The 128,281-nt window shown below is 42.0% G+C and overlaps 2 protein-coding genes across 3 annotated transcripts in view, besides 1 other annotated feature; both read left to right on the top strand.

The window, feature by feature from the left end:
* TCP11X2 (t-complex 11 family, X-linked 2) overlaps positions 1 to 2,228 on the top strand; it is an 11,498-nt gene extending 9,270 nt beyond the window's left edge. For both annotated transcript variants that reach the window (NM_001405027.1, NM_001277423.2), the window contains exons 9-10: positions 460 to 623; positions 1,798 to 2,228. In NM_001405027.1, coding sequence (NP_001391956.1) covers positions 460 to 623; positions 1,798 to 2,030 — 397 coding nt within the window. In that variant the 3' untranslated portion in view covers positions 2,031 to 2,228. The remainder of the gene's footprint in view (positions 1 to 459; positions 624 to 1,797) is intronic.
* A 20,306-nt stretch (positions 2,229 to 22,534) lies between these two features.
* NXF2B (nuclear RNA export factor 2B) lies at positions 22,535 to 102,148 on the top strand. The gene is made up of 23 exons (NM_001099686.3): positions 22,535 to 22,673; positions 23,869 to 23,990; positions 82,454 to 82,549; positions 92,391 to 92,580; positions 92,807 to 92,957; positions 93,261 to 93,344; positions 93,456 to 93,560; positions 93,676 to 93,756; positions 93,943 to 94,012; positions 94,169 to 94,257; positions 94,378 to 94,485; positions 94,665 to 94,774; positions 96,453 to 96,489; positions 96,870 to 96,938; positions 97,025 to 97,080; positions 97,212 to 97,319; positions 97,440 to 97,498; positions 97,637 to 97,752; positions 97,848 to 97,890; positions 98,491 to 98,563; positions 99,098 to 99,280; positions 101,691 to 101,751; positions 101,898 to 102,148. Exons 3-23 carry the CDS (start codon positions 82,507 to 82,509, stop codon positions 101,940 to 101,942), a joined length of 1,881 nt encoding a protein of 626 aa, NP_001093156.1. The 5' UTR covers positions 22,535 to 22,673; positions 23,869 to 23,990; positions 82,454 to 82,506; the 3' UTR covers positions 101,943 to 102,148.
* Positions 123,044 to 123,143: a silencer, noted in NCBI's record as "silent region_20918". NCBI's record gives its function as "represses an Ori minimal core promoter by ATAC-STARR-seq in GM12878 lymphoblastoid cells {active_cell/tissue: GM12878}" and the evidence as "EXISTENCE:reporter gene assay evidence [ECO:0000049][PMID:35858748]".

Raw genomic sequence — 128,281 nt, 5'->3', positions numbered from 1 at the left:
GTTGATCGGTTGGTCAGTGATATTGACCATTCACTGCATGTGGGGGCAGGGATATTATACCAAAGTACAAGGAGGAGTAGGAAGTCCAAGCCTCTTAATATATTAGCAATTTAATTGGTGGGGTAGGAGAAAAACCATGAAAAATATCCAATAGAGTCTTAAAACAACATTTAAATACAGTTGATGGGACTGGAGAATGCCGAGTAGATCCAAGGATGGAACTGAACCCTTGCCCAATTTACTTTGTTTTCATCGAAGTGGCATATGGTGCTGTGTGTTTGGATCAGGTGGTACCTTGCGGGTAACAATGAGTGTATTTCATCTGCCCAGTGGCTAATGCTGTCTTCTGGTGGCAGAGAGCCAGAATTCTTCCTGGAATAGGCCTGGCTTGTGGTATGAGGCTCTCTGGGCTTTGCCCCTCTGCCAGGCCCACTCTGCATTCTATCCCTTATTATCTAGGCCTGAAGAGACTATGCTGAGTGTGAGTGAACAGGTGTCTCAGGAAGTCCATCAAGGCCTTAAGGACATGGGCCTCACTACTCTGAGCAGTGAAAACACAGCATCTCTTCTAGGCCAACTCCAGAACATCACCAAGAAAGAGAACTGCATTCGTAGCATTGTTGGTAAGAATCTCCATGGTCGTCGTGCAGAAAAGTGGCAAGAATGTGGGGCATGGGTGGGTAGACCTTACCCTGAATGTGAGTTACCTAAGCATTTAAAAATGAAAAGGCATGATCATTTGGGAAGTTTTTTAGCTTTAGTTTCCTCGTCTATAATGTGCACTGTTCAAATAGATCTTTCTCAATTTGGAGAATGCATGTATGGTTTGAAGACAGCTCTGTACCCAAGATATGTCATTCACAGGTGTTGGATATTATCACGCTAACCCTATGAAGTCATTCCTGGTATTTTCTCTTTTCTTTTCTTTTCTTTTTTTTGAGACAAAGTCTCACTCTGTTGCCCAAGTTGGAGTGCAGTGACACGATCTAGGCTCACTGCAACCTCCACCTTCTGAGTTCAAGCGATTCTACTGCCTCAGCCTCCCGAGTAGCTGGGACTACAGGCACGCGCCACCATGCCTGGCTATTTTTTTTTGTATTTTTAGTAGAGATGGGGTTTCACCATGTTGGCCAGGCTGGTCTCGAACTCCTGACCTCGTGATCCGCCTGCCTCGGACTCCCAAAGTGCTGGGATTACATACGTGAGCCACCACGCCCAGCCCATTCCTGGTCATATTCTAAATGTCGGCCAAGATATATGGAGGAACCCTTTCTCTATCCTATGCTTTAAGCTACCATTTGGGCCCCTACGCCTCTCCATGGAAGTGATGCTGAGTTGGGCTGTAGGACATGTTCCATGCTGGAATGGAAGCAGTGAACTTGGCCAGCTTGCTTTGAACTTTACCATCTGATCATAGCCTGGATTGGGTGTATGGGCCTGAACTTGGTGCACTGGCTGCAACATGTGTTGTTACTTTCAGGTACCGGGTCTACGGTCCTCTTGTTAAGTTAAACGTGCCCTAGGATCTCACATACAGCTACATAAAGTAATCTTATGAACCCCCAGAAATTTACTACCTCAGCATCTTTTGATCATGCATTGTCCTTTGGGAGATTGATGGCATTCCATTCCCCCAAACAAACAAAAATCTCATGTATACGGTTTACCCAAATGAGCAGAGAGGTCAGTGAATAACTCGGTTAATGCAAAACTTTGGTGAGCAGATAGAGCAAAGGCATTGTGAATTTCTTCTGTACCGTCTTCGTTCCTCTTGTCATTGTTTTTCCCTGCTCACAGATCAGTGGATCCGTTTTTTTCTCAAATGCTGTTTGCTTCATGGCATGCAGGAGTCTCTGCTACACTTTCCTGGAGGCCTCATTCTCATTGAAAAGGAGTTGGCAGAACTGGGCTGGAAGTTTCTCAATCTGATGCATCATAATCAGCAGGTATTTGGCCCATACTATGCTGAGATCCTAAAACACATCATCCATCCAGCTCAAGCACAAGAAACAGATGTGGAGCCTAACTGATAGTGCTGGACCCCAGCTATGGCAACAGGGACTCAGGAGAGAGAGGTCAGCATGTTTCTGGGAGGACATCACCTGTGGTTAGTCGAACAGTCAGCCCTCTTCCTCGCTATAGCCAGGACACAGGGATGCAGGGGTCAAGCATGTAAGCACCAACTGGCCCAATCCCCTTCACTAATAAACCTCTGAGCTGCAAGAAAATTTCAGTTCCTCCTGTGTTCTAGCTGAAGTCAGGTTCTGCAGCCTCATCCCCTAACTAGCTGAGTGAGAATCCAGTGGGCCCTCTGTTTTCCCTTCATTGGCTGATCATTCTTCAGTATGCTTGCCTGAGCCGAATCTGGGCATCAGGTACTGATAAGGGAAAATCCTGGGACTGTATAGAATAATGCCCCCTGAAAACTGGGAAGGAGCTAAGAGACCAAAGAATGACCCGGACAAGTCCGGCTTGATAAGCAGATGAATTTCTTGGGACTTACGTATAGGGCATTCCTGGGTGGCAGCAGGACAGCTCTGGGGATCTGCCCTGACACTCCTCTGCAAGCTGCTTTTAAGCTAATTTTCTGGCTCTTTGCCTTCTGTATGCAATGAGACTCTTTCTCTTGGTATGTTTCCCAGTACACTCTGGGATGTTTTGGTTCTCACAGACACCTCGGCTCCTAAGCTGGGCACCATGCATGGCCTTAGACCACCACCTGGCCTTCAGGGTTCAGGCAGCAGACATACAGCCTTAAGTAATCTGGTGGGGGAGGGGGGAACTCATTAACCTACAGTCACTAGCATTATTTTCTCCATTGAAAAATCATTTCCTTGAGGGCTTTGAAAACTCTTTGTGAGATTATCCAGAGAATGACTATAAGGGCTTCTGGAAGTCAGAAATTCACTGAATTGCAGATGAAGAGAAGACATAGAACTCCATTTCTAGCACCACATTTCCCTGTAGTTTTCAAGGATACAGCAATAGCAAGAGTTGCGAACTCCCGTTCTAGTGTCTGGTTTGAAGCAGTATGAAAACTGGGGATTGGTTGAAAGTTGATATGGTGAATATCAACTTTGTGCCAACAGGCATTCAGCTAAGGACAGGTCTCAGCTTCCAAGGGATTTCTTTCTTTTAAGTGATTCTAGGGGTCAGGCTTGGAATCTCTGATAATGACAGTAAACCGAAGCAATTAGGTCAGTGAGTATCATATCAAGTTCACCCCGATCCTATTTCTACAGCTGAATTAATCTTATCTGGCCACATCTCTAGGCTTAGAACATCTCCTTCTTCTTGACAGAATCGATGTGCGTATTCAAGCGTGGGGCAGCTGCCATGCTTTTTCCCACTCCTAGTCTGGGACTCCAACTGCCAAGTTATGAATATCAGCTGACTTGGCAACACAAATGATAGATGTTCTTGGTCCACAAGGACTTGGGCTTGTTGTTAGAGACTGCAGAGGTTCGTCCCATCGTTCCCAGGCCAACTGCAGCAGACAAGCAGCAATCTAGAAAATTAGGAACAAATTTAGGTTTGGATTTGGACTAGGTTTGGATTCAGAATGGACAGGGGACAATAGAAACTTACTTATGGGATAGACCCAAACTGGTTGAAAAAAATCATGTCCTCATTATTTCGGCGGATGGAAGGAGCTGAGTACAATTTACTCAGCCCAAGAAAAACAACAGATGAGATTGGAGTTCCATTACTCCCCAGGGAACCACGTGATTGATTTCCCTAGAGGGTGGATACCAGATGGGTGACATAGCTGGGTAAACAGAGTGCTACTTTTACTTTGGCTGGAGATGAGGCACACAGAAAAGCTGTGGAATGGATCATTCACGTGTTCTAATCTTGTGACTAGATAGTCTCAGGACAGAGACCATGGCAGATGAATGTTTTATAATTAATAAATAGGCAGTGAGCCTGGCCTAGTTAAATTTTCTAATGTGATTAGACAATACGAATACAATTTTTTAAAAAAGTATTAATTTTGGGAGCCAGATTATCTTACAGACAAGTGTGTTCTGAAGTGATCCCTGTGAAGATGACGGAGTAGTTGACGGATACTGACTTTGGGCTGCAATGAAACTTTGCTTTATACTTTATAATTAAAATCTGACTTGTGTTGATTTCTTGGAGATTTTGAGTTTATTGATTCTCTTGTGCTTCTACGTGGAGGAAATGGGAATCCTGATCCTAAACAAGGAAAGATAGCTCACTCAATTCTGTTCACCATTTAGGGATGGATGGATGCACAGTTAGATAGATAGGTGGAACATGCACATGGTTAAAAATGACATGCAGTACAGAGAAAATTCGGTTTTTTCGCCACCCCTGTATCTCATTTATCCTACTTAGAGGAAACTATATCCAGGTTTTTGTGCATACTTCTAAAGATATTCTGTGCATATGCAAGTACATATTATAATTATAACAAATATTTGTGAGTGTGTATGCACCAGGCACTCTTTTAAGCACTCTACATATATTATTTCAATTATTCCTTAACAATTTATCTCCAGTCTACTTTTCCAATTCTAGAACAATGTTGTACAGAAAGCTCTAACTGAGGGTAAGAACCGGTGTTTGTTTGTTTGTTTATATATTTATTTATCTGGTCTTCTTTGAGTGAGTAAGGGAAAATCATTTCACTTTCTTGGGCTTTGTCTTCATCTATAAAATTCTATACTTGACTAAATTACTGATTTTCTTGTTCAATTTTATAGAGTCATTTTTCACAAAACGAAATCTTTCCAGAAGATCACGAATAAGAGAGATCAAAGCTAGGCAGCTTGAGTTGAAGTAGAGCTGGAAGAAGGAGTTTTGAGGACTGTTTCAAAACCACTGGACTAGATGATCTCTAAAGGTTCCTGTATTATTTTCTTCTTTTCTTATGGCTGTTGTAACAAATTACCCCCTGAACTTTGTGGCTTAAAATAACATGCATGTATTCTCTTATCATCCTGATTGTCAGAAGACCAAAATCAGTTTCAGTGGGTGAAAATCAGGGAGTCAGTAGGGCCAGGCTCCCTCTGGAAGCTCTAAGGGAGAATCCATTGCCTTGCCATTTTTAGCTTCTGAAGCTGTATTCTTTATTCCTTGGCAAGGCAATGGATTCTTCCCTGGAGCTTCCAGAGCTCCCATTCCTTTATCATCGAAGCCAGCATCATAGCTTCTTGTGTCAGTCATCACATTGCCTCCTTCTATGTGAAATGTCCCTCTCCTTCCCTCTTAATAAGGAAACGCTCTTACATTTAGGGCCAGGCAGGATAATCTCCCCACCTCAAGATCCTTAGTCACATTTGTAAAGTCCCTTTTGCCATATAAGGTGGCAGTCAGGGGTTCCAGAGACTACAACATGGATATCTTTGGAGGCCATTATTTAGCTTACCACAGCCTACCCTCTAACTCCCCAAAATTCATGTTCATTCTACATGCAAAATATATTTGCCTCACCTCAATATCCCCAAAAGTCTTAACACCAACGCGAGTTGAAAATCTCATCTGTAAATCATCTAAACCAGGTATGAGACAGACTCTGGGTATGATCCTTCTTGAGGCTAAATTTCTTTTCATCAGTGGCCCTGCGAACTAGAAAATAAAGTTACCTCTTTTTTATTACAGTGGTGACATGGACATAGGATAATGGTTATAGACAGTCCCCCTCCCAACGGGAAAAAATGAAAGCAAGCAAAAAGTTACCAGCTCCAAGCCAACTTGAAATCCAATCAGGTAAACTCATTTAGGTTTCAAGGCCTGGGAATATTCCTCCGTGGCTAGAGGCTCTGCCCTCTATGCCCGAGGCTCCACCCTTTAAGTGAACAGAGCCAGGCTCTGTCCTCAGAGTTATCTTGTTTTTGTTTTTGTTTTGAAGAGTAATACATGTTTGCAGCAGAATACTTTATTATTATTACTATTATTATACTTTAAGTTTTAGGGTACATGTGGACAATGTGCAGGTTAGTTACACATGCATACATGTGCCATGCTGGTGTGCTGCACCCATTAACTCGTCACTTAGCATTAGGTATATCTCCTACAGCTACCCCTCCCCCCTTTCCCCACCCCACAACAGTCCCCAGAGTGTGATGTTCCCCTTCCTGTGTCCATGTGTTCTCATTGTTCAATTCCCACCTATGAGCGAGAATATGCGGTGTTTGGTTTTTTGTTCTTGCGATAGTTTACTGAGAATGATGATTTCCGATTTCATCCATGTCCCTACAAAGGACATGAACTCATCCTTTTTTATGACTGCATAGTATTCTATGGTGTATATGTGCCACATTTTCTTAATCCAGTCTATCATTGTTGGACGTTTGGGTTGGTTCCAAGTCTTTGCTATTGTGAATAGTGCCGCAATAAACATACGTGTGCATGTGTCTTTATAGCAGCATGATTTATAATCTTTTGGGTATATACCCAGTAATGGGATGGCTGAGTCAAATAGTATTTCTAGTTCTAGATCCCTGAGGAATCGCCACACTGACTTCCACAATGGTTGAACTAGTTTACAGTCCCACCAACAGTGTAAAAGTGTTCCTATTTCTCCACATCCTCTCCAGCACCTGTTGTTTCCTGACTTTTTAATGATCGCCATTCTAACTGGTGTGAGATGGTATCTCATTGTGGTTTTGATTTGCATTTCTCTGATGGCCAGTGATGATGAGCATTTTTTCACGTGTTTTTTGGCTGCATAAATGTCTTCCTTTGAGAAGTGCCTGTTCATGTCCTTCGCCCACTTTTTGATGGGATCGTTTGTTTTTTTCTTGTAAATTTGTTTGAGTTCATTGTAGATTCTGGATATTAGCCCTTTGTCAGATGAGTAGGTTGCGAAAATTTTCTCCCATTTTGTAGGTTGCCTGTTCACTCTGATGGTGGTTTCTTTTGCTGTGCAGAAGCTCTTTAGTTTGATTAGATCCCATTTGTCAATTTTGGCTTTTGTTGCCATTGCTTTTGGTGTTTTAGACATGAAGTCCTTGCCCATGCCTATGTCCTGAATGGTAATGCCTAGGTTTTCTTCTAGGGTTTTTATGGTTTTAGGTCTAACATTTAAGTCTTTAATCCATCTTGAATTAATTTTTGTATAAGGTGTAAGGAAGGGATCCAGTTTCAGCTTTCTGCATAGGGCTAGCCAGTTTTCCCAGCACCATTTATTAAATAGGGAATCCTTTCCCCATTTCTTGTTTTTGTCAGGTTTGTCAAACATCAGATGGTTGTAGATATGTGGCATTATTTCTGAGGGCTCTGTTCGGTTCCATTCGTCTATATCCCTTTTTTTGGTACCGGTACCATGCTGTTTTGGTTACTGTAGCCTTGTAGTATAGTTTGAAGTCAGGTAGAGTGATGCCTCCAGCTTTGTTCTTTTGGCTTAGGACTGACGTGGCAATGCGGGCTCTTTTTTGGTTCCATATGAACTTTAAAGTAGTTTTTTCCAATTCTGTGAAGAAAGTCATTGGTAGCTTGATGGGGATGGCATTGAATCTATAAATTACCTTGGGCAGTATGGCCATTTTCACGATATTGATTCTTCCTACCCATGAGCATGGAATGTTCTTCCATTTGTTTGTATCCTCTTTTATTTCATTGAGCAGCAGTTTGTAGTTCTCCTTGAAGAGGTCCTTCACGTCCCTTGTAAGTTGGATTCCCAGGTATTTTATTCTCTTTGAAGCAATTGTGAATGGGAGTTCACTCATGATTTGGCTCTCTGTTTGTCTGTTATTGGTGTATAAGAATGCTTGTGATATTTGCACATTGATTTTGTATCCTGAGACTTTGCTGAAGTTGCTTCTCAGTTTAAGGAGATTTTGGGCTGAGACGATGGGGTTTTCTAGATATACAATCATGTCATCTGCAAACAGGGACAATTTGACTTCCTCTTTTCCTAATTGAATACCCTTTATTCCCTTCTCCTGCCTGATTGCCCTGGCCAGAACTTCCAACACTATGTTGAATAGGAGTGGTGAGAGAGGGCATCCCTGTCTTGTGCCAGTTTTCAAAGGGAATGCTTCCAGTTTTTGTCCATTCAGTATGATATTGGCTGTGGGTTTGTCATAGATAGCTCTTATTATTTTGAGATACGTCCCATCAATACCTAATTTATTGAGAGTTTTTAGCTTGAAGGGTTGTTGAATTTTGTCAAAGGCCTTTTCTGCATCTATTGAGATAATCATGGGGTTTTTGTCTTTGGCTCTGTTTATATGCTGGATTACGTTTATTGATTTGTGTATGTTGAACCAGCCTTGCATCCCAGGGATGAAGCCCACTTGATCATGGTGGATAAGCTTTTTGATGTGTTGCTGGATTCGGTTTGCCAGTATTTTATTGAGGATTTTTGCATCAATGTTCATCAAGGATATTGGTCTAAAACTCTCTTTTTTGGCTGTGTCTCTGCCCGGCTTTGGTATCAGGATGATGCTGTCCTCATAAAATGAACTAGGGAGGATTCCCTCTTTTTCTATTGATTGGGATAGTTTCAGAAGGAATGGTACCAGCTCCTCCTTCTACCTCTGGTAGAATTCGGCTGTGAATCCATCTGGTCCTGGACTTTTTTTGGTTGGTAAGCTATTGATTACTGCCTCAATTTCAGAGCCTGTTATTGGTCTATTCAGAGATTCAACTTCTTCCCGGTTTAGTCTCGGGAGGGTGTATGTGTCGAGGAATTTATCCATTTCTTCTAGATTTACTAGTTTATTTGTGTAGAGGTGTTTATAGTATTCTCTGATGGTAGTTTGTATTTCTGTGGGATCGGTGGTGATATCCCCTTTGTCATTTTTTATTGCTTCTATTTGATTCTTCTCTCTTTTCTTCTTTATTAGTCTTGCTAGCGGTCTATCAATTTTGTTGATCCTTTCAAAAAAACAGCTCCTGGATTCATTGATTTTTTGAAGGGTTTTTTTGTGTCTCTATTTCCTTCAGTTCTGCTCTGATCTTAGTTATTTCTTGCCTTCTGCTAGCTTTTGAATGTGTTTGCTCTTGCTTTTCTAGTTCTTTTAATTGTGATGTTAGGGTGTCAATTTTAGATCTTTCCTGCTTTCTCTTGTGGGCATTTAGTGCTATAAATTCGCCTCTACACACTGCTTTGAATGTGTCCCAGAGATTCTGGTATGTTGTGTCTTTGTTCTCATTGGTTTCAAAGAACATCTCTATTTCTGCCTTCATTTCGTTATGTACCCAGTAGTCATTCAGGAGCAGGTTGTTCAGTTTCCACGTAGTTGAACGGTTTTGAGTGAGTTTCTTAATCCTGAGTTCTAGTTTGATTGCACTGTGGTCTGAGAGACAGTTTGTTAGAATTTCTGTTCCTTTGCATTTGCTGAGGAGTGCTTTACTTCCAACTGTGTGGTCAATTTTGGAATAGGTGTGGTGTGGTGCTGAGAAGAATGTATATTCTGTTGATTTGGGGTGGAGAGTTCTGTAGATGTCTGTTAGGTCCACTTGGTGCAGAGCTGAATTCAGTTCCTGGATATCCTTGTGAACTTTCTGTCTTGTTGATCTGTCTAATGTTGACAGTGGGGTGTTAAAGTCTCCCATTATTATTGTGTGGGAGTCTAATTCTCTTTGTAGGTCACTCAGGACTTGCTTTATGAATCTGGGTGCTCCTGTATTGGGTGCATATATATTTAGGATAGTTAGTTCTTCTTGTTGAATTGATCCCTTTACCATTATGTAATGGCCTTGTCTCTTTTGATCTTTGTTGGTTTAAAGTCTGTTTTATCAGAGACTAGGATTGCAACCCCTGCCTTTTTTTGTTTTCCATTTGCTTGGTAGATCTTCCTCCATCCTTTTATTTTGAGCCTATGTGTGTCTCTGCACGTGAGATGGGTTTCCTGAATACAGCACACTGATGGGTCTTGACTCTTTATCCAGTTTGCCAGTCTGTGCCTTTTAGTTGGAGCATTTAGCCCATTTACGTTTAAGGTTAGTATTGTTATGTGTGAATGTGATCCTGTCATTATGATGTTAGCTGGTTATTTTGCTCGTCAGTTGATGCAGTTTCTTCCTAGCCTGGATGGTCTTTACAATTTGGCATGTTTTTGCAGTGGCTGGTACCGGTTGTTCCTTTCCATGTTTAGTGCTTCCTTCAGGAGCTCTTTTAGGGCAGGCCTGGTGCTCACAAAATCTCTCAGCATTTGGTTGTCTGTAAAGTATTTTATTTCTCCTTCACTTATGAAGCTTAGTTTGGCTGGATATGACATTCTGGGTTGAAAATTCTTTTCTTTAAGAATGTTGAATATTGGCTCCCACTCTCTTCTGGCTTGTAGAGTTTCTGCCGGGAGATCCGCTGTTAGTCTGATGGGCTTCCCTTTGTGGGTAACCCGACCTTTCTCTCTGGCTGCCCTTAACATTTTTTCCTTCATTTCAACGTTGGTGAATCTGACAATTATGTGTCTTGGAGTTGCTCTTCTCTAGGAATATCTTTGTGGCATTCTCTGTATTTCCTGAATTTGAATGTTGGTCTGCCTTGCTAGATTGGGGAAGTTCTCCTGGATAAGTCCTGCAGAGTGTTTTCCAACTTGTTTCCATTCTCCCCGTCACTTTCAGGTGCACCAATCAGATGTAGATTTGGTCTTTTCACATAGTCCCATGTTTCTTGGAGGCTTTGTTCGTTTCTTTTTTTTCTTTTTTCTCTAAACTTCTCTTCACGCTTCATATGATTCATTTCATCTTCCATTGCTGATACCCTTTCTTCCAGTTGATTGCATCGGTTACTGAGCCTTGTGCATTCGTTACGTAGTTCTCGTGCCATGGTTTTCAGCTCCATCAGGTCCTTTAAGGACTTCTCTGCATTGATTATTCTAGTTATCCATTCGTCTAATTTTTTTTCAAAGTTTCTAACTTCTTTGCCAGTGGTTTGAACTTCCTCCTGCAGCTCGGAGTAGTTTGATCATCTGAAGCCTTCCTCTCTCAACTCATCAAAGTCATTCTCCGTCCAGCTTTGTTCTGTTGCTGGTGAGGAGCTGCGTTCCTTTGGAGGAGGAGAGGCACTCTGATTTTTCGAGTTTCCAGTTTTTCTGCTCTGTTTTTTCCCCATCTTTGTGGTTTTATCTACCTTTGGTCTTTGATGATGGTGACGTACAGATGGGTTTTTGGTGTGGATGTCCTTTCTGTTTGTTAGTTTTCCTTCTAACAGCCAGGACCCTCAGCTGCAGGTGTGTTGGAGTCTACTGGAGGTCCACTCCAAACCCTGTTTGCCTGGGTATCAGCAGCAGTGGCTGCAGAACAGCAGATATTGGTGAACTGCAGATGCTGCTGCCTGATCGTACCTCTGGAAGTTTTGTGTCAGAGGAGTACCTGGCCATGTGAGGTGTCAGTCCGCCCCGACTGGGGGGTGCCTCCCAGTTAGGCTACTCGGGGGTCAGGGACCCACTTGAGGAGGCAGTCTGCCTGTTCTCAGGTCTCCAGCTGCGTGCCGGGAGAACCACTACTCTCTTCAAAGCTGTCAGACGGGGACATTTAAGACTGCAGAAGTTATTGCTGTCTTTTGTTTGTCTGTGCCCTGCCCCCAGAGGTGGAGCCTACAGAGGCAGGCAGGCCTCCTGGAGCTCTGGTGGGCTCCCCCCAAGTCGAGCTTCCTGGCCGCTTTGTTTACCTACTCAAGCCTGAGCAATGGCGGGCACCCCTCCCCCAGCCTCGCTGCCGCCTTGCAGTTTGATCTCAGACTGCTGTGCTAGCAATGAGTGAGGCTCCGTGGGCATAGGACCCTCTGAGCCAGGTGCGGGATATAATCTCCTGGTGTGCTGTTTGTGAAGCCTGTTGGAAAAGTGCAGTATTAGGGTGGGAGTGACCCTATTTTCCAGGTGCCCTCTGTCACCCCTTTCTTTGACTAGGAAAGGGAATTCCCTGACCCCTTGCACTTCCCGGGTGAGGCGATGCCTCTCCCTGCTTTGGCTCATGCACGGTGCACTGCACCCACTGTCCTGCACCCACTGTCCGACACTCCCCTGTGAGATGAACCCGGTACCTCAGTTGGAAATGCAGAAATCACCCGCCTTCTGCGTCGCTCACGCTGGGAGGTGTAGACTGGAGCTGTTCCTATTCGGCCATCTTGGCTCCACCCAGTTTTTAATATTTAACTTCACCACTGAGTCAGAACTGAAACAGTTGGTACGGAGGCCTGTGTTAGTGAGACTTTGGCTTGCCACAAAACCACCCTAATTGAAGAAATGAAAATCTGATGTCCAAGTAAGTAATGAAGCCAATTTGAATAAAGTTATTTATGTGATTGCAAATTTTAAAAAGAACCTACGAACGAATACTTAAAAAAAAATTTAAGGTAGTGCTGTGCTTTGAATATGTCCTTCAAAGTTCATGTGTTGGATACTCAATTGCTGTTGTAACAATGTTGAGAGTTAGGACCTTTCAGAACAGATTAGGTCATGAGGGCTCTGCCCTCATGAATGGATTAATGCTGTTATTGTGAGACTGTGTTAGTTATCATGGCAGTGGGCTCCTGATAAAAGGCTAAGTCCAAACCCCATTTTCTCTTTGTCTCACACACTCTATCACCATGTGACACCTTCAATGTACCCTGCCAGATACTGGTGCCATGCTCTTGAGACTTCCCAGCCGCCAGAACAGTGAGCCAAATAAAATTGTCTTCTTTATAAATTGCCTAGCCTGTGCATTCTGTTATAGCAGTAGAAAACAGACTATGGCAGGTAGGTAGACATATTACCCAAAGAGAAACACATCTGAAAAATATACACCAATCTTTTTACATTGAATATGTATGCATCACAGTGATGGGATCATATAGATGGAAGATGTAGAATGATTTCATCTTCTAAATATACATTTATAATGTTTAGTATTTTTTAATTAGGAAAATTTCTTGAGAGAAACACTTGAAAATATGTAACAGCAAATTAACAAGAAAACACATAAATATTTTTATTTTAAGAAGCGTTCATGCTATGCTGTTTTTTTTTAAAAGAAAGATTATAATAACTCTTGACTTGAGAGTTACCCCTATCTGTGTAGGTGTGTGATTTGTATATTACAGTTCCATCATTTAGAATGTTCAAACTCTCAATGTGCAGACTTATCTTCTGCTCTCTCAGGGGTTGGATGTCCTCTCTCAGGGCATAGAGACACAATAAGGGATTGCTGTTAAGGGATGGACAATTATAGAAATTTCTGGTTGATGCACTGCATATCAGTCCCTTTTATCACTCCCTTCCCCTTGCAAGCTGATCTGTCCTGAGACTTTTGGGGTTATAAGTCTGACTCTGACAAACAAATAGCATCTTTGTACATTCAATACTTTAAAAGGAAAAGGTGTGATTCTTTTTTTCTACTCCCATTCCAGTGGCCACTAAATTATCTTTCCTATTTCCTTTATACTTTCCATGTCTGTCTCTAATATGCCCTCTCTGAGATGGACTGCACTTTTTTTTTCTGTCATTCAGTTATTTTCAGATATTTTTGATAACTTTGTCCTTCCTTAAGAATATGTGATGCGCAAGAGTTTATTAAAACTATGTGTGGTGAAATCATGCCCATCCAGTAGAGCTCAGTTCTAATGCTGGCAATTTCATGTAGCATCTGAATGAACCCTGACAAGCTTCTACAACTCATTAAGTCTCAGCAACCTAAGACAGGCCAAGAAGCTGGTAATTCTGCCTACCAGAATCCCGTTATGAGGAACACATGGAGGAAGAAAATGTAATGTAATGCAGCAAGCACAGAGCATGGCATGCAGCAGGCCCTCAGAGTTCCCCCATGTCCGTAGCTACGAGTACCTGGGTTCCGGGTCTCCCGACTATAGTTAGCTTGCTCTGCAGGGGTGACTCAATTGGAAACAGCTCCCTGGGTGTTGGTGGCAAACTCAGGGGGCACTAAGAACAGGAAGTAGAGTCTCTTCTGGCTCCCAGGGCTCTCCTCACTATGCCCTTCGGGAAAGGACTTATTTTGAAAACTCCACCTTGCTCACGTGAGCCTGACAAAATGGTCTGAGGCCTACTCTTGCCTCGTTTGACAGATCCCCTCAATTTTCTCTGAACCCCAGCTCCAGATCTCACAGATTCTCCTCACAAACACCATGTGAAGACAGTGGTGACAGGTCACTACCCACATGCCACACCATGGGTGAATTGGTCAGTGCCAATCCTTGGCCTCAGGATCTCACAGGGCATGAAGGGTTCTGGGCCCCCTCTCCCACTCCAACCCCCAGGACACCCAGCAGACTCACTTTCAGTTAGAGCTGGTAGGTGGCAAGGGCCCAGGCTGAGTGTTTTCCATTGTCCTGAGGATGAGGGCAAAGTGAACCCTGAGATACCTGTCTTAGTCCATTTTGTGCTGTTATAAGAGAACACTCAACACTGGGTGTGTTAGTCTGTTCTCACACTGCTGTAAAAATACTGCCTGAGACTCGGTAATTTATAAACAGAAAAGGTTCAATTGACTCACAGTTCCACATGGCTGGGGAGGGCTCAGGAAACTTACAATCATGGGAGAAGGCGAAGGGGAAGCAAGGCTTGTCTTTCATGATGGCAGGCGAGAGAGAGAGCGAGGAAGCGCCACACTTTAAAACCATCAGCTCTCGCGGGAACTCCATCACTATCGTGAGAACAGCACGGGGAAAACCGCCCCCATGATCCAGTCACCTCCCACCAGGTCCCTCCCTCCACACGTGAGGATTACAATTCAACATGAGACTTGGGTGGGGACACAGAGCCAAACTGTATCACTGGGTGGTTTATAAAGAACAGCAATTTGTATCTTACAGTTCTGGAGGCTGGGAAGTGCAAGGTGGGGGGGCTTGCATCTGATGAGAGCCTTCTTGCTGTGTCATCCAATGGCAGAAGGTGGGAGGGCTAGAGTGCACAAGAGAGAGAAAGCAAGAGATCAAACTCATAGACTCAAGCCCTTTTATAATTGGTATTAATCCATTCCTCAAGGTGCAACCCTCATATGACCTAAACACCTCCCATTAGGAGGGAGGGTTGCACTGGGGATTAAGTTTCCAACACATGCTTTTTTGGGGACACATTCAAACCAACCATTGCATCCTGCCCCTGGCCCCCCAAATTTATGTCCTTCTCACATGCAAAATACATTAATTCCATCCCAGTAGCCCCAAAGTCTTAACTCACTCCAGCACCCAAAGTCCAGAGTCTCATCTAAATTAGAGATGGGTGAGACTCAAGGCAGGATCCAGACTGAGGAAAATTTCCTCTAGCTCTGAGTCTGTGAAATCAAAACAAGTTGTCTATTCCCAAAATACAGTGGCGGGACAGGCGTAGGATAGACATTCTCATTCCAAGAGGGAGAGACAGGCAACAGAAAAGGCATAACTGATCCTAAGAAAGTCCAAAACCCATCAGAGCAAACAACATTAAATTTTGAGGCTTGAGAATAATGTTCAAGTTCTGCCTTCTGAGGCAGGGATTGGGCCCCCAGATTCTCAGGCAGCCATGCCTCTATGGCTTTGCTAGGCTCAGTCCACCCAGCAGCTCTCACAGGTTGGAGTCTTGTTCCTCCAGCTCTCCCAGGGTATCATTAAATGCCAGTAGCTCTGAAATTCTGGAATCTTAGTAGCAGTCCAGCTCCCACACCTCTACTAGACATTACCCGAATTGGGACTCTCTGCAACTGACTTGTTCCCACAGCCCCATCAGGTACTGGCCTGATGGGGACTCTCTCTGGCAGCTCTGCCCCTGTGGCAGGTCTCTACATGGGTCCTCAGGCTGTCTGCAACATTCTGCGAAATCTAGGTGGAGGCCGTCACAGACCCATAGCTCGTGAATGCTGTGCACCTGCAGAATCAGCACCATTTGGATGCCGCCAAGGTCCACCGCTTGAGCCTTCCAGACCGGCAGCCTGTTCAGCACCCGGCCCCCCTTGAACTATGGCTGGGACAGCCGAGGAGTGCTGCACGAAGGTGCCGGCAGCAGACACTTAAAAGCATCACGGGGCAGCAGATGTTGAGGTCCCGTGGGCGTCTCTCTGGAAACTTTGCCTTCGCATTGTGCACTGGGCATGTGACTGGAGGAGCAGCCTGGAAAACTCTGAAATGCCGTCAGGGCCTTTCTCCAGTGGTCTTTGTCTTACTGAATAGCACCTGTTTCCCTTCTAGCCATGGTAATCTCATTAGCAAAGTGGTCACTTGGCCATGTCTGTAGTTTGCACTCCTAAACACGCTTTTTCATTCTTTACATGGCTAGGGTGAAATTTTTCAACATATTTACCTTCTTCCTATCTTTTAATTGACAAATTCCATCTTTAAAGCATTTCTCTCTTCTCTCATTTTTGTCTAAGTGGCCGAACAAAGTCACGCAGTACCTTGAATGTTTTGCTGTTTAGTTATTTTTACTGCCAGATATCCTAGTTCATTACCCTGAAGTTCTTTTAATTTTTTTCATTTTTCCATTTTTGTGGGTACATAGTAGGTGTATATATTTATGGGGTATATGAGATATGTTGGAACAGGCATGCGGTGTGTACTAATCACATCACATCCCCTCAAGCATTTGTCATGTGTGTTACAAACAATCTGTATCCTCTTAGGTACTTTAAAATGTACAATTCAACTATTACTGACTTTAGGCAACATGCTGTGATATCCCACCTTATTCATTCTTTCTGTATTTTTTTGCATCCATTAACCATCCCCACCTACCCCCTGCCTCCACACTACCCTTCCCAGCCTCTGGTAACCATCCTTCTACTCTCTATGTCCACGAGATCAATCGTTTTGATTCTCAGGTCCTACAAATCAGTGAGAACATGCGATGTTTGTCTATCTGTGCCTGGCTTATTTCACTCAACATAAAGATCTCCAATTCTATCCACGTTGTTGCAGATGACTGGATCTCATTCTTTTTACGACTGAATAGTACTCCATTGGGTATATGTAGCACATTTTCTTTATCCACTCATCTGTTGATGGACACTTAGGTTGCTTCCACATGTTGCTATTGTAAACAGTGCTGCAACAAACAGGAGTGCAGATATCTCTTCCATATGCTGATTTCCTTTCTTTTGGGTATATACTTGGCAGTTGGATTGGTGGATCATGTGGTAGCTCAAATTTTAGTTTTCTGAGGAACCTGCAGAGTGTTCTCCATAATCGTTGTACTAATTTCATTCCCACCAACAGTGTACGAGGGTTCCCTTTTCTCCACACCCTCATCAGCATTTGTTATTGCCTGTCTTTTGGATATAAGCCATTTTAACTGGGGTGAGAAGATATCTCATTGTGGCTCTAAAGATCAGTGATATTGAGCACCTCTTCATCTGCCTGTTTGCCATTTGTACGTCTTCTTTTGAGAAATGTGTATTCAAATCTTTTGCCCATTCTCTAACCGGATTATTAGATTTTCTCCAATAGAGTTGTTTGAGCTCCTTGTATATTTTACTGGTTATTAATCCCTTCTCAGATGGGTAGCTTGCAAATATTTTTTCCCATTTTGTGGGTTGTGTCTTCACTTTAGTGGTTGTTTCCTTTGCTGTGCAGAAGCTTTTTAACTAGTCATGCATGATCCCATTTGTCCATTTTTGCTTTGGATGCCAGTGCTTCTCGGGTATTACTCGAGAAATTTTTGCCCAGAACAGTATCCTGGAGCGTTTCCCCGGTGTTTTCTTGTAGAAGTTTCATAGGCTGACATCTCAGATTTACGTCTTTAATCCATTCTGATTTGATTTTTATATAAGATGAGAGATAAGGGTCAAGTTTCATTCTTCTCCATAGGGATACCCAGTTTTCCCAGCACCAGCGCCATTTATTGAAGAGACTGTCCTTTTTCCAGTGTATGTTCTTGGCACCTTTGTCAAAAATGAGTTCACTGTAGGTGTGTGGATTTGTTCCTGGGTTGCCTATTCTGTCCCATTGGTCTATGGGTCTGTTTTAATGTCAGTACCTTGCTGATTTGGTTACTATAGCTCTGTAGTATAATTTGAAGTCAGGTAATGTGATTCCTCCAGTGTTGTTCGTTTTTGCTCAGGATAGCTTTGGCTATTCTGGGCCTTTTGTGGTACTATATGCATTTTAGGATTGCTTTTCCTATTTCTGTAAAGAATGTCACTGGTGTTTTTGTAGGGATTGCATCAAATCTGTGGATTGCTTTGGGTATGATGGACATTTAAACAATATTGATTCTTCCAACGCATGAACATGGAATAACTTTCCATTATTGTGTCCTCTTCGATTTATTTCATGAATGTCTTCCAGTTTTCATTGTGGAGATCTTTCACTTCTTTGGTTAATTCCGAGGTATTTAATTTTATTTGTGTCTACTGTAAGTGAGATTAATTTTGATTTCTTTTTCAGGGTGTTCACTATTGGCATATATAAATGCTAGTGATTTTTGTAGGTTGATTTTGTATCCTGCAACTTTACTAAATTGGTTGATCAGTTCTAATAGTTTTCTGGTGGAGTCTTAAGGTTTTTCTAAATATAAGATCGTATCATCAGCAAACAAAGGTAATTCGGCTTCTTCCTTTCCAGTGTGGATGCTCTTTACTTCTTTCTCTTACCTGATTGCTTGAGCAAAGACTTCCCGTACTATGTTGAATAACAGTGGTGAATGTGGGCATCCTTGTCATGTTCCAGATCTTAGAGGAAAGGCTTTCACTTTTTCCCCATTCAGTATGATACTAGCTGTCAGTCTGTTGTATATGACTTTTATTATGTTGAGGTATGTTCCTTCCATACCCAGTTTGTTGAGGAATTTTATCAGGAAGGAATGTTGGATTTTTATCAAATGCTTTTTCAGCATCAGTTGAAATAATCATATGGTTTTTATCTTTCATTCTGTTGATGTGATGTGTCACATTGATTGAGTTGCATATGTTGAACCATCCTCGCATCCCAGGGATAAATCCCACTTGGTCATGATGAACGATCTTTCTGATGTATTGTTGAGTTGGGTTTGCTAGTATTTAGTGGAGGATTTTTGCATCGATATTCATCAGAGATATTGGCCTGTATTAAGAAGTCACTGTAAGAAGATGCCTGAGAGTGGATACTTGGTCAGTGTAATGATTTTAATATGCGCCTTTTCTATTCTTCAGAAAATAGTCTCCTTTCTTATTTACTTTAGAATGTCATGACCCCCAACCTATGGAATTAATTAAACAAGAAACATTTCCAATACACTATTTCACATTCAGAAGGTTTCACAGTCTTTCAGTGTCAAACCTTGTGAGCAAAGCCAGGGCAACAGGCTCTAAGCTGACAAAAAAGTTTACCAGTATCTTCCATAGAGATGGCCTTTTCATTCATATAGATTCCATCGGCAAGTCAGGCCAGACCTTTCAGACTCTGACTTGTAAAAAAGTCTTGTGTAAGGAAAACTTACCAGTTTGCAACTAGTGTTTGGTCACTGCTGAGAGAAACAAATATTAAAAAATAAATAAATATGTCTCAGAGAGTTAAATAGGCATACTTGGAAACACGAAAGCTTGGAAAATGAATTTAATATGGCAGATTTTATTGAGAATGCATCATGAGTCATAGGAGTTCAGAAATCAGGAAGTTCAGGAAGAAGAAAAAGATCACAAAGGCAAGTTTATGATTACACCTACTAATCGAGGAACTGCTTGCTCTGCAACCAGTAGATGATCACGAGATGGTCAGATCTTGGTAGGCCCACAAGAGATGTCAAAATAAAATTCTCAAAAATAAACATCCTAGAGACCTCCAGTTCTGGCCAAGCTGGAGTTTGCCCTTTCCTCCCAGATGGTCCCTCTACATCAGAACACCCTGAATATAACAGCAAACCAGCAAAGAAAGCTCTGAAACGTGGAAAGGGGAAAGCAGACCGACTCGTGCTCTCAGGACTCGAGCAAGAACACAGGCAGCGCATTCCCTTGGTTTTTCTATTTCCACCCAATATCCCAGACAGGGCACCGCAGAAGCCCCCAGTCCAGAACCACCAACAATGGCAGACACAAAGCTCCAAGAAAAGCCTATTTCCTCTGCCAAAAGACCATAAAAAACGTGATCTAAAAACTGAAAAACCTTTGTGACAAATTCCCCTCCCCTACACTAGACAAACAACAATGGAAAAACCTTATCTCCCCCACCCCCCAAGGTTTCAGGGAACAAGAAGGAAACTTGTCTTCTATCCTGCCTCTCTGAGGCAGATGGTGATGATCCAATTCACCTGTCAGGGTAGTGTCAGTGGTGTCCAGCAGCAAGATGAGCCTTCACCTTCACCTGACATCAATAACACTGAACAAGGCAGTCCAAGTTGGGACTAGTAAGCATTCCATTTATCCCCATCTCTGGTGTCAGTGATGCCCAGTGGAAAGTTGAACCTTTACACTCATCCAAACTCAATGAAGTGGTGTGAGGCGGGGCTAATCGACACTCTGCTTTCCCGCTCAGGCATTCTGTGCAAGCTAGGCCCTATGGAGAGCTGTGCCTCCTCATCCACCCATCATCAAGATGGAATCAGGTGGTGGGAGGCAGGGTTTGTTGGCAGTCTCCTTTCCCCCTCCTTCCCCTGATGTTCTCAGAGACCAGTGGGGACCTAGGCTTCTGCCCCACCACACTGCAGCAACAAAACTTTGAGTCAGCCATCCAGTTCCCCTTTCCCTAAAGCCTAGCAAAGAACTGTGCCTATACTCCCCGACCCCACCTCTGAGGTAACAAAGTGTGGTGAATTGGTGCCCCCTTTTTTATTGGAAATGTTCTCAGGGGGGCTAGGGTAGAAGTTCAGCTCCCACCCCCAGCCATCTGTGAAGAGGCAAGGTGAACCAGCAATCTAGTTTGCTAGGATGGTATCAGAACAGGAATCTGCACTTATCACCTTATGATATGATGGGACCACCATCATATATGTGGTCTATCATTGAACAAAAAGTCATTATGTGGTGCATGACTGAATATGGACTATCTTAATGAAATGTCATCACAGCCTTATGAGGTTAAATTTTTTACTATTCCCAGTTTAAAGATGGATAATAAAAGCTTGGAAGAGTTTACCTGGCCAAGGTTATTTAGCTACAAAGTGGTAATGCCACGGATTCAATCCTAAGATACCTGATGCCCATTACCCCATCTACTGAAAGATGACACTGTACTGCAAAAATTAAAACAGACATAGCTGATCTGCTTCTTTACCTGTAATTAGAGTAAAAGAAAACAACAAAAGAAAACAAAAACAACACAGTGACATGCTAACTGTCATGAAGAAAAGTACCACATGTCTGATAAGGTGATCAGAGATGTACACTAAGTAAGGAAGGTAGCTATAGGGATATCTAAAGCCAGGCTGTTACAGAAAAACACTCAACGGTATGGGAGTATGCTTGCTGAGCTAGTGTTAGAGCAACAAAAAGGAGGCTAGTGTGGCTGGAGAAAAATCCATTTATTCATTCAAAGTATCCACTGAAGCAGGCATTGTTATAGGCACTTAGGGTACATTAATGAGCAATAGACAAAGATATTTGCCCTTCTGGAATTTTTATTTTTCCACCATGGGAGACAGACAATAAAAAACAAAAACAGCATATGATTAAAATATATTGCATTCCAGAAGATGACTGCGGGGGGGAAAAATCAAATAGGGAAGAAGTGGAATCAGGAGTGTGGGCTGAGGGTTGGACATTCAAACAAATATTGGCTGCTTTGCAATTGATAGTATTATTAGATGGGTGGAAGTCTTCTCCTTTGTGCCGCCTTTGCCAGGCATCAGTGTAAATGCTCTGTTGGCTTCACTGCAGAGGACAACACATTTTTCCTATCTTTGGTCAGGACTCAGTTCCTTCTTTAATATATCAGAGAACCAGAGACACTAATATCTGACAGCCTTTTGCCATCAAGTGGCCATGCGTTTTTTAAGTAAGCATCCCCTGCTACACGTCCACTAAATTTGAGCTTTTAACTGTCTGTGTTGAGACGTGGCCTGGTAGAAACCCTCGCTGGGGCCAGGCGCGGTGGCTCACGCCTGTAATCCCAGCACTTTGTGAGGCCGAGTCGGGCGGATTACGAGGTCAAGAGAGGGAGACCATCCTGGCTAACATGGTAAAACCCCGTCTCCACTGAAAATAGAAAAACCAGCCGGGCGTGGTGGCAGGTGCCTGTAATGCCAGCTACTCGGGAGGCTGAGGTAGGAGAATTGCTTGAACCCGGGAGGCAGAGGTTGCATGAGATGGGATCCCGCCAGTGCACTCCAGCCTGGGCAACAGAGCGAGACGCCGTCTCAAAAAAAAAAAAAAAAAAAAAAAAAAAAAGAAAAGAAAAGAAAAGAAAAAAAAAGAAAGAAAGAAAGCAAAGAAACCCTGGCTGGCCAGTGCCCAGGCCATACACAATGGCATTGTGCCTCACTTTTCACCTAAGACGAAATCAGCGGGTGGGGCAGGCTTATAATCAGAACACCCCTCCCTTTCCACCTCACACACTCCCACCCGCCTGTCCCACAATCCTTCCTGCCCCTCCCGCTCTCCCACCCTTGGTTTCTCGAAACCCCTTCTCCTTCCCTGCCCCCCGTCCCCCGAGCCCCAGGAGGGGGAGGGGCAGGAATCTGGCTCCGCCTCCCAGTATGGAGATGATTGGTCAAAGGAGGTCACCTGACCAAGCTGAGCCAATTGAAGTCCTCTCCCCACTGCTTTGAGAAGGAACCGTTAAGACGCTGGGCCCCACCCACAAGATTGCGTCTTGTTTGTGGCAAGATTCTGAGGGGAAGTGTAGCTCCCAGGTTGGTTCCAAGTCTTCTTCCAATTAGGTAAATTACAACAATATCTTTTCCATAAATTTCCTTTCTTTTCTTTTTTGCCTTTTTTTTTTTTTTTTTTTTTTTGAGACGGAGTTTGGCTCTTGTTGCCCAGGCTGGGGCGTAATGTCGCGATCTCGGCTCACCACAACCCCCACCTCCCGGGTTCAAGCGATTCTCCTGCCTCACTCCCAAGTACCTGGGATTACAGGCATGCGCCATCATGCCAGGCTAATTTTTGTATTTTTAGTAGAGAGGGGGTTTCTCCATATTGGTTAGGCTGGTCTCCAACTCCCGACCTCAGGGGATCCACCGCCTCGGCCTTCCAAAGTGCTGGGATTACAGGCGTGAGCGTCCGTGCCCGGCCCTTCTATAAATTTTATATAAACTAGGCCTTTTTTGGCCTACATTACCTAGGGTCAAGGTTTAGGGATTCATAGGAAAGGCAAATCCGGCTGGATTGCTCAGTGGTCCACTCTCCAGTCCACTCTCTATGTATCCCTTATCTTCACGTGTGATTAGGTTCAATTGTATGGCTAATCACTTCATGTTCTCTCTTTGCAATTTCTCAGGCAGGTTTTCTCTTCTTCTTCAGAAAGTTATATTTCTCTTTTGCATCTTAGTTTTGTTTATGGTTAATTTTGATATGGCGGGCTTTAAATTGTAAATATTGGATTGTATAGATATTTTTCTTTCTATTGTATTTCATTCCTTTTATGCTTAAAAATGCTTTCCTCATCTGAAGAGTAAATACATATTCACCTGTGTGTTGAAGATGACTGGGCTTTCATCTCTTATAATCTTTTTAATGAATCATGTGGTATGAGCATGTATCCCTCTTTGTATGCATCCTTCTAACTATGTTTCAATTGGTTATTGTTAAGCAGTGTGGTTTATAGGTTGCCAGCCCTTTAGCCACTGATTTTGTCTTTTAAAATTCTTTACTCTGAAATAATTTTAGACTTACAGAAAAGTTACAAAAATGATTATACAGAGAGCCCTCGCCTGGATTTCCTTAATGTTAACATCTTATATAACCATAGAAAAATTACCAAAACTAACTACTACATTACATTGATGCACTAATTGACATTACTACATCGATGTTAATTACCAACAGTTAGCATTGATGTAGTACTATTAACTAATCTACAGATTTTATGTGAATTTCACCAGATATCTCACTGATGTCCTTTTTCTATTCTAGGATCTTATCCAGGACGCTTCATTGCATTTGGTCTTCATTTCTCCTTAGTCTCCTCCAGGCTGACATTTCCTCAATCTTTATTGGTCTTCCACAGCCCTGACACTTTTGGAGATACCAGTCAGGTAATTTTGTGGAATGTCTCTCAATTTGTGTTTGTCTCATGTTTTCTTATGATTAGATTGAAGTTGTGCATTTGTAGCAAGCACACCTGTTTTATTCTCCTCCCTTTCCCAGTGGCGAGGGAGGGATTCCCACCCTAGTGTTATGGGGGCGGCTGAACACATGGTACCCTATACTGGACAGACGGAATCCACAGCAATTTATCAGTAACATTTACTCACAACTGGAGAGAGGAGGGCACCTCACGCCAGGTAGAGCCACACAGTGTCACACTCTGGAAGAGAGTGAACAAGCAGGGGCTTTCAGGGGGAAGTCTTTGTAGTAACCAGAGGATGAAGTGACCGTTGGTTCAGGGTAGGACGATTGGCTTGTTTGAATAATTCTGCAGGCTGGTGGGGACCTGAAACATGCTACCCAGAGATAAGCAGGCACTGTGTCTGTTCAACATGATAATAAGGAGGGTACTTTGGCCAGGGGGCCTTTCTCCCTGGGAACCCAATAGGGAAGATAACTTGTGGTGAGGCCATTCAGGGTCCTCCTGTTCTACCCCAGATGTCAAGGCATCCATATAATTGGACCTCTAATTTTAGGTCTTATGCGACATTACCGCAAACGTGATTTCGTTCCCTTCTATGTGGATCATGTCAGGGGTACATGACATCCATAAGTTGTATTACTGGTGGTGCTCACCTTGATCACTTGGTTAAAGTGGTGGGAGTTATGCTGCCCCAGTGTAATGCTACTATTTTCCTCTTTGTTAGTAATAAATATAGTGTGAAAAGTTCTTTAAGAAGAAACACAATAGATCCTCTTATATTCCTGTTTCTTCGCAGACTTTGACCCACTACTGTTAAAATCTGTCTAGGGATCTTGCCTACAGCAAATATTACCTAATGGTGATTTTCTGTTTTCCTAATTTCTGCTACATTTATTAATTGGAATTCCTCTGTAAGGAAGAGCTATCTTTACTCCCTCATTCATTTATTTCTTCAATTTATTTATCTCAGTATGGGCTCTTGAATAATTATGTTATACATGCCAGGCTTAATACCTAGGTGATGGGTTGATGGGTGCAGCAAACCACCAGGGCGCAGGTTTACCTATGTAATGAACCTGCACATCCTGCGCATGTATCCTGGAACTTGCAATAAAATAAAATAAAAATTTAATCTAATTATATCATTATTTTGTTCTTTGAACTGTTCTAGCCTTGGCCATTGGGAAGTCATTTTGGTTGGTTCTGTGGTCTTTTGATATGACCCTATCCTTTTTTGGTACCTTTTTCTGGCACAATAAGATGTTCAGATTCAGCATGTGTGTGCCCCCCTCCCCTCACACACACACACCCCTTATAGCCCTGGATTAAAACAACTTCTACGAGGAGCCCCGGTTCCCTTTCTTGGGGAATGATATTTACCAACCAGTATCTCGGTGTGTGTTCATTATTAATGGCGTTTCATTGCTGCTAAGGCTCTCTCTATGGAGAGGGTTAGGAAATAATGTATGTATACACCCATGCCTATAGACACATCCACATTTATTTTGGTATCTATCTGTATGCATAGCTATTAAAAGCCAGGAGCTTGTATTGATACTTTCAATTCCAATCATTCTAGACTTATTTGTAGATTCGTTCTCCGACCTGGCTTTCATTATCAAATAGTTTACATACCTGTTTATTTCTGGTCAGTAGATACATAAAGTAGCGCCTGAATTGCTAACAAATGCCCCTGTTGCAAACATGTTAATAACTTATATTTTTGTACAGTTGTTTTTGTCTTTGGCCTTAGAGGATATAGTCAAAATACTGCTCTCCAAAGTTATGTATCTTAGATCTTTTCTTCCTCTCTCCTTCAGCGTGGTTAAGACACTCATTTGTAATATTGTTAGTTGAACCTGTTTCTGTTTGATTTGGGGTACCCTCACCCCAATATCCCGGTTGATTTTAATTTTTTATTTATATTTTGGGTATGTGCATCATTACTATGATCCAAAGAGTCAGGGTTATACAAAAACCTATACTCGGAGAAATGTCACTCCTTCGTCATCCCTTCTACCCTGTTCCCATTCCCCATTTCTTTCCACTTCTTTCCCTGGCCCTCCCTGTAGGGTAATCAGCCCCTTTGGTTTCTGGTTTAACCTTTCCTGTATTTATTTTGCCCAAATGAGCAGATACATACATGTTTTCTCATATTCCTTTCTTACACGAAGGATAGCATACTATACATGTTCCTTTGCACTTTGCCTTTCCTACTTAACAGCATTCTTGGAAATCACTCCATATTGTTTCACAGAGATCTTCATCGTTCGTTTTTACAGCTGCATTGTACTCCATTGTGTGGCTGCGCCACACATAGTTTATTCAACCACTCGCCTATGTTTGGGCATTTTGTTTTTAATACAGAAACCAGGTCTCGCTCTATAACCCAGGCTGACTGAAGTGCAGTGGCACAATCATAGCTCATGGTAACCTCAAACTCCTGGGCTCAAGCAATTCACAACTGCCTCAGCCTCCCAAGTGGCTAGGACTACAGGTGTGTGCCACCATGCCTGGCTAATTAAAGACTTTTTATTTTTTATTTTATTTTTTGTCGATATGGGGCCTCGCTATGTTGCCCAGACTGGTCTGGATCTCCTGGCCTCCAGTGATCCTCCCGCCTTGGTCTCCAAAGTGCTGAGATTACAGGCATGAGCCATGGTGCCTGGCCTGTATGGGCTTTTAAATTCCTTCCAAGATTTTGCAGTTACAGACATTACTCCCGCGAATAACCCTGGACATGATTTTTTTTTTTTTTTTGTATTGGTAGAAATGTACCTTCAAGGTATATTCCCACTAGTAGGATTATTGGGCCAAAAGTTAAGTGCACATGTAGTTTTCTTAGGTGTTTCCAAGTTTCTCTCCAGAAGGATTGTACTGGTTTTCATTTCCATTAGCAATATATGAGAATGACAATTTCCCCACAGCCTCACTAACAGAACATGTTGCCTTACTTTTGAAACTTTTTTCTACGGGTTAGGCGAGAAATGGTGTCTCGCTGTTTCTGTAATATACCTTTGTCTAACTATGAGCAAGTTTTGACACTTAACCATATATTTGAGGACTGTTTTTATACTTTTTGTTGGAATTATCTGTTCATATCTTTCCCCCATATTTCTATTGCTGTTGTGGTCCTTCATCCCTCAATATTTAAGAGCTCTCTATATATTTGGAATATTATCCAGTTGTCTGCGATATGTGCTGCAAGTACTTTACATCAATTTGTCAGTTGCCTTTTGATTTATTTATGATGCATTTGCATCACTTTCGTTTATCCTTATGTGGTCAAATGGATTGATTATTTTTTTCTTTCATTGCCTCCGGAATTTGAATCCTAGTTAGAAAGCTTTTCCCTACAGTGGGGTTCTGCCATGTTTTGTTTTGTTTTTTCTTTCTTTTCTTTGGTTGACATGGAGTCTCGCTTTGTCGTCCAGGCTGGAGTGCAGTGGCGCGATCTCGGCTCACTGCAACCTCTGCCTCCCAGGTTCAAGCAATTCTCCTGTCTCAGCCTCTCGAGTAGCTGGGATTACAGCCGCCCGCCACCTCGCCTGGCTCATTTTCGTATTTTTAGTAGAGACGGGGTTTCACCATTTTGGCCAGGCTGGTCTCAAACTCCGGACCTCAGGCGATCCACCCGCTTCAGCCTCCCAAAGTGCTGGGATTATAGGCGTGAGCCACCCCCCTCCCCCGGCCACTGCCATGTTTTCTTCAAGAACTTACATGGTTTCATTTGTTATGTTTAGATCCCTAACCCATTTGCAGTTTATTCTTGTGCATGCTGTGTTATATGGATCTACCTTTATTTTTCCAGACGTCTCAGTTGTTCCAGGACCATTTATTAAATGTCCATCTTTGCCCTAAAGAGTTTATGTGCCATCTTTATCATGTACTAACTGTCATATGATTTGGTTGTATTTCTGAGTTTTCTATTCTAGTCCACTGGGCTATTAGTCTATTCTTGCACCAGTGCCACAATGTCGTAATTACAGAGGCTTTATAGTGTGCTTTTCTGGCTGATATCATAAGTCCCCTCTCATAGATTTTCTTTTTCACGTGTTTCCTGGCTATGCTTGCATGTTTTCACAAATATATTAACTTTATTATCAATTTGCCTAAATGCATAAAAATGTGTGCTGGCGTTTTTGCGACTGAATTAAATTTATACACCAATTTAGGAAGAACCGACATCTTTTTAATGCTGGATTATTCCATCTAGGACAGTGACGTAGTCTGTTTGGGCTGCTATTACAAAATACCATAGACTAGGTAGTTTATAAACAACAGAAATTTATTTCTCGCAGCTCTGGAGACTGACAAGTCCAAGATAAAGATTCTGGCTGATTTGGTGTCTGGTGAGGACCCTCTTCCTCATCGATGGTACTTTCTAATTGTATCCTCAACATGGTGGAAGGGACAAGGCAGCTCTCTGAAGCCTCTTTTATGAGAGAACTAATCCCATTCATAAGGGCTCCACCCTTATGACCTAGTCGCCTCTCAAAAGGCCCCACCTCCTAATGGCATCACCTTGCGGGTAAAATTTCCTAACCTGCACATTGTGCACATGTACCCTAAAACTTGAAGTGTAATAATAATAAAATAAAATAAAATAAAAATAAAAATAAAAAATTTCAAGATAGTAATTTTGGGGGTACACAAACATTCAGACCATCTCAGATAGCGTATGTGTTTCCATTTGTTCAAGTCTTCTGTGGTGTCATTCAGGCATATTTAAAAATTTTTCTTGTATAAATGTTGTTATCAAGTTTATTCCTAAACTTTAATCCTTGTTGCTAGTGTATATGGGGCTTTGTCTGTGAATGTATCCTCCAGCTGCTTATTTTTTGTGTGTGTATTAAAAGACTGCTGATTTTTTGTATGTTAATTTTATATTTTGCTACCTTAATGACTTCTTTTACTGGTTCAGTTGATTTATCATCGTTTCTATAGGGTTTTTCAGGTATACTATAATATCATCTGCATGTAGAGATGGCTTTACTTCTCTTTGTAAAAAGTAAGTTTTATTGTGTATATCTAAGGTATACAACACGGTGTTATGGGACACGTATGGATAGTAAAATAGTTACTATAGTGGAACAAATTAACATAACCCATTATGTCACATAGTGACCCATTTTTGGTTTTGGTAGCAGTAGGCGCTAAAATCTATTCATTTAGCAGAAATCCCGCATCATACTTAATAGTACAATTGTACAAACTGTATTCCAGCATGTTGTGCACTAGATCTCTAGTCTCTTTCATCCTACATATCTGCTACTTTGCATCCTCTGACCTACATCTCCCGCTTTCCTCCTCCCATCCCCTCCTCCCCACCCCGACCCTGATAACCACTGCTTTATTCTGTATCTCTGTATATTTGAGTTTTGTTTTACTTTTATTTTTTTAAGATTCCACATATAAGTGAGATCATGCAATATTTCTCTTTCTGTATCTGGATTATTTCACTATTATTTCATTGTTATAGCATAATGTCCTCCAGATTCATCCATGTTTTGGCAAATGGCAAGATCTCCTTTTTAAAGTGTATACATACAACACATTTTCTGTATCCATCTGTCCCTTGATGGACACCTAGGTTGTTTCCATATCTTGGCTATTGTGATTAATGCTGCAGTGAACATGGGAGTTCAGATACTTTTCAAAGATCAGCTACTTTCAAAAGGTGGTTATTTTATTTCCTTTAAGTAGATACCCAGAAAAGCAGTTGCTGGGTCATATGATAGTTCTCTTTTTCACTACCATATTTTTTTCTAAAATAGAAAAATGTAGAACTACCATTTTATTTACTAAAACAGAAAAAAAAATCTATTTCTTTAGGTACCTCCATACTGTTTTCCATAATGATTGTCCCTATCTACATTCCCATCAACAGTGTACAAGGGTTCCCTTTTCTCCACACACTCGGCAATGTTTGCCATCTCTTGGCTTTTTGATAATAGCTATCCTAATGGTTGTATGGTGTTGCCTCATAGTAGCTTTTATCTGCATTTTCCTGATGATTAATGATGTTGAGCACTTTTTCATACACCTGTTAGTCAGTGTGTATGTCTTCTTTGGAGAAATGTCTATTCAGGTCCTTTGCCCGTTGTTTAAATTTGATTGTTTTTCTGCTATGGAGTTGTATGATTTCCTTACAAAATTTGGATGCTAACCCCTTATTCATATATATGTTTTGCAAGTATTTGCTCTCAATGTGTAAGTTGCCATTTCATTTTGTTGATTGTTCCCTTTGCTGTGCTTTTTAGTTCTTCTTATTCATTCCTAGGAAAATGATCTATTTCTCTGCTCAGTTGACTAATACTTGTAATGCAAGATTGAATAGGTGTGAGGTAGTAGGCATGCTTTCCTTGTTCCTGATCCCAAGGGAAAGCTTCGAGTGCCCCCCCACCCCATTAAATAAGTTACTAGCATTAGGACTTAGGTATATATGTTTTATCATGTTAAGAAAGCATCCTGTGGTGCCTATTTTCTTAAGGCTTTTCTATTTTTTAACATAAAGAGGTGTTGAATTTTTCCAAAGGCTTTTTCAACATCTGTGGTGATAACCATATGATATTTGTCTTTAAGTATATTAATATGGTGGATGATATCAAGGTACTTTCTAATATTGAGCCAATCTGTATTGATGGGATAAATCCCACTTTGCCAAAGTATATTATGATTTTTTAAATATGTTGTTTGCTAATATTTTATCTAGCATTTTTGCATCTACACTTATCTATCCATGTCACACTTGCTTCATAAAGGAAGTTATGAAAATTTCCTTTATAATGCTGTTGAATAATTTATAGAGCATTGGCACTCTGGTACTATCTGATCTTTGAAGGTTTAGTAGAATTGACCTGTAATAGCATCTGAGCCAGGTGCTTCTTGGGAGTTATTCCTTAATAACTTTTTCCATTTTTTTCTGTAAAAATTGGCCAAGTTAAGCCTTCCAGCATTAGAGTAAAAATCTTGATAATCTGTATTTTCCTAGGAAATTATTTATTTCATGTGTATTTTTAATTTCTTTATACACAGGTTTGAAAAGCAACCTAATTTTTTCTGTTTAAATGATTATCATTTGTCGTTTATTATTTTGTATATTTGTGCTCTCTCCCTTTCTTCCTTCATTAATCTGCCTAGTGAGTTTGTCCATTAAAAAAAAAACCAGGATTTTGATTTAATAAATATACACACATTGTTTTTCTACTATGTATCTTATTAACATCTGCTTATGTATTCATTCATTCATTCATTCATTCATTCATTTTAATGACCGAATCTCCCTGGATCACTCAGTCTGGAGTGCAGCGTTGTGATCACAGCTCACTGCAGCCTTGAGCTCCTGGGCTCAAGCAATCTTCCCACCTCCGCCTCCTCAGTAAGTAGGACTACAGGCATGTTCCATCACGCCCTGCTAAAGAATCATTATTATTATTATTATTACTGTAGAGGCAGGGTCTCCTTATGTTGCCCAGGCTGGTCTCAAACGCCTGGCCTCAAGTGATCCTCCCGCCTCAGCCTCTCAAAGTGGTTGGATTACAGGTGTGAGCCACCAAGCCCGGCAATTTCTGCTTTTATGTTATTTCTTTATTTGTGTTTCTTTTGGTTTCCCGGGTTGTTCTTTTATTAGATTTTTGAGGCAGTGCTTTAATTTGTCTAATTTTATTCGTTCATTTTCATTGATGAGAGTATTTAGCGCTCTGAATCTGCTTCCAATCACTGCTTTAACTATCTTCTACAGAGTCTCATATGTAAGCTCTTATAATCACTCTTCTTAAATATTTCTGTAACTTCAGTTGGTATCTCGTCTTTATCTCGACATTTGCTTAATAGAAGACTGAACATTTTTTCCAGGTAGAAGAGCCTTTGTGCTTTCAGTTTGTGTTAGTAAGTTCTACTTTTGTTGCATCGTGATTGCAGAGGGTTGGTTGTAATATTTCTACTTTATGGAAATTAGCGAGGCCTTCACTGTGAGGTAATTATGATCACGTTTTGTTAACGTGCCATCAGCTTTTGACAAGGTGGTATATTCTTTATCTCCAAGGTGTAGATTTATGTGTGTGTATGTATGCCTATGTGTGTATACACACACACAATGTATCTTATTGTGTTGTTTACATTTTCGGTATAGGTCTCTTTATTGTACCACTGGATTTGCCTTGTACTGAGACTTGCCATGTATTAAATCTCCTATTATTACTGTGCTTCAATGTCTCCATACCTTTTGGCATTACAAAGGTGGTTCCTATGTTATTTGGTGCATAAGTATTCCTAAGTATTATATATTCACTGTGAATTTTCAATTTTAATGTTAGCATGTAAACTTTGTCATTAAAAAAATTACTTTTAGCACCTGCTTTCTTATTGAACATTTTACTATCTGGTCCACTAGTTTGTTTTTAACCCCCAGTCTCCTTTTAACACTCATCTACTGCCTTATGAAAAAAAAAAAGTTTATTCTCTTTTTCTTTCTATCTCTCTCACTTCTCTTATTTTACTTGCACTATTTCTTTTTTTCCACAATATAAAATAAATGCACGTTAGTCATTTTCCTTGCTTCACCTTCATTTTAGTATTAGATACCAAATGCTTGCCATCAGATGTTGTAGGGAAGATTTTCCTGTCGTTACCTGTGGAATCACAATCCCAGTTTACCCTTTAGAATATAAGTTAGCAAACGTTTTCTGTAAAGAGCCATATGGTAAATATTCCAACCAGTGGGCCATAGTTTGCAGACCCTTGCTCTAGTGGAGTCCTCAGGAAGGGCTGATGGGTACATAATTTCCTAAGTTCCTGTCTGTTTTTCTATAAGCTGTGATATTAGTGAAGGATCGGCTGAGCTGGATATCAAATCAGTACTTCAGACGTTTTTCTCAGCCCATTTCTGAGTTTAGAGTTTTAAGTAATATTCTAATTCAAGGCAGGTTTTATATCCTCAAATGCTTGTTTGAATGGAATTAATTCTGTTTGCAGGGTTGACGTACAGTTTCCTTCTGTTTCATGGTTGTTTAATATGTGTGAAATTTTGTCTTCTGCTCTTTTTCTCTTTCTGGAATGTTTTTGTAAGGAATTATCCTTCCTTTTGTTCATTTTTATGATATTGGATTGTTTTACCAGATTCCTATTTTACAGGTGCTATTTTCTGTCAGTGTAGAAAAATTCAGGCCTGAAATTTACTGATTTCGTTTGCTTGTTTTGGTAGCGGACAAAGAAGTTATGAGTGCTCTGATTCTGTGGTTCTCTTATGTCTTGCAAGATTCTTCATTTTCCCCTTTTGTTTCTTTTCCCCATCATTACCAAAGTGGCAAAGCATGCTTCTCCCTTTCTGTTTGCCCTTACTCTTACCCAGAAGCTGTGGATTTCAAAGGCTACTTTTATTTTATTTTATTTTAATTTGAGATAGAGTCTCGCTCTGTCTCCCAGGCTGGAGTGCAGGGGTGTGATCTCGGCTCACTGCAACTTCTGCCTCCTGGGCTCCAGCGATCCTCCCACCTCAGCCTCCCGAGTAGCTGGGACCACAGGCGCACACCACCACACTTGGCCACTGTTTTAAGTTTTCGTAGAGACGAGGTCTCACTATATTGCCTAGGCTGGTCTGAAACTCCTGGGCTCAGTGGTCCTCCTGCCTCGGGCCTCCCAAAGTGATGGGATTACAGGCATGAGCCACTGCACCCAACCCAAAGACTACATTCTAAGATCATCTCTACCCCTTTAAATTACACGTATTTTAGAGGTCCTTCCCTGTAGTCCCTGCTCTTATTATCTGGGACACCTTTTTGGTATTTTTTTAGACTTAGTCTGGGCTCAGTCATTTTAACTGTAGTTTCGGACCAACTTTAAGTCCCTTGCCTCTTCCTTTCTCTGTGTCTCTTGCAGCTTTTCTTGGTCTGTCTTTGCTTGCCACAAAGACTAGTGATGAGAGCATGACAGATCTTGTGCTGGGATTTCATGCCTTTTCTCCTTTTACTCACTACTAAAGATTTGGCATTATCTGTTTCTAAGTAACGATGAGGATGTGGCTTCTGTATAGATTTACATCTTCCTTTCTGATTGGTTTATATCCTTTTGACATGAAACATTGGGAGGCAGGTGCCTGGGTGGTCGACATTGCCTTATGCTGACTTACAGCTGATTTCAAATGGCATTTTATCTTATCTAAATACATATGTGTGTGTATACACACACAGACAGACAGACACCACACACACACACACACACACACACACACACACACACACACCAACACAGACATTTATACACACATACAAGTCTATTTGTATTCCATGTCTATAGTAGAGGTCTCTTGAAGTGGTCGTTTGATTTACCATATATTTGTTCAATACATATTTCATTTATTGCTATCTTTGGTGGCAGGCAAGAGACTGTGAAAATCTTCTCAGGATTTGTTAATGTTCCTCACCCTAAAGCAGGTTCATGTCAATGGACCAAAAGGTGCCAGCCACACTGCTAGAGCTCGCTGCATGGAGTCTGCTGAGTGATGAGCCTGCAGCTATCCATGCTCTTGAGGAGCTCCCATGAGACCTCTTTGTTCCATTGTTCATCACTGCCTTCTTGGGTGGGCAGAAGATGAAACTAAAGGCCATGGTGAGGATTTGGCCCTCCCGTTGTCTCCATGTTGGACCGTTGAGTGTAAGGGAGTCACACTATGAAATCTTGGGAGCCACGATTGATGGTCCTGCAGATCCTCCCTGCCCAGAGCTCTTCCCCTCGGTAACCCTATGTACACTAGAGACATAGTGAGTCATCAGGAGGGTATGCTGCAGCCTGAGGCAGGGGGTGGCCTAACAGTCTCCCAAAGGTGGTTGACGGTGAATGCTGAGGATCTCTGTGAGGTTGTTGGTCCAACACTTGGGGTCACCTTAAGGACTCTAATGTCTTACAGAGGTGATTATGGAATAGAGGTGATTGAGAGTACTATTGATGGATTCACCTACTGGGTATGATTACATAGAAGAACAACATGGACACCAGACTGGGGAGGATCGGAGGAGAAGGAAGGATGGGAAAAACAATAAAAGATGTTGAGTTTGTACAAAAAAATATTTGTTGGTAGATTGTTTACAGAGTGAAGAGCAAAGATAAAGGGTTTGCCCCTCCTTCCCCTCATTGATGTTGCTGGGTTATATTAAAATCAGCCACCTTTCATATTCTGTCTCTTCCTCTTCCTGCAGACGGCCAAAACGGAGGGTCCTGGATTTAAAGCAGGACCCAGACAGCAGAACCACATGCTCTGAGATCAGGAGCACATTCCCATTTTGTTTTCAGTCTTGCGTTTACTCTCAGCACTCTATCCTGAAAATAGAAGAAGCCAAGCGAAGTGTTAGGTGCCTGGAAATTGTACATTTAGAGTCTGAGTCTCGGCCCATCCAGGGAACGCATGGGATTGTTAGTGGACATTTCCCTTGATGGTACCTTGAGAACAAGGCAACTCTTTTCTTTCCTTTCGAGTAAAGTTGAGCAGAGCCTTGGGTCTTTGCATCTCTGCTGCAGAGATTTGCAAATTCATCAAGTGTCTGCCCACAAAAGCGTCCTGTAGTTTCTGGATCTGGGATGCACTGATCACCTGGAAGTAGGTCAGGCTTGTTTGAGTGAAGTCAGCACCCTTTTGGCACAGAAGATCCACCAGGACAGACTTAGTCTATCTAAAATCCTTTTAAAATCCTGTAAGGGGAGAAACTTCTCAACTTTTTTCACTCATCATGAGCAGATGAACAACCTCCAGGAACTCAGCTTGTCTTGCTTCTGCCTCACAGATCAGCTGGACAAAATTTCCGGGTGAGAGGTTGGGGAGGGACCTGGGTTCCCTGAATGCCCCATTACGAACAAAAGAGTGCGACTATTCTTAGATATTCTTAAACACTTTGTAACCTATTTCTCCTTCCACATCAGCACGGGCACTGCTGGGTGTTTTAAACTGGCCAAGCTAGAGAGTGTGGTCCCTCATGCTGAGGAGAAAGACAGGATTAGAAAAGTCAGCTGTGCCCAGTCAGTCAGTCAGTCAGTCAGTCAATCAACCATGTGCAGACGTGCAGACACTAAGATAAGTCTGTCGACATATTGGCGAAAAAGACAACAGTCCTGCTTTTATTGGAGTGTGTAGCCTTCTAGAGAGGAAGGGGAGGCATTCAGTCGGAGAAATAACTGACGCTGTAGCACTGATGCACATCCCCATGGGCTGGTCACAATAGGTAATACCGCCAGATCGTTTTGTTCCTGTAGTTTTCCCGAGGCTTAGGACCTGAATGGAGAACCTGTCATTTGGAAATTCGTCAAAGGGAATTCTCAGTCGGCTGCTTTCCCAGACCCATCCCCATCAAATAACTGAACTAGATACACTGCTAATTATACTGTAGGCACTAAGTTAAATTCTTTTTCCCTTAATCTGTCCCACAACCCTCTATAATAATTGCTATTGTGCACATTTGAAAGATTAAAAAACTGTATCTCAGCGTGGAAAAGTAACTTTCTTAGGGTCACAAATCTATTAAGTCTGACTGTAAAGTCCACAGTGTTAACTGCTGTTGCAATGGATATACAGATTACTTTATTCTAGAGTCATAAGTATCTATAATTCAGGGCTGCTTGCTCTAATCCAACCCTCATTCTTCAGAAATGCCTTCCTTTTTTCTCTCTACAGAGCCCTGCCATCTCATTTGTACACACTGTATGTGTCTTTCTGTGGACTTTCTACCAGAGAGACATCACTGTCCTATCCCAGAGCTCTGAGGTTACCCACCTAAGACTGTTGAGTCTGAGTAACAATCAGATATCCTGGGAAGTTTCTGAGCCATTCCAGGCTCTGCTGGAGACGGTCTCAGGGACCCTGCAGCATCTGGAGATAGACAACTGCCTGATAACTGATTCTACTTTCTCTGTTGTCATCCCAGCCCTGAGCCACTGTTCCCACCTCTGTGTCCCTAGCTTTGTCTTCAACCCCATTACAATGCCTGTGCTCACGAGTCTTCTGCAGCACTTAACAGCGTTGATGGAGCTGAAGCATGTGATTTATCCTGTCCCTGTCCATTGCTATGAACAATGGCAATCACATGGCAGTTTGGACATACAAGCTTGCTAAAGTGCAGGCCTCATTGAAGGTGATGCTGCAGGCAGTACCACAGAACGACATGAACTAGACCACCCATTCTCAGTGATCTTCACAGGACAAGGAGTTGTTTCATCACTGATGTGTGGCCACTAAAATACTGAGTGTTCTTGCCTGAAGCCCAATTTGTAAAGACACATAATGTGCCATTCTGCTATTCCAGGAAACTGGTGTTAGGAAGATTGGATATGTAACTGACCTCCATAAAAGAAAAACTCTAAGAAGGAAACAGCAGACTTTACGAAGTCTTGTGGGTCTCTTGCCCATTGTCCTCTACGTCCTCCTTCTTGTTACTGACCACAGTGTTGGGTACGTGACATGGGCTGACCCAGTCGTGGCACACCATTTCCCTGTCCACACTGATCGGTTCACTTATGGGTACTTGACGCAAGTCAGGACAGTTGAAACCTTTCCTGGATGTTTTTCTGGAGTAGGTGCTGGTTACTGAAGCCAATAATATTACTCACTGAGGTCCTTTAATCTTCCTGTATTCATGATTGCCTTAGGTTGCTTATGACAAACCATTGGCAATTAAAATGAAAAACAAGAACAACAAGAAACAAACTATCCCCACTACCTACTGGTGTCTTTATCAGTATATTGCTATCTCCTTTCCTAGGTCTCAGAAGCCTGGGGTTCAGTTTGCCCTTATTTCACACAGATTCACCAAAGATCTGTTATTAGCTAGGTACTGTTCCCGGTGCTAAGAATGAATAGGCAAACAAGACCCTACACCAAGTCACTCACAGTACAGATCTTCCTATGTTTTGTCTGTTTCCCCGCTCTTTTCTTAGGGGATTTGGGAAAGTTATTTTGCCCATCTATGGCCCAGAATTTTTTTTTTTTTTTTTTTTTTTTTTTTTTTTTGCTTTGCCCCTTGCATACTCTGCTCAATCCACATTGGCCTCTTTATGCTGTTGGATAGCTCATCAAGACTCAGGCCGTAGCTTAGATGTTACGTCCTCCGAGAGGTTTTTCTCTTACTTCCCTCTCCTTACTTACCCCACTTCTCTCCCATTACTTCCCTTACTTCACCATGCTGTTTTTAAATGTACCATGTACATTTCCTTCATGGTACACATCATTCCATATGTATTTGCTCCCTCTGCTCCTCCCCTAGAGTTGCACTATTCAGTATAGTAAACACTAGCCACATGTGGCTACTGAGCACTAGAAATTTGGCTACTCCAAAATGTGATGTACGATAACTGTAAAACGCACACGGTATATTCAAGACTTAGTGAGAAACAAAAAATGTAGAATAACTAACTAATAACTTATTTGTATTGTTTACGTGTTGAAATGATAAGTTACTGCAGGTCAAAGACAGTAAAAAAAGAAGACAGAGTACTAATGTGTTTATATTGTTCAACATGTTGAAATGATAGCACTGCGGCAAAGACAATCACTCTCAGCATTCCTATTGAATACCTCCTTGGAAGACCCAACCGGTACAATAAAGCAAAGGAAAGCACTAAAAGGCACACAGATTGGAAATGAAGTCATGAAAAAGTGTCCCTATTTACTGACATGGTGGCTATGTATAAAATTTCTGGGAATTTATGAAAAACCTCCTAGAACTAATGAGTGAGTGTGCCTAGGTTGCCGTATACCAGGTCAATATTAAAAGTAGGTCAACTCTATTTTTATATACAGTCCTCCCTTTGCACAGTTCTGATATGCACTAAGGTCATTCACCGTGATTTAGTTAAATAACACTAGTCCCTTCACAGTATGGGTCAAATTTCAGTTACCATGGTAAACTAACTGTCAGTAACTACATAAAGACCAAACATTGCTGCTGGTTCTTCAGTCCACAAATCGCTACTGAAATAACAGATGAGAATCATGATCAGTGGCCAGTCATGTCACTTCTTTCAAATTCTGTTTGTGTCGCTCCACAAATCACTATTTAAATAATAGATGAGCATCAGGATCAGTGACCAGTCATGTCACTTTTCTTTTAAAATCTAATCATGTTTGGTCACTGAGTATCTATTATTTATTTCATGCATCAACAGCAAAGAATGAAGCTGAGTTTCCTCCTTGTCTCCCAGTGAACTACTCATATGACATTTTACCAAAGAACTGGATAGTTTAAAAAGGTAATTGGCCAACAAAGACAGAAACATGCAAACAAATGACAAGAAATAATGCTGGAAGTGGAAATTGCAAAACGGTTTTGATGGAAAGGATTAAGATATCCCAGTGAAAGTGACACTTGCAAAAAACTTTACACTACAGGATTCCTTGGAGATATTCATGACACAGAAAGAACAAAGAATAAAGTTGTGGAAGCTGATCAACACTCAAAACTGAGAAACAAAATTTGCCAAGTCACGGGAAAAAATGTCTACTCCATATCACAATTAATAAGATGAGAAGAAGGCAAGAACTGTTCATACTACTCTTTTTTTTTCCATGAGAAATTCTGGATTTAATTTTATTTGGAATGTCACCAACTTCTCTGGCATAACATATGGTATAATTATTTTTAGAATGTGATTACTTTATGAATATTTGAAGACATTTTTATGTTTTGAGCACTTTTCTGAAACAATAGCTTCTGTTTTAGTGCATAGTAGTGGACAAGGCCAGAATTGATGTTTTTCTGTAACATTAAGCTAGTAATGGTAGAAGCAGTTAGATAAATTCAAGTCCCTTGACTCCAGTCACAAGACTTCCTCTAAATTATTGTGACTTTGTAAAATATTCTTAATTTGAATTTTTTTTTTATTAATCCAATAGTTATTTACATTGATCTTAAGTAAAATTTGTATGTGGCGGCCAGGCACGGTGGCTCACGCCTGTAATCCCAGCACTTTGGAAAGCTGAGGCAGGCGGATCACTTGAGATCAGGAGTTCGAGACCAGCCTGGCTAACATGGTGAAACCCTGTCTCTACTAAAAAAAAAAAAAAACAAAAAACAAATTAGTCAGTTGTGGTGGCGGGCGCCTATAGTCCCAGCTACTCAGGAGGCTGCGGCAGGACAATTGCTTGAAACCCGGTAGGCGGAGGTTGCAGTGAGCCGAGATCATGCCATTGCACCCCAGCCTGGGCAACAGAGTGAGACTCTTTGTCTCAAAAAAAAAATTGTATGTGGCTACTTATTGTTAATTTCACTTTCATTGACATTTCTACTTTCACTTCACAGTGCTTTAAAAATAGGCAGGCCAACATTCAGATTCAGGAAATACAGAGAACACCACAAAGATACTCCTCGAGAAGAGCAACTCCAGGACACATAATTGTCAGATTCACCAAAGTGGAAATGAAGGAAAAAATGTTAAGGGCAGCCAGAGAGAAAGGTCGGGTTACCCACAAAGGGAAGCCCATCAGACTAACAGCGGATCTCTCGGCAGAAACTCTACAAGCCAGAAGAGAGTGGGGGCCAATATTCAACATTCTTAAGGAAAAGAATTTTCAACCCAGAATGTCATATCCAGCCAAACTAAGCTTCATAAGTGAAGGAGAAATAAAATACTTTACAGACAAGCAAATGCTGAGGGATTTTGTCACCACCAGGCCTGCCCTAACAGAGCTTCTGAAGGAAGCACTAAACATGGAAAGGAACAACCGGTACCAGCCACTGCAAAAACATGCCAAAGTGTAAAGACCATCGAGGCTAGGAAGAAACTGCATCAACTAACGAGCAAAATAACCAGCTAACATCATAATGACAGGATCGGATTCACACATTACAATATTAACCTTAAATGTAAATGGGCTAAAGGCTCCAATTAAAAGGCACAGACTGGCAAATTGGGTAAAGAGTCAAGACCCATCAGTGTGCTGTATTCAGGAAACCCGTCTCACGTGCAGAGACACACATAGGCTCAAAATAAAGGGATGGAGGAAGATCTACCAAGCAAACGGAAAACAAAAAAAGGCAGGGGTTGCAATCCTAGTCTCTGATAAAACAGACTTTAAACCAACAAAGATCAAAAGAGACAAAGAAGGCCCTTACATAATGGTAAAGGGATCAATTCAACAAGAAGAGCTAACTATCCTAAATATATATGCACCCAATGCAGGAGCACCCAGATTCATAAAGCAAGTCCTTAGAGACCTACAAAGAGACTTAGACTCCCACAGAATAATAATGGGAGACTTTAACACCCCACTGTCAACATTGGACAGATCAATGAGACAGAAAGTTCACAAGGATATCCAGGAATTGAACTCAGCTCTGCACCAAGTGGACCTAATAGACATGTATAGAACTCTCCACCCGAAATCAACAGAATATACATTCTTTTCAGCACCACACCACACCTATTCCAAAATTGACCACATAGTTGGAAGTAAAGCACTCCTCAGCAAATGTAAAAGAACAGAAATTCTAACAAACTGTCTCTCAGACCACAGTGCAATCAAACTAGAACTCAGGATTAAGAAACTCACTCAAAACCGCTCAACTACATGGAAACTGAACAACCTGCTCCTGAATGACTACTGGGTACATAAGGAAATGAAGGCAGAAATAAAGATGTTCTTTGAAACCAACGAGAACAAAGACACAACATACCAGAATCTCTGGGACACATTCAAAGCAGTGCGTAGAGGGAAATTTATAGCACTAAATGCCCACAAGAGAAAGCAGGAAAGATCTAAAATTGACACCCTAACATCACAATTAAGAGAACTAGAGAAGCAAGAGCAATCACATTCAAAAGCTAGCAGAAGGCAAGAAATAACTAAGATCAGAGCAGAACTGAAGGGGATAGAGACACAAAAAACCCTTCAAAAAATCAATGAATCCAGGAGCTGGTTTTTTGAAAAGATCAACAAAATTGATAGACCGCTAGCAAGACTAATAAAGAAGAAAAGAGAGAAGAATCAAATAGATGCAATAAAAAATGATAAAGGGGATATCACTACTGATCCCACAGAAATACAAACTACCATCAGAGAATACTATAAACACCTCTATGCAAATAAACTTGTAAATCTAGAAGAAATGGATAAATTCCTCGACACATACACTCGCCCAAGACTAAACCTGGGAAGAAGTTGAATATCTGAATAGACCAATAACAGGCTCTGAAAGTGAGGCAATAATTAATAGCTTACCAAACAAAAAAAGTCCAGGACCAGATGGATTCACGCCCCCGAATTCTACCAGAGGTAGAAGGAGGAGCTGGTACCATTCCTTCTGAAACTATTCCAAGCAATAGAAAAAGAGGGAATCCTCCCTAACTCATTTTATGAGGACAGCATCATCCTGATACCAAAGCCTGGCAGAGACACAGCAAAAAAAGAGAATTCTAGACCAATATCCCTGATGAACATCGATGCAAAAATCCTCAATAAAATACTGGCAAACCAAATCCAGCAGCACATCAAAAAGCTTATCCACCATGATCAAGTGGGCTTCATCCCTGGGATGCAAGGCTGGTTCAACATACACAAATCAATAAACGTAATCCAGCATATAAACAGAACCAAAGACAAAAACCATATGATCATCTCAATAGATGCAGAAAAGGCCTTTGACAAAATTCAGCAACCCTTCAAGCTAAAAACTCTCCATAAATTAGGTATTGATGGGACGTATTTCAAAATAATAAGAGCTATCTATGACAAACCCACAGCCAATATCATACTGAATGGGCAAAAACTAGAAGCATTCCCTTTGAAAACTGGCACAAGACAGGGATGCCCTCTCTCACCACTCCTATTCAACATAGTGTTGGAAGTTCTGGCCAGGGCAATCAGGCAGGAGAAGGAAATAACGTGTATTCAGTTAGGAAAAGAGGAAGTCAAATTGTCCCTGTTTGCAGATGACATGATTGTATATCTAGAAAACCCCATCGTCTCAGCCCCAGATCTCCTTAAGCTGATAAGCAACTGCAGCAAAGTGTCAGGATACAAAATCAATGTGCAAAAATCACAAGCATTCCTATACCCCAATAACAGACAAACGGAGAGCCAAATCATGAGTGAACTCCCACTCACAGTTGCTTCAAAGAGAATAAAATACCTAGGAATCCAATTTACAAGGAACGTGAAGGACCTCTTCAAGGAGAACTACAAACCACTGCTCAATGAAATAAAAGAGGATACAAACAAATGGAAGAACATTCCATGCTCATGGGTAGGAAGAATCAATATCGTGAAAATGACCATACTGCCCAAGGTAATTTATAGATTCAATGCCATCCCCATCAAGCTACCAATGACTTTCTTCACAGAATTGGAAAAAACTACTGTAAAGTTCATATGGAACCAAAAAAGAGCCCGCATTGCCAAGTCAATCCTAAGCCAAAAGAACAAAGCTGGAGGCATCACTCTACCTGACTTCAAACTATACTACAAGGCTACAGTAACCAAAACAGCATGGTACCGGTACCAAAACAGAGATATAGACCAACGGAACAGAACAGAGCCCTCAGATATAATGCCACATATCTACAACTATCTGATCTTTGACAAACCTGAGAAAAACAAGAAATGGGGAAAGGATTCCCTATTTTGGAAATGGTGCTGGGAAAACTGGCTAGCCGTATGTAGAAAGCTGAAACTGGATCCCTTCCTTACACCTTATACAAAAATTAATTCAAGATGGATTGAAGACTTAAATGTTAGACCTAAAACCATAGAAACCCTAGAAGAAAACCTAGGCAATACCATTCAGGACATAGGCATGGGCAAGGACTTCATGTCCAAAACACCAAAAGCAATGGCAACAAAAGCCAAAATTGACAAATGGGATCTAATTAAACTAAAGAGCTTCTGCACAGCAAAAGAAACTACCGTCAGAGTGAACAGGCAACCTACAGAATGGGAGGAAAATTTTGCAATCTACTCATCTGACAAAGGGCTAATATCCAGAATCTACAACGAACTCCAACAAATTTACAAGAAAAAAACAAACCACCCCCTCAACAAGTAGGCGAAGGATATGAACAGACACTTCTCAAAAGAAGACATTTATGCAGCCAAAAGACACATGAAAAAATGCTCATCATCACTGGCCATCAGAGAAATGCAAATCAAAACCACAGTGAGGTACCATCTCACACCAGTTAGAATGGCGATCATTCAAAAGTCAGGAAACAACAGGTGCTGGAGAGGATGTGGAGAAATAGGAACACTTTTACACTGTTGGTGGGACTGTAAACTAGTTCAACCATTGTGGAAGTCAGTGTGGCGATTCCTCAGGGATCTAGAACTAGAAATACCATTTGACCCAGCCATCCCATTACTGGGTATATACCCAAAGGATTATAAATCATGCTGATGTAAAGACACATGCACACGTATGTTTATTGCGGCACTATTCACAATAGCAAAGACTTGGAACCAACCCAAACGTCCAACAATGATAGACTGGATTAAGAAAATGTGGCACATATACACCATGGAATACTATGCAGCCATAAAAAATGATGAGTTCATGTCCTTTGTAGGGACATGGATGAAGCTGGAAACCATCATTCTCAGCAAACTAGCGCAAGGACAAAAAACCAAACACCGCATGTTCTCACTCTTAGGTGGGGATTGAACAATGAGAACACATGGACACAGGAAGGGGAACATCACACACCGGGGCCTGTTGTGTGGTGGGGGGACGGGGGAGGGATAGCATTAGGAGATATACCTAATGTTAAATGACGAGTTAATGGGTGCAGGACACCAACATGGCACATGTATACATATGTAACACACCTGCACGTTGTGCACATGCACCCTAAAACTTAAAGTATAATAAAAAAAAAAATGACCTGTTGGATTTCTACTTTGATGAAGTTAATGTCATTTTTAGGCCTAAAACTTTTTCTTTTTTAAAAAAATCTTCAGGTGTTTTTAAATTTTATTTCATTTTGTTTTAAGTTCCAGGATACATGTGCATGACGTGCAGGTTTGTTATATAGACAAACGTGTGTCATGGTTTGCTGCACCTATCAGCCCATCACCTAGGAATTAAGCCCCGCATGCATTAGCTATTTATTCTGATGTTCTCCCTCCCCCGGTGCCCCCGACCAGGCCCCACTGTGTGTTGTTCCCCTCCCTGTGTCCATGTGTTCTCGATGTTCAGCTACCCCTTTTAAGTGAGAACATGTGGTGTTTGGTTTTCTGTTCCTGCATTAGTTTGCTGAGGATAATGGTTTCCAGCTCCATCCATGTCCCTGCAAAGGAAATGATCTTGTTCCTTTTTGTGGCTACATAGTATTCCGTGGTGTATATGTACCGCATTTTCTGTATCCATTCTATTATTGAAGGCCATTTGGGTTGATTCATTGCCTTTGGTATTGTGAATAGGGCAGCAATGAACATATGCATGCATATATATTTATAATGGTATGATTTATATTCCTTTGGGTATATACCCAGTAATGGGATTGTTGGTTCAAATGATATTTCTGTTTCTAGGTCTTTGAGGAATCACCACACTGTCTTCCACAATGGTGGAGCTGACTTACACTCCCACCAACAGTTTAAAAGCAATCCTATTTCTCCACAGCCTCGCCAGCATCTTTTGTTTCGTGACTTTATAAAAACCGCCATTCTGACTGGTGTGAGATAGTACCTCACAGTGGTTTTGACTTTTATTTGTCTAATGATCAGTGATGTTGAGCTTTTTTTTATATGTTTGTTGGCCGCATAAATATCTTCTTTTGAAAAGTGTTTGTTCATGTTCTTTGCCCACTTTTTAATGGGGTTGTTTGTTTTTTCTTGTAAATTTGTTTAAGTTCCTTGTAGATTCTGGATATTAGACCTTTGTCAGATGGATAGACTGCAAAAATTTCCACCCACTCTGTAGGTTGTCTGTTCACTCTGATGATAGTTTCTTTTGCTCTGCAGAAGCTCTTTAGTTTCATTAGATCCCCTTTGTCAATTTTTGCTTTTGTTGCAATTGCTTTTGATGTTTTTGTCATGAAGTCTTTGCCCGTGCCTGTGTCCTGAATGGTATTGCCTAGATTTTCTTCTAGGATTTTTATAGTTTTGGGTTTTACATTTAAGTGTTTAATCCGTCTTGAGTTAATTTTGGTATAAAGTGTAAGGAAGGGGTCTGGTTTCAGTTTACTACAGGGGTCTGGTTTCAGTTTACTACATATGGCTAGCCAGTTCTCCAAGCACCATTTATTAAATAGGGAATCCTTACCACATTGCTTCTTTCTGTTAGGTTTGTCAAGGGTCAGATGGCTGTAGATGTGCAGTCTTATTTATGAGATCTCTATTCTGTTCCATTGGTCTATATGTCTGTTTTTGTACCGGTACCTTGCTGTTTCACTGTCAAGTGCTGGAAAAAGAACAAAAGGAACTGTCTCTCATTGTCGATGGAAGTATAAAATGGCCAAGACACTTTGAAAAACAATTTGGCAGGTTTGCATGAAGTTAAAGGTACACTTATACAGCAATCGCACTCCAGGGTATTTACCCAAGAGAAGTGAAATCCTTCTTCCCAGGAAACCTTCCAGCAAAACGTTCTTAATTGCTAAAAACTGGAAACATCTCAAATGCCCATCAACTGGGGAATGGATAAACAAATTGTGGTATGTACCTACACTGGAAGACTACTCGACAACAAGACAGTTCTAAGTACTGATAACATAATATGCGTGCCACAGAATGGATGACTCTCAAAATACATTATGCTAAGTGAAAGAAGACATACTCAAAAGACTACATACAATGCCATTTCTTTGGCTTTATAGAAAAGGGAAAACTAGAGAGAGAACAAATCAATCAGTGGTTCTCTTGGGCTATAGAAGATCAACTTTAAAAGGGCATGAGGGCACTTTATGGAGGTTTGGACATGTCCTAGATCTTCATTCTTGGGTTGATCACATGGTTGCATGCTTTTGTCAAAATGCACAGAATGGTGGACTGAAAAGGGGAGAATGTTATACTATGTCTCAAAACTCGGCACCTTGATTGTTATTTTGTAACCTGCCTTTCTCCCCACTGTGTCCTGAATCAGCAAAAACTCTATCGGTTCTAGGGCGTGATTCCTGCTGTAATCCCCAACTCTGACAGACTGTCATCCCTGTATTCCTGATTCTGACCTGGTTTGCCTCTGATTTGGAAGATATGCTTTCTCAGATCCTCTGCCACTCTTACTCATTAACCTTACTCAGAGCCTCCTGAAACTCACTCAGTGCAATACAAAGGAGGGATCCACAGCTGCACAGAAGGTGGTTGTCAGTTTCTGGCTTTTCCATGATTCTTCTGAGATGTGTTGACTAGGAGTCCCTGGGCTTCATCCATAGATTCATTCTTTCACCAAATATGTGTTGAACATTTTCCATATGCGGTGGATTCTGTCATCATTTCCTGTTTATTCTCCACTGCCTAACCCAGAACCAGATGTTCACGATGTCCAGTTAACAAACGCTTCTGGAGCACATATGATGCTCTAAGCCCTGTGCCTGGCACCAGAAAGACAGATAAATTGGAAAAGACCATCTTTGTCATCTCTAGCGTCACATGCCCTCCGTGGTGGACATAAAGATCTATTAAGCATGTCTTTTATTTTCTGTGTCGTGATGCTTTGACATCCTGGGCCTTGCTGACCCTGGAAGGCTTGCTCCTCCCAGGCCTGGTAAGGCAATTCTTAGAAATAGTAAACACCTTGCCCTGGAGCGTGCTTTTCAAATGCAAACAAATCAACGGGGATACAATACCTCCCAACCATGTCCTATATAGGGCTCTCACACCCTGGGTCACTATCCACCTGCCCTAATCACCCCAAGGCCAGGTACCAGGCAACTAGGGACAGCCCCTATGCCCCAAGGCTGCTTAAATTATTCAGACTAGCCAATCCTAAACTGGTTACTCTCCCTTGCCTGTTCCTTCCCACAGAGGCAGAGACAACAACAAATGCTCTGGCTTGCAGTTCTCCTGTCTCCCTCTGGCCCGGACCAACCATGGTGCTTCGCCATGAGATTTCCCATGTCTGGGCATCCTTTCTTCTCTTCGGAACTGTGACTAACAATCTGTCTCTCCAAGGCAGTCATTTCCTGATCTGTTTCAAATGTTCTACTAATCCACTCTATTTTAAAACACTCTCAGATTCCCCTTTAGGATGTTTTCCTCGCTCTGCTGGGAGTGCTGTCCACAGACAGCCTTCAGCTACCAGCTTCCTTGGAGAGCACCTTGGCTCCGGAGAGCCTCCTTGTTTTTCCAGTGGCCCACATTCAGTGACTGGTGGAGGCAGGAGTATAAAATCAGACATTTTTAATCAACGTAAGAAAACCCCAAGGGTCATTTTTAGCTTCAGAGTACCCCATGGAGCTGGCTGAGGGTAATGAGACCTCATAGTAGCTCATTTCCTTCCTTTTCCAAATTCTGTGTTCTGACTGTGCTCTCCACAGGTACTCATCCCATATGTACTCTCACATAAACATCCTGCACAATAAAATCAGTCACACAGACTATCTGTTGCAGTGCTTCAAGCATTTGAAAAATATGGTGGAGATTGTAATGGATAAATAAGATTCTATGGCTACTACTAAGCTCAACTGACACTCTAGAAGAAGACAAAGAAATCAGAGAGAAATTATTATGCACTTGAAAGCCGACTGCGAAAGCCACAGGGCTTCCTTGGGATTATACGGAGACTTTCAACTCCTGGCACAGGATGGCAGAGAAAGCTTGTGATTTAATAATCATAGAAGTAAACCTCCAAAGAAGGTTAAATTTCCACCCAAAGTAGGACCGTTTCTCCAGGTTCATGGCTCGCACTGGGCAAAATTGAGACCCATAATGTAGTTTGGAATGAGACCTCTAGAAACCTGAATTTCCGCAAATCTGAGGAATCTCTTGAACTGCAGAAGTGAGCTACTCCTTCTTATCATGAGCTAGCATTTCTTCTTGCGTGAAGAAAATGCACAGGTTTCTCTCTCAAGTCAACATATCATCCCCTCAGGATGTACCTCCCAAACATCCCCTTGCCATAGGCCATAACTAGGGTTAAATCACAGTAAGAGAAGAAAGTACAGAAGTAGGCGCACAGATAGAAATGGAGATGACAAGACCCTGAAACTATAGAAGGCAGGTGTCAGCATTTGACTGTCAGCAGCCAGGTGGATTGAATTACTGTAATGAGCCCCAAGGAAACCTGACAACAGAGAGCTATGGAAATCGTTAACAGAATGTGTTGCCACCTTACTCCTGAGTAAAACAGAGTACTTCTCAACATGTGCCATCAGAAGAAATCAAGACTGATGACAGGTATACTGAAGAGTTTCGCAGCCCTTCCAACCCCTGCCACAGGAAACTCGGGATCCTTTGTTCAATTCCTGGACCTGAATCAATTTTTTACATCTGGAACTTTTTGACTGAAAAGGAGGTTGGGTACCCAGGCAGAGAAGGTCTGTGCAGCACCACAGCCTGTGGACACAGTAATGATTCACCCAGACCTCCCCTCAAGAGGCATCCATCCGTTGATTCACGTCACCATGAACTGTGGAAAGGAAAATGCCCAGGTATCTTGAGAAATGTCAAGCATGGAGTAGGAGATGACACTGATACCCCAAAAGTCATTGTGGCACCCTGTTAGAAAGGGGGCATGTGCGGGCCAGGTAGTAAATAGAGTTCTGACCAAGATCTACTAGTGAGTTCGCAGTTTCTGCAGACCTAATTGGAATTCATTTACTGGCTTGCAAATGTGTAACTCGGATATACATATAGGGACATATTTGTGGACCACCCACACTGGTCAGTTGCCTGTGGTCTAAGATCCATCATAATTGGAAGGGGCCAGTGAAGATGATGACAACAACGACGATGATGACTACTTCTTCTTCTTCTTCTTCTTCTTCTTCTTCTTCTTCTTCTTCTTCTTCTTCCTCTTCCTCTTCCTCTTCCTCTTCTTCCTTCTTCTTCTTCTTCTTCTTCTTCTTCTTCTTCTTCTTCTTCTTCTTCTTCTTCTTCTTCTTCTTCTTCTTCTTCTTCTTCTTCTTCTTTCTTCTTCTATCCCTTCAAGCATTTATTCTTTGAGTTGCAAACAATACAATTGCATTCCTTAAGTTATTTTAAAATATACGGTTAAGTTATTATTGACTATAGTCACTGTGTTGTGCTATCAAGTAATAGGTCTTATTCATTGTTTCTGGTTAACCATTAACCATCTCCACCACTTCCCCAACTCCCCACTACCAATCCCAGCCTCTGGAAGCCATCCTTCTACTTTCTGTGTCCATGAGTTCAACTGATTTGATTTTTAGATCCCACAAATAAGTGAGAACATCAGATGTTTGTCTTTCTGTGCCTGGCTTATTTGCCTTGACATGACGATCTCCAGTTCCCTCCATGCTGTTGGAAATGACAGGATCTCATTCTTCTTCATGGCTGAAGAGTACTCCATTGGGTATGTGCACCACATTTTCTTTATCCATTCATCTGTCGATGGACACTTGGGTTGCTTCCAGATCTTAGCTGTTGTAAACAGTTCTGCAGCAAACATAGGAGTGTAGATATATCTTTGACATACTGATTTCCTTTCCTTTGGGTATATACTCAGCAATGGGATTGCTGGATCATATGGTAGCTCAATTTTTAGTTTTTGGAGGAACCTCCACACGGTTCTCCAAATGGTTGTACTAATTTACATTCCTACCAAAAGTGTGGGAACTTTCCCTTTTCTCCACATCCATGCCAGCATTTGTTACTCCCTGTCTTTTGGATATAAGCCATCTTAACTGGGGTGAGATGATATCGAATTTTTGACTTGTGTTTCTCGGATGATCAATGATGTTGAACACCATTTCATATGCCTGTTTGCCATTTGTGTGTCTTCTTTTGAGAAACGTCCATTCAAATCTTTTGCCCATCTTTCGATCAGATTATTAGATTTTTTCCTATAGAGTTGTTTGAAATCCTTGTATATGCTAGTTATTAATCTCTTGTCAGAGGAGTGGTTTGAAAATATTTTCTCCCATTCTGTGGGTTGTCACTTCACTTTGTTGATTGTATCCTTTGCTGTGAAGAAGCTTTTTAACTTGACGTGATCCCGTTTGTCCATGTTTGCTTTGGTCGTCTGTGCTTGTGGGGTGTTGCTCAAGAAGTCTTTGCCCAGACCTATGTCCTGGAGATTTTTCCCAATGTTTTCTTGTAGTAGTTTCAGAGTTTGAGGTCTTACATTTAAGTCTTTAATCTATTTTGATTTGATTTTCGTATGTGGGGAGAGATAGGGGTCTAGTTGCATTTTTCTGCATATGGGTGGTCCAGGTTTTCCAGCACGATTTATCGAAGAGACTGTCCTTTCTCCAGTATATGTTCTTGGCACCTTTGTCAAAAATGAGATCACTGTAGGTGTATGGATTTCTTTCTGGACTCCCGATTCTGTTCCATTGTTCCATGCATCTGTTTTTATGCCAGTACCATGCTGTCTTGGTTACTATGGCTCTGTAGTATTATTTGAAGTCAGGTAACGAGATTCCTTCAGGTTTGTTCTTGCTTAGGATAGCTTTAGCTATTCTGGGTCTTTTGTGGTTCCATATAAATTTTAGGAATTTTTTTTTCTATTTCTGTGAATAGAAATAGTATCAAAATAGGTATTTTGATAGGGATTGCATTGAACCTGTAGATTGCTTTGGGTATTATGGACATTTTAACAATATTGATTCTTTCAATCCATGAGCGTGGAATATTTTTCCATTTTTTGGTGTCCTCTTCAATTTTCTTCATCAGTGTTTTATAGTCTTCATTATAGAGATCCTTCACTTCTTTGGCCTAGTTAATTCCTAGGTGCTTAATTTTATGTGTGGCTATTTTAAATGGGATTACTTTTTAAATTTGTTTTTCAGGTAGTTCACTGTTGCCAGATAGAAATGCTACTGATTTTTGTATGTTGATTTTGTACCATGCAACTTTACTGAATTAGTTGATCAGTTATTAGTAGTTTTCTTGTGGAGTCTTTTTTTTTTTTCCAAATATAAGACCATATCATCAGCAAACAAGGATAATTTGACTTCTTCATTTCCAATTTGAATGCCCTTTATGTCTTTGTCTTGTCTGATTGCTCTAGCTAGGACTGCTAGTACTATGTTGAACAACAGTGGTGACAGTGGGCATCCTTGTCGTATTCCAGTTCTTCAAGGAAAGGCTTTCAGTTTTTCCACATTCGGTATGATACTAGCTGTCAGTCTGTTGCATATGGCTTTTATTATGTTGAGGTATGTTCCTTCTATACCCAGGTTGTTGAGGGTTTTTATCAGGAAGGGATGTTAAATTTTTTATCAAATGCTTTTTCAGCATCAATTGCAATGATCATATGGCTTTTATCCTTCATTCTGTTGATCTGATGTAACACCTTGATTGATGTGTGTATGTAGCACCATCCTCGCAACCCAGGGATAAATCCCACTTGGTCAAGATGAATGATTGTTCTAATATATTGTTGAATTGGGCTTGCTAGTATTTGGTGGAGGATTTTTGCATCAATATGCATCAGAGACAATGGCCTGAAGTTTTCTTTTTCTTTCATTCTTTTTGTTTTCTGATGTTTCTTTGTCTGGTTTTGGTATCAGGGTAATACTGGCCTGGTAAAATGAGTTTGGAAGTACTCTGTCCTCCTCTCCTTTTTGGAATAGTTTGAGTAGGATTGGTATCAGTTCTTCTTTAAGTGTTTGGTAGCATTCAGCAGTGAAGCCATTGGGTCCCAGGCTTCTCTTTACTGGGAGAGTTTTTCATATGGCTTTGATCTCGTTACTTGTTATTGGTCTGTTCGGGTTTTGGATTCAATCTTGGTAGGATGTATTGTATCTAGGAATTTGTCCATCTCTTCTAGGTTTTCCAATTTATTGACATATAGTTGCTCATAGTAGTAGCCACTAATGATCCTTTGAATCTCTGCAGTATCAGTTGTAATGTCTCCTTTTTCATTTCTGATTTTATTTGCGTGTATCTTCTTTCACTTTTTCTTAGTTAGTCTGGCTAAAGGTTTGTCTCATTTGTTTAACTTTTCACAAAATCAACTTTCTGTTTCAGTGATTGTTCAGTGTATTGTTTTCTTCAGTTCAATTTCATTTATTTCTGCTCTCCTCTTTATTATTTTTCTTCTACTAATATTGGGTTTGGTTTGCTCTTTCTTTTCTAGTTCTTTAAGAGGCATCGTTACATTGTTTATTTGAAAATTTTCCTCTTTTTTGATGTAGGCACTTATAGCTATGAACTTCCCTCTGAGTACTGCTTTTGCCATATCCCAGAGGTTTTGGTATGTTGTGTTTCCATTGCCATTCGTTTCAATTTCCTTCTTAATTTCTGCATTGACCCACTGGTCATTCAGGAGTATATTGTTTAATTTCCATGTATTTGTACAGTTTCCGAAATTCCTCTTGCTATTGATTTCTAGTCTTATTCTATTCTATCGTGGTCAGAGAAGATGCGTGATATTATTTCAGGGTTTTGGAATGTTTTACGACTTGTTTTGTGACCTAATGTATGGTCTGTCCTTGAGAATGATCCATGTTCTGGGGAAAAGAATGTGTTATCTGCATCTGCTGGATGAATCGTTCTGTACATATCTGTTAGATCCATTTGGTCTACAGTGAAGATTCAGTCTGAGGTTTCTTTGTTGATTTTCTGTCTGGAAGATCTGTCCAGTGCTGAAAGTGGGGTGTTGAAGTCTCCAGCTGTTACTGTGTCAGGGCCCATCTCTCTCTTTAGCTCTAGTAATATTTCCTTCATGTATCTGGGTGCTCCAGTGTTGAGTGCATATATATTTAAAATTGTTACATCCTCTTGGTGAATCGACCCGTTTATCATTACATAGTGACGTTCTTTTTCTTTTCTTATAGTTTTTGTCTTGAAATCTATTTTGTGTGATATAAGTATAGCGGCTCCTGCTCTTTTTTGGTTTCCATTGGCATGGGGTATCTTTTTCCATCCCTTTATTTTTAGCCTGTGTGTGCTTTATAGGTGAAGTGTGTTTCTTCTAGGCAAGAGATCAATGAGCCTTGTTTCTTCACCCATTCAGCCAGTCTGTGACTTTTGATGGGAGAGTTTTTCCAATTTGCATCCAATGTTACGGTTGACATGTAAGGACGTAGTCCTGCCATTTTGTTATTTGTTTTCTGGTTGTTTTGTGATCTTCTCTTCATTCTTTCTTTCCTTCTTGTCTTCCTCTAGTGAAAGTGGTTTTCTCTGGTGATAAGATTTAGTTTCTTGCTTTTTATTTTTTGTGTATCCATTGTATTTTTTTTTTTTTTTTTGGTTTGAGGTTACCATGAGGCTCAATAATACTATCTTATAACCCATTATTTTAACCTGATAGCAACTGAACACTATTTGCACAAACAAACAAACATAAAGCAAGCAAGCAAAAAGAAAACTAATGAAAACTCTGTGCCTTAACTTCATCCCCCCACGTTTTAATATTTTGTTGTTTCTATTTCTATATCATTGCATTGACTATGTCTCAAAAAGTTGTTCTAGTTATTAATTTTTATTGGTTCATCGTTTAGTCTTTCTACTTAGGGTAACACGAGTTTGTACACCACAGTTACAGTGTCATTGTATTCTGTGTTCTTCTGTGTCCTTACTATTACCAGTGACTTTTGTACCTTCGGGTGATAATTTATTGCTCATTAACGTCCTTTTCTTTCTGATTGAAGTACACCCCTCAGCATTTCTTGTAGGATAGGTCTGGTATTGATGAAATCTCTCAGCTTTTATTTGTCTGGGAAGGTCTTTATTTCTCCTTCATGTTTGAAGGATATCTTCTAGGGTATATACTATTTTAGGGTAAAAGCGTTTTTTGTTTTTTTGTTTGTTTGTTTTCCTTCAGCATTTTAAATATGTCATACCACCCTCTCCTGGCCTGTAAGGTTTCCACTGAAAAGTCTGCTGCCAGACATTTGGAGCGCCATTGTAAATTACTTGTTTCTTTTCTCTTGCTGCTTTCAGCATCCTTTCTTTATCCTTGTTCTTTGGGAGTTTGAATATTAAATGCCTTGAAGTAGTCTTCTTTGGATTAAATCTGCTTGGTGTTCTGTAACCTTCTTATACTTGGATATTGATATCTTTCTCTAAGTTTGGGAAGTTCTCTGTAATTATCTCTTTGAATAAACTTTATACTCCTATCTCTTCATCTCCCTCCTCTTTAAGCCTAATAACTCTTAGATTTCCCCCTTCGAGGCTGTTTTCTAGGTCCTGTAGGCATGCTTCATTTTTGTGTATTTTTTCTTTTGTCTCCTCTGACTGTGTATTTTCAAATAGCCTGTCTGCAGGCTCACTAATTCTTTCTTTCTGCTTGATCAGTTCTGCTATCGAAGGACTCTGATACATTCTTCAGTATGCCAGTTGCATTTTTCAGCTCCAGAATTTCTGCTTGATTCTTTCAGATTATTTCAGTCTCTTTGTTAAATGCATCTGATAGAATTCTGAATTCCTACTCTGCATTATCCTGAATTTCTTTGAGTTTCCTCAACAAAGTTGTTTTGAATTCCCTGTCTGAAAGGTCACATACCTCTCTGTCTCCAAGATTGGTTCCTGGTACCTTATTTAGCTTATTTGGTGAGGTCGTGTTTTCCTGGATGGTGCTGATGCGAATATTTTTTTCTTCAGTTTCTGAGTATGTGAACTGTTAGGTATTAATTGTAGTCTTCACTGTCTGGGCTTATTTGTAGCCGTCCTTCGTCAGAAGGCTTTTCAAATATTTCAGAGGACCTGGGTGTTTGGATCTAAGCTGTGTCTGCTTCAGGGGGCACCCCAAGCTCAGTAACGCTGTGGTTCTTGTAGACTCATAGAGGGCACCACCTTGATGGTCTTGGACGAGGTCCGGGAGAATTCTCTGGATTACCAGGCAGAGACTCTTGTTCCCTTTCCTTACTTTCTCCCAAACATACAGAGTCTCTCTCTCTCTCTCTGTCTCTGTTCTGAGCCACCTAAAGCTGAGGGTGGAATGACACAAGCACCCCTGCAGCCACCACTATGCGGCCACCACTACTATGACTGCACTGGGTCAGACCTGAAGCCAGCACAGCACTGGGTCTCCCCCAAGGCCTGCTGTAATTACTCCTTGGCTACTGCCTTTGTTTGCTCAAGGCCCTGGGGCTCTACAATAAGCAAGTGGCAAAGCCAGCTAGGACTGTTTTTCCCTTCATTGGAGAGAGGTCCCCCAAGCCCCAGGTGGGTCCAGAAGTGCCATCTGGGAATCAGGGACTAGCATCAAAAACCTTAGAAGGCTACCTGTGGTTCTAAGTATTGTGGCTGAGCTGTCACTCAAACCACAGGACGCAGTCTTTCCCACTCTTCCCTCCCCTTCCCAAAGGTACAAGAGCCTCACACTGTAGCCACCGCCACCCTAGGCCCCGAGCAGTACTGGCAGACTACTGCCAATGTTCCCTTAAGGCTCAAGGTCTCGTAAGTCAGCTGTCGTGAATGCTGCCTGGCCTGGGACTCACCCTTCGGGGCAGTGGGCTCCCCTGTGGCTCAGGGCAGGTCCAGAAATGCAGTCCAAGAGTCCAGTCCTGGAACTGGGGACTCCAAGGGTCTGCTTGATGCTCTACCCCACTATGGCCATACTGGTACCTAAGATGCAAAACGAAGTCCCCTTTACTTTTCCCTCTGCTTTTCTCAAACTGAAGGAGTTTTGCCCCATAGCCACCACTTGCTGGTTATGTACCAAGTCTCACCTGAAGCCAACAAGTCTCAGAGGTTCACCCAAGGCCCTCGATGTAGTGCCTGGGCATCACTGCTGGTTATTCAGGGCCCAGGGGCTCTTCAGTTTGCAGGTGGTGAGTGCTGCCAGGACTAGGTCCTTTCCTTCAAGGCAGTGGGTTCCCTTCTGGCCCAGGACGTGTCTAAGAATGTCCTCTAGTAGCTAGGTCCTGGAACAGGGGCCACGTGACTCTGACTGGTGCCCTATCTTGCTATGGCTGGGCTGGTATCCCAGATGCAAGACACAGTCTTCACCACTGTTTTCTTTCTCCCCTCCTCAAGTGGAAGGAAGGGGTCTCCTTCGGAGCCACAAGGTGTGCAGCCTGGGGTTAGGGGACGGGTGATGCCAGCACTCCCTTGGCTGCCTCAGCTGGTATCTCAGTATGTCGTGTGACCCCCCCCTCCCCCGACCCCTGGTCCACTGTCTCTGGGCCTAATTCAACACCAGGACTCACCTAAGAGTTGCAGTTCTTTTTTTTGTTTGTTTTTTTGAGATGGAGTCTCGCTCTGTTGCCCAGGCTGGAGTGCAGTGGCACGATCTCAGCTCACTGTAAGCTCCGCCTCCCGGGTTCACGCCATTCTCCTGCCTCAGCCTCCTGAGTAGCTGGGACTACAGGTGCCCGCCACCACGCCCGGCTAATTTTTTTTTTTTTTTGTATTTTTAGTAGAGACGGGGTTCCACCGTGTTAGCCAGGATGGTCTCGATCTCCTGACCTCGTGATCCTCCCGCCTCAGCCTCCCAGAGTGCTGGGATTACAGCCGTGAGCCACCACGCCCGGCCAGAGTTGCAGTTCTTATGGCCTAGTCTGCCTTTCAAATTTACTTGGAGACACAGAGTGCTGTAGCCTGCCATGGTGAGGTTTGTGGGAACTCAAGTTCTGATCACTGGGATCAGTGATTCCCCTCTGGCTAGGGCTGCTTTAAATGCTCCCTCTGTTGGGGGGGCATGAGCTGAGTTTGGTCCGGTTTTCCTTTCTGCTCTAACAGGATAGCACTGAGGTCATTGCTTCACTAATGCTGTGGTCTCCCTCCCACTGCACCCAGAGATGCTCTCCACACCATGCTGCTGTGGCCAGGGGTGGGGGAGGGGTGGCGTCGGTAATTCAGGACTATGTTTTGGTTCTCAGGGAGAATGCTTCCAGGTTTTGGCCTTTGAGTAGGATGTTGGCTGTGGGTTTGTCCTAGATGACTCTTATTATTTTGAGGTATGCTTCTCTGATGCCCAGTTTGTTGAGGGTTTTTGACATGAAGGGATGTTGAATTTCGTTGAAAACCTCTTCTGCATCTATTGAGATGATATGTGGTTTTCGTTTTTAGTTGCGTTTATGTGATGAATCACATTTATTGATTTGCACATGTTGAACCAACCTTGCATCCCAGGAGTAGGGCCTACTTGATCGTGATGGATTAGTTTTTTGATGTACTGCTGGAATCAATTTGCTGGTATTTTGGTGAGGATTTTTGCATCTAGGTTCATCAGGAATATTGGCCTGAAGTGTTGTATTTTCACTGTGTCTCCGTCAGGTTTGGGAATCAGAATGATGCTGGCCTCGTACAATGAGTTAGAGAGGAGTCCCAGTTCCTCAAATTTTTGGAATAGTTTCATTAGGGATTGGTTACAGCTCTTCTTTCTGTGTCTGATAGAATTGGACTGTGAATCCGTCTGGTCCAGGCCTTTGGTTGGTAGGTCTTTTTTATTACTGATTCAAGTTTGAAACTCGTTATTGGTCTGTCCAGGGATTCAGTTTCATCCTGGTTCAATCTTGGGAGGTTGTATGCTCCCAGGAATTTATCGATTTCCTCTGGGTTTTCTAGATTATGTGCATACAGGTGTTCATAATAGTCGCTGAGGATTTTTGTTGTTGTTGCTGCATTTCTGTGGGGTCCGCAGTAATGTCACCTTTGTCATTTCTGATGGTGTTTATTTGGGCCTTCTCTCTCTTTCTTTCTTTTCCTTGTTTGTCTAGCTAGCAGTTTGTCGAGCTTATTTATTTTTTCAAAGGACCTTTGGTTCCTTTGGTTTCTTTGACCTTTTGTAGGGTGGTTCACATCTCAACTTCTTTCAGTTCAGCTCTAATATTTGTTATTTCTTTTCTTCTGCTAGCTCTGGGGTCACTTTGCTCTTGTTTCTCTAGTTCCTCTAGGTGCGATGTTAGATTGCTAATGTGAGATCTGTCTGACTTTTTCCATGTAGGCACTTAGCACCATAAACTTTCCTCTTAACACTGTTTTAGCTGTGCCCCCAGAGATTCTGGTATGTTGTACCTTTGTTTTCAATAGCTTCAAAGAATTTTTTTGAATTCTGCCCAAATTTTGCTCTTTACTCAAAAGTCATTCAGGAGCAGGTTGTTTAATTTCCATACAATTGTTTGGTTTTGAGACATCTTCTTGGTATTAATCTCTATTTTCATTGCACTGTGGTCCGAGAGTGTGGCTGGTAATGATTTCAGGTTTGTTTTTGAATTTTTTGAGAATTGCTTTACGGCCAAACATGTAGTCGACCTTATAATATAATTGATTGGTTTTGAAAGATCTATATATAATTGTTTGCCTCTGAGAGATCTTCCTGCTACAGATGTCTATTTTTATTGCACTGCGGTCTGAGAGTGTGGCTGGTATGATTCCGGGTTTGTTTCTGAATTTTTTGAGAATTGCTTTATGGCTGAGCATGTGGTCGACCTTAGAGTATGTGCCCTGTGCAGATGAGAAGAATGTATATTGTGTTGTTGTTTCGTGCGATGTTCTGTGGATATCTGTTAGGTCAATTCTGTCAAGTGTTGAGTTTATGTCCCGAATATCTTTGTTAGTTTTCTGCCCCAGTGATCTAGCACTGTCAGTGGGGTGTTGAAGCCTCCCACTATGATTGTGTGGTTATTTAAGTTTCTTTGTAGGTCTCTAAGTGATTGTTTTGTGAATCTGCGTGCTCCAGTGTTGGGTGCATATATATTAAGGATAGTTAAGTCTTCTTGTTGAATTGAACCCTTTATCATTATGCAGTGCCCTTCTTTGTCCTTTCTGATCATTGTGGGTTTAAAGTCTGTTTCGTCTGAAATAAGAACAGCAACCTCTGCTCTTTTCTGTTTTCCATTTGCTTGATAGATCTTTCTCCATCCCTTTACTTTGAGCCTATGATGGGTGTCATTGCATGTGAGATGGGTCTCTTAAAGACGGCATGCAGTTGGGTCTTGCTTCTTTATCCAACTTGCCACTCTCTGCCTTTTAAGTGGGGGCGTTTAGCCCATTTACATTCAAGGTTAATATTGATATGTGAGGATTTGATCCTGTCACTGTGCCGTTAGCTGGTTGTTATGTAGACGTGATTATATAGTTGCTTGGTAGTGTCAGTGGGCTGTGTACTTAAGTGTGTTTCTGTGGTGACAGGCAACGACCTTTTGTTTCCATGTTTAGCGCTCCCTTAAGGACCTCTGGTAATGCAGATCTGGGGGCAATGAGTTCCCTTAGCATTTGCTTGTCTGAAAAGGATTTTATTTCTGCTTTTCTTATGAAGCCTAGTTTGGTTAGATATGAAATTCCCAGTTGGAATTTCTTTTCTTTAAGGATGCTGACTATTGGCTCCCAATCTCTTCTGACTTGTAAGAGTTCTGCTGAAAGGTTTGCTGTTAGCCTGATGGGGTTCCCTTTGTATGTGACCTGCCCCTTCTCTCTGGCTGCTTTTAGTGGTTTTCCTTTCACCTTGACCTTGGAGAATCTTATGACTATGCATCTTGGGGATGGTCATCTTCTGTAGCATCTCACTGGGGTTATCTGACTCTCCTGAATTTGCCTCTCTACCTGTCTAGCGAGGTTGGGGAAATGTCTGTGGGCAATATCCTCAAATATGTTTTCCAAGTTGCTTGCTCTCTCCCTCTCTTTGTGGGACACCAATGAGTCATAGGTTTGGTCTCTTCACATAATCTCATATTTCTTGGAGGTTTTGTTCATTTTTGTTAATTCTTTTTTTCCTTGTTTTAGTCTGATTGATCTGATTCAAACAACTGGACATCAGGATCTGAGATTATTTCCTCAGGTTGTTCTAGCCTGCTGTTAATACTTCTGATTGTATTATGAAATTCTTGTAGTGAGTTTTTTAGCTCAAGCAGGTCAGTTTGGTTCTTTCTTAAAATGGCCATTTAATCTTTCACCTCTTGTATTGTTTTATTGGATTCCTTATATTCCTTGGCTGCCATGTCAACTTTCTCGTGAATCTCAATGATCTTTGTTGCCATCCAGATTCTAAATTTTATGTCTATCATTTCAGCCACATAGGTCTGGTTAAGAACCATTACTGCAGAGCTAGTGTGGCCATTTGGAGACAAGAAGACACTCTGGCTTTTAGCATTAACAGAGTTCTTGGGCTGGTTCTTCCTCATCTGTGTGGGCTGACGTTCCTTTAATGTTTGAGGTTGCTGTCCTGTGGATGGGCCTTTTTGCTTTTACATTCTTTGATGAACTTGAGGTTTTGATGTGGTATAAGTCAATTTAGTCAATTGGCTTCATTTCTGGATGATTTTGGGGAACCAAGACACAGCTCAGCGCTCCTGGGCTGCATGCTCTACCCCTGGGGGCTGGGACGTGTCCATGGTTTTTTTTGTTTGTTTGTTTTTGTTTTTTTTTTTTTTTCTGGACTCTGAAGGTTTACTGCCTGCTCTTCTGGAGGGGCTGAGGTGTTCCCATTCCGCTGGCAACAGCACTCTGATGGGATGTTCCGGCCAAAGTACTTCCGTGGGGCAGCGGTAGGGCAGCAAGGGCCCCCAAATGCATGGGCTCACCAGCGAAGCAGTGCAGGAAGGCTATGAGTGAGAGTGCATCGGTGGAGGAGGGCTGCGGGAGGGTGCACTTGTCTGCAGGGGACCACCTGCAGAAGATCCCCAACTGCTAGGCAGCATCTGCCAGTGAAAGAGCTATGGTGGTGGCTGCTGGCAAATGCCTCATCTGGGAAGCTGAGGCTGCGCTGCAAGCGGGTGTGGCCAGGCAGGGACGCTGGGATAGGCCAGCAGACAGCGGGACACTCAGATCAGACTGACCCTATCCCATGGCCAAGATTGCCCTGCTGCGTCCAGGTCCAGCAGCCAGCAAACACTAAAGCCACAGAGAGGAGTGTGGTGAGGCTTGGGGTTGGGTGCCCATGGCCATGCTTCAGTGCAGCTTTTCCCATGCTAAACCCTCTGGACTCCATGCAGGCAAGATTTCTATCTCTGCCAGCTCTCCCGGCAATTCTCCCTGCAATCTCAAATGTCTGTGGGGGTCATGGGGTCTCCTGCAGCTTGGATTCCAGAGGTCCATGGCGAGAATGAGCCACTCTATGCTTGTTTTACTCGCCCCTTCCCCAGGAGTCACTCAGGCCCCAAAATGAGTCCTGGTCCTCAGCAACCTGATGCAGGGTTCCCAGCTTCCTCCCCTTTCAGCTCAGGGTCTGTGTCCTTCCTCCATCCATTTTCAATGCCTTCTTTCCAAAGATCTGTTTGGAATGTGCTGGTCTTCTTGATGATCGGGTCTCTTATTGGGAGGAGTTCTTCCTGTCTGCATCTGGTCAGCCATCTTTGCCCCAAAGCCTTCAGTAATTTTTAAATCTGAGAATGTGTTAATTTTCCCCTTCATTTTTGAAGGATGGTTTTGCTGGATATGTAATTCCTGCTTGACAGGTTTCTCCTTTTTTAGAACTTTGAATATATCGCCTACTGCTTGAGGACTACATATCTCTTATGAGATACAGTCTCCTTACTAGTTATAGTAAGGAGTTATCAGTAATAGGAATTATCAGTAATCAAAACCTTCCAACAAAGTCAAGTCTTGGGCCAGATGACTTCATTGGTGAATTCTACCAAACATTTAAAGAAGAATTACCACCATTCCTTCTAAATCTCTTCCAAAAAATTGAAGAAGAGGGAACACTTCCTAACTCATTCCATAAGGCCAATGTTAGTTACCATGATACCAAAGTCTGCCAAAGCCACAACAAGAAAGCTACAAAGCAATATCCCTTATGAATACCAGTGTTCAGAATCCTAGATGAAACGCTAGCAGGCAGAACCTTGCAGTATATTGAAAGGATTACACACCCATGACTGAATGGGAATAATTGCTGAAATGCAAAGATGATTCAACACATGAAAATAAACCCATGCACTATATTAACAGACTGATGATAAAAGACCGCATCACCATGTCAACTGATGCAGAAAAAGCACCTAACAAAATCCAACATGGTTTTATAATAAAAACCCTCAACAGATTAGGAAGAGAAGGATACTTCCTTAGCGTGACATAAACCATATATGGAAATACCTATAGCTAACGTCATACTCAATGGAAAAGACTGAAAGGTTTTCCCCTAAGATCGGGAACAGGACAAGGATGCCTGCTTTTGTCACTTCTAACTCAACATACTATTGAAAGCTCTAGACAGAGTAATTAGGCAAGAGTAAGAAATAGAAGGCATCTAAGATGGAAAAGAAGAAGTTATCCCCTGTCACAGACGACATGATCTTCTATGTAGAAAACCCTAGAGATTCCACAAAAAAAGCTGTTAGGGCTAATAAATGAATTTGTCAAAGTTGCAAGATAGAAAATCAACACACCATAACCAGTTGCATTTGTGTACACTGACAATCAACAGTCCAAGAATAATTAAGAAAATAATTACATTTACAATAGCACGAAAAGAATAGAATACTCAGGAGTAGACGTAATCAAGACATTTACCTTGAGAACTACAACACTGCTTGAAGAAATTAAAGAAGACATAAATAAGTGGAAAGATGTCCTGTGTTCATGGGTTGTGGTTAATTTTGCGAAAAAGTCTTTCCTGCTCTGAGGACATAAACTTAGGCACTCTCGTAATTGTTCTAACATTTTTTAAAATTTCAATAGTTTGGGGGCATACAGGTGGATTTTGATTACGTGGATAAGTTCTTCAGTGGTGATTCCTGAGATTTTGGTGCACCCGTAACCTGAGCAGTGTACACTGTACCCAATAGATAGTCTTCTTTTATCCCTCACCCTCTTTCCACCTTTCCCTCCGAGTCCCCTAAGTCCATCATGTCATTCCTATGCCTTTGCACCCTCATAGGTTAGCTCCCACTTATAAGTGAGCGCATACGATATTAGGATTTCCATTCCTGAGTTACTTCACTTACAGTAGTGGCTTTCAGCTCCATCCAAGTTGCTGCAGAGGCCATTATTTCGTTCCACTTTATGGCTGAGTAGTATTCTGTGGTGTATATATGCCACATCTTCTTTATCCACTCGTTGATTGATGGGCAATAAGGTTGCTTCCATATTTTTGCAATTGTGAAATATGCTGCTATAAACATGCATGTGCTTGAGTCTTTTTGATATAATGACTTGTCTTCTTTTGGGTAGATACCCGGTAGGGGGATTGCTGGATCGAATGGTAGTTTTACTTTTAGTTCTCTAAGGAATCTCCATACCGTTTCCCAGAATGGTTGTACTAGTTTGCATTCCCACCAGCAGTGTAAAAGTGTTCCCTTTTCACCACATCCACTCCAACATCTATTATTTTTTGACTTTTTAATTATGGCCATTCTTGCCGGAGTAAGGTGGTATCTCATTGTGGTTTTAATGAGCATGTCCCTGATAATTAGTGACGGTGAGCATTTTTTTTCATATGTTTGTTGGCTGGTTGTATATCTTTCTTTTCTTTTTTTTTTTTTTTTTTGAGAATTGTCTATTCATGTCCTTTGCCCACTTTTGGATGGGATTTTGCTTTTTTCTTGCCGATTTTTATTGAGTTTCTTGTAGATTCTGGATATTAGTCCTTTGTTGGATGCAGGGTTTGTGAATGTTTTCTCCCACTCTGTGGGTTGTCTGTTTACTCTTCTGAGTATTTCCTTTGCCGTGCAGAAGCTTTTTAGTTTAATTAGGTCCCACTTGCTTATTTTTGTTTTTGGTGCATTTGCTTTTGAGTTCGTAGGAACGAGTTCTTGTAAATTTGTTTGAGTTCATTGTAGATTCTGGATATTAGCCCTTTGTCAGATGAGTAGATTGCAAAAATTTCCTCCCATTCTGTAGGTTGCCTGTTCACTCTGACGGTAGTTTCTTTTGCTGTGCAGAAGCTCTTTAGTTTAATTAGATCCCATTTGTCAATTTTGGCTTTTGTTGCCATTGCTTTTGGTGTTTTAGACATGAAGTCCTTGCCGATGCCTATGTCCTGAATGGCATTGCCTAGGTTTTCTTCTAGGGTTTTTATAGTTTTAGGTCTAACATTTAAGTCTTCAATCCATCTTGAATTAATTTTTGTATAAGGTGTAAGGAAGGAATCCAGTTTCAGCTTTCTACATATGGCTAGCCAGTTTTCCCAGCACCATTTCCAAAATAGGGAATCCTTTCCCCATTTCTTGTTTTTGTCAGGTTTGTGAGAGATCAGATAGTTGTAGATATGTGGCATTATTTCTGAGGGCTCTGTTGTGTTCCGTTGGTCTATATCTCTGTTTTGGTGCCAGTACCATGCTGTTTTGGTTACTGTAGCCTTGTAGTACAGTTTGAAGTCAGGTAGCGTGATGCCTCCAGCTTTGTTCTTTTGGCTTAGGATTGACTTGGCGATGCGGGCTCTTTTTTGGTTCCATATGAACTTTACAGTAGTTTTTTCCAATTCTGTGAAGAAAGTCATTGGTAGCTCGATGGGGATGGCGTTGAATCTATAAATTACCTTGGGCAGTATGGCCAAAACAACCCCATCAACAAGTGGGCGAAAGATATGAACAGACACTTCTCAAAAGAAGACATTTATGCAGCCAAAAGACACATGAAAAAATGCTCATCACTGGCCATCAGAGAAATGCAAATCAAAACCACAATGAGATACCATCTCACACCAGTTAGAATGGCGATCATTAAAAAGTCAGGAATAACAGGTGCTGGAGAGGATGTGAAGAAATAGGAACACTTTTACACTGTTGGTGGGACTGTAAACTAGTTCAACCATTGTGGAAGTCAGTGTGGCGATTCCTCAGGGATCTAGAACTAGAAATACCATTTGACCCAGCCATCCCATTACTGGGTATATACCCAAAGGACTATAAATCATGCTGCTATAAAGACACATGCACATGTATGTTTATTGCGGCACTATTCACAATAGCAAAGACGTGGAACCAACCCAAACGTCCAACAATGATAGACTGGATTAAGAAAATGTGGCACATATACACCATGGAATACTATGCAGCCATAAAAAAGGATGAGTTCATGTCCTTTGTAGGGACATGGATGAAGCTGGAAACCATCATTCTCAGCAAACTATCGCAAGGACAAAAAACCAAACACCGCATGTTCTCGCTCATAGGTGGGAATTGAACAATGAGAACACATGGACACAGGAAGGGGAACATCACACACCGGGGCCTGTTGTGGGGTGGGGGGACGGGGGAGGGATAGCATTAGGAGATATACCTAATGTTAAATGACGAGTTAAGGGGTGCAGCACACCAACATGGCACATGTATACATATGTAACGAACCTGCACGTTGTGCACATGTACCCTGAAACTTAAAGTATAAAAAAAAAAGGAATGAATTCATTACCTAAGCCAATGTCTGCAAGAGTTTTTCGATGGTATCTTCTAGAATTTTTGTGGTTTCAGGTCTTAGATTTAAGTCTTTGATCTATCTTGAGAGTTGATTTTTGTAATAAGGTGAGAGATGAGGATCCAGTTTCATTCTTCTGCATGTGGCTTGCCAGTTTTACCAGCACCGTTTATTGAATAGGGTGCCCTTTCCTCGCTTTATGTTTTTGTATGCTTTGTCAAAGATCGGTTGGCTGTCAGTATTTGGCTTCATTTCTGAGTTCTTTATTCTGCTCCATTGGTCTACATACCTGTTTTTATGCCAGTACCATGCTGCTTTGGTAACTATAGCCTTGTGGTATAATTTGAAGCCAGGTAATGTGATGCCTCCTGATTTGTTCTTTTTGCTTAGTATTGTGTTGATTATGCGGGCTCTCTTTTGGTTCCACGTGAATTTGAGGATATATTTTTTTTCTAGTTCTGTGAAGAATGATCATGGTACTTTGATTGGAATTGCATTGAATTTGTAGATCGCTTTGGGCAGTATGGTCATTTTCACCATATTGATTCCACCCATCCATGAGCATGGGATGTGCTTCCATTTGTTTTTGTCATTGATGATTTCTTTCAGCAGTGTTTTGTTGTTTTTCATTTAGAGACCTTTCACCTCCTTCTTTTTCCACTAAGGTTTCTTTTTTTTTTTTTAATTTCTGGAATTTATATTGTGTATGGAGTGAGATAGCAATCTCCTCTCTAAAAAATGGGTATAACCAATGGATCCAGCACTATATATTGAATAGCCTGTCTTTTCTTCAGCTAACCTTCAATGGCAAACCTCTCATGCCACGTTTTCCTATATTTAATGGGCTCTCTATCCTATCAATTGTATTGGCCTAGATGTCATATAAGTGAACTATCTTAACTATCTTAATTATTAAAACTTGATATCTTGTAAGCCATGTCCCTTCTGATCCCCTCTACTTTGTTTTAATATTCTTGGATATTAAGCGCCCTTGGTCCTTCAGTATGCATTCTAGAGTCATAGAGTCTATTGTTCCGTAGAAAGCTGTGTTGGATTTTTTATTGGAATCACGTCAAATATACAGGTTAAGTGGAGAAAACCGTCATCTTTATCATAGGGATTCTTCCATGAGCATGCTTTATATCTGCCTAATTTGGAACTAATAGCTCTCGATAACATTTGATAATTTTCTCATTTAAAGTCTGAAGCATCTTTGTTAGACTTATTTCCATGTACCTTACTATTTTGTGGCAGTTATAATTGGTGTTCATTGAAGAGTTGTTTTTCCTCTAAGTGGTTGTTGCTGGTTTGTAGGAATACAGTTGATTTTCTTCTTAGCTGTAATTAATGCTGAGAGTTTGTAGATTATCTCAGGTTTTTCCATACAGGTAAATAATATATTGTCTATATAGATATGATCGTTTGGGTGTTTTTAATTCCAATCATTATATCTTTTATTTATTGCACTGGCTAGAACCGCCACTGTTGAGCAGAAATGACAATATTGAGCAACCTTGTCCTGTTCTTGATTTTTAAGGACAATCCATGTAAATCTTCACCAGTGTGCACAGCTGTTGGTGCAGATTATTTTGTAGATATGTGTTTTCCATCTGTTTTTTCCCAGTTTGGCAAGAATTGTGTTTTGGTTTGTTTTTGTGTGTTCCGTGAACAGGCACTGGATTTTATCAAATGATTTTACCCTGTCCATTAAAATGATAGCCCAATCTTGTTTCTTTCCATTAATGGGATGATTTACATTAACATTCCTTTCTAATGTTAAGGCATTTTTACACTGCTGTGATACACCAAACTTGTTCTGGTTTATTATCATTTCTGTGCGTCACTTAAGTCTGCAGTATTTAATTTAGCATTTAGCTTGAATTATAAATTTCCTTTCTCCTATTATACTTACCTCATTTTAGAGTCAAGATTATCCTCATAAAATATACTTGGGAGTGTAAGCTTTTATCTTGGTCTTTGGTGAAGTTTGTATGAACTTGGAATTAATTATCTACTCCTTGAATGTTTAGTGGAATTTTCCCCGTGTTCCTGGTAGTTTTCTTGACGTTGTTTTTTTTTTTTTTGAACTAAAGATCTATTTTTTTTAATGTCAACTTTTATTTTTAGATAGAATGGTTACACATACAGGTTTGTTACATGGGAATATTGTGTGATGCTGAGGTTTGGGGTGTGGATCCCATCACCCAGGTTTTGAGCATAGTATCCAATAAATAGGTTTTCAACCCATATCCCCTCCCTGCCCCCTCGAGTAGTCCACAGTAATTTCTTTAATCGTTGTTAAGTCTAGTCAAGTTTTCTATTTCTTCTATAGTTAGTTTAGGCAGGATATGTTTCTCTTTCAAAATTTCTACGTTGTCTAGGCATTAATTTATATCAGTATGAAATTGTTTTTGGTATTATCTTGTTTATTGTTTATGTCTAATCATATTCTGCTTGTTAATTTTTAATATTGTTCCTTTGTGTTCTCTCTCTCTCTCCTCCTGTCCACTGCTCTTCATCTTTCTCCCTTCACCAGTATTGCCAACGTTGGCTGTTTCGTCAGTCTTTTCAGAAACCAACTTTTGGTTTGGTTGATTTTGTTGATTCTCTCTATTGTACTTTTCTTTCTCTCTTTCTTTCCATATATATATATATATATATATATATATATATATATATATATATATTTAGTTTTGTTTGTTTTTTTTTTTTTGTTTTGTTTTTTGAGACAGAGTCTCACTCTGTCACCCAGGCTAGAGTGCAGTGGCGCCATCTTGGCTCACTACAACCTCCGCCTCCCTGGTTCAAGCGATTCTCCTGCCTCAGCTTCCTGAGTAGCTGGGATTACCTGCGCGTGACACCACGCCTGGCTAATTTTTGTATTTTTAGTAGAGACGGAGTTTCACCACGTTGGTCAGGCTGGTCTCGAACTCCTGACCCCGTGATCCGCCCGCCTCAGCCTCCCAAAGTGCTGAGATTACCATGCCCGGCCTCTATTGTACTTTTCTTTTATACCTCATTGCTTTCTCGCCTCATATTATTTTTTCTTTTTATTTTTCTGCTTTTCTTTTGCTCTTCTTTCAAGCATGGATATGACTCTACACAGCTGCACCCAGGGGTGACCTTTAAAGACAGTGCAGAGAAAAGTATCTCCCTGTTGTGGGGTGGGGGGACGGGGGAGGGATAGCATTAGGAGATATACCTAATGTTAAATGACGAGTTAATGGGTGCAGCACACCAACATGGCACATGTATACATATGTAACAAACCTGCACGTTGTGCACATGTACCCTAAAACTTAAAGGATTAAAAAAAAAAAAAAGAAGTCTGTTGAAAAGATACACTATGGACCTTGGGCTCAAAGACCTACGGTAGGAAGCTCTGAGTAGGATGTGAGAAAAATCAATGTGACAGTGAAAAACAATTATTATGTACAACTCTTTTATATTCTAAAGAAGGGGGTTAAGAATAAAGATCCTTGATGTGCTGATCAGGGTGATGAGTCTGAGGATTCAGTCATCAGAATCTCACAGAGATAAATGGCTCCACAGAGAAAAGAGATTTGAAGGGAATGATACTGTTCAGGAAGAACAGGAGCTGATGCCCATCCATCTCATGAGGGTATGAGGAAGAGAGGCAAGATAGTCTAACGCAGACTGTTTGGTGACATTTCACTGGGACACGTGCCATTGAATCTCCCCCGTTTGTCCCCATGAAGACGTCTACAAATGCGCATTGAATGTTTTGGTAATCAGATTTATCATTGGTTTGGGGGTGGGGGGTGAATTTCAGCATCTACTGTCAAGCGGGGCAAGAGCAAAGGTAGCTCTTGGCGCCCTAATAGTACTCTGCTTCAATAAGTTAGCTGTGGTCATTGCAAATTATGTCAGCAGAAGTTGAGTGGTTAAACATGGGCTTTACCTTCAGAGAAACGGAACAATTCTGAAAAAGAAGAAAAGAGAGAAGATCCAAACTTGCCACAGGCACATGCAGCAGGTTCTCCAGTCCTCTTTAGAGTGGTTTAGCTGTTTAAAAACATTGGGTGGGTTCTGGCACGTGCCTAGTGTTTTCCACTCTTACCCTGTTTATGCACCTCTGTCCTGCTTCCTTGATCAGCTGCCCACCAGTCCTGAGATTCTCCCAACATGGATCACTTCTCAGTCATTGAGAAGGGAATATGAGAGGAGGTCTAGATCATTATGTTCTTATTTGGCAGTTTAATTGTTAAAAGGAACATTCACCAATATACTCCCACCTCGACACCCACAGAACGTAAAAATAAACTGTTGTAGGATGTGGTACAGTGGCTCTTACAGGGTATACTAGAGAAGAATGAGGATGTGAAGAAAACTGGGGTTCACATTGAGCCTGGGGTGGAAATCCTGGCTGTTCAGGGTGGTGGAAAGTGTAGGGCTGATTGCCATTCCTATGATGCCTTCCTTGAATCCTCCGGTAAGTATCCACATCTTCTAGTCTCTGACTTCGACCATATTTATCACCTCTAATACCAGAGTTCTGAAGTTTGTTTCTTGCTGGATTAGTTTCTGTGGTCTTCTAAGGACTTATGACCTATACGTCTGTTTTATAGCCTATAAAATTTTGCTAACATATTTTTCTTGGTGTGGTGTCGTTGTCTGGTACCTTCTGATTTTTTGTCCCGCTTTGCACCCCCCGCCCCCCCCCACTTCATTATTAGGGGTTTTCTGGTGGGAGCATAAAAAGCATTTGCACTCAGTATTCCTGAAGTAATCAGAAGTAAATTGATAGATTCTCTAATGTTCCACTACCCTTTCATTCCTGGAACGAACGCTTTTTTAATAGACATATACTAGTTAAGTTTAGTAATAATTAATTTAGAAGTTTTGCATCTGTAATTATATATACTATAATTTTTACTGCTCGTACTGTCCTTTTTGAACTTTCAGTGTCTAATTTTACCAGCCTCATGATAGAGACTTTAAAAATAATCTCATTGACTTTACTGACAAATGTCTTATTATGTCTGAAATATAATGGATCTAGAACCTGAAAAAATTAGTTAATGAAATGCACTGAAATGAATGGAAAGTAGGATACTCTTCTATGGTTTTTAAAAATTGAGGCATTTACTGAGTCATATAGTGGCCCCCGCCAAATTCCTGTCCACCCTGAACCTGTAAATGTGGCCGTATTTGGAAATAGTGTTTTTTCAGACGCAGTCACATTAAGATGAGATCATATTGAACCAGGCAGGGTAGGCCCTAACTCCAATATGACTGCTGTCCCTATAAATAGAGGTAGATTTGGACAAGGAGACACAGACACATAGGGGAGTCGCGTGGAGACAGAGACAGAGACTGGAGTAAGGCATTACAAACCAAGGAGTGACAAGGAGTACCAGCATCCACCAGGAACTAGGAGAGCTAAGAAAGGCTTCTTCCGTCAGATGGAGCATGGCCCTGCTGACATCTTGATTTTGTACTTCTAGCCCCCAGAACTGTGTGAGAATAAATTTATCTTGCTTTTAGCCACCCAGTTTGGGTATTTTGTTATGGCAGCCCTAAGAAACTAATGCAGATTTTAGTGCTAAGACGTGGGTTGTTCCTGTCACAAATGCCTAAAAATATGGAAGTGGCTTTGTAATTGGGTAATGACTAGAGGCTGGAAGACTTGAGGCACATGATATGAAAACCCTAGATTGCCTTGAAGAGACCGTTGGTAGAAATATGAATGCTAAAGGTGATTCTTGTGAGAGCTCCAGAAGGAAGTGAGAAGAGTTGTAGAGGAAGTGCTTATCATCTTAGAGAACACGTGTATCATTATGAACAGAATGATGCTAGAAATATGAATATTCAAGCTGCTTATGATGCCGTCTGAGATGGAAATTAGACACATGTTAATGAGCACTGGAGGAAAGGTGACCCTTGTGATAGAGTGTCAGAAAACTTGAATGAATTGTGTAGAAAGCAGGTCTTGTAAGCGACGAACTTGGATATTTAGCTAGGAGATTTCCATGCAAACTCTGGAAGGTGTGGCCTTGTCTCTTTATAGTAAAACGTGAGAGTAAAGAGATAAGTTGAGGAAGGAACTGTTAAGCCAAAAGGAAGCACGCTTGATGATTTGGAAAATTCACAGTCTACCCAGATAGTGCACTATGGAAACAGGGCCAAAAGTGTGGCTGAACAGCCATTTGCTAATGAGACTAGCTAGGCATGTGGACCCAACCAACCACCTTGGCCCTAAGCCAGGAAACCAGATAGGTTAATCCAGGAAGGACCCACACAGAGCCTACATATCTAGTTGTGTGGATCCCCTTGGCATCTGCAAAAACATGGCAAGGATTTTGAGAGTTTTATACTAGCAGAAACGCTGCCAGCCTGGACTGAAATGTCCAGAGATGGGACAAAAATGAAAGAAGAATGTCTCTGAAGGCAGAAACATGGAAGACCAGACCAGAAATGGCATTGTCATTACCCTGGAGGGCTGGATGGACTGAGTCCCTGACCCAGAAAGCCAGGAAGATGGGGCTGCCTCCCTGGAGGGTCCTAAAGTTTGGGGCTGCCTCCCTGAAGGGCCCTTGGGACAGAAGATTGAGCCATGGAAGTTTACTCTTGGCCTGAAACTTAATGGACTTTTTTCCTGCTGGGTTGTGAACCTGCCCCAGAGCGACAACCCCTTTAATCTTTCCACCTTCTCCCTTTTGTGAAGGGGACGTCTAACCTACGTCCGTCCCACTGTAGTATTCTGGAAGTAGATAACTTGTTTTCTAGCTTCATGGGTCTGCAGACAGAGAGGAACATTGCCCCAGGGTGGACCTTGCCCAAAGTCTACTCGGTAAGATCCTGACAATTTTAGATGAGATTTTGGATTTAGGGTTAATGCTGGAATAGGTGAAGATCTGGAGGATTTGGAGATGGGGTGAATATAATTTACTCACGGTAAGAATGTAAATATTGGGGAGCCAGAGGGCAGACTCTATTGGGTTGAATAGTGCGTGCACCCCCCTCCCCAAATTTATGTCTACCTGGAATCTGTGAAGGTGATTTTAATTGGAAGCAAGGTCTCTGTAGATGTAATCAAGTGACGATAAAGTCACACTGGACTAGGGTGTGCCCTAATCCAATGACTGGTATCTTTATAAGAAGAGGAAAATTGGGACAAAGAGACAGACACACAGGGAGAATACCATGTGACAACCGAGGCAGAGATTAGGGTTAAGCTGCCACAAGCCAAGGAATGCCAAGGATTGCCAGCAACCACCAGAAGCTAAGAGAGATGTGTGGTACAGATTCTCTCTTTAACTGCCACCCTCACCACAAGGTACCAATCTTTCTGACACCTTGATTTCAAACGTTTGGCCAATAGAAATGTGAGAGTTTAAAATTCTGTTGTTTCAAGCCACCCGTTTATGGAAATTTGTTATAGCAGCCTGAAGAAACGAATACAGCACTTGAGTCCTGTTTAGCAAGGATCAAGCTAGAGCTCTTTGGTCACTGTGTCTAGCCTGGTGAACATCAGTGGCTGCTTGGGGCAGCCATATGGACATTATTTGTGATTGTGCATCCCTGAGATGGGCCTGGGGATGAGCCCTTGTGAGTTATGCAAAAAAAAAAAAAAAAAAAAAAAAGGAAGGACCCCAGCACCCCAGGGAGACTTAAGCATGGCACCAAGTTGCCTAACAGTCATTGTTTTTCAGGCATGGGTACCACAGTTGCTGCCGTAGCATGCATTCTCCTTACCCTCAAGCGTATTCATGTGCATAGCCATGGCAGCCGGTGTCCCAGGGACTGATGATTAAATAAAGAGGGTGGTGGAGGAGGAGCGTTTGGCACTCAGCTGCTCCCACAGTGCTAAACCACTTAGCCCTTATTCTATGCAGAGCTATATCTAAGTTTATTTAATTCTCACGCCAAATTGAGGATCATGATGGAAAATTTTGTCTATAGCTAAATAGAAAGCTGAAACTAAGAAAGGTCAAGTATCATGAAGTAAAAGAGAGGTTCTATTAGTAATAGCAAAAACTTGGACTTCAAGCACTGTGTTCCTTTCATTTGTTTTTAAATTTTATTTATTTTTTAATTAGACAAAATTGTATATATTTACGGGGTACAATGTGGTATTTTGATAAGTGTATACATTTAGAAAGACTAACTCAAGCTAATTAATATATCCATCATCTCACCTACTTATCACATTTTGTGTTAAGAATATCTAAAATCTACTTTTAAAGCAATATTGAAATATATGATACGTTGTTATTAACTCTGCTCACTATGCTGTGCAATTGATCACCAAAACATATTCCTCCTGTCTAACTGTGCTCCAGTCCCAAATCCTCAGCAGTAAAATGCCCCTGTCTCTCCTCAGTGAAACCACTCTTGATTAATAAAGTAGTCTTAGTGTAGTCTTACCTGGGGCTTAGTTGTCCCAGATCTTTCCTGCCATCCACCAGAACCTCTTTGCCTGTAGAGAGTCCTCTGAACTTGAGAAGCTGCAGGATTATGAAAGCCCAGCATGTCATACACTTGCCTGCTCATTGCTCCTTCTCTCACCTTGGCTCTCTTGTCTCTCATAGCAATGTCATCTCAATATCGGGCATCATGAACATAACTCTTCCGGCCTGTCACAGAAATGAAGCAAATAAACTGATGGAAAAAAAACCATAAAGAAACCCACAATACCAGCCACAAGTCAAACCATTTAAAACTGTTACTTTTGTATTAGTATCAGACAAAATAGACGTTAAGACAACAATAATTATTTGGAATAAAGAAGGCCACCATGTAGTCATGATAGAACATTTATCAAAGAGCTAAAAAGTCTGAACTTAACATGCACTCAAAAACATAGCCAAGAAATACATAAAGCACGATGTTCAGAGTTACAAGAAGGTTGCCACAATAAAATATAAAAGTGCACTATTTTAGAGTTGGGGCAGTTCCAAGAAGTAGCAAGATCCAGGGAGTGCCCCTGAGCATGGCAGTCAAATAAGAGGTCTTGCGACCATGAGGCTTGGAATCAGACTGGTTTTCTACATGGACATTGAAATCACCCAGGACTGTGACAAGATTAGGTGTAGAAACTCTGAATGAGACATAAAAATCTTTGACCAAAAGACCAATACGTTGGTTTTATTTTAGAAAGCCATCTTTGTAAGATGCCCAGGATGGCCATAAAATTGAATGTGTATTGGTCAGGGATATTTAAACTACAACTAACAGAAAGTGCAAGTCTCGCTGGCTTATCCAATAGGTAAAGACACTTGCTTATATAACTGAGAGTTCAGAGGCAGAGTGAGTTTCATGGTTAACTGAGCCAGTAACGGAAAGATGTAAACATCCAGGCTAAATCTTGACCCAACCACTGCTGGATTGGGCATTGGATTATTGGATTAGATTAGACTAATTCTGGGCCCACTCTTGGAGCTAAGAAAGTGGCCATATATCCTCAAGCACATGACTCTACTGGGAGGAGATACACTGATGGAGGCCTGAGCCCAGCCAGGAAGGTGAGGAATGTATATTGTGTAGGTAAACAAAAATGTCACCTGCAGGTACAGACTCAAATTATATATACCGCTATGAGCATAGTAACCACAATATTCAAGTCCTTCTTGTGTCCTAATAGAGTGACTCTTCGGGTAACAAAGACGGATATTTTATTCAGGAGCTACCTATATTGAATTCATGAATAGGCGGTTACAAAGCATGAGAGCTCTCCCCTGTGCAGTATATGTTTTGGAAGAACCTCAACAGGCATCCACTGTGGGATGCTTAAATCCCATTTTCATTCTTTTTCGATTCGTCGGCAAAGTTTTCTATTCGCTCTTGTCCTGAGATGATGTTGTGTTAGGATTATTTGACCAGAGGTAACTGAATTCTTCGTATTTACCGTTAAGTTTTGTCTTTCTGTAAACACGCGACACAGACTTCACAAAGATATCAAAGATCCTCAGATTTCAGTATGGAACAACCTTAAAAGCCCTGGGTCTTTAGAAGAAAGTCAGACTCAGCCAGGCGCGGTGGCTCACGCCTGTAATCCCAACACTTTGGGAGGCCAAGGCGGGCTGATCACGAGGTCAGGAGATCGAGACCATCCTGGCTAACGTGGTGAAACCCTATCTCTACTAAAAATACAAAAAAATTAGGGCTTGGTGGCACGCGCTTGTAGTCCCAGCTACTCAGGAGGCTGAGGCAGGAGAATCACTTGAACCCGGGAGGCGGAGGTTGCAGTGAGCCAAGATCGCACCACTGCACTCCAGCCTGGGCAACAGAGCGAGAGTCCGTCTCAAGGAGAGAAAAAAGAAGAGAGTCAGACTCCTATAATGTACCAAAATTAAAGAACAACCTTTTCCTCTAATGCACACATTTATTCACGCTTTGAAAAGAATATGTTTCCATAACAATACCAAATATGCATATGAAAAGAAAATTAAAAATAAGATAATCACCCAATCTGCGAATATGCAGATTTGAAAATTAATTATCAATATATAAATGGAAGCTCTTAATAAAGACGTTGTAGTATCACATAGACAAGATATGTAATGTGTTATTGCTCATGTTTTGCCTTAGTCTGCATCTACACTGTGAAATGAGCTTAATCGTGTTCACTGGTTCATTATTTGCTAACTCCTTGATTGACTTAGCCAGTTGAGCAATCCAGCCAGTGAGTCATTCTATAACTGTTGATAAACTACGTGATGTTTTAAATCCAAGGATTAAAAGAAAACACAAACATTATATATCTTGCCTTTTTTCACAGGATCTAATCACTGATAATAAATTATCAGTGATAAGCTGATCACAAGAAACAAGGTATAAATGCTGCATACACTAAAAAGAAAACAATGTGGCTGACTATGTTTTAAAAATTATCTGACAGTATTTTCCAACAGAGTATTTAGAACTATTTCTTGAATTGCAAAATATAGTTGCCTTGAGCAGATAACAGGAAGCAATCTGGGAAATTTAAAATTCTCTACTTTTAATACATTAGAAATCTTTGAATCATAATTGCTCATTGTTTTAAATGGTCTTCACAGTGGAGGGGGTTTGGACCAGAGAGCTGCATCTTCACAAATGGCACTGCTCTTCAGTAAACACCCTCTATGGAATCCCTACCTTTTCACTCCTCTCCATCCTTTGCCTGAAGGAAGTTTTCCTTGTAGACATAATTTTGTATTTGTATGTTGTGGTAGTCCTCAAAGAGTGAGCCTATTACCTAGAGCTGTTGAATTTTACCTTGCATTGAGGGGTTGGCATATTGAGCAATTTGCCAGGGAGCACTATCTGCAACTGCTTCTCTTTTTTTCCTATTGCTTGGCACTGACATAAAGTTACTTCTAGCTACGCTAATGAATTTCACGAAGGAACACAGAAAAACAGGTCTTGAATGTAATGCCCGTAATGATAGAGTCCCATCTTATGCTTTCCCTTGTATGCTGTTGCTAGGTCAGTCATTTTTACTTTCTGAAAGTTAATTTACATAGGACACCTAGTTCAGGTGTATGTATCTGTTCAAACCAAAAGCGTTAGAGTATTTATGTTTAATTTAACAACGTCGCAACCGTTCTGATACTTAGGGGAGTTCTGAGTAAGTAAGTTCTAGAAAGGGGAGTTCCAGTACTCCCCTTTCTCTCTTTTCTGTGTTAGGTAAAGCCACCCCTCCTAAAGCCACTAGCATGGATCCCCAAAATGTCCACCACAGAACGAAAAGGTAAAAGAAGGAGAAGTTGTTCCTGTTAAATCCTGCCGTATCACACGCAAGAGAAATGGCTTATCAACCTGCCTCACCCCAGTAAACACAGCGCCTAATAAATTCAGTGCCTAAACTGGACCCCGGACATATGAATCTTTGTCCACAGAGTTACCTTCCCCCACTGTTTGTGCATATTAGAGCACCGACAGACTTCCATTGGTGTAACTTAAAAAAAAAAAAATCCTAACAAAGTCCTGATAATCATCTCAGAGAAAGAGTGAATGATATGAGTATCAGGTCTGACAGGAGCAAACTGTGAATTAAAGTAAGAGTTATAATTAGGATTTGTCTTTTGGTGAAAGAATTTGACCATCATCAATACCGTGTAAGTTCCAGTTGAGCATAGGTGGGCTAGATAAAATTGTGCTGTGCCTTTTACTGGTGATCTGTTCATCTGTATGTAATGATAGAAACGGGGGCCAGGGCAGATACCAGGTCTTGAAGTAGGCTTCCATCCTGTGACTTTGTATAGATACTTCCTAAATCCAACTTGAAATTTCATAATAGGCTCTTTCATAAATATGTAGCCCCATTTTATATCCTCTATTTACATGTGTCCCATAAATAATTCTCCAGAATTATCCGAGACCCACTGATTGGCGCTTCCTAGTCATTCATTCCAATTATCATGACTTCAGTCTACGGCCATACCACCGTGAACGCGCCCAATATCGTCCAAATATCATGACTTCCTTTGATAACCTTAGAGCCACTAACACAGCCTGTTGTCCTCACTAGTATATTCAACTTTAACTGTGGTGGAAAATTTGGTCTGTTGAGTTTTCTTCTGCTTATTTATGTAGCCAGGCCACAGTGCGGGAACCTAGCAAAGTAATCCCAATGCTTGTATAGCATTGTTTGCCTCTGCAAGCAAATCAGAAAGACTCCACTCCACCAAATTTATTTTGGACATGCAGGTGAAGCTGCAGTTTCCCACACAAACCAGCAAAACAGGTGGTCGTGAAATTGCGATTAACAACAACTGCAATGTGTACTCTCCTTCTCTTTTCTCTATCCTTTCTGGGGAGACACAGGCAGAATAAAAATACAGTGAAATCTAATTATAATTCAGATTCCACTCATACAAAATTGTTGCAGTTCAGGCCAGAGCCAGGTATGATGTTTTAAAAGTGCTAATCTTTCTCTTTTCAGTAATTTTTTTAAAGAAGGAAATGTTTTCAGCTAACCTCAAACATTTTATACTGACTTTCATATATACATATTTTATATATTAATGGTAGGTTTATATGTATACATTTAAATGAATCTCCTGAGGTCCTTAATTAGATTCAGCATTGACTGGTGCTAATTACTGACAGTACTTGAAATTTCTTAGTTGGTATTTCAAAGAGAACATCCAAGACCTCAACTCTTCAGTAACTGGGTCTGGCTTCCAGTTTGTGTGAATTAATAAGGCTGAACTAAAATTAATTTCCTTTGGAAAACCCGGGGGTGGTCAGAACAGTCTAGCACCATACTGCCTGGGGGAGACAGCTGGTTTGCCACCTGCAATGTCTGTGACCTCTTAGGCAAGTGATTTAACGCCTCTGTGCTTCAGTTTCCTCGTCTGTAAAATTCTGTTATACTACCTACTCCATAGAGTTAGCACTCTTAAATGCGGTAACCTTTTGGAGTGTGTGGCACATACTAATCACTATACACATTTTCTTTTTCAAATGAACAACTAAAATTCATTAGGTTTGCCCTAATTTCCTTTGGCCCTGTATGAAATTAAGTAAACAGTGCTTACCTGTACGGACTGCTTAGGCTCTTGCAGTAGTGTCTATGATTATGGTTTTAGTGAGGACCTTCTTCATTGTGAAGTATTAAATTTCACGTGTTGTTAGAAATGAAACACATAAAATATATTAAAGAGGGATGGGGGGCCGGGAGCGGTGGCTCATGCTGTAATCCCAGCACTTTGGGAGGCCAAGGCGGGCAGATCACCTGAGGTCAGGAGTTCGAGACCAGCCTGGCCAACATGGTGAAACCCCGTCTCTACTAAAAAAATACAAAAATTAGCTGGGCGTGGTGGTGGGCGCCTGCAATCCCAGCTACTTGGGAGGCTGAGGCAGGAGAATCGCTTGAACCGGGAGGCGGAGGTTGCAGTGAGCTGAAATCATGCCATTGCACTCCAGCCTGGGCAACAAGAGCAAAACTCCGTCTCAAAAAAAAAAAAAAAAAAAAAAAGTGAGGTGAGGGTAGCAAAAGCTCAAGTCTGTGTGCTGTGGGAGGTTATCTGGAGGTACCACCATCTCAGTAATATGGGCAATCTCAGAGCTCCAGGTCTCATGAACAGAACGGTCTCCTGAAACATGCAGATCAGGAGAACTCTGCAGTGGTTGGATTCTACTGTCAGGAAGTTGACCCAAGCTCACCCACCTATCCTGGGTACTTGAGCCTTGCAGGATCCTAAGGCTGCAAGCCACGTGGATGCCACCATCATGTGAACACTACAATTATGAGCCCTACTGATAGGGCCCTACTGGTCATATCAGCACCAAGGGCTCTAAAACTTTGAGGTCATGTGGCCTCTCTTGTCATGTTGCTCCTATGGTCATGTGATGGGCCCAGCTCTTCCAGTCACTACAGTATGGTGGACTCCTGAACCCTGTTGCTCACATGGATTCTTCCCTCACCTGGCCATTACTGGCTACCAGCATGTGGAAGTCTCAGCCCTCGAAGTCATATAGATGACCTACTGTTTAGGGTCATGTGGATGCTATGGTCATGTCCACTGCTCCCACTCACCCCTCCCCATGGCCACAGTGTTAGGCTCATTCCTCTCTGTCACGTGAAGATTGTGAGCTGCCAAACTCTGCAGATGTGTGTGTGGGCAGCCAAGTGGCTCCTGTCATCTCGTGGCAGGCAAAGCCTTTGCGGTCCTGTGAGCACCGCAGCTAACCAATGGCTGTTGTACATGTGGCTCTTATGGTCACGTGAGATTCCGCACCCTCCCATTCACGTGAAGATTGAGTGCTCCGAATCCTGTCAGAGAGGTGCTTCCGGCTCCACACCCTGACTCAGGCGGAAGTTTTATTGGACTTCGGCTCAGATCTGAAGCCTTCCGGCAACTTTCATATCCTGACGCGCTGGAAGGAAGTCTGGTACGAGTGGAACCAGCCGGTACTAGAAGTTTACTGAGAATTGGGCTTTAAGGCGTGGCTGAGCAATCTCCAAATAGCAGAGGCTCTGAGGGGGTGGGGTGGGGTGGGGTGGGTGGGGGGTGCCGGGGGTGCGGGAGGGTGGGGGGTGCGGGAGGTGCGGGAGGGTGGGGGGGTGGGGAGGGTGGGGGGTGCGGGAGGGTCGGGGTGTATGGGGGGTTTGGGTGGAGGTAGCGGAGGACTTCCCTAATGTGGCCGAACTTGTGAACACCTGGCAGAGAAACTGTGTGTGCGTGCGTGTGTGTGTGTGCGTGCGCACCCATGCATCTATGTCTGCCATCCGCCTTGATCCTGGACTCACAGGAGCTGTTGTTGGAGGAGAAGGCACTGGGGCAGAATGTGGGGCTGGGGGATAGGGGTAGGGTTGGTAGTGGGGCGGCAGGGATTCATGAACTCGTAAGTCGTTTCTCAGGGGCAGGGCTGTGGAAGCCTGATGGGATTCCCCCCCCTTCCCGCCCCCACACTAAAAGCCCTACCCTTGCCTGTCACTCTGCCCGATTCACCGTCTGTGCCAGGTGATTCTGTCCTCTGCCCCTCCTCAGACCATGTTGTTATTAAGGACACTCGAGACTGCCTAGATCCCAGTTTGTATAGACGATTCCAGACCCAATCTTAATTTCTGTCTCTTATTTGATTATGTAAAGATTCTCTTTGTTTCCATGATTTATTTTTCTACTAAACCTTCTAAACATGGGCTCAGGGGGGTGGGCGAAAGGGAGAGAGGGGAATCGGGAATTTTTTTAAAAAGAGAATTTGATATTTCAATAAAAGTGTCCAAGTCGTCATGATGTGAAGATTCAGAATTTACTTGTTATACTTTATTTGAACTCCATTGGCTTTAAAAAGTACATTTGGGAGTGGGTGACATTTTTTTTGTGTGTGTGTGCGCTTAGGATCTCTCAGTAGCTTATAGTAGTATAGCTTCACACTCTTTTGTTTCTGATTCTCCCCCCATCAACCCCTGATTTTCTAATGATTGCTTCTTAGATTCCTTTCTGAAAACTCTCTCCTTTTCTTCCTGTGGAAAAAAGTATAGTGAATGGATTTAAGGTACAATCATGGGTGATAACATTTGGTACATCATGAAAGCGGTATTGGGTGAATGAAGTTGAGCAAATAGCAAGATTGTGCTTAAACTTACGGGGTTTCAAATATTGCTTGTCAGATGGTTAGAGAATATTGTCACTTGTGATATTTGATATTACATGTAGGTTGAATAATCTATTTTTCTCTCATTTCAGCATTTCCAAGTTCGTTCTGTGAGACTGTAGTGTCAGGACAAAGCAACAACAAAATGTGCTCTACTCTAAAGAAGTGTGGGACATACAGAACTGAAGGTAAACGAATACTGTAGGATTTTTTTAGATGATATGCTAATAAACAACACGAGTCTCAAAGGGGGGGCTACTTTCCCCAACTTGTATGGGAATGGAACATTTTTTTCCACAGAGCATTTGAGGTACCAGTGTTCTTCAGAAAATATTTGGGGAAACCCTGTTCAGACTACATCTTCTAACACTTTAAAACCTTGTGCCTTTGTTTACTCAGAACAATGGAATGTGGGTTTATAATAGTTGTAATCTAGTCTGCTCATTAAGACATTGATTGTTGCTCTTTAATTCATTTTATCTCATGTCATCAGTCAGTCTCTCCTGCTTGAATCTTTGTACTTTTTTACTCTTCAGAGATACCGCCAAGCATGCATCTGATACCATGGTGGTGGCAGACAATATGTGCATAAATGCAAGTCATTAGGAAGCCTTACCTGTGGCAGCAAATAAAGTGCCCCCACTCTTGAAAACAAGATACAACTTACCTGTCAGGACAAGCAGATGCAGTACCGCTCATTTTACACAATAAAAAACCACACTTCTTCAGAACCATTTTATTATTACTTAATAATTACAGCTGCCATAGTTTGAGCCCCTGTCATATGTCAAGCACTGTGATAACCTCGGCTGTCATGCAAGTTACTGCATTTAACCCTCAGGAAAGTCCTGAGAGGGTGTTATCTTAATTGACAGATGAGATATATGAGTCAGGAGAGGCTGAGTGTAACGCTGTGCTTATAGGCAACCCCCAAACCTCAGTGACTTATTTCTCACTCCTGCTGCATGTTTATGCCAGGTGCATATCCTTCACGGGATGGTGGATGTTGGGTTCTGAGCCATTCTTATTGGAATGACTCAGAGACCCAAACTAATGGAGCAGCCACCATCTAGAAAGGGGTTACTCACTGCGTCAGAGTGGGAGAGAGCCGTAGAGGGTCTCAAACCAACAACCAAAGGTTCTGACCCAGAAATAACCCGTGTCACTCGTCACTCACAACCCATTGGCCAGAGCTAGTCACATGCACGGCCCTGCCCCAAGGAAGGCAGTCGGGTCGGGCAGTCCTACCAGGTGCCTGGTACAGGGGAGAATGTAAACACTTGGTAAATGGCAGCACTGACTACTGCATGAAGGAATCAAAGCTGGGAGGGATTAAGTACTTGCCTAACATCACATCGGCCGTAAGTGACAGAATCAGGATTTGAATCCACCCAGGCGTGATTTCAAAGTCGATGTCCTTTCTGCTTCTTTCTACGCTGCCTGCTCTTCTCTTAAAGGAAGCTTATAGTAAAAATTCTTTTACATCAATGATGCAATGCCCTCTTCCTTAATCATCTGATAGTTTAATTGAATAGACACGATGGCACTGGTTAAAAAGACCAGCACTGATAAGCCAGAGGTCTTTTCCAAATGAGGGAATGTATTGGATATTTGAATATCCATTGTATTCAATTATAAAAATAAAACCAGGTGGTAGATGAAAGGACTTTTCATTGATCATTTACTTAATGTGGAATAATCCCCATGTCTTACCGCTATGTTGAGGAAAAATGATAAAAAAATAGAGCCTACCTTGATGAAAGTGAAAACACCATGTGAGAGAGTTGAACAAAATTGCTAGATGTCAGTGTTTCAGAAGCGCAGGATAATGATAAAATCTCTGGCCACACGGGCAGAGAAAATTAGCGAGGTGGTGCGGGTCAGCCACTTTTGGAATGAAGATAGTGTCACACTTACAGTGACAGAAAAGATTGAAAAAGATCACATTATGAAAAGGATGTGAAAATTTGAAAATTTAGATTAAATAGATGAATTCCAGGGGAAAAATATATATAACTTTCCAAACTGAAGGAATAGAAAACCTTGGTTTATTCAATGTATTCTTGACAAGGAATACATGCAAAGGCAAAATTACTAGCCAACCCGAATTAGTTACATAAACGCAAATAATATAAATCAATTAATAGCAAACTAAACCCAACAATGGGTAAAGCAGATAATACAGCATGACGAGGTTGTGTTTAATCCCAAGCATGCAAGCTGAGTTTAACATTTTAAGAGATCCATAATGTAATCTAACACATTAGCTGAATAAAGGGAGGAGGACAGGACAAATACCACAAAAGATCCAGTTAAAAAAAAAAGTATGCAATAAATTAACCAACCGGGATTGAACAACAACAATACCAATAATTCTCAGCAGATCGGTAATATAGAAAGCTATCTCTTTAAACTGACAATGGGTATCAAAACAATAGACCCCATCAGACACCACCCTTAATAGTAAAACATTAGAAGTATTCTCCTTACAATCAGAAAAGGGATAAAGATGACTGGTATGACGAATTCTGTTCAATGTCGTACTGAGTCTAGTGCAGTAAGCCATATGTCATACTAGGCAGTGCGGTAAGCTGTGATACATGCATGCCTACATACATAAATTAATACGTGTATAAAAGTGAAAAAGCTGTCAACGTGACTATCTTCATATGAAACTCAAGAGAAGCTACAGAAAATTAAAAATAATAATGGAGATTAACAAGTTTGTTGGCTATAAGACGAACATACACAAACCATTGTAACAAAGAAAATACCATCATTATTGTAAATATACCATTTACAACAGAAAACATGTCTTGTGAAATATACGATGAATCTGCTTACTTGGCAACTATTCCAGCACTCTTAAACATTCTTATATGCTTTCCTGTACTGTAGAGACTAGAAAGTTGGAACATGAAAGGAAACACACATGCACATGACCCCACGCATGTGCGCACACACTCTCTTTCTCTCTCTCTCTCGCTCTCTCTCTCTCACACACACACACACACACACACACACACACACACAAATACACTCTCACACACATACAATTTACCAGAGTCCCTTGCAGTTAGGGTCTCAAATGGGATATTTATCGCATCAAGCGTATGTGCCAACATGAGACTCAGAGGTGGAACTGAATAACATGGGAGCCATATGTGGGGTGGACTACCTGTGATGAGGGAGGTCTCCAGTTTTCATGCGGCAGCCATTGCAGAGTTTCTAGAATTCAGTCTCTGTCATGCATGTCAATTAACGGGCAGGCAGCAGTGGTATTTCAGCTGTAGCAGTTCCATCACGTGGGTGGACTTCTCCTGGCTGTGCAGCATCCAGGCCTGCTTTTCTGGCCCTCACAGAGTTTTTGTAAGCTATGTAATATATTTTATTAGAGATATCTTGTTTGTATAAAAGAGCTAGAGTGAATTCTGGCATAGGCAAGTTGGGACCTTGATTAACAGAGTACTTGGCAGCAAAATTGGTTGCAAGCAAAAGACCTTGAAGGAAATGGGGATCTGGGGTAGATTTGGCCCACAGGGCATAGTTGCTGACCTCTAAGCTAATAAGTTGCTGACCTCTAAGCTAATAGACTCACTGGGTCCCCAAAACAGTGCTGAGTGGGAAGTCAGCAAAATGAGGAGGCAGCTATTGCTAGGATCCTCTGGCAAGCATAAGCCAAAAACTGAGGCTTTAACACGGTTGTTTTCAACCTTGGTTGCACACTGCAATTCACATGGAGAGTTAAAAAATGTGGTTGCCTGGATCTAACCACGGTTCTGCTTTGATTGTTTTGGGTGTGTCCTGGTGCTAGTGAATTGTTTCAGTGTCCCCAAGTGGCTCTAATGTGTAATCATGGTTGAGAACTGCTTGAACAATTTAAATCATAAGAATGCAAGCCTTTCACAATATTTAATTTTAAAATTTTATAATTGTGGTTTCAGAATGATAATATTACAGTAATAATAAATACATAGTTACGCTGGAAAATATGAAATAAAGATTCCCATGTAAGACATCGAGAAGATTGTCTTTTTCAAAGAGAAAGGAAATGGGAAAACACAGTGGTAAAGCCGGGGCCACCACAGGTTGTGTCCGGCTTGAAGCTAAACTGCCGGCAAGGCCAGAGCAAGGTATGGATTAAAGCTAAGTGTCTGTGAGCCCAGGGCTGATTCAGCAGTGGAGCTTCCTCTGCAGAAGACATCCACAACCCAGGATCAGCAAGGAAGGGATGGCACAAACTCAACAAATCCAATAATTGGCACTGAGGGAACAGAAAGAATGGAAGAGGCTGAAACAGACATTAAGATAATATTTCCCCAGAGAGACAAAGGAGTGATAAAGGATGAAATTGTGTCTATTACGAAAGAATAGAAGACTGCCCAAGAAAGATGGCTTTTTGAAGGCAAGGATCTCCTTTCACTTCCTCCTGAAACTTCATTAAAACAACATCAAAGGTGAACAAATTATGGTATATCCATCAAGGGGCTTTTACTCAGCAAGGAAAAGTCAAGAACATGGATGGGTCTCAGAAACATTATGCCGAGTTAAAGAAGCCAGACCCAAAGGGGTGCAGCATGCACAAGTCCATTTGTGTGAAATCCTAGAACAGGAAGATGAATATATAGTAACGGAAAGTATATCAATGTTTGCACGGAGCCAAGGGATGAAGAGGAGATCGACTGGAAACCTTTTGGGTTGTGTTATATGTTCTATATCTTGATTGAGGTGGTAGCTAGCCCTAATCTCTGATTTTTACATGTAAGGAACCTGGGATCAGGAGAAGTTGAATGAGTCGTCAAAAGTGAGGTTAGCTTATTAATCAGAGAGAAGATATTCACACTTGATTGTCAGTAATAAACGGTTTCCATTATGCTGTATATGGGTCGATAGGAAAAGTGCTTCTCCCCAAGCACTTGACAAAACCCTGACCCGGCCATAAACATCCTCTTATACAAGTATGAAGCGTAGGTGTGAAAGTATAACCATTCTGCATTCCAGCCACCTACTTCTACACATGGTTGACATTCTCACGTGTCCCTTTACCCTGACTTGTTTGTGTTTATATTTACAAATGAAAACATAACTTCTCATTAATATTTTCTTCTGAGGAATCATACTGTAATATACAGTTTTATAACCTGACTTTGTTTTTCTTTCCCTTTGTATCACGTGGCGTGACGAGTATTCTACCTTGTTGCTTATAGTCTGCCACTTAAACCTGAAACATTTCTTGCATAATAATACATTTTTTTTTTTCCTGAAAGATCGGAAACGGGAACTTAAGCTCCCTACTGAATCCTTCCGCATAACCTGTTTCATGCTCTGAGCTTTCTGTTTTGGTTCCCTGAACCCATATGTCAGATGATTCCCCACTGGAGCCGGGGCTGCCCTGTTTTACTACTGCCGCTTTGTAAGATACATTAATAGCTGACATGGCAACCAGATGCCACTCACTCATCTCTTTTCCTTGTCATTTCCAGGAGGACTAATAACAACGAATGCAACTAACACGTATTTCTCCCTCAATAAACGCCAGATGTTGTACTACGTTCTCGACATAGTAATAGACAACTTATTTATAGTGCTTGTTAGGTCACGGGCATTTCTCCAGGTGCTTTTCACGTGTTTCCATGTGTTAACTCACTTAATTTTTACAGTAGCCCATGAGGTAGAAACTGTTACTATCTTTGAGTTAGGGGGAAAACAAGCAAAAAGAACTTGAGTCACAGCGAGGTCACTTAGTTGCCTTGGATCATAGAATTTAGCACCAGGATTGAAATCCTGATGGATCTGACCACAAATCCTAGGCCCATAACCAATAATGTGCGACTCTGTGTCAAGGCTGAAATGAGCAGTACGACAGGGCCCACTCAAAGTCTGCTGGGCAATGATGGGTGTGGTTTCTGGAACCAATGTCCCGACTCCAGCCTTCTGTCCAAGAGACTCATCATTGCACAGTGTTGCCCTATACCATCTCTCCTTTTTTCGGACTGTGTGGGAACTGTTTCTCTGGTGTTCAACTTGAAGTGAAGTAACAGGGACAGACAAGATGTACATGGACAGGAAGGAAGGAGGGTTTTCAGAGGGGAGCATATCGCCAGGATGAATTCAGTTCCCTGGAGGCGTTTTCAATGTGTGTTTCTTTGTCTTCTCTGTACTCACCCTCTTCTTTCTGACCCACACATCCATCCCTTGGCCTTTTCACCCTGTATGTCAGGTACTCATGCCCCTTCCTTGCCATGTCTACTTCATTGCAAGGGCAGTCATTTCTACTTCTCCCTTTGACAATATCAGCCACTCTCTGGTCCCGTCATCCTTCTGTCCCAAAGGACCTGTAAAGCACAGCCGTATAATTATATGTATATATTTAGACAGAGAGTGATATATGTAATAAATTCGAAAAGTGAAACGTCTGGATCAAAGTGTAAGAATGACTTCTGAATGGTTAGGCATATTGCAGAAAATTAGACTCACACACGGTTAGTGGAAGTGTATATTGGTGTAAATATCATTGAAAATCCTTACGAAAATATCACTTTATGCTTAAAAGTACTCATGTGCTTCTCCTGGGAAACTGTAGAGCAGGGACTCAAAATCTTAAACCCACTTCGAAGCCCTGGCTGTGTTCCACTGGGTTTTTTGGCCACCCCTGCTGGGGGTACTCTGTAACCCTGGTCAACCTGTGGGTATTGTTCCATTACTTTTGTGTACAGGGAACTCTCCTACTTTCTTATTTTAAAACTATCAGTTCAAATATTAAAACACCGAGAGGTAGAAAAGAAAAAAAGCACTAAAAAGCATATTCTGAACAAGAAACAAAATTTGGCCATATATAATACATAACACATGAAAAGAAATGTGCAGTGGGATCCAGTGTTGTGTGGCAATGTGTTTACCAACATGATTTGGAGTACATGTATCTGTAACCTAATTGTGGAAGCATGTAATACGAAACACTAATACTTGCTCGCATGGGCAACACGGACACACAGACCACACATTCTTCCCTTTCTCTGAGACAGGGATGATGCTTCCTGTCTGTCACAAGGCTGAGTGAACACAACATGCCTGTAGGTCCAGAACATTCTTCCTACAGAGACCAGATGTCCAGAAAGCCCTATCTGCTGGATTCAGGGAACGCCTCTCCTCATTTCTGTCAGCACTATTTGCAAAAGCCTCCTTCTCTGAGATCTTCAAAGCTGCAGTTCTAGCCACAGTCTGCAGGGAGGTACTCAGTTCTATTTCTAAGGATACATTAATGAAAAAATATTAATGTTGCAGAAGAAAAGATTAATTTGTTCTAGTTTTGCAGTCAGGTTATGAAATAGTTCTGCAGCCCGAATAGCTCTGGAATAAATATAAATAGAGGTCGGTAGAAATGGTTCAGATGGATGTATTCTCAAAAGTGGTTTTGTCGATGATCCCAAACCTACATCAAATGCATTCATTTAACAAATATTAATTAGGCCCTTATTCTATGCCAGACACTACCAGCCCAAAGTGACTCCTAATCTGAAAACCCATGGCCCAAACAGATTACACCCATCTGGTCCAAGACAGAGATCTCCACCTTATCCAAGACACCTGGTTCCCACCCCAACAGGAGTGACTAGCACAAAACATCATCCCGGCCTGCTTACAAAAAAATCTGTCGATGAGACCTGAAAGCTTGCCATTTAAGGGAGAACCAGTGCAGTCTCTGGAGGAGCACTCAGGGTATAGAGGCAGACCAATATACGTGAGGACATAATTCCTGTTCTGCCACTTACCTGGCTGGGAAATGTACCCGACATCTGTGAACCCAATATTCATGATCTGAAAAGGGACTGTGGATAAAATTCTCATGGGATTTCTGTGAGGAGGTCAAGAGAAACCTAGTGAGTCTGCCCAACACTGAGCAGATGTTGGTTGCCACTGGGCAAGGGTTGGTTTTCTTCTTATCCCGTTCTTTCCCTGCCGTAGCAGGGATGCTGATGCCATGCACTCAGTGGCATGGCAGTGATGTAGGCAGAATTCCAAACTAACACAGGAAGTACCAGTAGGAACACACGTGATGTCATAAAGGTTACTCACCACTATGTCTGTGTGGGGGGATCAGCCAGTACATGGTGGGACTTGAGGGGAAACCCAGGCGGTCTGGGTGAGAAGTACTAGCTGCTTTATAATACTCTTGAGATCGCCCGTAATTCTGGCAGCACAACTGCGAGACAGGGATTGTGCTGAGATGCCAGAGTTCAGCAAGTGGATGTACGCCTGTGTGTGTTGTGTCTTCGGCATCTCTCTCTGTCCGGTCCCTCTGTGGCTTTTTATCACATGTGCTCTCTTCCAACACAAGGCCTTGCCTGAGGCTGTAGCTGTAGCTGTTGGCTAGCTTACACTTTTACACCTTCTTCCCCTCAGTGACGTTATTTCTGAAGTAATGTGTGTTCTCAAAAATGACTCTGACTCTTCCTGTGCTCCATATATTGACCGTGTGCCCTTAACCCTCACTTTAATCTTTGATTTTTTTCCCTTTCATTTATGGACTTTCATGAAAATGAGTTGGTTTCTGGACATCCTCCAAATGTCACCAATAGGGGTCTTTGTTGTTGTTGTTGCTGTTGTTGAGTATTGTTATGGACTCATAACTTTTTAACATACTGATGGGCTCCAAACCGCGGTTAAAGGATTTTGAGTAAAGGAATGACAAGATTTGACTTATGCCTTAAAAAATCACTCTGCCTCCTGTGTTGAAAATAGATGGTAGGGGAGTCAAGGGCAAAAGCAGGACAACTTGGAAGGCAGCATAATCCAGGAGACAGATGTTGGTGACCTGGCCAGGGTAGGTAGCAATGGAGGGGGTGAGAAGTGGCCAGACTCTGGATATATTTTAAAGGTAGAGCCAAGAGAAGATACATCCATCCTGATCGGTTGGATGTAGAGTGTGAGAGAAAGAGAGCACTCCAGCCCCACTTCCAAGTTGTAGGGACCAAGCATCAGGAATGTCTAGGTCAGATGCTCTGCCCACATTTAATTTCACTTCTAATGGCACACAGGGAAAGTCCCAGCAATCGAGAGGAGCAGGACTGTCCTGACAGCGGGTCACACACAGTGAAAGCAATGATGCCCCCTACAGAAGTTCATCTGAGGCCTGGCCATAATCAGTATATTGCAGAGAGGTCAGCAGTGACCGAAATTTTATTCATAAGAGTGCCCTGAGACAAGGTGTACATTTTGAAATTGGTCGAGGTCTGTTTGATGGTCCAGGAGATGGTCTACCTTCGTGAATGCTGCAAGACAGTAGAGGGGGAAAAAACATACATGCTCTGTTTTTGTTGTTGGGTACAGTGTGTTGGGTACGGTGTTTTATTTATGTCATTTAGATCCTGTTACTGTAGTGGTTTTCAGTATCTGCTGATTTTCTTTCCAGTAATTCTGTCACTTGCTTAGGAAGAGTTGTCTCTTGGGCTGAAAGCATTTCGGGCTGGGCAAAAAGAAAGCTTGCTCTGGGTATTTCAAACTGAGTATTTTTGAGGGCAAGGCTGGAGGCAGGAGGGCAGCTTGGGAAGCTGTTACATCGGACCCACCTGTCATTAAAGCTCGTACTGCACTGGCAAAGAGGTATAGCTTGCTGATTGTTCACAGAATGCATTTGGGGATTGGATTTGGGAGGTGCGAGAGAGCTTGTCTCCCAGGTGTTGGTGTGGTTGTTAGATTAGAGAAGCCTGAGAGAAGGCAAGATTAGGACCCCTTCCAGGTGTGTGGCTGGTGTCTAGTCTAACCCATGGACACGCGCACCTCTGTTCTTTATAATTCCTGCTCCATTTCTCAGGAGGTTCAACACAGTTGCTTCCTCTCCCAAGATTCCTACCCTGATTGTGCCACCTGTGAGATAAGGCTCTTGTATCTGGACAGGCAGAGGAGTTTGTTTTCTGGGGCTTATGTGGCGGGTTGGCACTTTGCTAGCCCTACCATGGAGTTAGCTCACGACGTGGTACGTGGTAAGTGGACCATTGATGTGTCTCAAACTTGTCTTTTTGTTCTCAGTTGCAGAATGCCATGACCATGGTAGCACTTTTCAAGGAAGAAAGAAAGGTGGGAGTTCTTTCCGGGATAATTTTGACAAGAGGAGCTGTCATTATGAACATGGTGGGTATGAGCGCCCGCCTTCACACTGCCAGGAGAATGATGGAAGCGTGGAGATGAGGGATGTCCACAAGGACCAACAACTAAGACAGTAAGTGACCAGGCAGCCTGGTTTGCACGTAGCAGCCCCCGGGACTGTGCAACCCTTTCATTCTCTGTGGTCTTCCTTTTCTTCTCTCATTAGAGAACTGACGAATGCTGGAAGTGGAATAGTGGCTGAGCAGTCCTAATTGTAGCCCTGGCGTCAGTGAGTGGAGCATGTATAGGAGACTTTCTTAGATTTAATGGATACCCGCCTTCTCTCCTCTTCCCCACAGCACTCCTTATAGCATCCGATGCGAAAGAAGAATGAAATGGCATAGTGAAGACGAAATCCGTATTACCACGTGGAGAAATAGAAAACCTCCGGAGAGAAAAATGAGTCAGAACACACAGGATGGATACACAAGGAACTGGTTTAAGGTCACAGTGAGTATCTTGGTGGGGTCTGCATTAGGTGGACTATTCTGGAACCTGATAGAAGGAAGACCACTTAAAACACCCTAAGTTGATTATTTGGAGGAGAGCTTCGGAATGGGGGGAAAGGGAGTTTAGGGCATCTATATTTGGCACAAAAATAAGAAATCATGTCAGCGGTCCTTTCTTTAGAAATCTAAGCTAAGTAGAAGGTTGGAAAGAAAGAAAAAAAAAACCCAGCTGGTTGGTTCTGTTCTCCATCCTTAGTTCCACGTTGTCTCTCCCTTCCCTCCTATTTCTTCTTTTTACCCTTAGATTCCTTACGGGATAAAGTATGACAAGGCATGGCTAATGAATTCAATCCAGAGCCATTGCAGTGACCGCTTCACTCCGGTTGATGTAAGAGAGGATGGTGAAGCCAGATGAGTGGGCATGGGGGACGGGGAGAGGCCTGGCTCAGCAGGGGCCATTGGCCTCTGACGCTGTTGCTCTTGCCTTCACTCCCTGTAGTTCCACTACGTCCGAAATCGGGCATGCTTCTTTGTCCAGGATGCTAGCGCTGCCTCCGCATTGAAGGATGTCAGTTATAAGATTTATGATGATGAGAACCAAAAGGTGTGTGCCGAGGGCATGCCCTGTACTTAGTCTCTGGGCAGGAGGACAGGCCAGGGGGCTGGTCATCCTCTTTGGGATTAGAGGTCCTGGTACTTACCACCCTGCCTTCCTGCAGATATGTATATTTGTCAATCATTCTACTGCGCCCTACTCTGTGAAGAATAAGTTGAAGCCAGGCCAAATGGAGATGCTAAAGGTAATACAGACTCAAGGATCATTGTATGCCTGCTTCCTGGACCCACCTCTTCTTCCCCTGGCCCCCTCTTTCCCTGTCACCACCACCACCACCACCACCACCACCACCACCACCACCACCATCACCACCACCACCACCACCATCACCAGAGCCCCAGAGCCTCTGTCTTCATCTCTATCTCTGCAGCTGACCATGAACAAACGGTACAATGTCTCCCAGCAAGCTCTTGATCTCCAGAATCTCCGCTTTGACCCAGGTAAGGCTGACAGCAGCAATTCTAAGACAAGCGGGGGCAGAGAGGTCTGCCTGGGAGGGAGACTTAGGAATGGCAATTTACAGAGGGGTTGGGGCTGGCTCTGGTCCAGCCAGGGCCCTCCCAGCCTTCCGATTCCCTTCTCTTGGCTTCTTCAAGACTTGATGGGCCGTGACATTGATATAATCCTGAATCGAAGAAACTGCATGGCTGCCACCCTGAAGATCATTGAAAGAAATTTCCCTGAGGTGAAGCCTTAGGCTCAGTGCTGGTATTTAGTTAGAGGGGTGGAAGGGATAAGGTGGAGGGCAGATTTGTCTCTGAGGCCCAAGATAGTAGCCGCCACTCTAACTCTTCTTGACCCAAAGCTGTTGTCTTTGAACTTGTGCAACAACAAGCTGTACCAGCTGGATGGCCTTTCTGACATTACAGAGAAGGCTCCCAAAGTCAAGACCCTGAATCTCTCCAAAAATAAGGTGAGAAGGGGGAGCCAGATCAACTTTGGGTGGAGGGCAGGACACATCAGGATAATGGCAACAGCCAGGCAGTGGCACCTGTGGGTGACTATGAGGGCCGGGGGAATTCAGGGCCCAGGGTCCTGGGTGTCTCTCTTTCCCTGGCCCTCCTTCTCCAGTTTCCTCCCCATCTTTCTTAGCTGGAGTCGGCGTGGGAGTTGGGCAAGGTGAAAGGGCTGAAGCTCGAAGAGCTATGGCTAGAAGGGAACCCGTTGTGCAGCACCTTCTCGGACCAGTCCGCCTATGTAAGGTCAGTGGCAACCCCGGTCACCCTTCCTGGGCACCTTTGCTCCCTGGGTGACTGAGCTGTGTCTGAAGGTGCCCTTCTGCAGGAAGAAGCAGCCTTGGTCCTCTGGGAGGACCACAGACCTCCCTTCCTACTCTCTCTCTCTCTCTCTCTCTCTCCTCTCTCTCTGTCACTCACTCATCTGTGCTTAGAGGTCTCCTTTCCTTCCTCTGACATGGTCCCCTTTTCACCTGCTCTGGGGTGTGTTTCCCGCCTGTCTCCACCAAGCCTCCTCCAGTGTGCCCTCTGTGAGTGTGCTCCAGGAAGTGGGGCTCCCCCACCTCCCCAGGACCAGCAGTATTCAGATGCTGGTGCCCTGGACCGAGAAGAGTCCTTTAGTCCGGGGCTTCATGCTGAGACAGGCCTTCCTGCCTCCATGCTGCGATGGGGCTTCCCTCCCCTGTCCCAAGAGGGGTTCTCCTTCTCTTGCTCCAAAAAGGTCCCCCCACCTGTCCTGGGCTGGCATGGGGGCTTCCCTGCCCCATACTGAGGGCTGGGGCCCCGGGTGGCTGCTGTCATGCCATCTCTTCCTCTGGCCCAATGCCAGGAGCTGGGCCCTCCTTGGGGAGAAACCTGGGTTTCCTACGTCAAGGGGCCAGAAGCGGGCCACGTTCCTGAGGCAGGAGTGGAAGGCAGAGGGCAGAGGAGGTTGAGAAGACAGAAGGACAGGCCTCTCAGGGCACTGCCCCACCTTCCCTCCTTCTCCACCTCACATCGTCCTGCCTGGGCCCTCAGAGGAGCCCTGGGTAGCCCGAGATGGGTAGCATTCCTCGGTCAAGGCGTCAGCACAGAGGGGCACAGGAGTCAGGGACCATCAGAAGAGAATGCAGTGGTCTGGAGAGGGGGTCCCCAGACTCTGAACCCCATGCTGAGCTGGGGCCTGACTCTTCACTCCTCCCGGGAGAAGGTCTCCTGTCCCCGTGGCTGCTCTGTTTCCCATGCCCAGCTCAGACTGAGCTCACACAGGTGAGGAAGGCTCCAGCTGCATCCAGTGGGCCCCAGCCCAACAGGCGCATGTTTTCCTTTCCTGCCTCGGTCCCCAGGGCCAGCCAGGGAGCAGTGAGGGAAAGGGCTGCAGCAGGGGAGCCCTTTTCTCCTCTTCTCCTCCCTGAACTCCACCTCCGCAGTAGAGAGTCTTTCCCTTCCCTTTGCATTGCATCCTGTTTCTCCCTTGTCTCTCCTCTCCTATGTCTCACCCATCCGTCCCTCCCCTACCTTCACCCCGTTTCTGTTGTTGTCCCCCCTGCCTTCCGCTTCCTGCCTCCTGAGTCCGGCCTCACTCACCTCCGTGTCCCAGCATCCTGGGCCATCCCTAAGGGCTGACCTGGTCTTGGCCAGGGCCTGGTCAGGCAGGTTGATGGACAGCCAGTGAGGTGGCAGAGCCCTGGGCTCCCACCCCATTTCCTGCTCCCTGCAGAGCCTTCCATGGTGACTTGGGCAAAGGGGAGGGAGGGAGAGGAAGAAAGCCCTGGAGCCTGGGCTCCCAGTGCTGCTTCTTGTAGCACTGGAGAAAAGGGAGTCAGGACAGTCTAGATGGAAGCTAACCAGGAGGAAGGAGAGGGAGGAGTGTGAGAGGGAGTGGGAGAGAGACTGTGCAACCCTGAACTGTCAGTCACTTCATTCAATTTTTGGTTTTGGACAGTGCCATCCGGGATTGTTTCCCCAAGTTGTTACGCCTGGTAAGTATGTATAATACCGTCATCATTGTCTCCTCTTACTCAAGAAAAGGACCTCCACGCCTGCCCTCAAGTCCTTTGGGTCTTGCCTAGATTACATGCTTGTATCAGACCCTCATCCATTTTACAGGCATGGATTCCTGAAAAAGACAAGAATATTCTCCCTGGAAAATGTGTCCCCCCGCCGCCACCCCCCCCACACACACACATTTGCATGTGATAGTAGAGATGTCCAGCACCCCATGAGAAAGCCACCCACTGGAATTTCCAGGGCCATTTCCCACCTAGCCTCTGATGCTTGTCTCCCTGGGCATGTTCATCTTATCGATCATCCAGCTCCATCTCCTTGGTCTCCACTGCTGACTTCCTCTTTCCTTCTCCAGGACGGCCGAGAGTTATCCGCACCAGTGATTGTTGACATTGACAGCTCTGAGACAATGAAACCCTGCAAGGTGAGGAAGAAGGACCAAGCAAGATTTGGGTTGCTGTAAGGGAGGCTTTGTCCACCGCATAGATCCAAATTGTCTTTTGATTTCAGGAAAACTTTACTGGATCTGAGACCCTAAAGCATTTAGTCCTGCAATTCCTGCAGCAGTGAGTATCCCTGGGACCATGAGGAAGGGGAGGGCTGAGACAGGCTGGGCCACCCGTGCAGCCTGGGAGTTTTCAAGTCTCATCTGGGGCCCAGGCCACAGAGATAGCCTATCCTCACTGCTTCCCCACAGGTATTACTCGATCTATGACTCTGGAGATCGACAGGGTCTCCTCGGTGCTTACCACGATGAGGCCTGCTTCTCCTTGGCTATTCCCTTCGACCCCAAGGACTCAGCCCCGTGAGTATCACGGCTCAGACTCTGCTCTGGGGCTGTGTGTCTCCCCAGCAGACACAGGCCAACTCCTGGAAATGCCCACACTGGCCGGACCACCCACTCCTGCTCCTCTTTTTCTCCTAGGAGCAGCTTGTGCAAGTACTTTGAGGATAGCAGGAATATGAAAACACTCAAGGACCCCTGTAAGTGTGTGATGGGGAAGAGTGGGCAAGGTAAGGGGGTGTGATGGGAACAATCACAGGGGCCAAGGACCAGGATGTGGTAGCCCCCCGCCCTGCCCCGCCCACCCTGCCATTCCTTGCTTCTCCTCTCCTCTACAGACCTGAAGGGGGAACTGCTGAGGCGCACAAAACGTGACATTGTGGACTCCCTCAGTGCGTTGCCCAAAACTCAGCATGACCTCAGCTCCATCCTGGTGGACGTGTGGTGCCAGACGGTGAGCACCTGCTTCCTCCCTTGGGCAGGCCCAGAGAGCCAGAGGTGGGTAGGAGGTTAAGGAGGATCCTGAGCACCTGAGCGCTTCCTTTTCAGGAAAGGATGCTCTGCTTTTCTGTCAATGGGGTTTTCAAGGAAGGTGAGTGTCTGTATAGTCCCCTCCCCAGATCCCCCACTGCTCCCTCCCCCTGGCTGGGCTCCCTCTCAGAACTCCCCCAGCTTCCCTGCTTTCGTTCCTTTCCTTTCCTTCCTCTTCTTTCTTCCGTGTTTTCCCACCCCCACTCTGCCTTCAAACCACCCTGATCTGACCTAGGTCCATGCCTGTCTGCCCTGCACAGCTCAGGCGTGCGTTAAGGACACAGACTGTGGAGTTTGACAGCTCTCATCCCAGGTCCTTACTCTGTGAACTTGTGCTGGTTACTTAACCCTTCAGTTTCCTCATTTGCAAAATGGGGCTAATAATCTATCTCTTGGGCTACTGTGAAATAGGAATTAAGTGAACTTGTGGTTTTCCCAGGGCCCCACACATGATAGGGGCCCTGTCACTGGGAGCGGATTGTTCCTGTTGCTGCCCTCCCCATTCCTGCCACATCCGCCTGACTCCAAGTGAACAATTGTCCTGGTCTGCCCCCTCCCCCCCTTCTGTGTGAGTGTCAAGCAATACTCTGACTGGGGATCACCGTGTGAGCATGTTAAAGCCTGTGCAACTCTAAGGTGGTGGTGTTTGTTGTCTTTGAAGTGGAAGGACAGTCTCAGGGTTCTGTTCTCGCCTTCACCCGGACCTTCATTGCTACCCCTGGCAGCAGTTCCAGGTTAGTGCTGTGTTGTGGGTGGGAGCACCCATCCAAGCTTGGGGCCAGTGTTGTGGAAATGTGGTGGGTGCAGTCCTCCGGGTGTTCTCAATATTGTGGAAGGCCGACAGGAAGATCCAAGGAGCAGTCTAGCCTAGTGTTTAAGAGTGTGGGCCCTGGAGTCAGAATACAGATTCTGTTCCTCACTCCAACACTCACAAACTGTGTGACCTTGATCAACTTATTCGACCACTCTGTGATTCAGTGCCTTTTTCTGAAAATTGGAATAAGACTATCCACTTCCTTGGGCTGTTGTACAGGGTAAATGCGTTGGGGTTGGATCTAAAAATCTAGTGAAGCTGGTAGACAGTCCCTCCAAAGGTGGACTCTGTGGGAGGGTTAGAGGGTACCAGCCAAAAAATCTGGGAGGCAGGCACAGTTAGGGATATGGAAGGAATTTGGTTGTTGAGTGGCAGTGGTTAAGAAGGATCCTGTTGTTGGGGGTGCGGAGTTATCTACTTGTCCAGTTTGAGGGTGCATTTTTCTTTCCTCCAGTCTGTGCATCGTGAATGACGAGCTGTTTGTGAGGGATGCCAGCCCCCAAGAGACTCAGAGTGCCTTCTCCATCCCAGTGTCCACACTCTCCTCCAGCTCTGAGCCCTCCCTCTCCCAGGAGCAGCAGGAAATGGTGCAGGCTTTCTCTGCCCAGTCTGGGATGAAACTGGAGTGGTCTCAGAAGTGAGTGCTGGGAGTACATGGGGATGGGGGCTGTTGGGACATCAGAGGAATGAGTAATGGAAACTCACATGCAATTTGGAAAAATAACTATCTGGGTATTTTGCTTCCAAAAAAAGTGGGTCCATGAAAAAGGTATCATACTTTTATACTGGTATATGTAAATATTTTTTTAAATGGCATAATGCCCAAATGACATTACCTTCCATTTGTAAAATCTGAAAGAATCAACCACAATAAACTACTGATAAACCAGGTCAGCAAGGTTGAAAGATACAATATACAAAAATCATTTGTACTTCTATGTAGTTGCAATGGACAATCCAAAAAAATGAAATTAAGAAAATAAGTCCATCTACAGTAGCATCGAAAAGAAGAAAGTATGTAGGAACAAATTTAAGAGAAGAAGCGCAAATCTTGTACTCTGAAATCTGCAAAACATTGCTGAAAAAAATTAAAGAAGACCTAAATACGTGGAAAGGCATCCCACGTTCATAGATTGGAAGACTTAATATCATTACGATGGCAGTACCACCCAGAACAATCTACAGATTCATTGCAGTCCCTGACAGAATCCCAACTGACTTCTTTGCAGAAATTGACAAGGTAATCCCAAAATTCATGTGGAAATGCAGTGGACCCCAAACAGCCAAAACCATCTTGAAAGAGAAGAACAACGTTAGAAGACTCACACTTCCCGATTTCAGAACTTGCTACAAAACTACATTAATCAAGACTGTATGGTACCGACATAGGAACAGACGTGGGAATCAATGGAATATAATTGAGAGTCCACAGATAATCTCACGTATTTATGTCCAGTTGATTATCATTCAGGGTGCTGAAAAAATCCAATGGAGAAAAAAAATAGTCTTCTTAACAAATGGTGCTGGGAGAAGTGGATATCCACTTGCAAAACAATTAATTTTGACCCCTAACTCACATCACGTGCAAACACTGGCAGAAAATGGATCAATGACCTAAAATAAGAGCCAGAACTGTAAAACACTGTAAGTGTACATCTTCATTACCTTGAATTAGGCAACCATTTCTTACATATGAAACCAAAAGCACAAGCAACCAAAGAAAAAATAGGTAAATTGGACTTCATCTAAATTAAAAGCTTTTGTGCATCAGCAGACACTATCAAGAAAGCGGAAAACCGACTGGTGGGAACAAGGGAAAATATTTGCAAATCACATCGCCGACAAGAAGAACCCTTACAACTCAACAACAAACAGACAAGCCACCGAATTAAAAAATGGGGAAATGATTTGAATAGATGTTTCTCCAAAGGAGATATACAAATGACCAAGAAGCACGTGAAAATCTTCTCAACATCGTTAGTCATTAGGGAAACGCATATCGAAACCACAGTGAGTTACCACTTCATACCCACTACGCTAGCTTTAGTCCATAAAAGGAAACATGACAAATGTCGGTGAGAATGCAGAGAAATTGGAAATCTCATGTATTACTACTGGGAACATAAAGTGGAGCAGTTGCTGGCAAAAAGATTTTGGCAGTTCCTCAAAATCTTAAACATGGAGTTACCACATGATCCAGTAATCCCACTCCTAAGTGTATACCAAAAGAAATGAAAATATATGCCCATTCAACAACTTGCACATGAATTTCCGTAGTGGCATTATTCCAAATAGCCAAAAAATGGAAACACATGGATTGACCTTCAGCTGATGAATGGATAATGTGGTACATCCATACGGTGGAATATTATTAGAATATTATTCATCCACAAAAAAGGATGTAGTTGTGATATATGCTATGACGTGGATGAACCCTGAAAACATTATGTGCTAAGTGGGAGCACCCAGTCACAAAAAGCCACATAATTATATGATTCCATTCATACGAAGTGTTCAGAATAGCCAGATCCGTAGAGACCGAAAGCAGAGTAGTGGTTGCCAAGATCTGGGGAAGAGGGAGAACAGGGAGTGATCTCTAACAGTTAAGGAGTTTCTTTTTGAGGTGATAAAAACAGTTTGGAATTAGATAGGTGTGATGGTTGCACAATCTTGTGAATAGACTTAAAAGCACTGAATTGTACACCTTAAAATGGTGACTGCTACAGTATGTGCATTATATCTCAATAGAAAAGAAACGTATTATTGAATTTCCACTTGTTATTTCTTGAACATCTTTCTTTATCAATATGTATTAAGCTCCCTTGTTCATTTGAATACCGCTATGTTTCTGATTTGAATTCTAGTGGGCATTAATGTCAGGGATGGGCGTTTTGGTTTTCCCCAGGCCTTTTTTCATTGTTACAATAGTGCTCATATTGGTACATGTGACCCAGCAAAAAGGTAGCATAGATTAAGGGTGGCATTGCATAGTCAGCGTGTCTGTCCTGGGCTAGTAATGGAGAGCACCTGTTCTTCTCCCACCCCAGGTGCCTTCAGGACAATGAGTGGAACTACACTAGAGCTGGCCAGGCCTTCACTATGCTCCAGGTGAGGTCTGGGAATCAAGTGGGTAAAAGACAGCTGTCTCTGGGTCGTCAGGAGGGCCAAGAAGATGGAGGCCAGGTAGTGTGGGGATGGAACCCAGTGCACCTGGCTCTACTAACATCCCAACTCCTTTTCTTTACTTTCTCTAGACCGAGGGCAAGATCCCCGCGGAGGCCTTCAAGCAAATCTCCTAAAAGGAGCCCTCCGATGTCTTCTTTGTCTTCGTTCACATCCTCTTTGTTTCCTCTTTTCACCAGCCTAAGGCCTGGCTGACCAGGAAGCCAACGTTAACTTGCAGGCCACGTGACATAACCACCCAAAGAGCCAGTTGCTCTGTGTATTCGCCCCACTCATGATCACCATTTTATTTTCATAATAAAGAGTGACGTTACACGTTGTACATTGTGTGCCCTGGATTGCTCTTCCCCTGCCCCAGCCGTGAGCCAGCGGGACCAGGACTGAAAGCACTGCATCCCTGTTCATCCCTGGCTGGCCTTAGCAGATACATGAATCTGGCTTGCCTTCATAGGTAATTTTGTCCGTAAATCCTCATGAGAAAGGACACACGCTCCTTCCAGAGACTGGCCTTGAGAGACAGTTGGACTCTGTCAGATGCTCGACCTGGAGGCCCACAGAAGCAGGCATGTTACCTTGGCACACCAGGGGCTTCCATCCACCGTCCCGACCCCTCCCTTTCCCAAAGGTGCACTTTTCGAGGAGTCGTCTCAGGGTAGCACCTGCGGCGGGGGGTGGCGGGGGAGGGGGATACTCAGCCCATCTACCCGGCACACTCCTCAGAGAGCTGACACCGGGTGCTCCATGTCCATGTTCTTGAAGGGGATCAGCCATTTATTTTCACTTCTAAACAAACAGCGATAGCACAGAATCTCACCTTATGGTCAGTTCTCAACAACTGGCATTTAGCAGTTCCTAATTGCAGGCAAGAGTTGAACGAAACGTTTGCACAATTTATTGTCCACACTCCTGTGATGCTTGCACGTTAGACAATCAGCTGGCATACTTTTCGAAATTAAAATAATAGCAGTGTGACGTTTTCAAGTCACAGTCCTATAAATGGTGACATAGGAGAAGTACCACCAGTTTACAAATTATGCCTCCACTTTCGTGTTTGGCATACGTTACTTCCTACCACTTGCCGCCTTCCTACCACTTGCCACTTTTCAGTTCTTTATGTACATGTACATTAGGGATCCATATGTTGGAGTGTGGATTTCATAAAACTAGGAACTAAGGGGATAGTTGCCATTACAAAAAGAATATGCCAACCTTGTTCTTCCCTGTAGTGCTTCAATAGTCGAAGACAAGCTCCTATACCTCTCTAAGCCTTGGTCCTCTCAGCCAGGGAGCAGAGACTACAATGTGTGCTTCTCAGCCTCATCGTGGGGACTAGAGATGGCCTCACATGTTACCCATCAACCACAGTGTCTATTCAGCTCAGGCTCTCAGAGCTACCAGGGTTCCTTTGTGGACAGGAACCATGGAACCCATCACATGGCCCCTCTGCTTCCTCTCTCTACATCATCAGGCTTCCACAGCCTGGACCTCCTTCCCTAGCCAGCTCTGACGTCCTGGTCTTCCAGTCACTCATCCTCCTGCCAATTCCCACGATTTCCTGTGGTCCTATCCTCCCAGCACATGCTAACTCTGACACCTGAACTCACTCTCTCATCTCTCGTGCGCTCTACCTCTATACACACACACACACACACATCATCATCATCATCATCATCTGCAAATGGTCCATTAGGAGACAATCTTGGAAGTTTAAATGGTGAGGCAAAGTGTATGCTTCCCAAGATTATTTCTGAAGTTGGAGGGAGGAGACAAGAGTACTCACATACATTGCTTCCGAGCATGTAAATTGACATAGCCATTTTTTAGAATCATTGAGAACAATTCAGTCATAAATAATTGAATAAATATATATGTGCACATAAATATATATGCACACTTTTTATATAAGAGAAATCATAATGCAGATGCAGTTTAATATCCGTTTCATTTTAGTTAAAGTCATTAACATAAAGCTATGCATGTCATCATGCTATAATTTTATGTAGATCTGCAGTGATGACTTTCTTTTATTCTTGACATTGTTCATTTATGTGCTAATTGTGTGGAGTGTGGAGGGGAAACTTTGATTAGGACAGAAAGGAGCATACGGCAGCCACAGCCAGGAGAGTCCATCCACAACTGCTCTGTTCTTTTCCTTGGGCCTTGGCACACTCTCCTTAGGGATAGGGTGGCAGGGAGGCTGGGGCTGTGGAATTCATAAGGGCTCATCCCTGAGAAGAGGCATTATTTCCCATATGTCACTTGTTTTCCTGCCCACTGCATATGATGGCATCAAGTTTATAGACACCTCCAACAGGGTGTACTTTTTTTTAGAGTTGGGGTCTCATTATGTTGCCCAGGCTGGACTCTTAACTCCTGGGTGCAAACTCCTGGGCTCAAGCAGTCCTTCAGCCTCAGCCTCAAGAGTAGCTGGGATTACAGTCACCCAGCAAAGTTGCACTTCTTACAAAGGTTGCTGGTGTGGGCGGGTGGTGGACCCCTCCCTGTCTTCATCAGAGCACAGGAACCTCCATGTGGAAGGAGTCCAGAAGCAACTGCAGGAACACCAGGGTGAGTGGCCTTGATGATGCCCTTTTCTATCCCTCATCTCCAAGTAAATTTTGTGCCTTCCCTCAGAATACCTCTGGCTCCTGTGTATTAGTCTGCACTCCTAATAGTTTGTCCCAGAACTTGCCTCCAACTGATTCCCTTACCCCAGGGTTCCTGCCTATAGCTCCTGCCCTCAGCCCTACTGCATAACTGCTGCTGATCTTTGCAAACATGGATTCCATTCATCCTAGTTGTCTGCTCATGAGGCCTTAATGGCATCATTCCATTAATGATCTCAGAATTCCCCTCCATGCAGCACTCCTTATGATCCCACCCTCCTGTTACCCCTGTGCTGGAGAAAGCCAGTGGTTGGATATGAACCCTTCTCCCCTTCAATGGCCACATCCAAGAGCACGAACCTAGATATTTGGTCCAACATTATTCCAAATGCCTTCCATTATTCTAAAAATACCTTCTGTGAAGGTATTTTTAGATGAGATTGCCATTTAGATCTGTAGACTTTGAGTAAAGCAGATTACCCTGCACAATGTGGGTTGGCCTTATCCAATCAGTTGAAGGCCTTCAGGAGTAAAAAGATTTACCTGCCTTGAGGAAGAGGGAATTCTGCCAGCAAAATGCCTTCAGACTTGAACTGCAGCTCTTCATTGGGTCTCCAGCCTGCCAGCCTTCCCTGCATGCTTTCCAGGCTCCAGGTTCACGGGAGCCAATTTCTAAAAAAGTGCACACACACACACACACAAACGAGACACACACACACACACACACACACACCCCTTGCTGGTTCTGTTTCTTGGTGGATCCCTAATATACCAGGTAATGCTGAAGCTACTATTTCATGGATCACACTTTGAGTAGCAAGAAACTAGAGAATATCTGGCATGTCCGTACATGGCCTCATCTGTAATCGTGGTACCTTCAGCATTGTCTGTGAGAGCAAAGCTGTAGGAAAAACAAAAATGTTCATTACCATTAGTCCAAAAAAATACATTGTGGCTCATTCTTATATTGGAATATTCTATAACCATGAAAATAAATACCCTAGACCTATAAGAATCAGACCATATATTCGTATGAAAAACGAAATTTCAGATCATGATTATAAGGAGAATAAAGACACCTACAGTATGAAAATATATGCATACAACATATATATAATACTTTAAGAATGCTTTTATTCACGATAAAATTATGAAACAATTTATGGGGAATATAAACACCACGTTCTGGTTATGAGTTACATCTGAGGAGTAAAGGAAGGACAAGTGAAATGAGGGGATGGGCTCAAACATTCGTCAAGTTTATTGCTTAACCTGGTTAGTGGATACACAAGTGTTCATTTTATAGCTCTCTATAACATTTTGCATATTTGATATGTTGGATTAGTAACAAAAATTTTAGAAGCTGAAGGTTTATTCTACCATAAACATATACTCATTTTACCAAATGATTAAAATACAGTTAATTATAGAGATGAAAATATCAATAACCAACGATCCCATCATCGCTGGAAAAAGAACTGTTAACATTTTCCTGAACTTCATTCCCTTATTTTTTGTTTGCTTGCCCACGTGCAAATGTACTGCATTGACATTTCATAGAACTGTGATATATACGCAGTTTTATGCTGTATTGTTTTGTTGATGTTTTAATTAATATTAAATAATTTGCTATGGGGAAAGTATTGAACTTCAATTTCTATCAAACCGTATATACATGCACCTGTCTCATTTCTAGAACCATGCATCTGAATGCACGGATTGGAAATGCCAAATATGTCTTATACTAAATAATGTTACATATCTGAGACTGCTCCCGAGCTTTTTACAGTCCCCCTTTAAACTGTATGTCAACCAGTTTGTTCCCAACAAAGATGAAGGTGCAGCACCACAGAACAATTACATTGCCTGGCAATGCAAACCCCATTCACACGACTCTCCTTTTGGATGGTTGGGAGGAGTAACGATAAATACGATGAATGATGCAAATGCATATTCATCACTAGAAGATGCTGGGCATTTGATATGGTTTGTCTCTGTGTCCCCCCACACAAATCTCATGTTAAATTATAATCCCCAAGTTTCAGGGAAGGGGCCTGGTGGGAGGTGATTGAATCAAGGTAGCAGATTTCCCCCTTGCTGTTCTTGTGATAGTGAGTTCTCATAAGATCTGATGGTTTAAAAGTGTGGCACTTTCCTCTCTCTCTCTCTCTCTCTCTCTCTCTCTCTCTCTCTCTCTCTCTCTGTCTCCCTCCTGCCACTATGTAAGTTGTGCCTTACTTCCCCTTTGCCTTCTGCTATAATTGTAAGTTTTCTGAGGCCTCCCCAGCCGTGCATCCCGTACAGCCTACAGAACTGTGAGTCGATTAAACCTCTTTTCTTTATAAATTGCCCAGTCTCGCGTAGTTCTTTATAGCAATGTGAAAATGGACTAATATATCATTGCTCTGCTTGCTTTCAATGCAGTGATCCATTTACTCCTCATGTCATCTTTAAGGGGCAAGTACCATCCCAATTCCCATATAGCCCAAGAAGAAAGGTGAACTCCGGAGAGAGAAATTGCTTCCTCGAGATTAAGTGCCTCTCAACTAAAGGACAAATCCACATGTATCTCACTCTACAAACTCCACGCCCACAACCACTGTTTCTGTATTGCGTCTTCTTCTCCGTTAGAGCTGAGGCCAGCACAGGACGAGGGACTCACCCAAGGTCCTCTGGTTCACCATGGGTGCCAATATTGCTTTATTCTCATTTATGCTCTTTTTTAAAGACTTGGTGGGAAATGCTCCTCTGGTATCAAACTAGAAAGGAAATAAGAAGATTGGAAATCACCTGAAATAAAAGCAAATTATTTTCTTCTCCTTCTTAAAATTCCTTGCTTTTCCCAAGACACGGAAATGACACCCAAAACTCATACATTAGGTAAATATCTGTATATTTCTCTTTTCTGGCTATTATTTCCAGGTGTTCTCTAAGATAGATACGCTCTATAGTTTATTTGAAAGACATCTCTCTTATGGGAGGAAGTGAAATGGGCAGTATTAATGTTTTTCCAAGTCTTACAATGTGCCAGGCATTTCTATAGGGTTTCTCCTTTTTTCCCCACCAGAGCTCTCTGAGGAAGGTAACATTCCCGTTTTACAGATGATCAAGGATAGACCCACAGAACACTATACTTTTTCAGGGTCACACATCAAGTCATGAGCAGGAATGGGCTTCTCTCTCTTGCCCGCCTCACAATACCCCCGTTAGCCTCCCTTTCAGATGATGGGCTTCCAAAGCTTAAGGAGTGATTGTTTTAAGCTGTCCTAGAATTGTATCCACATGGGTACTCCCTCAACATGATATTCAGTATAGGAATAAAAACCTTGTGCCAGAAACCTGGGTGTAGGAGCCACATGGTTGAGCTGGTCCCTGAGGTGTTAAGCAAGGCTTACATGAAAACGGAGTTGTTGCTCTCTCTGGAAGGTGGCCTGAAAAAGATTACTGACGTTTGCGCAAGGATTTTAATCCACAGGTAATTTATCTAATTGAATTCTTACAGCTATTCAAGTTACTGTTCATTGTTGATATTATTCAGATCAGGGTACAGGGGTTATGGGAAGTTAAGCAACTTTCCCTAGAGAAATAAACTTGTAAATTAATGTCCAGGAACTCAAAACCTATAATTACACAGAGCACCATTATTTTTCTGCTCCGTTATCTGCGAAGACAATCAGTGAACCTAAGTGTGTTGTTTGGGGTTTCTTGTTAACAATGAGCATTACTGCTTCTCTCTCTCTCTCTCTCTCTCTCTCTCTCTCTCTCTCTCTCTCTCTCTCTCTCTCTCCCCCCTCTCTCTTCTCTCTCCTCTCTCTCTCTCTCTCTCTCTCTCTCCTCTCTCTCTCTCCTCTCTCTCTCTCTCTCTCCACAATGTTTCAGTTAACGATGGACCACATATATGACAGTAGTTCTATCAGATTATCATAGAGCTGCCCTATACAGGTGACTATTTTGTATCTTTTATACCATATTTTTATTGAACCTCTTCTATGTTTAGATACACAAATACTTAGCATTGTGTTACCATTGCTTAAAGTATTCAGTACAGTAACATGCTGTACAGGTTTGTAGCCTAGGAGGAATACGCTATAGCATATAGCCTAGGTGTGTAGTAGGCTATACCATCTAGTTTTGTGCAAGTACACTCTATGATGTTCACACTTTTACGGGATCTTTGGGGTGTCACTTTTCTGGCCGGAAACCTCTGTGGCCTGTGGCACCTTTGCTTGAGTTTTTCTTGGGCCCACTGGGCTCATTCCACCCACTCGACCTGGCAGGCTGCGCTCAGCTCATGCTACCGGCCTGGATCACACGCCTGCCATGGGAGACTGCATGGAGCAGCGAGGGGTGTGTGAGCAAGTGTGTTGTCCAACCACTGCACAGTCAGAAATGCCGGCTGCTGCAGCGGGTGGGGAGCTCCAGGTGCCAGCATGGGTGCCAGCTCTCCACTGGGCTGCCACTTGACCAGGTGCGCCACGGCTTCCACAGTTGGCACCAGGGAACGCTGTGGTGCCTTGAAGCTTGGAGACGCCAGGAACTGCAGTGCCTCAAAGACAGAGTCACAGCCCTGGCTCAGTGAGCTCCTCAGTCTGGGCTCCCAAACGGCCGCAGCTCTTCTTTCCTTCTCTTCACCTGCAACATGATGAGCAAGGGGCATGCCTCAGCCCTGTTTGTGTTACAGATCCTTTAGCCTCATTCAGTGGGTCCTGAGTTCTTATCCTGTGCCCAGGAAGAATAAGGTATGCAGACAAGTGGAGGGTGGGCAAGACGAAGAGGAGCGTTATTGAGCAATAGAACAGCTCAGAGGATACCCGAAGGGGGCAGCTCCTTTCTGCACCCAGGGTGTCTCAATGACTGTTCAGCTGCTAGCATGGAGGGTAGCTTCTCTCTGCTAGGCAAGTCAACCCGACAAGTGTTCAGCTATCAGCAGAGAGGGTAGCTCCTCTCTGCAGCTGGTCATCCCATCATCTGCACAGCTCTCAGCAGAGAGGAGGCCCTAGAGAGTGGGTGGCTCCTCTCTGCAGGCAGGTCATCCCATCATCTCCCCATTGTCTCTTCATCATCTCTGCAGCTCTCAGCAGAGAGGAGGCCCTAGAGTGGGTTGCTCCTCTCCGCAGCTGGTCGTCCCAACGTCTGCTCAGCTCTGGCTTATCCCAGGGCTTTTATGGGCCTCGGAGGGGAGGAAGTGCATGCCAATTGCTCCATGGGTGGCCATGGGCGGGCCCAGAAAGGGCACCACAAGTTCCCACTCCAGTCCGAAGGACTGGCAGCCCGACCCCAGCCCAAGTCTGGTCCCGCTCTGGTCCATGGGACTGGCAGCCCAGACTTTGGGCACCGACGAGCATAGGAGGGAAGTCAAGGGGTGGCTGAGGGCAGCTCAGTGCTGGCCCGCAGGGTGCCCCTTGGCACCTACAGCCTGGGCAACATGAACGGCAGCAGGAGGCAGACAGGTTCCTGGGCAGAAAGGCATGGGTCCCCGGTCAGGGACTACAGATTTATCTGAGTTTTAGCCACTCCGCATGTAACCAGGCAAAAAGCCATAAAAGCAGGCGCCCAGAAACATTTCCTCGTCCAAATGTCAACTTCTCTCCAATCTTCTGCTTGCTTTCAATCTTTCTCAAGTGCTTTAAAATAATGAACAATAAATGTTAATTATTCTGTGACACAGTTACAGAAAATAAGCACCACTAAATCTTAGCATGAAGCAACAAGAACGCAGAAATGTCATTATTAAGGCATCAAAATGTATACATCATACAGTACTCTAAGCAAACCATGGTATAAAAACATGTACTATGATAATCTCATAAATATTGTAAGGAGACAAATAGGTACTAATGGGAAATTGTTTTTAAAAAAAGCTTTATTGACACATAATGATTGCACACATTTATGGGGTACATGTGATATTTTGGTACGTACGTATAATGTGTAATGATCTAATTAGGGTATTTAAAATATCCATTGCCTTGAACATTTATAATTTCTCTGTGTTGGGAGTATTTCAAATCTTCTAGCTATTTTGAAATATACAATAAATTGTTAACTACAGTCAGCCTACTGTGCTATCAGAAGAGTATGGAGGTTTCTCAAACAACGAAACATAGAACTACCATATGATCCAGCAATCACACTACTGGCCATTTATCCAAGGGAAAGGAAATTGGTATATCAAAGGGACACCTGCACCCCTATGTTTATTGCAGCACTATTCACAATAGCCAAGATAGGGAATCAACTTAAGTGCCCATCAGCTGACGAATGGATAAACAAAATGTGGCATATATGCACAATGGAATACCATTGGTTAAAGGGTACAAACACACAGTTAGATATAAGGAATAAGTTCTAGTGTCCTCAAGTGCTTTTAGATAGTTATTTAAGTTGTTTCCCAGGGTTTATAATTGCTAGCTATGGGAGGTTTGGTTCAATGTGACTTACTTTGCCATTACTGGAAGTAAAACATGTACTCTGCCTTTAATTATGAAAAGAATGAGCCATTGACTTTCTTGCCTGAAGAGGTTGAATGCAATTTAATTGTGAAAGTGAGGGATGTCTACCTCAGTCGAAATGGAGAATGCAAATAGGGATGAATTCCTTAGTTACCATAGGCAAAAAAGGTTTCATGTGTAGATCTATATATTTAGAAAAGTGAAACATTAATTTAAATAAATCATGTTCTTACCAGAATGCCTTAATTCGAAATATGTGAGCTCTTATAACAAATTATTGGAATTGACTTTCCTCCATAGCATACAGTGTCTTAAACCATAGCATGTTCCCTTCAGCTACACTCTCAGCTGAAATAAATTTGCATGTGTGTGTATACACACATACGTATGTGTCAGGTATGAACATATAATAAATATATAGAGATATATTTTCAAGGGAAAATGTAATCTTATCATAACATCTCTTTGCAACATGCTTTTTTCACAAAACAGCATATTTTCCAAGTAATGGAACACATTTCTAACATGTTATTTTTTTGGTTTGCTTCACAAACAGGCTTATCCTGCGTTTTCAAAAATATTATTTTGTTTACTTTACCTGGTTATAAAATTAATGTAAATTTTCTGCCCAAAACAAGTAATTGTTTTGTATTTTCCTTTTCCTCTATCTATATTATGGTATTAATTCAGTTATATAAATTATAAATCAACATATACATTTTGTGTGTGTGTGTGTGTGTGTGTGTGTGTGTGTGCGTGTGTGTATATATACACACACACGCAAGGAAAGAAAATGTTTCTAAATTTTTAACTTTGTTTATCAGTAGGTGTCATCAACCCTAAACAACAGCTAATGTCCTTTCTGTCTCTATGGCTATGCTTATTCTGGATGTGTCTTACAAATGGAATCATACAGTATGTGACCTTTTGCATCTGACTTATTTTAGTTAGCATAATGTTTTTAAGGTACGTGCCAGTAATTTTTTATGGCTGAATAATATTCCATTGTATAGATGTACCACAATTCACTTGTACATTTATCAATTGATGGGCACTGGATTGTTTCCATCTTTTGGCTACTATTTATAATGTTGCTGTAAATATTCATGTACAAGTTTTTGCTTGAACACCTGTTTTCAATTCTCTTATGTAAAGACCTAGGAGTGGAATTGCAGGCCGTGTGTTCATTTTTAAACAAAGCTGATTTTACCTGTGAAAAATTGATTAAAACAAATAGACAAATAAATAAACAAACCTGTTTTTATGGTATTACCAAATGGCTGCCTGGGAGCAAAGAGACCATCAGGGAATATGGACAAATAAAATACTTGAACCTTTGAGAGAGGGTATTTACCAGGTAATGGTTTTCTACGGTTACACATAAATATTAAAAATGCAGAAGGCAGCAGGAGTTGCTTCTGTTACTGGAAATCCAAATCCATTAAATTCATTCTCTAGGCTTTTAGGCACTTAGGGTTATGTTGAGTATTTGTGACACAATTCTTACAAAGGCATAAAGCATACCATTCTGTAAACAGGCAAAGACTGTTCAGACAAATATCTATGCCTAATGTGAGCCGATTCAATTGAAATGCTGTCCCCACATCACTCACTGGGTCAGAGGAAAATATCATGGCCAGAGATAACTTGGCACAGAACTGAATTTATCCAAGATGTATTATCTTTGAATACCCCATTGTGACCTGCCAGCTGGAGGTCACACAAGAAAATATGACAGCACTAAATATGGCAAACAAAAGTTCATTCTGTCCCATCAAACATTTTTCTAATGTGGTATTTAAAAGTTTTTTCAAATACGAACTTCCTTTATTTGTTTAAAAATGGAAAAATGTGCTTGTTTATCATATTCACCTCAGAAAGTCTATGTGGCACATCAGGGATGTGACGTAGAAAACTTTTAACTCCAGGAAAGCCAAACTCAAAAGCCTATGGGGTCAAGTTGATAATGTAGATAATACAAGCAGGGCTATACAAAAATAACAAGAACTTTTGCTAACACAAGTTAGTACCCTCTCTCCAGTTTTACGGAAATGAACAGTAGTCTTAGTCTTTTCTTCACCACTTTTCACAAATTTTATTTTTTAGCCGGGCACGATGGCATGTGCCTATTGTCCCATCTTACTTCAGGAGGCTGAAGTGGGAGAATTCCTTGATCCCAGGAGTTTGAGACTACCCTGGGCAACATAGTGAGACCCCGTCTCTAAAACAATAAATAAATAAAATTTTATTTTGAATAGAGAAGTAATAATTGTATTATTTATTAGGTACAATGTGATGCTTTGAGATACGTAGATAGATAGGTAGCTAGATAGATAGATACACACAGATTGTGGAATGATGAAATCAAATGAATTAACATAGCCATCACCTCACCTATTTATCGTTTATTTTTAGTCAGAATGTTTAAAATCTACTCTTTTAACAACAAATATTTTACTTTTTACTGTAAGAAAAACAACAGCAATAACAGTACAATAAAGACTAATATTCTGTGTATGTGTGGGGATAGGAAGTGACAGGAACCACAGTGACTGGGGATAAAGAAGCTGCTACTCAGCTCCAGCCAGTTGTTTCCTTAAGGGCATGCAGGAATCAGTAGCATTCAGTAGCATTTCTATATACTAATAACATCCAAACTGAGAGCCAAATCAAGAACACAATCCCATTCAGAATAGCCAAAAAAAGAACAAAATACCTAGAATACAGCTAACCAGGTAGATGAAACATCTTTATAATGAGAATTACAAAATGCTCCTCAAATAATTCAGAGATGACACTAATAAGTGGAAAAACATTCCATGCTCATGGAGAGGAAGAATCAATATTGTTAAAATGTCCATACTGCCCTAAGCAATTTGCAGGTTCAATGCTATTCCTATCAAGCTACTGATGCCGTTCATCACAGAATTAGAAACAAAAACTATTTTAAAATTCAAATAGAACCATAAAAGAGCCTGAATAGCCAAGGCAATCCTCAGGAAAAATAACAAAGCTGGAAACATCACATTACCTGACTTCAAACTATACTACAAAACTATAGTAACCGAAACAGCATGGTGCTAGTACAAAAACAGACACATAGACCAACGGAACAGAATCTAGAGCCCAGAAATAATGCCACACACCAACAACCATCTGATCTTCAACAAAATTGACAAAAACAAATAATAGGGAAAGAACTCCCTATTAAATAAATGATGCTGAGATAACTGGCTAGCCATACACAGAAGACTGAAACTGGACCCTCCTTTTACCCCATATAGAAAAATCAACTCAAAATAGATTAAAGGCTTAAATGTAAAACCTAAAACTATAAAAGCCCTGGAAGATGGCCTAGGAAACACCAATGTGGACATAGGTCCTGGAAAATATATCATGATGAAGATGCCAAAAGCAATTTCAACAAAAACAAACACTGACAAATGGGACCTGATTAAAGAGCTTCTGCACAGCAAAATAAACTATCAACAGAGTAAACAGACAACTCACAGAATGGGAGAAAATAGTTGTAAACTATGCATCTCATAAAGAACTAATATGCAGAATCTATAAAGAACTTAAATCAGCAAGCAAAAACCAAATAACCCCATTCAAAAATTGGCAAAGGACATATAGTAAAATGAACAAGCACTTTTCCAAAGAAGACATACCCACACTCAACAAGCATATGAAAAAAAGTTCAACATCATTGATCATTAGAGAAATGCAAGTCAAAACCACAATGAGATACCATAACACACCAGTCAGAACGACTATTATTAAAAAGTCAAAAAATAACAAGTACTGGCAGGGTTGTAGAGAAAAATGAGCTCGAACACTGCTAGTGGAAATGTAAATTAATTCAGCCACTGTAGAAATCTTGGCGATTTCTCAAAGAACTTAAAATGGAATGAGCATTTGACCCAGCAATTCCATTATTGGGTATATACCCAAAGGACTATAAATCGTTTTACCATAAAGACATATTCACAATCGCAAAGCACTATTCAAAGTAGCAAAGACATGCAATCAACTTAAATGCGCATCAATGGTAGATTGGATAAAGAAAATGTGGTACATATACACCATGGAATACTACACAACCATAAAGAATGAGATCATGTATTTTGCAGCAACATGGATGGGGCTGGAGTTCATTATCCTAAGCAAACTAATGCAGGAACAGAAAACCAAATACCACATGTTCTCACTTATAAATGGGATCTATATACATCGAGTACATACGGATAGAAAGAAAGGAACAACAGACACCAGGTCCTACTTGAGGTCACAGGGTGTGGAGAGGGTGAGGATCAAAATACTACCTATCGGGTATGATATGGTTTGGCTCTGTGTCCCCACCCAAATCTCATCTTGAATTGTAATCCCCATGTGTTGGGGGAGGAACCTGGTGGGAGGTGATTGGATCATGGGGGTGGTTTCCCCCACGCTGTTCTCATGATAGTGAGTGAGTTCTCACTAGATCTGATGGTTTTATAAGTGTTTGGAAATTTCTTCTTCACGTTCTTTCTTTTCCTGCCACCTTGTGACGAAGGTACTTGCTTCTCCTTCACCTTCCACCATGATTTTAAGTTTCCTGAGGCCCTCTTCACCAGCCATGTGTAACTGTGAGTCAATTAAACCTCTTTCCTTTATAAATTACACAGTCTCAGAGAAGTTCTTTATAGCAGTGTGAAGATGGACTAATACAGGGTACTATGCTTATTATCTGGATGATGAAATAATCTGTACACCAAACCACAGTGACATGCAATTTACCTGTATAAGAAACCTACACGTGTACCCCTGAACCAAAAATAAAAGTTAAAAACAATAAAAAGAAAGGGTCTGGAACATGCCACTCCCTTAACTGATATTGGAAATGTTAGTTCCAGAGTTCTTCATTCCTTCAATGGGGGGATTTTGATGTAAAATGAATGGCATGAATAAATTAAGGATTATTTGAAAATATACGCACAAAACATGCAATGTAAACATATTTATGTAACTTGTGAGCTTTGGTGTTTTTTTTAGCATATGCTTTCCTTTGGAGTTTGGGAGAGGAAAAGATATTTGTGCCATTTCTTTTTATTATTTAATGAGTTATCCTGCCTATTTACTCTTCAGTTTAACATTAGAGAAACACACACTCACTCCACACATGTAGAAACAAATTTCAGTCGTCTTTCTCCAAATGAATATGTCCTGCAGTAAGTTGAAAATGAGAGTCTGGGCTTCAGAGAAAAGAGTGGGATGGACAAATGGACTTGAGTTGGCAGTGCCCACCCCCCCACAAAAATATGTACAGAATGAAAGAATAATTGCGAGAGACCCAGCTTTGGAAGTCATTATCAACAAATAAAACAGCAATACACATTCAATTTTTTTCTCTGCACATGAATTTTCTAATATATTTAGTACTATTCATTTTATATTGTCTTTTTCTCTCTTTGCAAAAATTGTTACTTTTCCATTGCAGCAGAGGTGGACTATAGAGATAATCGCCACCTGCTGGTCAAAGCCAGAACTACATCTCCGAATGTCAGGGAGGAGGCTCTCTAAGGATTTGGAGAGCAAGGGGCCTCTGGCCTGACCCACCAAACAGGGCATGCTGGAGGCTTGAATGGCACAGGCAGCCCTTCCTGCTTAATCTATTGCTGCCTGGCTCTCTGAGATCCTGGCAGGAAGTTCCACCCCTGTCTCAAATAAAGAGAAAGCCATCAGTGTGTCTCTGAGAAACGGTATATCAGTGCATGTGTGTGCGTGTGTCGATATTTTGTATTTTGGGTTATATCCTTTTAAACACATTTGATTTATAACATGTACTTATTCACACGGGAGTATTAACAATAAGGGGGACCAATCATATTGTAAATACAATGTGAAATTTCCTCTTTAAAAGAAATCTCACAATTAAGTATGAATTCCTTTTGAAAAATTAATTATACTGTAAATTGTAAGATGTACAACATGATGTTATAAGATACATACATATATATAGTAAAATGGTTACTGTAGTGGAACAGATTAACATATCCATCATCTCACAGAGTTTCCTATTTTCCTCCTTGTGGCAAGAACAGCTGTAATCTACACATTTAGCAAAAATTTCGAATGCAATATACTATTATTTACTATAGTCCTCATATTGTATGTTAGATCTTTTGTTTTGTTCATCCTACATGTTTGCGCTTTGTATCTTTGATGTATACATCTCCCCATTTCCTTCTCCCACCCTAACCCTTGTAATCACTATTGTCTTGTCTCTCTATATATATTTGACCTTTTAAAAATATTTGACACATAAGTGGGAATGTGCAATATTTGTCTTTCTGTGTCTGGCTTATTTCATTTAGTATAATGATCTCCAGATCCATCCATGTTGTGGCAAATGGCAGGATCTCCTTGTTTTTTATACTACATTATTTATATTACTTAGTGCAAATTGCTTTCCAGTCCAGTAGACTTACACAAAATAAATTACTGAGATTAGATTATTATAACGTTTTTATTTTTTTCACAAATTTATCACAATTACTTTCTTAAATCACAAAACTAATATATGTTTGTAATTGATAGAAGCTGAGCAAAAGACATGCTTATGTGGAAAATGAAATGATCCTGTATCTACCTCCTTCACTCTGCTGAGGTATCCTTTGTTAATGGTGTGGAGCATATTCAACAGATGATTTTTTTTCTCCATAGAAAGAAAATGTTCATGAGAATATATATGGAAATATATATGTACAAAATACATAAAGATGTACAATGTGTATGAACATGTGTTATGAGATGAATGTTTCTATCCTCCCAAATTTACACATTGAAGCCCTAGCTTCCAAGGTGATAGTATTTGGAGGTGGGGCCTTTGGGGTTTAATTAAGTTTAGATTAGACCACCACGAGAGTGGGACCCTCATAATGGGATTGATGCCCTTATAAGCAGAGGAAGAGAGAGACAGATCTCTCTCTTCACAAGTATGCACCAAGGGTCATGTGAGCAAACAGCAAGAAAGTGGCTGTCTACAAGCCATGAAGAGAGCCATCACCAGACGCTGACTCTACTGACACTTGGTCTTGGACTTCCCAGCCTCCAGAACTATCAGAAATAAATGTCTGTCATTTAAGTCACCCAGTCTGTGGCATTTTGTTATAGCAGCCTGAACAGACAGCATGTATATACACATATTCTTCATGAAAATGGGATGACTGCAAACTTTGTCATGCAATTTACCTTCCTTAGCTGAGAATAAGGTTACCTGAATTTTTAGTTGTGTGTTCATTGCTATTGGATATCTTCTCATAAGTTTAATTGCATTCCTCTAATTTTCTATGAGATTTTAAATTTTCATTTGTTTCTCTTCTGGTTAAAGAGAGTTCCTGGCATATAAAGTGGTTTCTGAGGTATATGTGGATAATTTCCCCTCCAATTTTTAATGCAATTTTAAATGTTAAAATCTCATTGATTTTAATGATGAAGAAATCAATACAGTCATTATAAAAGTTTTTAAGAATCACAGGAGTGTAGAGATTGCCACTTTATAAGAAGATTTTAGATAGAAGCCATTCAAAGCTCAGGAAGACATCATAGAGTGAAAGGCTTGGGTTTTAAAGTCCCTGGCCTGTGTTTTACAGACTTGGCACTAAGGGTAACTTGCTTAGCCTCTTAAGTCTTGGCTTTTCTCATTTCTCGTAAGCGATCCTTATTACCTACCTTGAATTTATTATCATATTTAGAAAAGATACAATATAAAATTCCTTAGACATAACTCAAGCTTTGATAAACAAGAATATCCTTCCTCCATGTCACATTCCCAAGGTCTAAAACCTGTACTTTCATCTGAATTATTCGCCACTTCAGGAACTGCCAATCAACATGCCTCCTATCCTAGGACAGGATTTCCTCTCCACAAACATCATCACTAAGGGGAGTTGTCTAGTATGTTACCATATGGGCATGACAAAGCTCAGGCACAATACCAGAAAAGTTTACAACTACCATTTCTTACCCCTGGAAGCCCACATCTACAATAGAAGCTGCTGGGTGTACTCTGGGCAGATCCAGTGGCTGATTTTCATTGTTGCCGCTTATCAGGATATGTGGTTTATCCTTGGCAAGCCTGGAGCTGATCATCAGTAAAATGAAAATAATGATGTTTTAAGGAAATGAGAAATCCATGGGAGGCTTTAGTGGTTACTATCTTAGCCTCACCTTGCCTTCTCTGCAGAAGAGATGTCTGTGATAGAAACTAAATTCATAACTCTAAGAGAGAACAGTTGGGATCCTAAGTGTATGGAGGGAAATGTGTGCAGAGTTTTTTGATGTATTAGCCATGGTGACTGTCCAGTATTGTAGGATGAGTTACCTGAGGGACTTTGGAAGGGAACAAAAAAATCCTCATGCCATTTCCTACCACCATACATGCTTTCCTGTCCTTAGTACTTTGTCTTTTATGTTGTAAGGGAAGAAAGACTCTTAAGAGGTGCAAGATGAAGAGATTTCCTTTGAGTCTTGGAATGAAGAGACAGTAAGAGGAACCAATCCTTATAACAGAACTGCTGTACAGAAGGCTGCAGTCAAAGGAACTGTGTCCCGATAGCAATGCTGTCACTTGCCCCCAAACAGAAGCCTCTTCTCCAGAAATGCTAGTATCTATCTTTGTGGGCATATATCAAAGTAGAGAACAAATACTATAACAAAATACACCAAAACATTAATTGTGTTTACCACGAAGGGGCAGGAGTGCTGGATATATTTTCTTGTCTGTATTTGACAGTATTTTCCACATGGTCCAAAATGAGTGTGGATTACCTTTATAAGAATAAGCAGGGCCTAAAAAATGTACTTTATTTATAACTAATAAACAACACCAGGTCTGGAGATGCAGTGGAAGGAACAGGGCTTGGCCAGGTGAGATCTGGGCAGTTACTTCAGATCCCTGAGCCTCAGGGAGCCTGGAGCTTAATTCTTCACCCACAGGGCTCCCCAGGGTGGGAGATGTGATGAAATCACCACATTGTCCACATACGGGCTCTATGCTGTTGTATTGATTAGTGACTGGTCCCTTCATGCTTTAGAGAGCAACGTTGTGGCATCCACTGCTTGAGTCTGTGGCCCCACTGCACACTATAACCTCATTTCCTTGATCCCAGCATTCTCAGCACAGTGTGATTCTCCAGGTATTCTATAAAGGGTAAGGCGCTGTTTTGTTTTGTTTGTGTTTGTTAGCAGTGTCAGTATCACCTGGGAACTTGCTAGAAAGTGCTAATTCATAGGCTCCACCCTAGACCTACTGAATCAGAAACTCTTGTGGTTGGTTCTAGCAATCTTTTCTTTCTTTGTTGTTTGTACAAATTTATGGGGTACATGTACTCCCCAGTTTGTCACAAGCTCCCCAAGTTATTCTGATGCAAGCTGAAGTTTGAGAACCATATTCTACAAAATTTAAAGTAGTAAATGAAAAGTGTTAATTGCTGAGTTAAGGAACGAATTTTGATTTTATTTCCATACTTTTTCAAAATCTCCATTCAAAGTACAATTTGTTCATTTTGTGAAATGAGTTATTTTTTTATTGAAAAATGAAATTGAAGATCAGTCAATGCCATCTGTTGACCCAATCCAGAACTGCAGCTTGGATATCACTTTAGCAAGGGATCTAGGAAGGAGGGAAGGAGGGAAAGGAGGGCTGTGTAAGCCCACCAGAATAAACTTTCTGGAAGTTATATGGCAGACAAAGCACTAAGCAGAGATGGAGACAGAGCCCGTGGGTATTAATTCATGTGACAGGATGTTTCCTTTGACCCCTCTCTCAAATTAAACCCAGTTGATTGAATTTGTATGTGTGTGGTTATAAATATAATGTGGTATGTGACCTCCTTTTTATGTTACAGGATATTTAACATCTTTTAATGTCCAGAAATATATTTTTCAGCATTAGTTTTGTAAATCAAACCACAACTAGGTTTATTCTATGCTGTCATAATTGTATCTTGGTTATTCTGCTAATTAAAAATCAGTGTGCTGTGTTTCCCAGCTCTTGAAAACACTGGAGAAATATACAATTATAAGAGGCATTATCTTGTGTTTCCCCTATTACTATGTCCTTTCTCAAGATAATCACTCAATCAGTTTGTAAATATTATCCAGATTTGTTTCTGTGGGCTCATTTATATTTTAAAATATGACATGTGTATATCCTTATGGAAATATATATTCTTCAAAAATCAGATCATGTTGCATATTATGTTCTATATCTTGCTTATATATTTATATATCTCAGAGCTTTTTATTAGATTTAATTTTTGGTGGGGTTAAGAAATTTTAAATATGTTGATTGCCATTGCCATTCATTTTTTTCTTTAAATTACCTGTTGGTAGACATGTACACAACTCTTTTAGCTAGTTAGATTTCCTTATATGTCAGGTATATTAATTATGTCTATAAATTATAGTACAAATATGTTGTGTCCAATGCAGAGCCCTCCCTCTGGTGTCCTAATATGAGCAGACACTTTATGGATGCTCTCCTGGGAAGGGGCGGTGTGGCATCCAGGCTGGATTTATCACTGCCCAGCTGAATGGTCTCTTCTACCTTCAGGGAGGTGACAGTACTGGCACCCATTGTTTATTTGTGAAGTCCTGGTCACTGCCCTAGGAGCATTACATCTGTGCACATTGTGACCTCTTTACTCTGACCCTAGGCAGTTTTGTCCATCAGTTCTCTCAGCACAGAGTCATAGCCACTTAAATAGAGTAACTCTTAGTATGAATTATATATTCTAAAATAAGAAAGAAAGAAGTAAATGGCTATTTCAAGGTAAGGATAATTATTATTTATCAAAAAGGAGGTTTCATAACCAGCATGGAAAGTAGCATTTTGAGGTTTATTCATTTTCCCAAATTAATACATCAGTATATTAACTGTACAGTCTGCACTCCCACCCCAACCAGAAGATATTCATTATTAATAATTTGATGTATATTCTGTGATTTTTGTATATGTCTTAATAAAATGCACAGATATTTATCCAAATGTAAAAGTATACTCTTTTATAAACTTGTGATTGTTCTCTACATACTGTGTTTATATTTATCTCTTTCATGTAGTATGAGAGCTTGTTTCACATTTCGTCACTTATATCGTTGGGCATATTTTCAAATGTTCACTGGGTATCTATGTTACTTTCATGTACTTTCTCTGTTGTAATCTTTGGCTCATTTCTCTGTTGGTTAAGGTATCAAGGATATTAACCATATATCTGCAATACAGGTTGCAACTATTTTCTTCCAGCTTTTTATATACATTGTACTCTTAAATTTTGCAATACAGATTGTGTTTAAATATATACAATCATGTGTCACTTAACAATGGCGATACCTTCTGAGAAAGGCATGGTTAGGTGATTTTTGTTGTTGTATTGATGGCAGCGGCAGGTTGTCTGGAGTGGCCGCTGCCATCATGCTGGCTGCAGCAGGGAGATGTGGCCAGGGCTGCACCCTCCATGGAGCCAGTGGAAGCGGGGACAAGTGGGAGCCCGGCCCCTTCGAAGTTCTGGTGGGAACTCCCTGTGTGCCCCTGCAGCCACCCAAGCCATGGCTGTGAACCTAGACATCCCTGTGCTCTTGGGCGTGGGAGCAGGCGGGAGCCCCCCCTCCAGAGCACAGCTGCAGCCACCCAAACCACAGCTGCAGACCTGGGCCTCCCACTCCAGGGAGCAGGCAAGAGCCCCGCCCCCACCCCACACAGCTGTGGACGCAGGCATCTCTGCACTCGGGGGCCCAAGAAGGCCCTCCATGCCATCGCAGTGCCTGCTCCAGCTGCCTGGTTTCTCCCTGCTGTTTGTGCCCACTCCAATCTTAGAGCAAAGTTGGAGCCAAGCCCAGGCACTGTTGCAGCCCGGCCGGGTTTGCACAGGCTCTGTGTAGTGCTGACATGAAAGCCCCTTGCCGCCCTGGCCCTTTCCGTTCTTTGGGCACTGACAGGAAGCCGAGGGGAGGCTGAGGGCAGCTGAGGCTGGCCTGCAGGCTCCTCTTAGCACCTACAGTCTGGGCGCTGTGATTGGCAGCAGGAGGCAGACAGGTTTCTAGGCAGAAGGGGGTGGGTCCCTGGTGAGGCCCCACCTTCAGGCCAGGGAGGGCCAGAAGGCTGGGGGTTGAGCTGCCAGTCCCATTGACCAGAGTGGGAACTTGTGGTGCCTTTTCTGGGCCTGCCCATGGCTGCCCATGGACCAATCAGCTCACACTTCCTCCCCTCTGAGTCCCATAAAAGGCTCGGGCTCAGCCAGAGCTGAGCAGTCATCAGGCTGAACAGCTGCAGAGAGGAAAAAGCCATTCTAAGGCCTCCTCTCTGCTGAGAGCTGCAGAGACGACAGGATGACCTGCCTGCAGAGATGAGCCACCCACTCTAGGGCCTCCTGTCTGCTGAGAGCTGCACAGACAACAGGACAATCAGGTACAGAGAGGAGCTACACTCTCTGTTGATAGCTGAACACTTGTCAGGCAAGTGTTCTAGCAGAACTTGCCTAGCAGAGAGGAGCTATCCTCTCTGCTAGGAGATGAACACTCATTGGAACATCCTGCCTGTGGAAAGGAGCTGTCCCCTGTGGATTTCCTCTGAGCTGTCCTATTGCTCAATAAAGCTCCTCTTCATCTTGCTCACCCTCCACTTGCCTGCATATCTCATTCTTCCTGGGCACAAGATAAGAACTCAGGACCTGCCAAATGAGGCTAACAGAGCTGTAACACAAACAGGGCTCAGACATGCTCTGTATCAGTCCATTTCATGCTGGTGATAAAGACATGCCTGAGACTGGGAAGAAAAAGAGGTTTTATAGTTCCCCATGGCTGGGGAGGCCTCACAATCATGGTGGAAGGCAAGGAGGAGCAAGTCATGTCTTACATGGACGGTGGCAGGCAAAGAGAGAGCCTGTGTGGGGAAACTCCCATTTTTAAAACCATTTGATCTCATGAGGCTTATTCACTATTGTGAGAACAGCATGGGATAGACCTGTCCTCATGATTCAATTACCTCCCACCGGGTCCCTCCCACAACACATGGGGACTGAAGATGAGATTTGGGTGGGAACACAGCCAAAACATATTATATCCCTTGCTCAACACGTTGTGGCCCAAAAGAAGGAAAGAACACCTGTGGCTCTTCTGGAAGCCCAGACCTGGGAGTTCCCCAAGGCAGGGCTATGACTCCCTCTTTGGGCCCTGTAGTTCCTGGTATCTACAAGCTTCTGGATGCCACCGTGTTCCCAAGTGCCAGTTGTGGAGGCTGCTTGCAGTGTTCCTGGTCCAGCTGCAGCCTTGCAGAGAGCCAGCACCCATGCTGGAACCTGGAGTTTCCTGCTGTGCTGCAGCAGCCAGCATATCGGACTGCACGGTGGGTGGACCCCATGCTGGTTCACACACCCCTTGGCTGTCAATTTATAAATGTACAAGTGAAATGTGGTACATCCATACAATGGAATATTATTCAGGTATTATTCTAGGTATTTTGTTCTTTTTTTGGCTATTCTGAATGGGATTGTGTTCTTGATTTGGCTCTCAGTTTGGATGTTATTAGTATATAGAAATGCTACTGAATGCTACTGATTCCTGCATGCCCTTAAGGAAACAACTGGCTGGAGCTGAGTAGCAGCTTCTTTATCCCCAGTCACTGTGGTTCCTGTCACTTCCTATCCCCACACATACACAGAATATTAGTCTTTATTGTACTGTTATTGCTGTTGTTTTTCTTACAGTAAAAAGTAAAATATTTGTTGTTAAAAGAGTAGATTTTAAACATTCTGACTAAAAATAAACGATAAATAGGTGAGGTGATGGCTATGTTAATTCATTTGATTTCATCATTCCACAATCTGTGTGTATCTATCTATCTAGCTACCTATCTATCTACGTATCTCAAAGCATCACATTGTACCTAATAAATAATACAATTATTACTTCTCTATTCAAAATAAAATTTTATTTATTTATTGTTTTAGAGACGGGGTCTCACTATGTTGCCCAGGGTAGTCTCAAACTCCTGGGATCAAGGAATTCTCCCACTTCAGCCTCCTGAAGTAAGATGGGACAATAGGCACATGCCATCGTGCCCGGCTAAAAAATAAAATTTGTGAAAAGTGGTGAAGAAAAGACTAAGACTACTGTTCATTTCCGTAAAACTGGAGAGAGGGTACTAACTTGTGTTAGCAAAAGTTCTTGTTATTTTTGTATAGCCCTGCTTGTATTATCTACATTATCAACTTGACCCCATAGGCTTTTGAGTTTGGCTTTCCTGGAGTTAAAAGTTTTCTACGTCACATCCCTGATGTGCCACATAGACTTTCTGAGGTGAATATGATAAACAAGCACATTTTTCCATTTTTAAACAAATAAAGGAAGTTCGTATTTGAAAAAACTTTTAAATACCACATTAGAAAAATGTTTGATGGGACAGAATGAACTTTTGTTTGCCATATTTAGTGCTGTCATATTTTCTTGTGTGACCTCCAGCTGGCAGGTCACAATGGGGTATTCAAAGATAATACATCTTGGATAAATTCAGTTCTGTGCCAAGTTATCTCTGGCCATGATATTTTCCTCTGACCCAGTGAGTGATGTGGGGACAGCATTTCAATTGAATCGGCTCACATTAGGCATAGATATTTGTCTGAACAGTCTTTGCCTGTTTACAGAATGGTATGCTTTATGCCTTTGTAAGAATTGTGTCACAAATACTCAACATAACCCTAAGTGCCTAAAAGCCTAGAGAATGAATTTAATGGATTTGGATTTCCAGTAACAGAAGCAACTCCTGCTGCCTTCTGCATTTTTAATATTTATGTGTAACCGTAGAAAACCATTACCTGGTAAATACCCTCTCTCAAAGGTTCAAGTATTTTATTTGTCCATATTCCCTGATGGTCTCTTTGCTCCCAGGCAGCCATTTGGTAATACCATAAAAACAGGTTTGTTTATTTATTTGTCTATTTGTTTTAATCAATTTTTCACAGGTAAAATCAGCTTTGTTTAAAAATGAACACACGGCCTGCAATTCCACTCCTAGGTCTTTACATAAGAGAATTGAAAACAGGTGTTCAAGCAAAAACTTGTACATGAATATTTACAGCAACATTATAAATAGTAGCCAAAAGATGGAAACAATCCAGTGCCCATCAATTGATAAATGTACAAGTGAATTGTGGTACATCTATACAATGGAATATTATTCAGCCATAAAAAATTACTGGCACGTACCTTAAAAACATTATGCTAACTAAAATAAGTCAGATGCAAAAGGTCACATACTGTATGATTCCATTTGTAAGACACATCCAGAATAAGCATAGCCATAGAGACAGAAAGGACATTAGCTGTTGTTTAGGGTTGATGACACCTACTGATAAACAAAGTTAAAAATTTAGAAACATTTTCTTTCCTTGCGTGTGTGTGTATATATACACACACGCACACACACACACACACACACACACACACACACAAAATGTATATGTTGATTTATAATTTATATAACTGAATTAATACCATAATATAGATAGAGGAAAAGGAAAATACAAAACAATTACTTGTTTTGGGCAGAAAATTTACATTAATTTTATAACCAGGTAAAGTAAACAAAATAATATTTTTGAAAACGCAGGATAAGCCTGTTTGTGAAGCAAACCAAAAAAATAACATGTTAGAAATGTGTTCCATTACTTGGAAAATATGCTGTTTTGTGAAAAAAGCATGTTGCAAAGAGATGTTATGATAAGATTACATTTTCCCTTGAAAATATATCTCTATATATTTATTATATGTTCATACCTGACACATACGTATGTGTGTATACACACACATGCAAATTTATTTCAGCTGAGAGTGTAGCTGAAGGGAACATGCTATGGTTTAAGACACTGTATGCTATGGAGGAAAGTCAATTCCAATAATTTGTTATAAGAGCTCACATATTTCGAATTAAGGCATTCTGGTAAGAACATGATTTATTTAAATTAATGTTTCACTTTTCTAAATATATAGATCTACACATGAAACCTTTTTTGCCTATGGTAACTAAGGAATTCATCCCTATTTGCATTCTCCATTTCGACTGAGGTAGACATCCCTCACTTTCACAATTAAATTGCATTCAACCTCTTCAGGCAAGAAAGTCAATGGCTCATTCTTTTCATAATTAAAGGCAGAGTACATGTTTTACTTCCAGTAATGGCAAAGTAAGTCACATTGAACCAAACCTCCCATAGCTAGCAATTATAAACCCTGGGAAACAACTTAAATAACTATCTAAAAGCACTTGAGGACACTAGAACTTATTCCTTATATCTAACTGTGTGTTTGTACCCTTTAACCAATGGTATTCCATTGTGCATATATGCCACATTTTGTTTATCCATTCGTCAGCTGATGGGCACTTAAGTTGATTCCCTATCTTGGCTATTGTGAATAGTGCTGCAATAAACATAGGGGTGCAGGTGTCCCTTTGATATACCAATTTCCTTTCCCTTGGATAAATGGCCAGTAGTGTGATTGCTGGATCATATGGTAGTTCTATGTTTCGTTGTTTGAGAAACCTCCATACTCTTCTGATAGCACAGTAGGCTGACTGTAGTTAACAATTTATTGTATATTTCAAAATAGCTAGAAGATTTGAAATACTCCCAACACAGAGAAATTATAAATGTTCAAGGCAATGGATATTTTAAATACCCTAATTAGATCATTACACATTATACGTACGTACCAAAATATCACATGTACCCCATAAATGTGTGCAATCATTATGTGTCAATAAAGCTTTTTTTAAAAACAATTTCCCATTAGTACCTATTTGTCTCCTTACAATATTTATGAGATTATCATAGTACATGTTTTTATACCATGGTTTGCTTAGAGTACTGTATGATGTATACATTTTGATGCCTTAATAATGACATTTCTGCGTTCTTGTTGCTTCATGCTAAGATTTAGTGGTGCTTATTTTCTGTAACTGTGTCACAGAATAATTAACATTTATTGTTCATTATTTTAAAGCACTTGAGAAAGATTGAAAGCAAGCAGAAGATTGGAGAGAAGTTGACATTTGGACGAGGAAATGTTTCTGGGCGCCTGCTTTTATGGCTTTTTGCCTGGTTACATGCGGAGTGGCTAAAACTCAGATAAATCTGTAGTCCCTGACCGGGGACCCATGCCTTTCTGCCCAGGAACCTGTCTGCCTCCTGCTGCCGTTCATGTTGCCCAGGCTGTAGGTGCCAAGGGGCACCCTGCGGGCCAGCACTGAGCTGCCCTCAGCCACCCCTTGACTTCCCTCCTATGCTCGTCGGTGCCCAAAGTCTGGGCTGCCAGTCCCATGGACCAGAGCGGGACCAGACTTGGGCTGGGGTCGGGCTG

Source organism: Homo sapiens, chromosome X, assembly GCF_000001405.40.
Source record: "Homo sapiens chromosome X, GRCh38.p14 Primary Assembly".
Lineage (NCBI taxonomy): Eukaryota > Metazoa > Chordata > Mammalia > Primates > Hominidae > Homo > Homo sapiens.
This window is presented reverse-complemented; position numbering and strand designations above follow the sequence as displayed.

What these genes read in the sequence shown, in the direction of transcription:
- NXF2B (NM_001099686.3), top strand. Translation starts at nt 82,507, where the DNA reads ATGTGCTCTACTCTAAAGAAGTGTGGGACATACAGAACTGAAG. An exon ending in ATGATGATGAGAACCAAAAG is followed by an intron (nt 93,561 to 93,675) that starts GTGTGTGCCGAG and finishes GCCTTCCTGCAG; the next exon opens with ATATGTATATTTGTCAATCA. An exon ending in GAATCTCCGCTTTGACCCAG is followed by an intron (nt 94,013 to 94,168) that starts GTAAGGCTGACA and finishes GGCTTCTTCAAG; the next exon opens with ACTTGATGGGCCGTGACATT.